This window comes from Saccostrea cucullata, unplaced genomic scaffold (genome assembly GCF_032062105.1).
Source record: "Saccostrea cucullata isolate Sc308-1 unplaced genomic scaffold, CSIRO_AGI_Scuc_v1 ctg1888, whole genome shotgun sequence".
Taxonomy (NCBI): domain Eukaryota; kingdom Metazoa; phylum Mollusca; class Bivalvia; order Ostreida; family Ostreidae; genus Saccostrea; species Saccostrea cuccullata.
The window spans coordinates 49,170-193,348 of NW_026923852.1; the positions used below are offsets into that span (position 1 = coordinate 49,170).

Sequence of the window (144,179 nt, forward strand, 5' to 3'; positions counted from 1 at the left end):
AGTGTTAGTTTGTTCAGGAGGCCGACAATGAATAAAATATGAATGCTAAAAATATGCCCCACGCACTTGGCACCACTTGGTGGTGCCACTACAGCCCCATTCTGAAAGTGGCAAATGATAGCCCTAGGGCCCCTCTACCTTGCCCCAATAATCATTTGATGAACACTTCAAGGATAAGGCGTATAATAGCTGCCCTTTTCCCGTTTCCCAATGTACAATGATGAAAAACATCAAAGTTCAGGTTAGCTAACTGGACCCTTCCAGCCCCTAGGACCCTGCAGAAATCTGTCGAGGGATACCCACGAAGGCCCCCCTACCCACCCCCAGTGTTAGTTTGTTCAGGAGGCCGACAATGAATAAAATATGAATGCTAAAAATATGCCCCACGCACTTGGCACCACTTGGTGGTGCCACTACAGCCCCATTCTGAAAGTGGCAAATGATAGCCCTAGGGCCCCTCTACCTTGCCCCAATAATCATTTGATGAACACTTCAAGGATAAGGCGTATAATAGCTGCCCTTTTCCCGTTTCCCAATGTACAATGATGAAAAACATCAAAGTTCAGGTTAGCTAACTGGACCCTTCCAGCCCCTAGGACCCTGCAGAAATCTGTCGAGGGATACCCACGAAGGCCCCCTACCCACCCCCAGTGTTAGTTTGTTCAGGAGGCCGACAATGAATAAAATATGAATGCTAAAAATATGCCCCACGCACTTGGCACCACTTGGTGGTGCCACTACAGCCCCATTCTGAAAGTGGCAAATGATAGCCCTAGGGCCCCTCTACCTTGCCCCAATAATCATTTGATGAACACTTCAAGGATAAGGCGTATAATAGCTGCCCTTTTCCCGTTTCCCAATGTACAATGATGAAAAACATCAAAGTTCAGGTTAGCTAACTGGACCCTTCCAGCCCCTAGGACCCTGCAGAAATCTGTCGAGGGATACCCACGAAGGCCCCCTACCCACCCCCAGTGTTAGTTTGTTCAGGAGGCCGACAATGAATAAAATATGAATGCTAAAAATATGCCCCACGCACTTGGCACCACTTGGTGGTGCCACTACAGCCCCATTCTGAAAGTGGCAAATGATAGCCCTAGGGCCCCTCTACCTTGCCCCAATAATCATTTGATGAACACTTCAAGGATAAGGCGTATAATAGCTGCCCTTTTCCCGTTTCCCAATGTACAATGATGAAAAACATCAAAGTTCAGGTTAGCTAACTGGACCCTTCCAGCCCCTAGGACCCTGCAGAAATCTGTCGAGGGATACCCACGAAGGCCCCCTACCCACCCCCAGTGTTAGTTTGTTCAGGAGGCCGACAATGAATAAAATATGAATGCTAAAAATATGCCCCACGCACTTGGCACCACTTGGTGGTGCCACTACAGCCCCATTCTGAAAGTGGCAAATGATAGCCCTAGGGCCCCTCTACCTTGCCCCAATAATCATTTGATGAACACTTCAAGGATAAGGCGTATAATAGCTGCCCTTTTCCCGTTTCCCAATGTACAATGATGAAAAACATCAAAGTTCAGGTTAGCTAACTGGACCCTTCCAGCCCCTAGGACCCTGCAGAAATCTGTCGAGGGATACCCACGAAGGCCCCCTACCCACCCCCAGTGTTAGTTTGTTCAGGAGGCCGACAATGAATAAAATATGAATGCTAAAAATATGCCCCACGCACTTGGCACCACTTGGTGGTGCCACTACAGCCCCATTCTGAAAGTGGCAAATGATAGCCCTAGGGCCCCTCTACCTTGCCCCAATAATCATTTGATGAACACTTCAAGGATAAGGCGTATAATAGCTGCCCTTTTCCCGTTTCCCAATGTACAATGATGAAAAACATCAAAGTTCAGGTTAGCTAACTGGACCCTTCCAGCCCCTAGGACCCTGCAGAAATCTGTCGAGGGATACCCACGAAGGCCCCCTACCCACCCCCAGTGTTAGTTTGTTCAGGAGGCCGACAATGAATAAAATATGAATGCTAAAAATATGCCCCACGCACTTGGCACCACTTGGTGGTGCCACTACAGCCCCATTCTGAAAGTGGCAAATGATAGCCCTAGGGCCCCTCTACCTTGCCCCAATAATCATTTGATGAACACTTCAAGGATAAGGCGTATAATAGCTGCCCTTTTCCCGTTTCCCAATGTACAATGATGAAAAACATCAAAGTTCAGGTTAGCTAACTGGACCCTTCCAGCCCCTAGGACCCTGCAGAAATCTGTCGAGGGATACCCACGAAGGCCCCCTACCCACCCCCAGTGTTAGTTTGTTCAGGAGGCCGACAATGAATAAAATATGAATGCTAAAAATATGCCCCACGCACTTGGCACCACTTGGTGGTGCCACTACAGCCCCATTCTGAAAGTGGCAAATGATAGCCCTAGGGCCCCTCTACCTTGCCCCAATAATCATTTGATGAACACTTCAAGGATAAGGCGTATAATAGCTGCCCTTTTCCCGTTTCCCAATGTACAATGATGAAAAACATCAAAGTTCAGGTTAGCTAACTGGACCCTTCCAGCCCCTAGGACCCTGCAGAAATCTGTCGAGGGATACCCACGAAGGCCCCCTACCCACCCCCAGTGTTAGTTTGTTCAGGAGGCCGACAATGAATAAAATATGAATGCTAAAAATATGCCCCACGCACTTGGCACCACTTGGTGGTGCCACTACAGCCCCATTCTGAAAGTGGCAAATGATAGCCCTAGGGCCCCTCTACCTTGCCCCAATAATCATTTGATGAACACTTCAAGGATAAGGCGTATAATAGCTGCCCTTTTCCCGTTTCCCAATGTACAATGATGAAAAACATCAAAGTTCAGGTTAGCTAACTGGACCCTTCCAGCCCCTAGGACCCTGCAGAAATCTGTCGAGGGATACCCACGAAGGCCCCCTACCCACCCCCAGTGTTAGTTTGTTCAGGAGGCCGACAATGAATAAAATATGAATGCTAAAAATATGCCCCACGCACTTGGCACCACTTGGTGGTGCCACTACAGCCCCATTCTGATAGTGGCAAATGATAGCCCTAGGGCCCCTCTACCTTGCCCCAATAATCATTTGATGAACACTTCAAGGATAAGGCGTATAATAGCTGCCCTTTTCCCGTTTCCCAATGTACAATGATGAAAAACATCAAAGTTCAGGTTAGCTAACTGGACCCTTCCAGCCCCTAGGACCCTGCAGAAATCTGTCGAGGGATACCCACGAAGGCCCCCTACCCACCCCCAGTGTTAGTTTGTTCAGGAGGCCGACAATGAATAAAATATGAATGCTAAAAATATGCCCCACGCACTTGGCACCACTTGGTGGTGCCACTACAGCCCCATTCTGAAAGTGGCAAATGATAGCCCTAGGGCCCCTCTACCTTGCCCCAATAATCATTTGATGAACACTTCAAGGATAAGGCGTATAATAGCTGCCCTTTTCCCGTTTCCCAATGTACAATGATGAAAAACATCAAAGTTCAGGTTAGCTAACTGGACCCTTCCAGCCCCTAGGACCCTGCAGAAATCTGTCGAGGGATACCCACGAAGGCCCCCTACCCACCCCCAGTGTTAGTTTGTTCAGGAGGCCGACAATGAATAAAATATGAATGCTAAAAATATGCCCCACGCACTTGGCACCACTTGGTGGTGCCACTACAGCCCCATTCTGAAAGTGGCAAATGATAGCCCTAGGGCCCCTCTACCTTGCCCCAATAATCATTTGATGAACACTTCAAGGATAAGGCGTATAATAGCTGCCCTTTTCCCGTTTCCCAATGTACAATGATGAAAAACATCAAAGTTCAGGTTAGCTAACTGGACCCTTCCAGCCCCTAGGACCCTGCAGAAATCTGTCGAGGGATACCCACGAAGGCCCCCTACCCACCCCCAGTGTTAGTTTGTTCAGGAGGCCGACAATGAATAAAATATGAATGCTAAAAATATGCCCCACGCACTTGGCACCACTTGGTGGTGCCACTACAGCCCCATTCTGAAAGTGGCAAATGATAGCCCTAGGGCCCCTCTACCTTGCCCCAATAATCATTTGATGAACACTTCAAGGATAAGGCGTATAATAGCTGCCCTTTTCCCGTTTCCCAATGTACAATGATGAAAAACATCAAAGTTCAGGTTAGCTAACTGGACCCTTCCAGCCCCTAGGACCCTGCAGAAATCTGTCGAGGGATACCCACGAAGGCCCCCTACCCACCCCCAGTGTTAGTTTGTTCAGGAGGCCGACAATGAATAAAATATGAATGCTAAAAAATTAATATGCCCAACGCACTTGGCACCACTTGGTGGTGCCGCTACAGCCCCATTCTGAAAGTGGTAAATGATGGCCCTAGGGCCCCTCTACCTTGCCCCAATAATCATTTGATGAACACTTCAAGGATAAGGCGTATAATAGCTGCCCTTTTCCCGTTTCCCAATGTACAATGATGAAAAACATCAAAGTTCAGGTTAGCTAACTGGACCCTTCCAGCCCCTAGGACCCTGCAGAAATCTGTCGAGGGATACCCACGAAGGCCCCCTACCCACCCCCAGTGTTAGTTTGTTCAGGAGGCCGACAATGAATAAAATATGAATGCTAAAAATATGCCCCACGCACTTGGCACCACTTGGTGGTGCCACTACAGCCCCATTCTGAAAGTGGCAAATGATAGCCCTAGGGCCCCTCTACCTTGCCCCAATAATCATTTGATGAACACTTCAAGGATAAGGCGTATAATAGCTGCCCTTTTCCCGTTTCCCAATGTACAATGATGAAAAACATCAAAGTTCAGGTTAGCTAACTGGACCCTTCCAGCCCCTAGGACCCTGCAGAAATCTGTCGAGGGATACCCACGAAGGCCCCCTACCCACCCCCAGTGTTAGTTTGTTCAGGAGGCCGACAATGAATAAAATATGAATGCTAAAAATATGCCCCACGCACTTGGCACCACTTGGTGGTGCCACTACAGCCCCATTCTGAAAGTGGCAAATGATAGCCCTAGGGCCCCTCTACCTTGCCCCAATAATCATTTGATGAACACTTCAAGGATAAGGCGTATAATAGCTGCCCTTTTCCCGTTTCCCAATGTACAATGATGAAAAACATCAAAGTTCAGGTTAGCTAACTGGACCCTTCCAGCCCCTAGGACCCTGCAGAAATCTGTCGATGGATACCCAAGAAGGCCCCCTACCCACCCCCAGTGTTAGTTTGTTCAGGAGGCCGACAATGAATAAAATATGAATGCTAAAAATATGCCCCACGCACTTGCCACCACTTGGTGGTGCCACTACAGCCCCATTCTGAAAGTGGCAAATGATAGCCCTAGGGCCCCTCTACCTTGCCCCAATAATCATTTGATGAACACTTCAAGGATAAGGCGTATAATAGCTGATCTTTAATGGAGTTTTGGGGATAAAATGCAAAACAGGCAAAGTTCAGCGTAGATAACTGTCCCTTTCCGGACCCTGGGAACTTTTGAAACGTTGACAAGGGATTCTCCCTAAGACCTTTAACTTAATCACCAATAATTGATGACGAATGATTGCTTGAAATATGACCCATGCACTTGGCACCACCTGGTGATACCACTAAAGCCCCTTCTGATAGCAGGAAATAATAATCCTTGGGCCCTTCTATCTTGACCTAGTAATGTTGATCACTTTATAAACACGGGTATAATACCTGCCTGTAATATCAAAAATGCTTTTGGAACCACTTGGTGGCACCACCACCACTTATTACTGATAGTGGTAAATTACAGTCTTATAGATTCATTAAGTTGTCCCAGTAATAATGTTCGAAACATACTTCAACCTAGTTTACACTTGTGCCATTTATCTATTTACAATCGATATATATTTATCAAATTTCAGGTTAGCTTATTGGCCCTGTCATAATCTTGAGGTCCCTGAAGGAGTTGAAAAGGGATTCTTCCTGAAGGATTTAACCATTTCCTAGTGCTTGTTTGTTCAATTGGATGAAAATTATAAAGTAATTTATTTCTTATTTTTCGGTTTTAAAAAAGAAAAAAAATTGTTCAGGTGAGCCTTACTGCCTCTGAGTATCTGATTTATTATGTAATTAATTGTTGCATTAATTTTGTAATCATAAACCATTAATTATCTAAATTAACGTATTAAAAACAGTACTGCGTCTGAGTACTCTCAGTTCTTTGATGAATTTCCTTATTGGCTGCTAGCTTCTACGCGCTTAGTGGCTGCTGTTATTGGCTGCTAGCTTCAGCCTGGTTAGCATATGGCAAAAACAAATTGAATTTTAAAGGGATTTTTAGAACTGGTCTATATTCAGCGTTCAGCCAAGATATTCTTACCTGATGTATTAGTTGTTTTGTAAACACTCAGATATGGTCCTGTTTTGCTACCACAGGCCTTTGGTTCCTCCGAGTTACAGTTATAATCACAGTTGGTTACCGAGGCTGTGTCTGGTAAATTAAAGTCAGGTTTGAGGCAGTAACATGTTTCTTCCTAAAAAAAACATCGCTTATATCATAATGATTAATGCTTAAGTTAACTGATTGAATAGACTTCAGTGAACACGCAACTAAATTAATAAAGTCTCACTAAAATTCACATGTTTGGTTTTTTGATAAAAACGAAACATGAATTCTAAATTTTTTCAGCAAAAATATAAAGTATTTCCACAAAATTAAATTTTACATTATTAACACTGCTGGTAAAGTGCGAATCGAGAAAATCTTGGTTTCGGACACCAGCTACTATTGGCTCCTGTGAAATATCTAGTTAAATACATGTTTTTTGATATAAGTTTAAAAATCACTTTCTTGAAAGCAAATTTATTAAAATGTTAAGCGGTTGGATTGCTTTAATACCCCAAAATGCTCAATATCGAAACGTTACATGTAAGTGGCTGTTTACGTCGTGTTTTTCATGTACTCTCATTCGAATGATGCATTAAGTACTACAGGACTGATTGGACAGTTAAGAGGGTAAATTTAACTTTAATTCAACGTTATTTAATGCCGTGGACACAAACAATGTGCTTTAAATTAAATTAAAATCCAGGCTTTTTGATATCATTGACAGCTGCTTCTTCAACAAAAATGGAACTCGTAAATTTACTTACCTCGTCATTGGTCATTTGAAAAATTATTTTGTTAAAACAGATTCTAATTGCACACATAAGTACTCTGAAGTTGACATCAAGAAGATGCTTGAGTTTCTGATTGACAATATCTATGTGGTTTTTGGAGACCAGGTATTCCAACAATCTATTGGAATTCCCATGGGTACAAATTGCGCTCCGTTATTAGCAGACTTATTTTTATATTCATATGAAGCAGAATTTATGCAAAATCTTATGCGTGAAAAGAAGAAAACACTTGCTTTGGCCTTCAACTCGACATTTAGATATATCGACGACGTATTGTCAATTAATAATGATAATTTCCATTCCTACGTCGACACGATATATCCTGGTGAGCTTGAGATAAAAGATACCACAGAGTCCGACACTTCTGCTTCTTACTTGGATATTTTACTTGATAAAGACACTAATGGTAATCTAACAACCAAGCTCTATGATAAACGTGATGACTTTAACTTTTCTATCGTCAACTTCCCTTACTTATGCAGCAATATACCTTCATCACCTGCATATCTCAGTTGATTCGATACGCAAGAGCATGCTCTACGTATGAACAATTTCTTAAACGAGGTAAATTATTGACAAGCAAGTTGATGAAACAAGAATATCAACAGTCTCGTTTAAAGTCATCATTTCGTAAATTCTATGGTCGATACAATGACCTTGTCAGCAAATACAATTTATCATTGAATGAAATGCTGACTGACGTTTTTCATACCAATTGTTAGTCCATTATTTATACACTGAATTGACGACGGATTTTTTCCGTTATTTCCTGATTATGACAACAAGCACACGGCGGGTGTGACCGGTCGGCAGGGGATGCTCACTCCTCCATGGCACCTGATCCCACCTCTGATGTCTCGGAGGTCTGTGTTTGCTCTGCTCTTATTTTGTATATTGTTTAATGGACGTTGAGAATGAATACTGTTCGTTATTTCCATATCCTTCTTACATGGAATTAGTCAATTACTAGTAAATTCATTTTGTAGGTGCTACAATTGGTTTCTGTAAAATTTTGACACAGGCGACTTTTTATTTGTGTAAATGCGACAACTGGTTTACGTCTCTGAGACTGTTGGTTTATGTTACTTAAAGTACATATTATGAAATTATTCAAAATTGCATGAAAAGAATAATAGTTTTTGTAGTTTATAGTCATTTCTGACCATTTCTTGCACCAATAGGAAATGTTCCATCAATTCTTGTTACGGATATTGTGGGTTTTTTTGTTATATTCTTTTGTTACTTTTAAATGGAGTGATATGGTATAAATGAGCAAGATGATGACACCAAATAATTTAAAACTGCACCAGGTATACATATACGAATGTCGTGATGAAGCGATCAAACTTTTTAAAGCAGTAAACGAATGCATAATGGTAATATTTTCCCTTGCAATTTATTTATTCAAAGCATGATGTTTGCATCCGTAGAACTGTGTTGCATGTAGTCTACATTTATCCAGTTACATCTCAGGCACGTAGTATGCAAGTTTTGTGTACTTTATTTTCTGAAAATAGTCTTTTGCTTTAGTTTTTGTAGACATGCCCCTCCCCCAACTTTTTACTAACCGTAAGGTAGCTGCATTTCTGTAACTCGCTGGTCTGAGAAAAAAATGAGATAGACTACCGAAGTGCTACAGTGCCACCCAAACAAAAATCTGTTAAAAAATTGCGCCCAAAAGCTGCGATTGGTACTTGATTAATTCCTCCAAATTCTTATCTCAACTGCACAAAAGCTAAAAAAAAATCATGACCTCTAGAATTCTTCACGAAGTGTGTTGCAATTGAAACATTTTGTCTCTTGTCATCTGCAGAAAAAATGCGAAATTGGCTGGTCTCAATTTCATGGAGGGTTATTTACAACAGTTATTTGTTGTGGAAATAGTAAGTGGAAATTGTAAAGGAATTTATTTGGAACACCCAGTTAGAAATATTTTTTTAGAATATGACAGTTTGAATCCGAGAAGCAGCACACTTTCATGCACAATAAATACCGGTATACATTTTTTCCAGCTCTCCCGTCTTCGGACAGATACAGTTCTGCAGCTAACCGTAAGATTTGCAAACCCAGCCGTTGTCATCTTCGCTAGCCAAGGGTTTCTAATACGCTACTCTCCTCAGTTTATGCGGAAAGTAGCGTATGAGAAACCCTTCGATAGCAAAGATGGCCGTTGTGGAAAAATGGAATAGTTAGAGAAAGGTCCCCAACACACGATAAAATAGGACTGTTCTTCCTAGCTGCAGAACGGAAGCGTTATGGTTTTATATTTAAGTCTTTATAGTCAAAGATGAAAACATGAAACCATTAGTTAACACTACAGTTCTGGAGCTGTGTTCTCCCAATATTGGACATTTTTTGTTGGGTTGTCAATCACCTGCGGCCCTTATCCTTCCTACACATACATTGAAAAATAATGTCACAGGTCTCTATGTTTATAGACCGATGTCTTTATGTCATTCAAATATGAGAATATTTTGTTGAGATATTAAAATATTCCATACAAGTTAATTATCTGAAATACTTAATGCCATCTTTCCAAGTCAAAGGTTAAAACTATTCATGGAGGAGATGTAAAAGTAAAACACTCTTACATGCATCAACAACTATTCCCTTCAAATACATGAAGGGTCATGACTCCCATTCTTATTAAAGAGAGGTCAATCTTTTTTCCTTGGGGGGTATGGGGTTCCAAGGTCTTTTTTGTTTCTTCTGCATGCATAGAAAGTTTGTAACTTTGAAGTTCTAGATAGTCAATCGAAGATGACTTGAATACAACATGAATCTAGAATTATTTAAAATTGAACTTTTGGATTAGAGCCTTAATGAACATAAAAACTCCAGTAACATATTTTCAGTAAAGTAAGTTCATGATTTTTAAGAGTGTTATCCAATATAAACTAATCAGAGTGAATTTTAAATCCTTTATTTTTTTCACATGATAGAACAATTTATGTTGGGGGGGGGGGGGGTATATGCAATACATTTTAAATATTTAATAGAAGCAACCAATCCTCGAATTGGAGGTATATATTTTGGGGGTTATTCAAGAAAGTTGCACTATCTGATGTGTCGATATTAAATTTAAACGTATTTCTCGGATAACAATAACTTTATGATACAGCAGTAAAACGTCGCACCTCATGAAACAGAACAGAAGCCAGTCGTAGCAATTACACGTGTCAAGAGTCGCACATACAGCAACCATACTCGCAATGTTATCAGAAAACTTTATATTACATCAAAAGTTTTAATCTTATGAAACATAAAAGAAACAGGAAATCATAAATGATTCATATAGTATATACTCATATCACTTTTAACACAAATAACGTACCGTTAATCGAGTTTAACACGTTAAAAGCAAATATGAATAATCTAGCAAAATACATAGAACGGGTGTAATCTAAAGCAGTTACTGGATTGCTCCTTACATGTTTTCAACTAACAAGCAATGCTACTGCATGAAACCATACTGAACATTAATAATTTACGTCATAATCAAATGTTCTATCATTTCTGATAGTTAAGTTGACATAAACTGCCTCATTGATGTAAACCAATAGTAGCTGGTGTTCGAAACCAATATTTTCTCGATTCAAGAATATATACTGAGAAGGTTGAGAAAAAGAATTTTTTCTTCTTCTTTGGTTTAAGCAGTTCAGAGTAGAAGGACACAGAGACAATGATTAGCATGAAAAAGGGATTAAATATGCCTACATAACTACATATACATTATAATCTCTTCTAACGTATGGTAGAGCAAATTTTTGTGAAACGATTATACATCCCTTATAATGTATAGTGGGATCTACGTTGTGAAATGATCATTTTAGGGTTTACACGATTTTTTCCTATGGTACATTTGATGAATAAATGTAATAAATATAATTTGTGAAAATAATTCCAAGTCGGGGGAGGGTGGGGGTGTCTCGTCCACAAGTACCTGTGATTCAAACAACATAAAAATAATTAATCTTACATTGGTAATATCCTTTACATACCTTGATAGCAAAAAATAAAGACATTTTTTCATAGAAACAATATTCTTGACAGCGTCCCGGTGTTAGACCGATGGTAAAGTTTGTAGATGAGAAGAGCTTGTTTTCAATACTGGCCTTACTGTAGCAACCTGTATTGTACATAATAAAAACAACATTAATAAAATAAAAAAAAATTCAGTTAACTTAGAATAGATCAACACAATTAATATTTTATTGCTCCGAAAACAAACAAAAAGGAAAATTTGTATCAACCTAAGATATGGATCCATTCGGAAACTTTCTGTATGTCGCCGAGCCAGAAATCGCCCGACACTTTCTCCAGAACTTCCTGAAGGTAGAGAGAGAAGTCGTTCGAGCTGAGAAGTCGTCCATTCTTTTCTGCACACTGTCTCTGTCCCTCTAACCACGTTACTGCTTCATTTGATATGACTAGTGCACGTGTATTGTTCTCGCTATCTATATGAAAAAATTCAAATCAACATAAAAATATAAAATCCCAAAGTTTTGTTCGGTGTGTTTGATCAAAATTCTTCAAAGACCTTGTTCCCTATCATAATTATACCCCTTCCCCCTCTGGAAAAATGGAAGGATATACAGTGTTCGGATGCCCGCCCGTCCTTCTATCCTTTTGTCTGTTACGCTAAGGGGTACCCATCTTTTATCCGCAACTCCTCTTCTACCACTGCATGAAATTTACTAGACTTTCACAGAATCTTTGTTACACAGAACCAATGTGAACTTCCTATTTTACGTTTTGATTGGATACATATTTCGGGTTAGCAATAGCAAAACACAGAACCCTGCCATTCTCTCCGTAATATTAAAGGGTACGTACCCATCTCAAGATTATCCACAAAATAAAATTTAATGATTTCTTTCAAAGATTCTTAATGCCATTGTGCACCACCAATATCACTTTTTGATCTGACACTTTAATATTTCGGATGTCCACAGCCAAACATGACATTATAATCGTATGGGGGTATCATTTAGTGAGACTTAGTAAAATTTGCTGAATTGGAAGCCATTTTTGGAGGAAAAATTGTCTTATAATTCCTACACTGAAATTGAATTTCGTATATGGAATGAGGTTATTTTAACCTGTGATATACGATGTAACATAACTTGGGGAAGTTTAAGCTTTTTTTAATAAACCGCTTCGCGGGTAGTAAACTACCCCAAGTTATGTTATATCGTATAACATGGGTTGAAATTAATAAGCTTTATTCCTTAAACAACCTTTATTACATATTGCCATTATGCACCTCCTATCTTACTTTTTAATCCATTTCGGTTCTCCCATAGCAAAACATGGACTTAGCCATTATAATCATATGGGAGGTGGGGGGTCATCATTTATTGGGCTCTCAGACGGACGGACGGACATCCCTATCACTACATACCCTCCCATATTTCAATCGGGGTATAAAAAAAATTGCACGGTTACATATTTCTACGAACTAGGATCAATCTTAAATCTAGTGGTAAAAAATATACCGAAATAAAAGTAACATAATAACATAAATGCAGAAATTGCACAACTAGGACAACAGAAGAATGTGGTCGCACATATATACTTTAAAAAACAGGTGAAGGAATATACATACATGTATATTACCAAAGTACTCTTACCTACTGTTCTTAGAATAATAACAAGTACATGTAATAACAGCAGTGGTTTACAGTGTACATGCAACATCTTCGCAATCCATCTAGGCTTTGTCAGCTTAATTTTATCTCACAACGTACACGTTTCCTTAAAGGTTTAGGCATTTCTGAAACGGGAAGCTGAGTCCCACAATAAAATATTCACAAATTGTTTAAAACGACTTTTTTTTATTTTTATATTTACCTATCGGGAAGTTTTTTTTATATATAGATATAATATATAATATGTAATACATATTAATTATATGATTTATATCATTTCAGTAAGGATATCCCTTCCTCAGACAGGTAGGCTAATTCTTAAAAATCTGTTATTGAATTTAACAAAAATGTAAATATTTGTGCTACAATTTTCATTTTATACATCTCAATTATACAAAAAATTCAAGGTTCCAAATTTGAAGTCTAAGAAACAGACTTACAAAAGTTTACAACTGTACGCCATAAAATGAAAATATATGGAGATAACGAACATTAATTCAAGCTCAAAAGTTCATTCAAACAGGAGCAGAGCAAAACATTACAGGTGGGATCAGTTACCATGGAGGAGTGAGTATCCCCTGCCGACCGGTCACAGCCTCGTGTGCTCCTTGTCATGACTGGGAAAATCCGTAGACAAATCCGAAAGCATGTAAATAATGGCCTAACAATTAGTATAAAAACCTGATTCAGCATTTGACTTAATGATATATTAAAGTTAGAATTACCAAGATTAAAGTTGGAAAAGCTAAGATTAAAATTCGAATTATCAACTTATATTACATGGCACTTATACGCTTCTACGACTTTTTTCATACTGATTTTTTGTGTTTTCCCCATCATGACGAGAACACATGCAGCAATACGACTGGTAGGCAATCGATGCCATCTCCTCCATGGCACATGATACAAATTCTGAAAGTTTTTTTTCCAGAAGTCTATAGGCTTATTGCTTTGCTCTCGATTTGTGTAATTTTAATGAACTTCTGAGCTTAATTGCATTTGTTATCTCTACATTTTTATGCTAAATAATTACGGAGTTCTAAAATCATTGCGTTTGTTTATTATCTCTATATTTCTAGATAATAACAGAGTTCTAAAATTATAATTTGTTGTAATATCATAGGGGTAGGATATGAATATAAAATGTCCCTTAAGTAACAAAATTAAATAAAACTCATACCTTTCATTATGAAGACCACAAATTTGTGTGTGTGTGTGTTTATGTCTTCAAATGATAAATATTGAGGAAATAAGTGTTATAGTTTCTTCAATGAATACTGAGGAAATAGGTGTCTTGGCTGATAACTCCTTCCTGATTTTCTTTTATGATTATTCTTAAAATTATTTTTGTTAGCTTGGTTAAATACTACCACTACTAGTATGTTTAGGAAAAGTCAATAACTTCTCACACGTTTTCAAATATGCTTTTATTATGAAAGTAACTTAAAATGAACAAAATATTCATCTAACAATCAAACAAATAATTGGCACAAACATATCAATTATGCATGTATATCCAGGAAATCAACTTAACGACATTTCAAAGTTTCAGACACAAATGACATGGCAATTTGATAATACCCTATGATTTTTTTATTCCATTCTTCACTGAATTTTGTCTTGTATGATGTCATTTGAAATATCCTGCATTTGATTAATGATGTCATCACTGTATGCCATCTGACAAGTTTTCTGTTCCTGACAATTATCATAATAAAGTCCACTTTCTCTCTCCACATCTGGTGATAAAGCCAGAAACAGTATAGTATCAGCGCCCTCTGGTGGTGTCAAGATAATACCAAGATTTATATATATATATATATATATATATATATATATATATATATATATATATATATATATATATATATATATATATATAAAATGCAGAACTCCTTTTTTAGCTGCAATAATGTAGGCTACAATTTGCAGCTACTCAATAAAATATTTGCACAATCTGAATAAAGAAAATGCAAAAGTCCAATGTTTATGCAGATTTATCTTTCTTTTGCTCATATACACCTCTTTACTTCATATGAATAGAGATATTGAGAGATATCCATCTGATATCTGAGTGAAAGGAACAAATACTTTGTATAGATATTGGAAAACTACGTCAGAATTCAGATAGTTGGCCTCAGAATATAATAACTGAGCCTGAAGTAGTAAGCAGTTAAACAGTATTGCTCAAAATGTTGCACTTGCCTTCTTAATTTAGAAAATCCATGAATACCAATTTATTTCAAACAAAATGCTTACATCTCAAACTTACCAAATAAGTGAACTTAGCTACAATATCCAGAAGCCACTTGATGGACCAGTGAACATGTCTGTAGAGAGCTGTATTAACAATGCCAGGATGTAGGGCATTGACTGTCACCTTTGAATTTTCTTGTTTTAGTTGTTCACTTAGACCCCAGGAGGAGAGGGCTATGTAAAGTTTGGAATCTGCATAAGCTGCATGAGGTGAATATTCCCACCAGTTTGAACACCTATAGGTAGACATTATTAGTTGCTAAAGAATAAACATATGTCAGGACAAGCATGTTGATGAATAACAAAAAGAAATTTTTCTTTAAAAATTCAAATATCTTTACTTAAAAAGGTGACTCTTCGCAATAAAAAAGTTATTTCTGTCAGGTTAACCAACTTCATGTTTGAACAAATCACACAATTATTTGATTTCCAATTCAAAGAAATATTGAAATAACAATATAACTCTTCTGTGTTGGAGATAAGAAAATTTTTTGTGGTATATATCAAAGAATTCAAATGTACAAAATCTATATTTGAGATACTCTATCAGATTGTTTATTAAATAATACCTTCTTCCAAGATTTTGTAGATTTAGTGATCCCACGTTATGGACGACTGATGAGAGGTTAATGATACGACTATAAAATTCATCTGTGCCAGAATTCTTTAAGATGTCCATGAGAGACTGTGTAAGGTATAGGTATCCTAAATAATTTATTTGGAAATGGCTTTCTAGACTATCAGTAGTCTCTTGATATGGTGCAAACATTACACCAGCTACAATTTAAAACAAAACAAAATTTTATGTTCCCCTCTCAAATCTTGCTATAAGGAAACTGAACTTGAAAAGTATAACTTCATAAACTTTTAGAGAAAGTGAATATCAACTTTTTTCCCACTGTATTCCTTTGAAGTACATTGAACCCGATTTCATGACCTGCTCTGATACTTAATGGTAGCTTTTAAATAAATGTTATCCTTCTTGACATGTGGAGGTTTCTACATCAGTCATGTAGTATAATCTTGAGGATTTAGGATTAATTTGAATTAAAACAATTAAAAATCAGCTGTAATTTCTATTGAAAATGAATAGTAAATATAAATTGTAAATGGAGATTTTGCTTCCATACATAAAACCAGAAGTCTCTGTCGAGACTGTAGCTCTACTGGTTTGTACTTATAACAAAGGATGAGAAAAGAAACCATTGCCATCAGACCACAACTGTAGAAGGAGTAGCTTTTTAAAGGAATTTCACAGACATTTCTATTTTTAGTAACAATGGCAACACTGTTCATCAAAATCAAAAACCGATGCACTATTTTATATATCTTAGTGTAGTCTACTTGTGTGCCAAGTTATATTGAAATCAGACCAAAACTGTAAGAGGAGTTGCATTTTAAAGGAATTTCACAAAAAATTCTTTTTTTTAGTAACCATGGAAACATCGTTCATCGAAATCAAAATCCGATACACTATTCTATGTATCTTAATGCAGACCACTTGTGTGCCAAGTCATATTGAAATCAGACCAAAATTGTAGGAGGAGTAGCATTTTAAGGGAATTTCACAGAAAATTCTATTTTTAGTAGCCATGGCAACACTGTTCATCGAAATAAAAAACCGATGCACTATATTATGTATCTTAGTGTATTCTACTTGTGTGCCAAGTTATATTGAAATCAGATCAAAATTGTAGGAGGAGTAGCGTTTTAAAGGAATTTCACAGAAAATTCTATTTTTAGTAACCATGGCAACACCGTTCATCGAAATCAAAAACCGATGCACTATTTTATGTACCTTAGTGGAGTCTACTTGTATGCCAAGTTATACTGAAATCAGATCAAAATTGTAGGAGGAGTAGCGTTTTAAAGGAATTTCAGAGACCTTTCTATTTTTAGTAACAATGGCAATTAACACTGATCATCGAAATCAAAAACTGATGCACAATTTTATGTATCTTAGTGTAGTCTACTTGTGTGCCAAGTTATATTGAAATCAGATCAAAATTGTAGGAGGAGTAGCGTTTTAAAGGAATTTTACAGAAAATTCTATTTTTAGTAACCATGACAACACCGTTCAGCAAAATCAAAAACCGATGCACTATTTTCTGTATCTTAGTGTAGTCTACTTGTATGCCAAGTTATATTGAAAACAGACCAAAATTGTAGGAGGAGTAGCGTTTTAAAGGAATTTCACAGAAAATTCTATTTTTAGTAATCATGGCAACACCGTTCAACGAAATCAAAAACCAATGCACTATTTTCTATATCTTAGTGTAGTCTACTTGTATGCCAAGTAATATTGAAATCAGATCATAACTGTAGGAGGAGTAGCATTTTAAAGGAATTTCACAGAAAATTCTATTTTTAGTAACCATGGCAACACCGTTCATCGAAATCAAAATCCGATGCACTATTTTATGTATCTTAGTGTAGTCTAGTTGTATGCCAAGTTATATTAAAATCAGACCAAAACTGTACGAGGAGTAGCATTTTGAAAAATTGTTTACAGACAGACGGACAGACAGAAGGACGGACGACGGACACCTTACTATTGCATAAGCTCTTCTGGTCTCTGACCAGTAGAGCTAAAAAATCATCAATAAATGTTTTTCTATATTTAATAGACAAATGCTTTCATAAAGATATAATATACAAGAATTCATAAAAATGGAAAACAACATTTAGTATTAGACTTTTAACGGTTTCGTCCCTTATTTATACTTACCATTATTTACTAGTATATGAATGTTGGAGCATCTTGCCTTTACATTTTCAACAAAGTCCTGTATGGATTTAAAGGAGGCCAGATTTAAATGCATAAAGTCCACTGAAACAGACATAAGGCAAGTTTGTGAAATTGACAAAGCTTCTTTCCTTTGCTGATATTTTTTTTTCAGTTTCTTATTCCTAGAAATTTATAAATTTTTCTTGTAAAAATTGTCAGTCTTTGGTCTCAATTTTTTTTTATTTAAAAATACAGCATTTTTACCCAGAATTATTACATTTCTTTAAATTTCTCCTCCTCACAATTTCATTAGTTAGATGCAAGCTAAGGAGAGTTGCTTTACAATATATTGCAGAGTATTTTTATTCTCACTTGCATGTATGTACAAATAAGTTTGTGAACATGGCAAAAGATGTATTCAAAATGTTTTTTTTTTTAAATGTCAAGATTAATCTTCATTTGGATATGGCAAATTGCAAATTAAATTATAAAATTGTATCACAATAAAAAAAACTTACATGAAATCTTACATGTGAGCATTAAAACCATGTGTAATCATCACACAGACATTCTGCAATTTGTATGATTCTAAAAATTTACCTTTTGCATTAGGAAATTCTTCTCTAATTTTCTTTATAGCCTCTTTCCCTTTCTCAATGTTGTGACCACCTTGAAATGAAATAAAAATTTACTTGCTTCAAGATTTCAAGACCTGTTCTATTGAAATTTATTTAGAATTTGAACTTCAAACTGCATTTGCATCAATTATATTTACAAATACAACGGTTTTAACATACTAGTCTTCAACTACATGTATCTTTTGAAAATTTGAAAACATTTTCTAACCCATGATCACATGGACATTTTTGGAGACCAGACCCAGTGAGACATGAAACCCTATACCACTTGTACCGCCGGTCACTATTGCAATTTTTCCAGTTCTCAAGTGCAACTCTGAAAGAAGAAAAAACACATATTAAGATATACAGTTGTACACAAAAAATAAAATATAAAATTTTTTTAAAAAATACTTTAGAAAAAAAATCACACTCTCATATCTTATCAATGATTGTTAATCTGGAACAAGAAGGATTTTGTTAAGTATATAGATAATGAATCTATAGTATCTGACTATACAGGTCCATGTCAGAATAGGCATGGGCACTGGAAGTTAATGTAAATATATAGTATGTGCATGTATAAAAAAAAGAAGGGTCTTTTTTTTTTATACATGCACAAACTATATATTTACATTAACTTCCAGTGCCAGTGAGAATAGGTGTCATATGATATCACCATATTACAGTTTGTTGAATATGAAAGGAATGCCTTTTTATTTTTTACAATACATCAGGAGATTAAAAAGATACGGTTGATAAGTTAATTTACTGACAATTGAAAAATTGAGTCTCGAGATAAAAGGAAAGTCATGCAAAGTTCGAATTTCCTTCATTTGTACAGACACTTTAACCTTTGTCCTTATTAACATTTCTTTAACATGTAAGAAATTACCTGGAATTTTGTGTCTCTGTAGTACCTGACGCACCAAGGCCACAAAACCGAAAACATAAACCTTTAAAAACGACCAAATGATGTAACAAATTCTAATCATGATGGACAGCGCCATTTTGAAAATCTAGATAAGAGAATCGGAAACGGTCAACTCTCCAAATAATCTCAAATGCAGAGTTGTCGTTCGTTACCCTCCTCTCTCAAACAAAATCAGCGAGAGAGTGTCAGAACAGTACATTCGGATAAACTTCACATGCAAATAACCATAAAAAGCATAACGTACAATCAGCGAAATTGGTTCTTCTTGCTTTTCTCGTTTTTAGAAATTGTTCACGAGTACGTAAGGCAATGCTCTTGTGTATCAAATCAAACAAGAAACATGAGCCTAGTATGCAGGTGAGAGGGGTGCATACCTCTATTAGTTCTGGGTCATTCTCAAAAAATGTCCAGATTTCAGTCATACAAGTTTTCTGGTAAATATTTTAATAAAATAAAAACTTTTTGTGCTCATGAACTTAAATTAACAATGATCTAAAATTAAGAGAACAGATTTAAAGTACGATTAAAAATTGATATAAATACTGAAAAAAATCTTTCAACATGAGTTAAATTAAAGAAAATTGCTTGTGATTTCGCCGAGGGTGTATTTTCAACCCTCCTTATTGAGACAGTAAATATAGTTTGGGAGCATAAAATACCTTTAATGTATTGTAAATACTTAACATTGTTTAAAAACATGCTAAAAGGTGACTAAAAAAAGTAAGAATATAATTTTTTAAGCAATAAACGTTAAAAAAAAACCTTTGTGATTTTCGCCGTGTCCTTGGAGTAACCAAGACATAAAAGTTATCTGTAACAGTTATTTTTCCTGAAGGAACTCTTCAGCATCAGCCGCCTTCTAAAGATATTGTACCCGCCAAAATATAAAAAGACACAAAAACATGTGTGTTTAACCCTGTAGACACAATATTTGGTTTCAGTTGAGTTTGGTTGAGAGAGTAATTTATTTTTAGGTCCTTGGAGTTACTTAGATAATGTGAAGATAAATTAATATATAATGTTTGTGATGCACTGAGCGACTTTGAAGTGAAATACACATGATGTAGGAGCTGTGCTCTATCTTTTTAATGCAGCCATTGCTTTTATACTTGTAACTTTTGATATAGTAATTCCCTGGCGTTACTGCCCATTTTGTTACTGTAGGAAAAGTTACTCGTCGGACATATTTAATTACTCTATGGACATTCTGTACAGAAACTTCAATATTTACAATTTAAAAATAAAATATGTGTAAAGTTTATCGAAAATAGTATATCAATAATATTTGTTTCATCTGATCATGTGTTTTACATATAATATTTTATATATGCTACAAATTCATTCAATAAATGATATGTATAACACAAAGGACAAATTTGGTAACTCTATGGACGTCAAAATGATGAAACATTTTCATTATTAATATACTCTTGTAGTTATTCTTGCTTCAGCGGTAGAGTAGAGAGATTTATTTTGAGTAAATTGAAATATCAAAATTTCTTATGAAATACATCTTTATCCCTTTTTAACCCTATAATACTTAACTATGGTAACATTTTAGACAAATTCAGTTACACAAGGGACATGACAAGCATTTAAGATAGAAAAATGAAATAAAAATACCACGTATGAAGTCGTAGTTGTCTTCAATGTATAAAAGAAAACAATTGTGGGGAGATGGTACAATTTGAGTTACATTAAATATAATGAAGTCCTTAAAAATGAGATGGTTAAAGTGGTAACTCCAGGGAAGTATAGAAACACAAGGGAATAAAATAAGAATCCAGGATTTTATGATATATGACATTTTTTACTCTGAAACCTGTTGATTCTATGTTATGTTCTCTCGATGAAGATATTGGAAGGACGAAACATTTCAAAAGTTGCAAAAAAGAGACAGACAGACAAGTGAAAGATCAAAGGAATCCAGACACCTTAAAGTAACGTCAGATATAGAACATTTGACTATTCTAGCATGGAATGTGTATGTCCGACGATGAAATAGAACTTTACGAATTTTTCATCACTATCAAAAGCGATATCAAAAGATTATATATCAGAGGAACAATGCATCTGTCACCAATCATGAATTTTTGTTTGAATGTAGATGAAGATACTCTTCATGCAGATTTGTCCAATTGATAATCCCCGTAAAGGTTGGAAATTGTTTGTAAACCTTACACTATAGAAGTATAAATAAAATAAATAATAAAATAAAATAAAACTTTTGGAATGAAGTCAGAGCGCTGAAGTAAAAGTTGACATTATAGTAGAGGAAGTACTTAATATGGATCTCTATCTTTCCCAGCATATCTTGAAATTTATTTCAATCAACAAATAGGCATTAGGCAAAGGTATTTTCTTTATGCAGCTGATCAACACTTAACATAAAATCAAATAATTTATAAAAAAAGGAAGGGCAGACAAAAGAGTACATATGAAGAGAAACTACAGCAAGCAGAGTTCCTGGAAAAAAATGAATAAAAATACTGAAAACAATGAGACCCTGGAAAAGAAACCAGATAAAAATGCTGAAACACTGGAAAAGAGACAATCAGAACTTCATGTATAATCAAAGCAGTAATGAAGATAAAAAAACTAAATTTGACCAAAAACTGTAAAAGATGAATATTAGAACAACATAGGTGACGTTTTGGTTATAATTCGTCCTCCACATCCTGTAGGTAGGAAATATTAAATAGATAACCCAGTGTGGAAGGAGGCTGTATGTAAAACAAAACAAATAAAGTGAGATGTCCTTTGTGTTATCTTTTGTCTTTGGTGTTACAACTTCTTTTTTTGACATACAAATACTTGTACATGCACCGATCTATGATTCTAGGTCCTATGTTAGTAATCCTGCATTATTCATGCATAACTTATTTTTATTTTTTGTTGATGTTTGCGTATCTTTATAATTGGACAATTATGTCTATGTTGTTACTTTTTAATCATTAATGTTACTAGTCGGACTCCAAATGTAAAAAAGAAATGAAATCTCAAGCAATTTTTTCTTAAAATCATATACTTTCATTAACATCTATTAGATAATGCCATTGTTGTGCTTTTTGCGGGGGAAGGGGAACAAATTTATTATTTAATCTTAAGGTTTGAACAAAACGTCTTTTGTGTTACTTTTATGTCCTTTGTGTTATGAATATGTCCTTGGTGTAACTCAACCATTTTTCCTGAATTTATTTTCTAAATCTTTCTACAATTTTATCAAAACTTGCTATACAATCCTGTTGTCTTCTAATACAAAGTATATTCACAAAGCCAGTGTTTCATACTGTTTCATGCTGAGGTAAAATGACATATGCTTAAGATATATATGTAAGAATAATCAAATTTTATAATTTTAACAACTTTCAGCTTCATGTCATCTGAAATTTCTTTCTTAAGAACCCTCAGTTTGTTTTGATAGAATATTTTTGATCAAGATGTTGAGATGATGATTCTAGAAACCTTAAATTTTTGTAAACTGTATGATACCTTCCAAAATGTACAGAATGGGTGTCTTAAATACTTAGAGTACGGGTTTGCCAGTATAATCGACTGTGCAGAGGCATCGTCCCCTGGTACCCTCTGTATCCAAGTTACCTTTTCTTTACATTAACTGTATGCTACCTTCAAGATCACAGATTTACATTTATACATGATAGTACCATTAGTTTATATATATACATATATTTGTATGTAAATCATTATTTTTGTATGCATGGATATGTGTAACAGTGAGTGTATGTTTGTGTATGTGGGTATACATATATTCAGATTAGAATGTTAAATATCTATTGAACTAACTCCAAGAGATTAGTTTGCATCAAGTTTACAATTATGTGCTAAGTACTTATTAATTGAAATTATTATTTTTGTTAATACTTAAATGATTTTTTTGAATGACCGTCTTCAATACTTAGGGTACAGGTTTGCCTGACTGGCTGTATAGAGGTATCATCCCCTGGTGCCCTTTGTATTCAAGATGCACTAGTTACACATCAGAGTACTACCATTATTACAAGAATTTTTTTTTTATCTTATATTTATTATTTTTATTTAATTGTTTTTTTTTTGTTTTGTTTTGTTTTTTAGCTCACCTGAGCCAAAGGCTCAAGTGAGCTTTTCTGATCAAAATTTGTCCGTCGTCTGTCGTTGTTGGCGTTGGCGTTGGCGTTGTCGTTGTCGTAAACTTTTCACATTTTCATCTTCTTCTCAAGAACCACTGGGCCAATTTCAACCAAACTTGGCACAAAGTATCCTTTGGTGAAGGGGATTCAAGTTTGTACAAATGAAGGGCCATGCCCTTTTCCAAGGGGAGATAATCATGATTTAGAGAAAAATTATTGGCATTTTTAAAAAATCTTCTTCTCAAAAACCACTGGGCCAGGAAAAATGAAACTCATGTGGAATCATTCTCAGGTAGAGTAGATTCAAGTTTGTTCAAGTCATGACCCCCGGGGGTAGGGCGGGGCCAAAATGGCCGATCAAAGTTTTACATAGGAATATATAGGAAAATCTTTAAAAATCTTCTTCTCAAGAACCATTGAAACAGGAAAGATGAAACTCATGTGAAATTATCCTCAGGTAGAATAAATTCAAGTTTGTTCAAGTCATGACCCCCGGGGGTAGGGCGGGGCCAAAATGGCCCATCAAAGTTTTACATAGGAATATATAGGAAAAATCTTTAAAAATCTTCTTCTCAAGAACCACTGGGCCAGGAAAAATGAAACTCATGCGGAATCGTCCTCAGGTAGAGTAGATTCAAATTTGTTCAAGTCATGACCCCCGGGGGTAGGGCGGGGCCAAAATGGCCGATCAAAGTTTTACATAGGAATATATAAGAAAAATCTTTAAAAATCTTCTTCTCAAGAACCACTGGGCCAGGAAAGATGAAACTCATGTGGTTTCATCCTCAGGTAGTGTAGATTCAAGTTTGTTCAAGTCATTTGGCCGTTAAAAACGACCAAATGATGTAACAAATTCCAATCATGATGGACAGCGCCATTTTGAAAATCTAGATAAGAGAATCGGAAACGGTCAACTCTCCAAATAATCTCAAATGCAGAGTTGTCGTTCGTTACCCTCCTCTCTCAAACAAAATCAGCGAGAGAGTGTCAGAACAGTACATTCGGATAAACTTCACATGCAAATAACCATAAAAAGCATAACGTACAATCAGCGAAATTGGTTCTTCTTGCTTGTCTCGTTTTTAGAAATCGTTCACGAGTACGTAAGGCAATGCTCTTGTGTATCAAATCAAACAAGAAACATGAGCCTAGTATGCAGGTGAGAAGGGTGCATACCTCTATTAGTTCTGGGTCATTCTCAAAAAATGTCCAGATTTCAGTCATACAAGTTTTCTGGTAAATATTTTAATAAAATAAAAACTTTTTGTGCTCATGAACTTAAATTAACAATGATCTAAAATTAAGAGAACAGATTTAAAGTACGATTAAAAATTGATATAAATACTGAAAAAATCTTTCAACATGAGTTAAATTAAAGAAAATTGCTTGTGATTTCGCCGAGGGTGTATTTTCAACCCTCCTTATTGAGACAGTAAATATAGTTTGGGAGCATAAAATACCTTTAATGTATTGTAAATACTTAACATTGTTTAAAAACATGCTAAAAGGTGACTAAAAAAAGTAAGAATATAATTTTTTAAGCAATAAACGTTAAAAAAAAAAACTTTGTGATTTTCGCCGTGTCCTTGGAGTAACCAAGACATAAAAGTTATCTGTAACAGTTATTTTTCCTGAAGGAACTCTTCAGCATCAGCCGCCTTCTAAAGATATTGTACCCGCCAAAATATAAAAAGACACAAAAACATGTGTGTTTAACCCTGTAGACACAATATTTGGTTTCAGTTGAGTTTGGTTGAGAGAGTAATTTATTTTTAGGTCCTTGGAGTTACTTAGATAATGTGAAGATAAATTAATATATAATGTTTGTGATGCACTGAGCGACTTGGAAGTGAAATACACATGATGTAGGAGCTGTGCTCTATCTTTTTAATGCAGCCATTGCTTTTATACTTGTAACTTTTGATATAGTAATTCCCTGGCGTTACTGCCCATTTTGTTACTGTAGGAAAAGTTACTCGTCGGACATATTTAATTACTCTATGGACATTCTGTACAGAAACTTCAATATTTACAATTTAAAAATAAAATATGTGTAAAGTTTATCGAAAATAGTATATCAATAATATTTGTTTCATCTGATCATGTGTTTTACATATAATATTTTATATATGCTACAAATTCATTCAATAAATGATATGTATAACACAAAGGACAAATTTGGTAACTCTATGGACGTCAAAATGATGAAACATTTTCATTATTAATATACTCTTGTAGTTATTCTTGCTTCAGCGGTAGAGTAGAGAGAATTATTTATTTTGAGTAAATTGAAATATCAAAATTTCTTATGAAATACATCTTTATCCCTTTTTAACCCTATAATACTTAACTATGGTAACATTTTAGACAAATTCAGTTACACAAGGGACATGACAAGCATTTAAGATAGAAAAATGAAATAAAAATACCACGTATGAAGTCGTAGTTGTCTTCAATGTATAAAAGAAAACAATTGTGGGGAGATGGTACAATTTGAGTTACATTAAATATAATGAAGTCCTTAAAAATGAGATGGTTAAAGTGGTAACTCCAGGGAAGTATAGAAACACAAGGGAATAAAATAAGAATCCAGGATTTTATGATATATGACATTTTTTACTCTGAAACCTGTTGATTCTATGTTATGTTCTCTCGATGAAGATATTGGAAGGACGAAACATTTCAAAAGTTGCAAAAAAGAGACAGACAGACAAGTGAAAGATCAAAGGAATCCAGACACCTTCAAAGTAACGTCAGATATAGAACATTTGACTATTCTAGCATGGAATGTGTATGTCCGACGATGAAATAGAACTTTACGAATTTTTCATCACTATCAAAAGCGATATCAAAAGATTATATATCAGAGGAACAATGCATCTGTCACCAATCATGAATTTTTGTTTGAATGTAGATGAAGATACTCTTCATGCAGATTTGTCTAATTGATAATCCCCGTAAAGGTTGGAAATTGTTTGTAAACCTTACACTATAGAAGTATAAATAAAATAAATAATAAAATAAAATAAAACTTTTGGAATGAAGTCAGAGCGCTGAAGTAAAAGTTGACATTATAGTAGAGGAAGTACTTAATATGGATCTCTATCTTTCCCAGCATATCTTGAAATTTATTTCAATCAACAAATAGGCATTAGGCAAAGGTATTTTCTTTATGCAGCTGATCAACACTTAACATAAAATCAAATAATTTATAAAAAAAGGAAGGGCAGACAAAAGAGTACATATGAAGAGAAACTACAGCAAGCAGAGTTCCTGGAAAAAAATGAATAAAAATACTGAAAACAATGAGACCCTGGAAAAGAAACCAGATAAAAATGCTGAAACACTGGAAAAGAGACAATCAGAACTTCATGTATAATCAAAGCAGTAATGAAGATAAAAAAAACTAAATTTGACCAAAAACTGTAAAAGATGAATATTAGAACAACATAGGTGACGTTTTGGTTATAATTCGTCCTCCACATCCTGTAGGTAGGAAATATTAAATAGATAACCCAGTGTGGAAGGAGGCTGTATGTAAAACAAAACAAATAAAGTGAGATGTCCTTTGTGTTATCTTTTGTCTTTGGTGTTACAACTTCTTTTTTTGACATACAAATACTTGTACATGCACCGATCTATGATTCTAGGTCCTATGTTAGTAATCCTGCATTATTCATGCATAACTTATTTTTATTTTTTGTTGATGTTTGCGTATCTTTATAATTGGACAATTATGTCTATGTTGTTACTTTTTAATCATTAATGTTACTAGTCGGACTCCAAATGTAAAAAAGAAATGAAATCTCAAGCAATTTTTTCTTAAAATCATATACTTTCATTAACATCTATTAGATAATGCCATTGTTGTGCTTTTTGCGGGGGAAGGGGAACAAATTTATTATTTAATCTTAAGGTTTGAACAAAACGTCTTTTGTGTTACTTTTATGTCCTTTGTGTTATGAATATGTCCTTGGTGTAACTCAACCATTTTTCCTGAATTTATTTTCTAAATCTTTCTACAATTTTATCAAAACTTGCTATACAATCCTGTTGTCTTCTAATACAAAGTATATTCACAAAGCCAGTGTTTCATACTGTTTCATGCTGAGGTAAAATGACATATGCTTAAGATATATATGTAAGAATAATCAAATTTTATAATTTTAACAACTTTCAGCTTCATGTCATCTGAAATTTCTTTAGTTTAAGAACCCTCAGTTTGTTTTGATAGAATATTTTTGATCAAGATGTTGAGATGATGATTCTAGAAACCTTAAATTTTTGTAAACTGTATGCTACCTTCCAAAATGTACAGAATGGGTGTCTTGAATACTTAGAGTACGGGTTTGCCAGTATAATCGACTGTGCAGAGGCATCGTCCCCTGGTACCCTCTGTATCCAAGTTACCTTTTCTTACGTTAACTGTATGCTACCTTCAAGATCACAGATTTACATTTATACATGATAGTACCATTAGTTTATATATATACATATATTTGTATGTAAATCATTATTTTTGTATGCATGGATATGTGTAACAGTGAGTGTATGTTTGTGTATGTGGGTATACATATATTCAGATTAGAATGTTAAATATCTATTGAACTAACTCCAAGAGATTAGTTTGCATCAAGTTTATAATTATGTGCTAAGTACTTATTAATTGAAATTATTATTTTTGTTAATACTTAAATGATTTTTTTGAATGACCGTCTTCAATACTTAGGGTACAGGTTTGCCTGACTGGCTGTATAGAGGTATCATCCCCTGGTGCCCTTTGTATTCAAGATGCACTAGTTACACATCAGAGTACTACCATTATTACAAGAATTTTTTTTTAATCTTATATTTATTATTTTTATTTAATTGTTTTTTTTTTGCTTTGTTTTGTTTTTTAGCTCACCTGAGCCAAAGGCTCAAGTGAGCTTTTCTGATCAAAATTTGTCCGTCGTTGTCGTTGTCGTTGTTGGCGTTGGCGTTGGCGTTGTCGTTGTCGTTGTCGTAAACTTTTCACATTTTCATCTTCTTCTCAAGAACCACTGGGCCAATTTCAACCAAACTTGGCACAAAGTATCCTTTGGTGAAGGGGATTCAAGTTTGTTCAAATGAAGGGCCATGCCCTTTTCCAAGGGGAGATAATTATGAATTAGAGAAAAATTTATGGCATTTTTAAAAAATCTTCTTCTCAAAAACCACTGGGCCAGAAAAAATGAAACTCATGTGGAATCATTCTCAGGTAGAGTAGATTCAAGTTTGTTCAAGTCATGACCCCCGGGGGTAGGGCGGGGCCAAAATGGCCGATCAAAGTTTTACATAGGAATATATAGGAAAATCTTTAAAAATCTTCTTCTCAAGAACCATTGAAACAGGAAAGATGAAACTCATGTGAAATTATCCTCAGGTAGAATAAATTCAAGTTTGTTCAAGTCATGACCCCCGGGGGTAGGGCGGGGCCAAAATGGCCCATCAAAGTTTTACATAGGAATATATAGGAAAAATCTTTAAAAATCTACTTATCAAGAACCACTGGGCCAGGAAAAATGAAACTCATGCGGAATCGTCCTCAGGTAGAGCAGATTCAAATTTGTTCAAGTCATGACCCGGGGGTAGGGCGGGGCCAAAATGGCCGATCAAAGTTTTACATAGGAATATATAAGAAAAATCTTTAAAAATCTTCTTCTCAAGAACCACTGGGCCAGGAAAGATGAAACTCATGTGGTTTCATCCTCAGGTAGTGTAGATTCAAGTTTGTTCAAGTCATGACCCCCAGGGGTAGGGCGGGGCCAAAATGGCCGATCAAAGTTTTACATAGGAATATATAGGAAAAATCTTTAAAAATCTTCTTCTCAAGAACCATTGAAACAGGAAAGATGAAACTCATGTGAAATTATCCTCAGGTAGTGTAAATTCAAGTTTGTTCAAGTCATGACCCCCAGGGGTAGGGCGGGGCCAAAATGGCCGATCAAAGTTTTACATAGGAATATATAGGAAAAATCTTTAAAAATCTTCTTCTCAAGAACCACTGGGCCAGGAAAGATGAAACTCATGTGGTATCATCCTCAGGTAGTGTAGATTCAAGTTTGTTCAAGTCATGACCCCGGGGTAAGGGTGTGGCCAAAATGGCCGACCAAAGTTTTACATAGGAATATATAGGGAAACCTTTTTAAATCTGCTTTTCAAGTACTTCAAAGCCAGGATTAGTAATATTTGTATGGAATCATCCTCAGGTAATGTAGATTCTAGTTCACTCAAGTTATGATCCCCTTGGGGGTTAAAATTCAACCCCCCCCAACTTAAATTAACTTTCAGTTCTGATCTGATATGTGTTTTTTTTCCTAGCTGATGTGCTCAGGTGAGCGCTGTGGCCCCTGGGCCTCTTGTTTGTTTTTGTTTTTTTTTAATCATCCTATGGTTTTTCTATACTTTGATCCAGTAAATCCTACATTTTCATGATGATACATCTTGTGGTGATGCACTTCTCAATGTCAAACTTAATCACTAGTCATATTACATTATAAACCTATGATACAGAATTGTAATCTGTGTAATCATACTGTAATAATTTGTTCATGCCCCCGAGGGCCCTTGATTGTTGAATAAACATATTAATATACATGTATATATATGAAGCAGAATTTATTCAAAATCTTTAACATGAGAAAAAGCGGAAAGCATTTGATCACTCTGATGCCTTCAACTTGATATTTAGATATCAACATTATAATAATCAATTAACACTTAATGGGTACATCAGATGATTCAATTTGATACTCGATGAGCTTGAAATTATTGAAAGATTACGTCTGTCGCATCTTTTTCATATTTCAGTGCCTATTTTAATAGAGGTATGCACCCCTCTCACCTGCATACTAGGCTCATGTTTCTTGTTTGATTTGATACACAAGAGCATTGCCTTACGTACGAACAATTTCTAAAACGAGACAAGCAATTAACAAACAAGTTGAAGAAACAAGAATTTAAAATCATAATTTCGCAAGTTGCATGCATTGTCAATATAATGACCTTGTCAGCAAAGATATAATGCTGATAAAGTCATTATTTTCACTCTGATTTTCTTTTTCTTTTCAGAGATGTGACATGTGAAATTTATCTCTTCTCATTCAGAGAGGTGCCTGATATTTGACGATTTTTAAAATTTATTACATGAGGTAGTGAAATGATTTGTTTACATTGCCTTTAAATGCTCATTATTTAATTTTTGGAACAGTACTTTTTTTAGTGTGGTAAAAAATTCTTAAATTTATATTTTTAAAGATTCAGCACACCTGATGATGTTGCAAATTTTGAAATGAGTAGTTCTTCAAAAGCTAGGAAAACAATTGATTTTGCAAGCCATAGCATAAGTACTAGTACCTCAGAACTGCTAAAAAAATTAACATTATAATGTTTTCTATCCGAGATATGCTTAAATTCAGTGCAAAAAGAGTACACACACATTTTTGTTCACAAAAATAAGAAAACACCGTAAATTGCTTGCAAATAATTAGTTTATTAAACCTTTGAATACCAGCTTTTTGAAAAGAGAGGACAACGAAGCTTTTGGACATCTCTAAACGGATGTTTCATTTACAATTTAGAAGTTTTTGACGAGGAACCCCCATTCCTGATCACTGACGGGATGGGTGTTCCAACGTAATACCCATTCCTGATCCCTGACGGAATGAGTATTTATAGGGCCAATGTTCCGAAAAAGTGAACATATTGGAATAGTAAAATTTTGTTTCACAGTGCTAGCCTTAGATCTGTCTCCAAGGCCCCACATTGCGAATTGGTAATTTACAATATCAAAAAAAAAAAAAAAAAAGCCAAAAAAGAAAAAAGGTAAAATTATAAGCCAAATAGAGCAAATAAAGGGCTCGGGTATCCCCTCTTTGGTTCCAATTTTCAAAATTACAGATTAAAGCATTGTGTAAATTAAAATTTTAGTCAATGGAAGAAGAGTCCAATTTATTCGGCAGTGATATATCTATGTTGATGTATTTCTCGAGCCTCTCCATCTCCTTGTGGGCCACTTCAATCTCTTTCTGGATGCGGGCTTCCTCTCTGTTCTGTTGTGCCCGCTCCTGCTTCTCAATCTGGGCTTTTTCCTGAGACTCTGTCAAACAGAGATAATTTTAAAATACAAAATGTTTTAATTTCAAATTGGTACAAATACTGATACTTTTTCCTAGTCATAAACATTCGCATTCCAATTACTTGGAAGAAACTAATACCTACTACATTAGACAAAAAAGTTTCAGTCGAAATAACCTCATTGAATGGATATACATGTACGCCTACCTCTCCATTTCTCAAAATCCTCCTTTTTGTTTTCAAGCAATCTCGGTGGAGGCATATTTGGGGTTTCCTCTGAAACGAAGGTGAGATCAAAAGCCACACCGCCTTTCTTTTTTGTTACTTCGTCTGTAACCACTGTACGTCGTACTTTCTCGTACGCCTCCATCTCTTCCTTCATCACGCCCACTTTGTTATTTTTGGCAAAGCAACTTTGAAAAAGACCCATGATCTTTACAGAGCCCCAAGGCAATGACTGTATCTAACAACACACAAACTATTTGTGACGTAACAATAAGTTAGTTGATTATGACGTCATAATTAATTTGCTTCGATATTGTGATACGTGCATGTCTTACATTGTACGTAAAAGATTTCCCTTTATATTTTTAAAAAATGCAGGAAATTTGAATTGTTAGTTATACATTGTAAAATGATTCATTTTAGTTGCAGACAGTCAAATTGGTTTTTTAGATATATACATGTATGTACAAATGATTTGAAATACATGTACATTAAGAGAAGAATCCATTTAAAATAGAATCCCCCTTTTTTATTCTATGCATGACTACAGTTCAAAATTTGACCAACCTACTACGTAGTTTGGATTCTATATTACTATTTTTTCGGGTGAAAAATATGTGTATTCATTTGCGTGCGCTACGCCACTGATTAATCTTTATTTTCATAAAAATAATTCTACCTAATAAATCACATTATCTATAACGTACTCCGATGAAAAAAAAAATTAAAACCAACTGCCTGCGAACAGAACAATTTTTCTTGAGACACAATTACGTACTCATTATGCCAAGCGTTTGGCTTTCACACGGTTTATTGCTCTCAATCTCACCCTATTTCATCAAAATTTGAAAAGGAGTATGAAGGTTCACTGACCTTCAGTGGAAATGTTTTTTTTAATAAATAGCGATTTCCATCTTTTGTGAACATACCAACATAGTAAAAAAAAAAAAGTCATACTAGTATTGCCCATTAGTTACTGTACAAGCACAAAAGCTATTTTTTGTGAATTTAATGTCACTTTCACAAATTATCTTCCTTTACCCCCTCCCCTTAAATTCCCAATCATGCAAGTGAAGAAGATGAACCCCCGTTCCATTTAATGAAAAAATATTATAAACAACACATTGTAAATGTTTATTTTTCAATGACGATCTTAGGTTCAGAAAAAAGTCTTTGAGAAGGAAAATGAATTTAAGTCACAACTCAAAGGGTCTAAAGTACGAATATTTTCTTTACATTGCATTTCAAGAAATGAAAACAGAGTTAAAATTCAAATTTTCTATCAAAGAAGTTTAAATGAATGAATTATCATGTAATTTTTGTTATGTAATTATAGCCCCCCAAAATCTTTAATTTTTTTTTCGATTTCAAACTTGCGATCTGATGTATTATACCTTGCCTTGATTGTACTGAAAAGGTCCATTTCAATAAACTGAAATAAACTATATATTGAAATAGTTTTAAAACATATACTTTGGTCGTCCTTCATTTAAAACATAAGGTATGTATACATGCAGATTTATGTACTTTAGCTATCGTTATATAGTTTTGATATAGTATCAAGATGTGTGTAGAAATTGTTATACTGATGGATTTTTTTTATCCTAAGGGATGATACAATCTTTCAATCATGGCCCACCACTTGATATTTAGTTATAAGATAATATATGCAGGATATTACATGAAGTGTTTGTTTAATACTTCTTATACTTGATAATTTAGCTATATCAGGAGACGTCCAGGAAGCAAAATATTTTAACTTTATACACTGTATAAGATAACAATATTTTTGGACTTTGTGTCTTTGGTGTGTCATTTAAAATTAGGTTTTGCTGCATTCACAGTAAAAATATAGTCACCAGAAAGGCATTTTCTTTTGAATTTAATAGTATTCAGACTTTTTTGTCCTAGTATCTTTGAACTGCACTTAATACCCTACATTATATGTGCTCGAACGCAATTTCTTTGCAAATACACTTGAAGAAGACATTTGCAAACGAACTCTGATAAAGTACATGTATACGTCTATTTGAACAAGTTGAAGGTGACCTTTGGGTGTGATGATATATTTCAGTGTTTGCAATTGAATGTTAAAGCAATATGAGCTGCAACTTTGATGTCTGAATATTTTTGTTTCAAAATTGTAAATAACTATTTCAATGACAGAAAAAATAACGTTAATAAACTTTTGTTGTTCATATTTGCGATGGAAGAACTATTCATAAGCTTTGATTGAATCAAAATTACATTATTGTCGTCCTGTACAATAATGATTTCTTATATAAAACTGTACATTGGATTATATATGGAAGTCTTTCTTCTGCTTTATTTTAGTCCAATTGGTCATAAAGGTTTAAGTTACATACAAATTTATCATGATAACACATTTTAACAGCAGAATAAAATTTTCAAAAATGCATCTCATATTGCTTTAAATGAAGAGGATCAAGTTGTGATTTGCACGTGCAGTGAGAATATAATGGTTGTCAGTCGTTGATCCCAAAAGCCAACATTTAGATTGTTCATAGTAATAAATTATCTACTTCAGAATTTTTTCTTTGGTATAAGAAGGAACTTGGTGTAAGTTCGTGGTTTCCTCCCCCAATGTAGGTAATGTTTTCACCGTTTATCTGCCCGTGTGTCTGTCTGCAAAATTTCTGGAAAATTAAAGCACTGTTTGATATGATATTGCTAATGGAATTTGCAATTGCAAGAATTTAGTAGTTAAAATATGGATGCTGAATGAATGCATTATAATCTATATTGAGTGATAGTAATGCAGTATTAATGCTAGAACTAATAACAGGTACAAAGGAGAAAATATTAAGTAGATGTATGACATATACATGTAATAGTGTTTCCAGTTATAAGGCAATGGTTGGCAAAGCCACTGAGGGGTTCTATTATTTACGCGTTTCTTGAATACTAGTATACAACTGAACGACAGGAAACATTTTTTTTAAAGAGGAACTATCAAACTTGGTCAAAATGGCAGAATGAAATTAAACGTTTTGACTTTTGATAAGGAAGGTTATAGTGTAAAACAAATCTTGCAATCTGGTTTTCTTTACCAAGGATCAGCTAAGGCAGCCCAGCATTGAGATCGAAAAGGGATTATATAGTCTTGACTTTAAGGCTCGAAAAGAATGTGGGGGAATAAAGTACAATATGTACATTCCAACTAAATGGCTTCAATATGATTATGCACAACAGGCAATTTAATGCTACTTTTTCATATCTATTCTTAAAGTAAAATGGACTGGTTAATTTATATCTTTATGTAAAAACATCATTTTATAAGAAACAACAGAATAATAATTTTCTCTCTTGTAGATAATGTATTTCCATCATAAAAAGAAACAAAAGCCCTGTCCCTGATAAGTTAAAATGTAAAGCAATAACATAGGTCGTTGGCCATTTATAAAATATGATTAAATGTAAAAATATTTGTCCTCATGATCAGGAGAGTACATGACTGCATTTTAAATAAAAGTAACATATACACAAGATTTTATCTTGTTACAGCCAAAGGCATGAATTATACATACAATACTTGAATATTGACACCGTTTGCTTCAGTGATTTTGCCCTTTTATAGACAGGACTGGAGAGAAAATTCTAGCGTTTGAATGGTACCTATTGTTGTAACAATGAATTGCAGTTGTAACTTGATCCTACACTTTAAAATTAAGGTGATCTGAACAGGTCATTGTGTCAACCGCAAACAACAACAACGTCATTGTTGTACCTTGTAACCAAAACCGGGTGCGTACCTCATATACCGGTATACATGGACATCTTTTGCAGTTCAGGGAGTACTCGGTCATGCTAACTGATTCGTTCAGTTTGACACAAATTTCGTATTAGATTCCAAATTATCAATCATATTATATGACAAGAAATGACTTAAACAATTCGAATAAATACTTGGACACTTTCATGAGTAAATGGCAAGTTTATAGTACACTCTCATTGCAACTTAGTCTTAAAAAATGTTGAACACAAATAACATTTTCCCTTAGAAAAATATTGTTATGATCAAGCTTCGAAATCCTTTCCAAACTCATCGGCAAGTTCGTCCGGAGGTCTCAATTCCACCTGAAAATTATGTGCTTTTCCTTCGGTCGCCAATTTGTTTTTGTACACATTAAATGAAACTCCCAATGCCAGAGCCATCCGTCGACAGTTTGCTGTAGAATCGCACATATAAGCGTGACATTCCATTTCTTTGGTCCGTGAGGACAATTGATTCACTACAATGAAAGTAAACACTTTCCAGTACTTTAGATCTTGGACACCGTAGGAAATGAAGTCGATGGGTATGAGTCCATAATTGACCTTGTCCTTGACAGTATTGGCCTTGTGCTCCCTGATGTCAATTCCTCGACCAGAAATGACCACGTAAGTCAGAGGCAACTCCACTTTCTCATTTGCCAACAAACTGTCTTTAACCACTCTAACGAGCTCATCCACCGGTTTTCGCACATGATGAAGTCCAAATAAGCCTTTCACTTCTTTCTTTCCAAGATATTTTGCTACGAAAATCTGTGGTAGTTTGTCTACACGTATAGTGAGAAATTTAGAGTCAGGAGTCGTCACCGCCTTGCTTTTAGGAGCTTTGTCAAACTTGGTAAGTTTTCGAAGCTTCGATAACACAGAATCCCCTTTCTTCTTGTCCTTCTCGGACGATTGGCGTTTTGGTACGCTCTTTTCTGGGGTTTTACTCTCTGGGGATACATCCTGGCCGCTGCCTGTACTTTCTTTGTCACCGGTAACTTCTGAGGTGGAAGAACTAGCCCCCGTGGACAGAGTTTCTGACCCCTCTTCCTCGTGTTCCTCCTCAGTTCTCGTCACTTCTGACATTTCTAAATCAGCATCGATCTTAATTTCATCTAATCGATCTAACACCTCAGAAAAATCCGACTTCAGTTTTTCCTCGATCACACTTTCTTCACTATTATTGCGATCCTCCATTCCACTTTCAAGATCCGACATTTTGAATTCCAAAACTTGTAAGTGTCAAAATATTATACCACACACTTCCCACACACCTGGCAAATGAGTGAGACTATAGTCCATTCATTTCAGGTAAACGTATTGGACCTGAACGATTTAAGTCGGGCCTTAAAAGATATGACTCTTATCACCACTCATTCCTTATGCATAGTAAAAAATACAAAGGTATTCGTTCGAAAGTCAACAACGTGTTCAAAATACGTCTTATGGGCGAAGAGGATTGCGATATTTAAAAAGCAGAATAAAATTCTCCCTTGCCATTGAACGCAAACAAAAGCAGATCTATTGATTGATCGGCTACGTCATATAACAACAGCATGTGTAATTTAAATGAACTGGGAAAATGTTTGTCTTACGTTGTATTACCATATCTTACATAACCGTCTGATAAAATCTCATTATAAAGCATAGCTGGGTATTATTCGATTTAATTAGGTAAAGCAGGCATATACCCGTCCCTATACTAAATCTGCAAGAATGTTGTTGTGAAGGTTAAAAAAAAATTTTGTCAGTTATTTAAAAAGTAAAAATGAATGAATTAATAAATGAATCAAATACTAGTTAAAAAAAAATTGATAAAAGATAAATAAATAAATAAATAAATAAATAAATAAATAAATAAATAAATTACATAGAATAAATAAATAAATAAATAAATTTTTGAATGATTAAATGAATAAATAATTTAACAAACGAAACATGAAGTTCCGATTATCTTAAAGTTGGAGATACAAATAAATTTTGTATTTTCCTACATGTTTTACCTCATTTTACCTAGTTAGGAGAAGACCAACTCAGTAAGAGAAAAATACAGTAACTGCAATATACTTTTACTTACTACATCGAGATCTCCCCATAAATTAAATAAATTCTTAAATAAAAATAACCCCACTCTATAGATTTTAGAAAGCACATGTAATCCTCAAATTTAAGAAATATTTAAAAAAGTATTATTTACGATGGTAATAAATTTAGGAAGGAAACCCTATGCATAAATTACAGGCAATATTGCAAGTCTCTACTGATATGGAAAAAAAACCCCACGAAAAATCACCACAATTGTACCTTTATTTATATAAATACATAAATTTACATATTAAGATTTTCCACATCATACTAGATTTTGAAAAAGGGAAAAACGAATTGTGCCCAGAATAATGAAGATGGTTTAAATTAACTTACTTGATAGAATTACGAAGAACTCTCTGATCGACTTAACTAATTTAGTTTTACATCCGGGCATTTTTAGAAAAAAATAGTCAGCCATTTTCGTGAAAATAAACAGAGGACATACTTTATCAAACATATTGCTTTGTGTAAGGAAAAAAGATCTAACAAAAGAAAATAGCTTGCTTTTGAAAAATGTGATTAAATATTCAGATTAATTATTCTTAGCAGCGAAAAATAACGATTGTAACCGAAGGAAATGTACCGTGTTAAATCAAAAATGTAGAAGAATGTTTTGGATTCACGTGTTGACATCTGTATTCGTTATTCTCCAGCATTTAACGGGTAAGCATTGACGAATGGTATATTTTTAAATAAATGATGTTTATGACGTTTTAGATGTGGAATATTCTCTCGGAAAGTCTTGAAAAGTTCACATATTAAATTGTTTTTTTTTTATTTATATTAAACAGGTCCAGCACAATACCCCGATAAAGGTATATAGCTTGATAAAGCTATATAGCTTTATCAAGGTATTTAAAATACCTTGATCAAGGTATTTTATGAAATGAAAATTCAAAAAAATTCTTTTAAAAATCAAATACTGAAAGTCGAGTTCTGAGTTTTTGACAGTGTGTCTATTCCATAGACGCTCCCCATGTAATTCTGGGGAGCGCCTATGGTCAAACTTCCGAAAGTTATTTTTCGAACGAGTTGCTGAAAATCGACGAAATCGACTTCTTCCGGCCGAGATCAGCTATGTGTGACGGAGTAATAGAAAAATGTTTGAAAACAAGAGAAAGCAACGGAATGGTGCTGGATAAAAGCTTGCAAATATTTTATTTCAATAAATTAGAGTAGCCGATGCTGATAAACAGCCCAGTATACCCCAGAAACCCTTGAAGTAAGTCAGTCAGAGGTCCCAGGCGAAATCCACAATGGCGCCCAGTTACAAGCCTTGGATATTTTATAGTATAGAGGGATAGACCTATATATACTTATTATACGTCATTTACAGAATTACATGGGGAGCGCCTATGGTCTATTCGTGCATGAAAAACACTCTGGTATCAAAAAGAAAGCATAAAATAACGTCTCCTCTTACGACACGTTTTTATACTGATTTGTTTGTGTTTGAGTACTTTACATGCATGGGTGAATTTACTGACAACAACTCAGAACTCGACTTTCAGTAATTAATTTTGAAAGAATTTTTTTGAATTTTCATTACATAAAATACCTTGATCAAGGTATTTTAAATACCTTGATAAAGCTATATAGCTTCATCAAGCTATATACCTTTATCGGGGTATTGTGCTGGACCTGTTAAAAGTGAAATTTAAGTGTATGCTATATCAGTTGGGTTCAAGTTCTGAATCTATTATTTTTCAAGTAAGGATAATTTTCTAGAAAGTTATCCAGAAATGGAGTGAATCATTTAAATTACCTGTGGTTCACTTGGATAAATATGTAGATGTGATCTGAACACTTTTGAATTCCTTCCACTAAATATTTCCAATACACATTGACTTAAGTTTAAACATACCTGTATATTGATTACTCTCATTTATTCCGATGTTTTTGTTTATAGGCAGCTGGTCAACAGAGGCTGCTTTGGCTGTCCACAAAACCCGGCTATGTATGGTGTTAGATACGGATTGTAAGGAAAATGGAGGGAATAGTTGCCAAAGACATGAGAGGTGCGATGACGAAAGTCAGTACTGCTTCACTGCTTGGAGTCCCAGCAATACTTCAGCTAATGGTAAGTCTGGGTGATTATATGCTTGCTAGCTTTCATTATAAACCCAACAATGAAATGAAGTCTGGGTCTGCTTTCATTGAATGCCTCATAATGCATTGAAAATACATGCATTTCTATAAGACCAAATATAATATGTGCTCATTTACATGCTGTGCAGAAATATGAATTGTAAGCAAAGCAAGTATGTACTTGCTTTGCTTGCAATTCATGCTCAGGTACAGAATAGTAAATGAGGAGTTTTCTTTTTGTAACTATAATTATGTTAACATTTCTTGATAATACCAATACAGTGTATTAAGATTCTATTGCTGCAGAAAACATCTCTATGGAATCAATATGCAGTAGTCAAAATTTTCTATTTGTGCAATTGGCTTTTTGCGCTGCACAACTGTACTTGCTTTCCAACTTCTATGCCCAATCCACAGACCATAAACACCCATAATTTTTCTGATAAATATTTCAGGAATTAAACTGATGCACCAAGGATGTTGGACCCAGAACCAGGGCTGTGAGAATGACAGCTGTGTACAGTCCAGTGAGCACCAGACACACAGCGTGGGCTTCTGTTGCTGTCGTACAGATCTGTGTAACTTCAACATCAGTATGGCAGGAAGCTCTCCAGTGTCAATCACAGAGAAAGGTTTGTAACTAATAGAGCAGTGAATGTGTGATGCAGTACCTTGCTAATTATTCCATATGCACTGCAGGGTGCATATAAAACAAGTTAGAATGTGAAGCATTCTGCTATACTATCCTGATATAATATAATGGAAATGACAGGGATGGACAACAGACTAAGTTATGTTGCCTGAAACCAAAGAAATTAAAGTGAAAATAGCTAAATAGGATCTAAAGAATGCTACTTATCAGTAATGAACTAACGAGTTCAAAGAGTAATGACTACAACCATATTGTTTAACACAGTGTAACAGATACTACAGATTTACATGTGGGCTTGGTTTCAGAATTGTACTGTACATATCTGCGTATTGTGTCAATGTGTGTATAAGAAAAGAAACGTGTATGTAAAGATATTTATTAGAATAACAGAATTAAAATTCTGATACTCTAAGAAAAACTTTTCAGAATAGAATTAGAATTTTATTTCATATTGAATATTTTACATGAGAGAATGAAAGCAGATTTACTGTCAACATTCTACAAATGTATTGCTCCCCGAATCTCTACAAGGCTGAAAAGGACAACTGATGATGCCTGTTTTCCATGAATCCATCTTTCTGAGAAATCAGAATATATTGAACATTGATAATATAAACATGATTAATGTCATAACTTGTGAAATGTTTATTAAAATGTGGAATGCTTGAACACCTTAATAAAATTTCAAGGAGCAAAGCTCTAGATAAATAAATTTCTATTAATTTTTCGTGAGCTAAATACATCTTATAATGTGCACATTGCTGTGTTCACCTTTGAACTTTCAGTTTTACAGAGGAGTGTTAATCATTGGAAAATTATTGCGTGATCATTGCATTTTTTTTTTCTCTGTATATTGAAAGGGCAATGTCCTTTAAAAGACTTTAAAACCAATGAAAGTTGATTTTGTTCATAAAGAATATTAAACAAATTTTGAACTGGTATTTGATGCCCACATGATTAAGGAGATTTTTTTAATATTCTTTTCATAATAAATTTATCTTAATGATTGATTAATTTGTTTTTGTAGATACAACCACGAAAATTAATGCCAATGGGAAGGCCAACAAAGTGATGAAGATCATGATGTATTCATTGGTGCCTATCATAGTACTAGTAATACTCATCGTCATGGTGTTTGTCATGTGGCGCTGTTACTACAACAGAAACTTGTAGGTGGATCTATGTTTTCTTGAGTTTTCACTTTTGATTTGTATAAATATGTATATCCTGGATAAAGATAAAAATTATTTAGACCACAAGCATTACAAGGATGGGCTATTCATATATTTGTATTGTTATAAAATATAAACAGCAATAATCTTAATTTGTGAACATTTTCAGGTACACATCTCACCTACAGCTGCCAGCCAGTGACCCTGAGATGGGGACCCAGGAGTTTAATCAGCCCCACCGTCCCATCCAGCTGTTAGAGCTCAGGGCTCATGGAAGGTAAGTCATGTAACACAGGCCACTTCAGGCCATCTTTAAAAAATTGTTTGGTTGGCCTATAATGACAGACTGAATAAAAATTGGACCGACTCAAACCTTTTTCGTACATTCCAGGACGCAATATTTTTTTTTTCGTTATTCCTCTTAGTCTTTTTCCGTCAACAAATATACTGAATTTATCTGGAAAGAAAGATTTTCCAAACTACCAAATAATCCAATAATTTTAACCCTGAATTGGGAAGGGGCAAGCAAACATTATTTTAAAGATAGCCTAATGAGTCTGTACAATTAATGACTCTGAAGTGAGTTAAATATTGTAATACATGTGTGTGAATTCATTTAATTTTCCAGGTTTGGTGAAGTTTGGAAAGCCAACATGTTGAATTCTGTTGTGGCTGTTAAAATCATGCCATTCAAAGAAAAAGCTTCTTGGCTGGCAGAGCAGGAAATCTACAACTTACCCCATATGAAGCATGACAACATCTTACTGTTTGTTGGTGGGGAAAAACACGAGGAAAATCTGTGGCTTATTACGGAGTTCCATGAGAAAGGTTCACTGTGTGACTTTCTGAAGGGCAACACGGTTACTTGGAGTCAGTTGTGTAAAATCTCTGAATCCATGGTTAGGGGTATGTCACTTTATGATAAAATTAACGTAAATGATATGATTCTGACATTATGATGATATTTAACATTAAAAATTTATCTGCTGAATTGTAGGGTTAGCCTACCTGCATGATGATGTTTCACTAACAAGATGCCAGTCTAAACCAGCTGTAGCGCATCGAGATTTCAAGAGCAAAAATGTATTGCTGAAGGAAGACCTGACTGCTTGCATTGCTGACTTTGGATTGGCGCTGAAATTTGAGCCTGGTAAAAGCCCTGGAGAGACGCATGGCCTGGTAAATAAATATATGTGTACATGATTATGAACATGATATGCTAACTAGGTCACAAGATCTGAATCACTTTTGAAGTATTTCAAGTAATATCCAGTCTGGGTTACCTCTGGGAATTCATGCAGTCCTTTTTAAGCATATGTGCTTATTTATTGAAATGCATCAGTAATAAGAATGTGTCTGATTAATAATTATAGGTTGGAACACGACGATACATGGCCCCTGAAATATTAGAGGGTGCGATCAGTTTCCGGAAGGATGCTTTCCTGCGGATTGACATGTACGCCTGCGGACTGGTTCTCTGGGAGCTCCTGACACGGAACTCGTGTTCTGAACAACCAGCTGACGAGTACCAGTTACCGTTTGAAGAGGAAGCAGGATCCCACCCAACACTGGAGGATATGCAGGAACTTGTAGTGATGAAGAAGCTGAGGCCAACTATAAAGAATCATTGGCTTCAACATCCGGTAATTTTCATCAGCAGATTTGCTAACTCAAATTTAAATAATCCTTAAGACAGGATTTGGGCTACTATATTGATTCATTATATAGTAAAAATATTGTGAAAGGTTCTTCAGAATAACATATCAGAAATTGTTAACTTTATATTAAAACAACCTTGTAAATAGTAGAGGATTTTTCCTTAATTTGACCCTTAGAGCTTGAGGCTTGAATTTTTTTTATAAAATCTAAAAATGTCAGGAAAATATGTCTTGGAAAACTTGATGTTTGATGCATGAATTTAGTAAAAGAAATATTTGAAAAGTTTAACATCAATTTTCAAAAATGTTAGATTATTAAGTTATTTGTTGTTACAGACACAAGTATACATGTATTCTCAAATGAATTGTCATATGGTCACAAAATTTTGTGATGTGATTGTTGATAAAGTTTGTTGTTTCTGAACTTATTGTGATCATTTTGAACAGGGCTTGGAGCAGATTGCAGCCACCATAGAGGAATGCTGGGACCAGGACGCGGAGGCTCGAGTGTCGGCTATCTGTGTCAAGGAGCGTTTGAGCCAGTTAAGTCGTACACTAAATGTGTCCACCTCTAGCCACAACCTGAGCATCTCACCCAATCAGAACATATACTACCACATTTCCTCCGTGTCCACCTAGTAACCCCACACAGATCCCACAAAGCATACCTCATACACGGGCAATTAGTTCTGACAACACGACTTGTGTGAAGAAGACTGCCGCTAACTCAGGAGATACAAATTACATGTGGACAAAAAAAACATATTTATTAGATCTTTAAATTAGGGAGAATGTATGTTGTCTACCAGACCATTTCTCTTCATGCTGGACAAAATTAGGAGAGGCAGAGATGTGTTTTTACAATGCTACATGACTTTGTTACCATAGTGTACAGATATTACTAGCTATTCATTCTCAATATACATCTGTTCATGTGGAATTTGTTTGGTCATTTTGTCATATTTTACTTTATATCCCAATGTCATTAGTGCTAATTTTTTCAAATATGTAAATGTATTTAAGGCTGTGAGACTTGAATTTTTTAGCTAGGTTTTATATGTCAGTTTAGGTGTTAAACACATCGTGGAAGATATTTCCCCAAGCATTTGATTTATAACTTGATGAAATATTTGACACTTTAAAAAAACATTTGAAAAAAAAAAGATTTTTATTGAATTTATATTGTACTTAATATATAGTGAATGGTGTTTTCATGCATTATTAAGGGACAGCAGTTAGATCGTACATTGTATATTACTGAGCTACAGACTGAACGTTAATGGAATTCTTCATTTTTTTTATTAGAAACTTTTACTGATCATGTATATGTAAAAAACAAACTAGTTGTTGTTTCCCATGGCATTATACGTGTCCTCTCTTGTTACGAGTGATAATGTTTTATCTTTATATACCGGGTTGTTAGGGGGAGGCAATCCACCTGACCATGCCTTGTTTCCTCTGGTACATTTTCAGATGATATTACATATGTATGTACCGGTGATCGTTCTGACCTAACTTGTGCGGGTTTTTTTTATCAATGTATAACTATATTTCTTGTCACGTATTATGACAACAGTGTATTTCTGTATACCATACCCCATTGTATTCTCATTTAGATGCAAGTATTTGCAAGTTTCCGTTTAATTTCATCATGTCCATAGCGTAGTTATGATTACATCAATGATTACCTTAAACTACTGCTAAAATTGATAAATTTTTGTATAAATATTATTCTCTTTAAGTTTACTTTTAAAATCAAACTCCTATAACTAGCTTTAAAATGAATTGATTTGTGAAATGGTTTGTTTTCATACTTATAATTTTGATTTCTAAAGTCTGATTTCAAAAAAAAATTACCAGAGTGCAGTCTTTTCCCCCTAGTATTATTATGTTAGTGTAGTACCATACAGTAGTAGTTTGTTTACTTAGTTCCCATTCTTGATTTTTAATTGTACATAAAACTCATTTTCTTGGTACATGTATATTTATTGTATTTGTTTTCTTACTGGTTAATGACCTGGAGTTGATTAAAATGAAAGGTGTTTTTTTTTTCATTTTCAAAGATGGCACCATTTTAAATAGGTTGTTTATAGGTACTAAAAAATATAAAGAAATTTAACATGATGGTGTAGCACAGTTTTCTAAAGTGAGTTGCCCTTTAATGTCCTGTATACTTACATGAAATGTTCCGTAAATTGTATATTAACTTTATACAAATTGTAACTAATGATGGTAAATTTAACAATATAAGAGCTTCAGAACGATGTTCAAAAATGTCAAGGACATGTTTCCTTACAAGAGAAACATCTAAGTAACTATGTTCCTTGCTTTTTAATGGAATATTCGACCTTGATAATTCTTATAAAACTTTTTTGAGATATATGTCAACCCACTTTTAAAAATGTGTGGTTTGTGAAACAGTATTGTATTAATAGGTTTGCATTTGATTTTATCACATTTACAGATTCAAGGAAAAAAGTCTGTTGTTTAAGTCCATTACATAATGATTATATGTGATTATTTTCAATAAAATGGCATATTACAAACATGTATGTATCATGATGTTCACTTGCTCAATGTAAATTACCTTTGATGACTCCTGAGAAAGGAGATCAGATAGACTTGTTGATGCTCTGAACACTGCACACTAAAGAGCTCTACTTATAAGTTGATTTTATGCAGTTAGAGTTATCTCTAAGTAAGATTTAAAAAATTGTTATTTACAGTTAATCTCACACTTTGTAAAAGATTGAAATATTTTTAGCATTATATAAGTCCAAGAATATCTAATTGAATTCATTATTTTCATTAATTTTCCCAATTTTAGTAAACTGTAGTGATTTCTGCTCACAAATAGACCATTGTCTTCAAAGGTGTATCCACGGCCTGTGCGCCCTCCCGTTTGAATTTCCTTTTTGAAATTTTGTTTGTACTACTTGTATCCTAAAATCGAAAGAAAAAAAAGACACCTATTATCTATCAGAATTTCCTCGTTTTCCTAGAGCTTTGCCCCTGGACCCCCACTAAGGCTTTGTCCTGGACCCCTAAGGGGCTTCCATGCAGACCTTCTACTGTGCCCTCCCGTTTTGAAATTCCTGGATCCGCCGCTGGTCTTTGAAGATTTTACCTGCAGAAATAAGGCAGGTACTCTAATTGTTATGAATGAATGAAAAATTCTCAATATGTACACCTTTATTTGCTCTGCAATACTTTTACAGGGAGGGTAAGAGTATTCATTGACACATAAACGCAGTGAACTGGTGAGTTGTACATGTACCATTATGGTAGAATTTCCCTTGTAAGTTGTAATAGGATCAGAGCTACTAGATAAAATGTTCTATCATTAAAATGAAAAATAAATGTCTGCAATACTTACACAGTATTCAGTGATACATAAACACAGCAGACTGGTGAGTTGTACATGTACCATGATGGTAGAATTTCCCTTGTAAGTTGTAATAGGATCAGGGCTACTAGATGTTCTATTGTTAAAATGATAAATGTCCTACAGACCCAGTTTAATGATTGTGGTGAGGGCTTGTCCCGAGACACAGATTATTCCAACTACAGAGCTACTAGTTAGCTATATAATCAAGGACAACAAAAGGAAAATCTAAAGGTTGTACTTTTTAGCAAGGTTGGACTTGATTAGATGATCGGTTCATTTGTGGCTTCAAAGTATATATAGAAGGATGCATTTGAACTTATTTATTTGGAAAAAAAAGAGCTTTTATTAGTTAAATGGAATTTATACATGTATCCTGGTAAATCTGGTCCCTCTCAAAAGGTATTGCATTTAACATCCCTCTTTACCTTTCAAAAATATTTTTATGCCACTTGAGATGTCCTTGATCTTGCTACTTAATCATACATTTTTTCAATAGTGCAATTCAGAAGCCAGTGGGACTCAAGTTAGTGTAAACAGTGTTTTGGAACAAGCCTTTGCCACAAACTGGGTCCGTAAGACGATTCCATTTGAGCGATAAAATTTTTTAACTAGTGGGACACCAACCAGTCATACATGTCACCAATGGTACATCTTAGCAACTTCATGAGAAGGTAGATTAAAGTGAAAACCAGATTAAGGTATAACAAAAAACAAAAGAAATAGTTTCGTTTGATGGTATTTTTAATAATTGTCATATGCAATTCTCTTATGACATTAACTAAGTATATCCAATGTAGATATATCTTCATACAGTAACAGGAATTCTAAAAACAAAACTACATGTTAGTGGATTTCTTGAACATATTTTCTCCACATAACTTGCTATTACATAAAATTTGTCCAACAAATCAATTAAAAATATATATACATGAAGAAGGACTAAACACAGGCATTACTGATGACAACATTTGCAAAAATGCATAGAAAAATACAAAAAAATTGCCATTATGTTATAAAATGTTCTTGTGATGTTAGGAAATGACAAAAAATATTAAATCTCAAAATTTGCTGCACAACATTATGACAAAAACTTCATTAATTTGTGTATTATTCTATAAATCAATAACAAACACATCTTGTAAATTGATAACAACAAACAAATTTTTGCTTGATACATGTAAGATGGGTCATGAAATAAATATGACATACATAGTATGATGGTATTAATTGTCAGGATGTCAAAACATTTTTTTTCTTTTTTGTATAAGATGGGTCATGAAATACATATGACATACATAGTATGATGGTATTAATTGTCAGGATTCAAAACATTTTTTTTCTTTTTTTTTTCATGAAATACATATGACATACATAGTATGATGGTATTAATTGTCAGGATGTCAAAACATTTTTTTTTTCTTTTTTTTGTTTCTCTTTTTTTTTCATCAATGAACTTAAATTTTTTCAAATTTTTTTTTTTCAAAGATGTTCAATCATTTATAGCTATGCTACAAACCCTAACAAATTTTGGGTCAATACATGTACCTTAAAAAATGACATACATTGGTAAAAAAATGAGATTAAAACTTAATTTTTCTTCTCTTTTTTTGGTTGCTATTTTTAGAAATCAACTTTAATTGTTTTTCCCGATTTTTAAAAATATAGACAGCTATGTTACAGCTTCTAACAATGGATCAATATATGTACATTTATCATAAAATAAATATGACATACAAAAATGTACATGGTATTTAATGTTATGAACATTTTATCTTCACCTTTTTGTTGTTTTTTAAGCAACTTGAATTTTTTTTCTTTATTTTTTTTAAATATAGATGTAATTCATATACAGCTACGTTACAGTTCCTAAAAATAACATAGTAAAACCACTGTTTTCATCAATTAATGTATACTTAAAACTCAAGATGACCCCCACCCCTCCCGGATTCCCACCCCCCAAATTACTTTTTCTCAGCCAGTTTGTTAATTAAGGCCGCTTTCATTTCTTTAGCGAGCTGCTCTAGTTCTTCGATTTTTAGCCGCATCCTTTGATTTTCTTGTACAAGCCTCTCTGCCTCACTTTCCATCTCTACAAACTTCATTTTACGGACGTAGCGCGATCTTTTAGAAGCTATGTTGTTTTTAACGCGCCTCTCTACGTATTTCTTATCTGGAGAAGTGGCCTTGTCTTCATCCGTTTCGTTTCCCAATTCAACAGTTACCGTAGACGTCCGAGGTTTTTTGGTGATGTAATCGTGATCAAGACCCGCAGCCGCTAGGCCTTCTTCCTCGTCCGTCACGGTTCGTTTACGTTTTTTGCCACATTCCACCGTGATGACTTCCTCAGTCTCCGGAACAACCATTTCTTCATCCTGTTGAGCAGTAAACTCGACAACCGGACTTGGCTCTGGCTCAGCAAAATTTATAACAGGTTTAGTGAGAGCCAACTCTGGCTTGTCTTCATTTTCCTGAAAAGAAATAAAGTCAAGAAATTTAGTACAAATAAATGCAGCGACCACTCTGAACTGAAATTATGGTAAAGCACTGAATGGTTGAAATGCTGTGTTAAATGCTCAAGTACCTGCACATCAGTGAAGTTTGAAAGGTCCATAAAACTGTTGAGAAAGTCATCTCCTGGGAATGTGGAACCCATTGCTTCAAGGAAATCTTCCACTTCACCCCCCTCCATTCCCAAATTACTCTTTTCTGATATCAGAAATTCTTTATCCAAGATAGAGTCCATTTTGTTGCCGGCAAAGTCATCCATGATGCCAGCATATTCTGCAAAAATATGAATTAACAAAAATTATAAATCTGTCACCTGGTTGTCCAGTTAGCAATAGTAAATTTGAGAGATTATGACCTTTTGATAGGTAAATTTTAAAGCAACTCACCGTTGTCAAATAGGCCATTTACTTTCTGATCCAATCGTAGTGAAATGTTGGATGTCGTGGTTGATGTCGGTTCCATACCCAAGTCCGCACTCGGCGCCGGGTAGGTCCAGCCATTCAACCAGCTCGTCCAAGGATCGGGGGACGATTGCGCCCTCGCCATAGTCCTGAGCGTTGAGTCCAATGTCGCCTTCGTACATGTTTCGTTATTTGATTCAGAAGTCTCAATCCGTAATTGACGGATTTTGTCGAATGTGCGTCGTACCTTTTGGATACGGATCGCAATCGCTTTTTGCTTCGCTGTCTTCTCCTTCGGAGCTCTCTGTCGCTCGACTTGTACGCCGGACTCGGCCGGGATTACTGAAATCAAATACAACAAAAATTTTATCATATTTTTCCTTTGTTGATGTCGTCGTATTTTGTATTGTAGTTTGTGATACATCTTGTTGTTTTTTTCTGATGACCTATTTCATAGATTTACTATACTCATCAGATAAAACTTTACCTGGTTAATGGCTATGTCCTGTTCTTCTTCCTACATTCGTTCTACTGCTGGGAAATTGCACCGGCAACCGCCTATATGGTGTAATCTCTGTCTCTAAAATTAGAAAGTGACACACTCATTCTAGGCCATGTCATCCAATCAGGGGTCGAGAAAATAACACGGTTTTCTAAAAATAGTGTTCACGTCTATTGATGTAATATCCGGTACGTTCGGATATTCTCTGTAATACGAATTGAACAGTAGTAAATTCTAAAGATGCACCGAAATTTTAGCTATTGCATTAATTTCGTTTACAAATTGAATTTTCTTCTCATTCGTAAAATTTACTATGTAAAAACAATAATCTTTTCATCAGGATTAATTTTATTCTCTTCTAGAAATCAAGTTTTGTATTAACTTTCTCAAAATACGCCGATATATATGTTTGTTTTTAGAGTTTAGGCGATTGTTTACAATTGTAATCTTGAAAACGCATTGTTAAAATAACAGCTGAGATACCATGGGGAATGACTAATATTTATTTATAACAAAAGTAAGTGAACCGTGTGGTGGTGCAATATCCCATACTATTGAGAAATGCTGAGCTGTCGTATAAACAATTAAAAAAACATACAACCATGCACATGAATATAGTAATAAATTTATATGTATTTTTTGGAAATCTTTATGAAGAATATACTGACGAGTCCAATATAAATTTTCTTTTCATTTTTAAAATTATGCAAACTATGTTAACAAAATATGCAAATTATAGATCTATTAATTTGTCAAAAATATTTCTAAGAATAGAAGAATTGTTTTTTGAAGGGGGTAGGGGATAGGGATGGGCCCCAGGGAGCGCAGCTGTTCACAAAATAAACAATTAAATTGTAGGTTATATCGAAAAATCAGCGATAAAATTATTGCATCATGCAAAATACTCGGCTTTATCTATAACTGGTATGCAAACACGGTCGCTTTCAGGCCAAGGCCAAAGAGATTAAATTGATCTACATTTTAAATGAAACTGAATCGAATATATATCTATGAAAGCTTAAAATTTGGGATAAATGCAGTGACGTAGCATCGTTTTTGGAAGTAGAGGGGTTGGGGCCAGATAAAAAAATCTACCCCCCCCCCCCCCCAAGAAAAAAATCTTGAGAAGCCAAAAAAAAAATGTCCAAACTCGAAAGCAAATCCTATTTCAGGATAGTTGGGGGAGGGGGGGGGGTAGTCCGAAATATCTGACGTTTTCCAGGCTTTTTAACGATTTTGATATTTTACGTGCCAGGAACGTAAAATTTCAAAATCGTTAAAAAGCCTGGAAAATGTAAGATATTTCGGACTGGGGGGGGGGGGTAGCAAAGGGTAGGACGTACCAGATTCCTTTAAACATATATTTTTTTCAAAACTTACTTTACCATATTTTTGCATAAATGGGGGGGGGGGGGGGTAACCAGACTTTCATTATATAGTTTAAAGCTATGTATGGGAAAAAAGGAGGGATGCCACCTAGCTCTAACCCCCCTCCCCCCATCACTACGTGCCTATTATATCCCAAAGACTATTATACGAGATAATTAAAAGTAAGAATGGTAATCATTACTATAGACCTTTATCTCATCTTATCTGATCATATTAATTAATAAACATTAGCTGTAGGTAATGAAAAATTCAAATTTCATTGACTTGACTTCTTTACAAAACACATGACAAACAAGTTTTGTTTCACAAAACTACTTATACTTAATATAAAGGGATTCAAGTCAGAAAGAAAACAAGCAATATAAATAACTTTATTATTAATTTCCATTCAAGTATTTTAGAGGTAAGGCCTAATGTGATCAAGCACTGAGCTCACAAAATGATCCCGGCCCACTTCCCATACGATAATAATGACAAAGTCCGTGTTTTGCTTTGCGATACACATCAGTTCACTTATGTAGAACTGTAATAAATTTTTAACCCATAGTTTAATGATATTATCATAATATGGGTTATAAATTTATTACAGAAACAATTAAGTGCCAGTGATGCGAGACTTGAAATAATTATCAGATGAAGGATGCACAAAGGCACTATATATGTAATAGGGAATCTGTGAAAGTCATTAAATTTATTCAAATGTTTAGGAGGAGTTGCGGATAAAAAAGGGGTACCCCACAAATTATTATACAAAGAATGGCAGTGTCCATGCTTTGCTGTGGTAAACCCAAAATTGCATCGTATCAAAAAAGTAAAATGGGAGGTGCACATTATGGAACTATGTAACAAAGATTCTGTGAAAGTCTCAATAAATTTCATTCTATGGTATAGGAAGAGTTGCGGATAAGAGATGACCATGGGTACCCCAAAGCGTAACGGACGGACGGACATCCCCATCACTATACTTTCTTGAAGTAACATTTTGATCTCTAAACCTTGGAATTTAACTTGCTCTTTACCAACAAGATTTGTTTGTGAAACACCGATGCCCCGTTTGGCAGCTTTATGACGAGGTTTGAAGTTTCTCATGCAAGTGCAAGTCAACCTCCAAGATCAAATTTGTTTGACCTATTCCTTGTCATAAGTTATATATCTGTGAAATAAGAAAACCCCTGTGCTTACTGTTCAGAAGTTATGGCCAAGGTTTTTTTTTTTTAAAATGTGGGTCAAACTTCAGAAAGAGAAGAATAATATTTGATCAAATTAATTTACGAATACAAGGCCAAGGTCAAAGGTAAAAAAAAAATTAAAACCCAAAGGAAAGGTCTTGTCACAATGAATACACTTGTGAAGTATGCTTTCCTTCATCAAATACATGTAATACTCAGGTACGCGGATTAACACTAAATGGAATTCATTTTATAAAAGTTTGGGCAAGGTTAAAGTTTTCTCTGAATAAATCTCTCTAATTTTTCTTTTTTTTTTTTGTTGAAAATGATGTGTACGCACTTGCGTACTTCGTATAGGCAGTACGCGCCTGAAAGAGGACAAAATATGTTGGTAAACACAAGGTTAAAGAAATGTTTTGTCACAGGAAATACATGGAGAATATTAAACCAGCTCCATCCAATCAAAATTTACAAGTTTTTGCGTTTTCTCCAACAGGCAAACTGACAGATAGACAGACGAACAGCTAGACTGGACAAAAACTATGTACCCCGAATCTTCGATTACGGGGGCACAAAAATATAATTATAAGTATTGAGATAATTAAATATATATCTGTCAACAGGATAAAACTATTGTACATATTCAGTCATCCGAAAGGAGATTTGCAGAGTTCTGTCATTTTGCTATCCGCTATCTTTCCAAACCTTTCATTAAAATTTTAGATTTCTCCCTTGGTCAGAGAGTTCTTTTTCATATTTTCATTCTGAAGGTTATATTTAGGAGATTTTTGTGAATCAATTGATAATCTTTTTGAATGCATTTTAAATGGCATATTTCTGCTTCATACCCCCCTCCTTCACAAGCACGCACTTTAATATACCCCCTTCCTCTGAGCTTCGTAGTAATATGCAAATGAATCGGTAAGTCGAAGTGTTCAAGTGATATTCAGTTAAAATGGAACCTTCTGTCTCAGTTGTAGGAAGACCCCCGTAATGTGATGTTCGCGTGTCGAAGGTGTGTGTGATGTAGCGACATCTGGTAGCCTTAGCGATCTAGCCGCGCAGTCCTCAACACGGACTACGGATCTGCTAATAATCATACCTGGTAAGTTTTAACTTTGATTTCATTAATTATTCTTAAGAAAAAATGTATGAATTTGGCCCTTCGTGAGTACAGAAAAAAACACAGCGAAATTAAAGAAAATTATTTTATTTGTCGTCCAATAAGCAACAATTTATTTAGCAAAGACAGTTCCATGTTCAACTGAAATTTTTCTAAACGGGTTTCTTCAAACTTGTACAGCTATATAGAGGTATACATGCATATAAAACAAATTGGCGAGGAGAAAGGTGCGGAAATAAATAAAGTAAATAATGTAAATAAATATTAAATCAAATACATGGAAATAAATAAATAAATAAATAAATAAATAAATAATGCCTTGAACAAAAGTATGGTTTTGCATAATATTAGTATTCAAAGAAAGAAAAATGGAAAAGGCGACAAGTATACTGATGCAGTTCGTGTTTAGCTGCATGTTTTATAATATCATTCATGGCAATACTCATATGCTACTAATACAGCCTAAAAGGTTTTTAAAACACTTTTTAATACGTCATACATTGTATAATAAGTCCTTCAATACCTAGTCTTTAAACGTAGAGACACATGCAAGCATTCAAAATTAAAAACATTAAAAAATGTTCTAAAATATACAATCTTTTTACTGAATGGCAAAAACCAAAATATGGTATAAAATCCAGTGAAGAAAGATAATATTATTATAGTTTACATCTAAGTACAAAAATCTTAAAATGCAGAGGCCATGGAATTACACTGAGTTGCCCACTTTAAAAAGTCTCCTCATCCATTGCATAAATGATAAAATAATAAAGTCAATAAAATCTCTTGTGGCAAGAAATGAAAGAAACATCATTACCCTCTTATTTGAAATAATAATCTCGAGAAATTCATTAATGATCCCTTCTTCGCTAAGCAACTGAGGGGTATGTGATCCGACATCTACTCTACAACAATAATTTTCGGATCGGAAACCATAAGCTAGCAAAGATTCTGTGGTCAAAGAAATGGCCAAGTCCTAGAGCTATTACCCTCGTTTTTATGTTTCCATTGTTTTATTTCTGCAGGAAGATGAAGCCTCTGGTGATTCTAGCCTCCCTTTTAGCTTCTTCTTTTGCCGTGCATCTGAGCCACGACTTATCCCTCCATAGTGAAAATCTAGTGCGCATGTTCAGTGATTATCTATTACGGGATGACCAACTTCAAAGGCAAAGCAGAGATGTGGAATTCAATGGAAGTAAGACTATGATGTATTAGACGCAATATATGCAATATGGACTTGAATTATACCCACACTGTCTAAAGAAAGTTTGGGTATATTTTTGTTACCCTGTTCCATCCGTGCTGTCTTAAACCTTTTTTTCTTCCTCAAACAACTCTTACATGTTAAGCAGTTGCCAACTCACCAGATTTTGAAATTGTTTTAGCGTGGATGCCAAAATAGTGTTAAAGACGCATTAGTTAGTGTTTTCTACAAAAAACTTGTTTACCTGAACCCCACTTACATTTCGAGCCTACACAGTAGCCTATAAATTTAATTTATATCTTGAAATTGAAGGGAAGTATCCGTATCCTTCAAGAAATCCTAGTTCCCTTACACTTTTTGCAATTCCTAACTCATCTTTAGGAATATGATTGATGGTGTCCTGTAAATGTGCAATTAGGTTTCAGAATTTCTATTTTCACTCTGGGGGTCGAATGCGGGTCGAAAAGCATTGCATTTCCTTCAAGAAACCTAAATCTCTAAACTCCCCCTGCTATTTTGTTGTAGTCCATCATATTTTAATATATGATTGGGAGTATCCTGTAGATATGTAGTAAGGTTTTGGATTTTTGATTTTCATCCTGGCGATCGAAAAAAACCCGTTTTTTTTCCTACAAGAAACTGGTTCCGTGAATTCTTTTGCCTTAAAAAATAATTTTTAAGTAGATGTACAAAACGGTTTCAGAATTTCAATTTTCACCCTTGGGCCAATAGGAAGTCAAATTTTTTTTTCTACAAACCCCTCGATCCCTTAACCCCTTTTACATTTTCTCATGATCAGTATCCTAATCGTAGTTTGGGATATAATAGGCTTTGTCTTGAAGATAGATGTACAATATATATATATATATATATATATATATATATATATATATATATATATATATATATATATATATATATATATATATATTTTTAAAGTTTTATCATATGGGAACGAATGGAGGTTGAAATCGACGTTTTTTTTAACCTATAAATAATGAATACCTGAATTCTTTATTTAATATATAAAGATATATAATTGGCTGTGTCCTGTAGATGTGCAATAAGGTTGAAGAATTTTGATTCCCACTCTGGGTCACATACATTTTTTTGTAAATTATTTAAAAAAAATATTATTTACATGTTACAAGTATTACATGTCTTTGCATGGAAAGAACACACATTAAACTAGAGGTACTGTGGGCAGTGAGCTCACTAAATGATGCTCTTCGCCTCCCATATGATTGTAATGGGAAAGTCCATGTTTTGCTCTGGGAGACCCAATAAGTGTCAGATCAAAAGGATGAAATAGCAGGTGCACAATTACATTATAACCGGTATAATAAAAAATCCGTAAAAGTATCAGTAAATTTTTTCAGCGATATCGGAGGAGTTGCGGATAAGAAATCGGTACCCCTCAATATTATAGAAAGAATGACAGTTTCTATATGTTTTACTTTGGGAAAACCAAAAAGTAAAATAGGAGGTGCACAATAGCACCATGTAACTAAGATTCTGTGAAAGTATCATTATAAACTTAATTCAGTGGTATAAGAGGAGTTGCGGATAAGAGATGGGTACCCCAAAGCTTAACAGACAGACGGACGGACATCCCAAGCACTATATACCCTCTCACTTTTCAAGCGGTGGGTATTCAGTGAAGAGTATTTTTCCATGTTTATAATTTCAGTTAATGAAGAGTTTAAACTGATTCGCAGAGCCTCCTCCCCATCCTACAAAGTACAAAACTTTGCAATATGGTATGAACCAGCGTCAGGAATGCGGCTTTGTGAAACAAACAATACCATTGTTTTTAAACAATGCATCGATACATCCAGCAACTGCAAGTATCTGAACAGTACTCTTCAAATATGCCAAAAACCGGAAGCAGCAAAGAATCTTGGGTGTCTGAAAACATGCCAGCTCTGTAATCATGGTATATAATTTAAATATTAGTACATTTTTAGTGTATGGAGCAACTGAAAAAAAAAACAAATTCATCCAAATTTCTCGAAGTAAAGCTTAGAGAACATAAATTATACTAGACTTTTGTATACAGTAGATAAATGTGAAACGGGTGAACACAACTGCAACCGTTTGGCCGAATGTAAAGCAAACGGTGACAATTTTCAATGTACCTGTAAGAAAGGCTACGAAGGGGATGGTGTGAAATCATGCACGGGTGAGCTACTTTATAACCTTTTTTTAACCTTTAGTTTATACTCATTATACGTCAAAATAATGAAAGCTCTATATCTTTGTTTCAGACATAAACGAATGCACCACTAACACTCACAATTGTGAAGCAGATCAGACATGCAAAAATACTGAAGGAGGATTTAGATGTAGTTGTAGGTACAAATTAATCAGTTTTCTTTCCATGTAAAAATAATCTTAAAATTATATAAATATAGCCCTTTGATGAGGTCGATCCATAGATATATCGACTTCACAGAAAAGCATATCGACCGCGCACGACGTGCGAGGTCGATTTGCTTTTCTGTGAAGTCGATATATCTATGGATTGACCGAATTTAAGGGCTACATTTGTTATATTATTTTTTACAGAGATTGACAAAACACAATTTGAAAATAATGGGAACAAGGCACAAGTTTCCTCTCTTTAACACTTAAAGACTAGAGATTAAAATAAATTAAGCTGTTTAATGTAATTTTGTTTCCTTTATCATGTTTGTATTGATAGAGTAATTTAGAGGATTTACTTATTCAAAATGCAACATTTATTTGTATCACTTTTTGACAAACATATTTAATATGTTTTAATATAAAGTAGATCCTAATTCAATGCACTGTTATGCCTCATGAATTACAGAACATTTTAAAATATTAATATTTATATTTTTCAGAAACATCAAGTCATACACTGTATTAGCTATAATTGTGAAATCAGTACTATTTTTGTTTTACAGAAAATAATCTCCATTTTAAGAAACATTAAGTCGATATGCATTTCAGATTCTATAAATAGTAACTCAAGTCTTTATGCTGTTATATACTTAATCATGTGATCAAGCTTGAGCCAATCAGAGAGCTTGAAATAAATGATAAAAATAATATATTATAATATTTTCAATGAGCGATGTGAAGACATTTATCTGGTTTGATACTGTTTCAGCCCTGGCGCAGGAATCAGAACCTGTAAAAACGTGTACCTCAGGCTACACTGCTCAAAACGGAAAATGTGAAGGTAATAAATATGCACACGGACAGATATATCTACAATTAAAAGTTAAAAATTTAGGCACCGCAACAGTATAATGTTTACTTTACTTTAGCATTGCAGTGGTCAGGTCATTAATTAGCTTTAACAACAGATGATCGTTACCCCTTATGTCAGGCATGTACAACATCACTTACATACAAGCCCCAAAGAATTGTTTGGTAAATGTATTGATAATAATATTTTGTAGATGTAGACGAATGCAAGGATCCCAAGCTAAATAATTGTCACAAGGATGCCCTTTGTTCAAACACTGACGGAAGTTTTAAATGTCAATGTAAAACGGGATTTATCGGAACTGGAACCGTTTGTATTGGTGAGATGAGATATCATTTACTCCAAAATGGCTTCAAATATGTAGTTTTATTAGATATTTAAAATCATTTTGACTTATCCATACATGTAAATACCAGTTCACAGATATTTTGAGTTGCTGTTCGTTATTGGGGTAAATTTTTATGCATTCCAAGAATATGTCATTCATGCCAAGTTTACACGAGAGCTATTATTATTCAATTCTTCACTTTCGGAAGAATGTTCAGACGGGACCATTAATATTAAATTGTTCGTCTGCCTGTCACAAATCTGCCTCTTCAAACTCCTATTGCATTCATTTTAGCATATTCATCTTTTTGAAATATGATTAGCAGGTACTTGAGGGGTGCAACAAGGTATTAAACATTTTCTTTTTCCACCCTGGGGGGACAATTGAGGATAAAAAAAGACTCAGTTCTACGAGAATTTGATTCTCAGAGTTTCTTTTAAAATGACCAAATTAGAAATACGTACATGCATGATTGATAATGTCCTGGAGAAACGCAGTTAGAATTGGGAACTTGTTGCATTTTCATCCAGGGGCCAATTGGGGCCCAATAATATTATTTTTCCTTCTTTCATGCTTCTTTTGAAATCAAATTCATGCATCATTTCCCTCTTTTAATAGATTCATTAAAAAAGCTAGCAATACGAAGAATATGCTCATTCAAACATGTTATGCTCAATTTGCTTTTTGTATTTTTTCGTGTTGTTTTTTTTTAATTAGAATGATATTTTTACTTTAATTAAAGTTTCAGAAAGGTTAAATTATTAATCATTAATAGAATTTTTCCTGCTTTAATTTTTTTTTTTAATTTTAAATTTTACCTCAGATAATGACGAGTGTAAAGGTAAGAATGACTGTTCCTCGTACGCTACCTGTACTAACACTGCCGGCTCCTATACATGTAGATGTCGTGTAGGCTTCAGAGGAAACGGGAAATCTTGTCAAGGTTAGACCATCTTCCATAATTCTTTTTTACATACTTGTATATCTATTTTATAATTGATATTTGTTTAATTTTCCTTTTTTTTTAATCTTACAGATGTTGACGAATGTTCAAAGGGAGAACGCAATAACTGTAACAAACTGGCTTCCTGTAAGAACTCCATTGGTTCCTACAAGTGCACGTGTCCTAAAGGGTACTATGGGGATGGATCCTACTGCAACGGTAGTTTTTATTTTTTGGGTCCCGCAAAAATAAATTAATAAATTGCAGGTGGTCCATCTAAATTATCAATGCATTCCACCCGCAATTTTGTTTTAAATAACTCTTTTATGATTTATGTATCATGTTCATTTTTGAATATCAATATACAGTAATAAATATTTTGATTTGTTTGTCATACAGTGGGAAGCTGGGGTAATTGAGTAGATTCATAATTCAGTTTGACTATGAACTGACAAAAAAAAGAGAGATCTGATGAGATTAGAAAAACTAAGATAAATGAAAGAAAGCTCCTTGGGCTCAGTGAGTCCCCTTAGACTAATTTTCTTACCAAGCTTGATCTTTTTCGGTTAAAATAAGATAATTATCAATCCTCTCTGAAAGTGATGATTATTTTCAAGTTAAGCCTGGTTTGTGTTTCTATTCAATGAAGGCTTGAATTTATCAAATGTGTACTTTGTTTTATTCCCCTTCTCACCGATGTGGTTTCCAAGCGTCCATGCTTTTTGCCTTATTCACGATTTATATATTTTACTAGGTTTATAAGTTTGTTCCTTATCTTTATCCTTTTTAGCTCACCTGAGCCGAAGGCTCAAGTGAGCTTTTCTGATCAAAATTTGTCCGTTGTCTGTCGTCGTTGTCGTTGTCGTTGTTGTCGTTGTTGTCGTCGTAAACTTTTCACATTTTCATCTTCTTCTCAAGAACCACTGGGCCAATTTCAACCAAACTTAGTACAAAGTATCCTTGGGTGAAGGGGATTCAAGTTTGTTCAAATGAAGGGCCAGGCCCTTTTCCAAGGGGAGATAATTATGAATTAGAGAAAAATTAATGGCATTTTTAAAAAATCTTCTTCTCAAGAACCACTGGGCCAGGAAATATAAAACTCATGTGGAATCATCCTCAGGTAGTGTAGATTCAAGTTTGTTCAAATCATGACCCCCGGGGGTAGGGTGGGGCCAAAATGGCCGATCAAAGTTTTTACATAGGAATATATAGGAAAAATCTTTAAAAATCTTCTTCTCAAGAACCAATGGGCCAGGAAAGATGAAACTCATGTGAAATCATCCTCAGGTAGTGTAGATTCAAGTTTGTTCAAATCATGACCCCCGGGGGTAGGGTGGGGCCAAAATGGCCGATCAAAGTTTTACATAGGAATATATAGGAAAAATCTTTAAAAGTCTTCTTCTCAAGAACCACTGGGCTAGGAAAGATGAAACTCATATGGAATCATCCTCAGGTAGTGTAGATTCAAGTTTGTTCAAATCATGACCCCCGGGGGTAGGGTGGGGCCAAAATGGCCGATCAAAGTTTTACATAGGAATATATAGGAAAAATCTTTAAAAGTCTTCTTCTCAAGAACCACTGGGCTAGGAAAGATGAAACTCATATGGAATCAACCTCAGGTAGTGTAGATTCAAGGTTGTACAAATCATGACCCCCGGGGGTAGGGCGGGGCCACAAAGGCCGATCAAAGTTTTACATAGGAGTATATAGGAAAAATCTTTAAAAATCTTCTTCTCAAGTACTTCAAAGCCAGGCTTCGTTATATTTATAGGGAATCATCCTCAGGTAGTGTAGATTCAAGTTTGTTCAAATCATGACCCGGGGGGGGGGTGTAAAACAAGCCCCCCCCCCCCCCCCCAGTTTACTTTCAGTTCTGATCTGATCTGTGTTTTTTCCTAGCCAATTGCTCAGGTGAGCGATGTGGCCCCTGGGCCTGTTGTTTCATTTGGATCCATTACACAAATAAAAACAATTGTAAGGACTTGGTAAAAAAAGGTTACAAAATATAATCACAGTTATGTACCTATCTCATTTTATATACCAGCATAAGGCTAAGGTAGATTATTTTACAAGAAGTTGTATTTAAGAAATATTTTCTGTGTACCATAGTACTTTCTCATATTTCTTCATATAAATTTAGAATTTCCTTTTAAAATTTTCTTTAACAATTTTTCATATTCTCGTTCCTGTTTTATGTAGATATCAATGAATGCAGCCGGCGATCTACAAACAAATGTCACCGCAGAGCTAAGTGTACCAACACACCAGGCTCCTACAAATGTGCTTGTCAAAATGGCTATACGGGAGACGGTGTCACAAAATGCAACCGAAAACGTAAGTCAATTAATTTAAGTTTTTGAACATCAGCTAAACTTTACCACCCACAGTTCGCAGAAGATATCAATGTGTTTTACTGCAAAATGAACATTTGGACATTTTTTTTTACCTCACTTAACCTTCTCGTTCTTGAAATCTTACAATTTTTAATTGAGATATTTCGAGTTTGTATATGTATATTTTGGCCTCAAATCTGTCTTGGGACTATCATGACAAAAAAAATCTTGAAATGAATTTTACTTACGAATTATCATCAAGGTTACAACCCATTGGATTTTAAAATAATCAATATCTAATTACTTCTTAACTACATGTTGTTCTAAATGTGTGTTCTATATTTCAGAGAAAGTCAAGTGGAGTTGGTGGGGTTAAAACAAATACCGTTTGTGTTGTATCCACGATGTATGACCTTAACTAATACATATTACTATATGTTTGTTGTCTTAAGTGTTGTTTAAAAGTACATTATTCGATTATATATTTGAATATGAATTACATTATTCAAAATAACGTCGAATATATTTTCAGGGTAGGCCTTCCGTGTTTGGAAGTTGGGTTTTTCATTTAGAAAAATGATCTCATCCATGAGGAATGTAAAGTTACCTCGAATTTCATAATGTTTGCGGAACATAATACATGTATGAATAACAACGAGAATTTCTTTCCATTGGTACAAGTTTTTTTCTGCATAAAAAAAATAAGCACAATTTTCATGAGAATTTATTCCAAATTCGGCATACTTTTGATAAAACAAAACAAGGACAACAATATTTGATTTATGTATCACAGAATACAAGAGAATTGTATATACTAGTATCAGTATATCTTAGTTAGTGTTGAAATAAGCAACATCCAGTGTACCTCTGCACAAAATATATTTTCTAAATATAAAAAAGTTAAGTAAATGTACATGTAATTCTCTTTAAATAATATACATTTTTTTCTTGTGGGGGATCAATCAATACAAGTTTACAAAAATCTTTCCCCGAAACTCTGACACCATTTGAGTATAAACATTAAAGATTTTTAAGAAACATTAGTCTTCCGTTTAATTTTAGATTTCAAATAATGCTCTCGTAAAATGCAAACATATTAAATGAATTCTGGCAAATTTATTAAGCAAAAAGTTGTGAAAATAGAACAGAAATTGAAACTTGGAAACGAACATTTCTAAATTTGGTGTAGGCAGTGTAAGAATACATTGCATTTTTATAACCTGATGCCAGCATATTGCCTTATAACCTCATCACTACAGTCGGCCTCCGCCTCAGTCGGTGGGATTGAGGACTTAGGGAAAGGACTTCCGAGATTAACATTGCACGATGGAAGTTTGTTTTTCTTGTAAAACTCAATCAATTTGCATAGACACTTGAAACCCTGAAATTAAATTTACAATACAGGGGGAATGAAATTAAAGCAATGAATTATCGCAGCTGTGCACTGCAATGTAGAAGTAGATTAAATTGATAAATTGAATCATTTAACGTTTTTCCTTACATATAATTATAACAATCTAAGATTTTTACAGTGCATGAAAGAGAAAAAAGTGAATAGAGTTAAGACAAATGTAAAAAGTTTCGAAAATATCAAATTGGGCGCTTTTTATTTAAGAAAGGAATGGTTCCATTTGTAAATTTATATTAAACCAAACATGTTAATGAAGAAAGAAACTAATAGAGTTTTATGTTCGTTTTTGTGTTTCATTTTAGCAACATATTTGTTTTGTTAACTGACCGATATCTATTTCAAAAAAAATCTTATAAAATGTCAATTCCCAGATGACAAAGCTTTATAATAAATTTCATCTTACCTTTCGAGAGGGATCGATTTTGTATTTTTTCTTGCGAGTCAGCATCACGGGGAAGGACAGAACGTCATCCTGGTATTTAACCTCAAGACAATACCTGTTCACGGGATGATTCTGTAGAGTCAACATTACCCAGTTTCCACTCTGCAAATCCAAATTGTGATCTTTATAATGTTACAATTAAGTATATTTTATAAGATTTTTGTAAAAAAAAAATAATTCCACTGATTTGACATTCCATTATCATTCAAAGTTGACCATGATGAAAAAATTCTACCACCAAATTTAAAATCACCAAAGCTCAAGACAACAGACATTGCGAAGCTTCACACTTGGTAGTAGAGAACAGGACTATTTTAAAGCTAAATGCCATCGAACATACTTTAAAATACATTATTTAAGATATATTTTTAACATTTTGTTCAAAGTAATGAATAAACTGTTCTGTTTCTTTCAACTATAATATACTAGTCTAATAATTAAATTAATGTCACGTCACGTCGTTTTTGCTTTACCTTTCCCTTATTGTGAAGACATTCTTTGATGTGAGCTTTTTCGTTGTCGTCTTCAATGTCCGGATGGAAACCTTCTGATATACAGGTAAACTTTGAACACATTACACTGCCCTCCTTAGGTCTGACGGCGGGAACACTCTCTGTTAAGTTAGCCGCTGATTTCCACATCCTCCCTCCACCTATGTAACGGTTTAACCTTTTAGATGTCTCTTCTTTTTATATTGTATTTATATGTGAACTTATATTAAAAAAAAAAATGAAAATCAAAATATGACAAGAAACTTTCTATAAAACCGAAATTCTCTGGTTAGATAAGCAAACAGACATTCTGAGAGCCACCGATGTACCATTTGCACTTTTTGAAAAATGTGACATTCCTTGCTCTATACGCATTTCTCCGTCTAGAGCCTGGTATCCGTTAATTTAACATTTCTTATTACCAAATTTTATGGTGTTTTTATTTTGCTTTTATGGTTTTATGTCATTTTATTTATAAGTCATCGGTTTCAAATAGCTCTCTATGACCTTGAAATATCACAGTTTCGAAAACTTTTGTTTACGACAACCATGTTGGGATCATATTTGTAGTGAAGATACATGTGCCTGTATAGAAACGGTGCGCACACATCGTCATTTATTTATTTTTGAATTTAATTGTTTAATGACTTACAGACAATGTAATTGACATGTAACTTAAAACAGTTTTAAATTACTAGGTGTATTTTCCCCGGCAGGGGTCTCATCATATGACACCAACGTGTCCGTCAATAGCGAAGTCTTTGAAATTGACAAATAAAATCGCCATAGAGGGCAATTGAAAAGTTAATGAAAGGTAAATGAGAAAAATATGTTTGATAAATGTAAACATGCTTAAAGCCCGTGTCACACTGTCACGATTTATAGCTACGATTCACTACGAATTCAAAAATCGCAGCAAATCGGGATTTATCGCAGAAGTACTCGCAGGATATCTTCCTTAATCGTGTTGGATCGAAGCAAATCGCCATACTTGGCGATTGTTTTGAGCATGTTCAAAACAATCGTGGACACAGCACGATTTTTAATTATTCGTACACAATCGCACAGCATCCGCACTGCACTCGCACTCATATCCGTAGTAAATCTTCGAAGTTCGTGCGACATTCGCGGAACTCCGTAGTACTCGTGACACTACGAGAGTCCTGCGAGTTATTTCGAGTGTCCTTCGAGTTTGTGCGAGTGTCTCTCGAGTTACTGCGAGTGTCCTATGAGATGCTGCGAGTGTTCTTCGAATTGATAAGAACATAGTACGACTTTCCCAAGAATATGATACGAAAAAGGACGATTGATGGCAAGTGCTGTACGAAAACTGTGCGATTGAACTACGATTTGATACAATGTAGGCAGACGGTGTCTGATGTTAACACTGTCAAAATCAAAATACTGCCTAAAATAAAAGGAAAGAAGCTTAGAAAAGTGAAATAAACTGAAAATACATGTGTAACAGAAACTATAAACAGCGTGTACAATAAAGATACGAAGAGATTGAACATAATCAAAAGTTCCAAACTGTAGTTTTTACTATGATCAAATAACATAACTATGATGTTTAATGATTTCAGACAAATCTCCCTTTACTCTATATTAGCATTCCATTACATGTATAATCGTAAGAAATCGCCATTAGTCGTGGGAATATCGTGTTTGTAACGTGGCATATCGCAGTCCTTCGTACGAGGATCGTATGTAACCGAGTTTAATCCTTCATAATCGTAGAAATATCGTAACCAGTTCGTAACGCTGTCGCCTTAGTTCGTACGTAAATCGTACAAACCTCGTACTTTGTCGCACAGACATCGCAGACACACCAGTTTAGCAGCAAAATATTCCACACGCTGTAGAAAAATCGCAAGGCAAACCTGGCGATGAACAGCGATTTTCAACTTTTATTAATTCGTGGGTAATCGTAGCATAAATCGTGACAGTGTGACACGGCCTTAAGGTGGAGTAATGCTTATAATGCTAGAAATTATACTTGTACCCGAAGCTTGATATAAAAGATTATCAAGCTAAGGTTTACGTTTTACAGGTGGTTGATCTGTAACTTTCTGGTACATGTATGTCTTTCAGACAAGACAGCAACAGCTAGTTTGCTATTAGATATTTGTCGAAAAATCTGATTCTAGATAAATAGCTGAGACTATGCTTGCAAGGTGCTAAGATATGACTAGGACTGAAGAAGATTATTGCACATATTCTGCTTCAATGATCTACAATTGTCCAAGTTGTGTAGTTTACATACAAAAGAAGGCATTAAAGGGATTACGCCCTGAATGATACAAATGAGTTTTTATACAACTTTTATTTTAGCAGAATTCGATTAATTCCAGTAATAATTTGTAACTTTTAACTCTACTTTTAATGGACTATTACTTGACATGGAATTCTTCAAGGGTCGTTTTGTTGATTTATAATTTTGTAGAAAAATGCATCCTAGAGTATGAGAGATCAGGTGGTGATAGTGTAAGGGCAAGTATAGATCGAAATGGCTTGAGACTGTGACGATACAAAGGTTCATGGGTATACTGATATATATTTTCCTAGAATATAGTTTGATTGATACCAATTTTCCCAGATGATGCCAGCTCCCTTCTGGAGTACAAGCCTCGACTCAATCTGTGCTCAGTTGGAGCTTTGTCTTCTGTATCACTTTGTGACGTTTTCCTCAGCTCTGGTGTTGACGTCTGTCCCACTGGACGGACAGGTCTAGATGTTTGTCCCATGGGAGGACTTCCCGGTGATCCCGCATTGCCTATTCTGTATGCCTAAAATTCAATCGAAAAGAAAAATTATAGACAATAAAAAAGCTATTGTAAACCTCGATTTTAGAACAATATTTGTTCGGATATGTTAGGGAAAAAAAAACACATGCAGAAAATATTTTTCGACGCGAAACATTTTTTATGTCGTATTTGGTGAAAATCATACCACGTTTAAATGCAAATTTACAATCTCTTACAAACAAAATAGAAGTCTGTTTATGTTTACCAGTGTTATAGTATTCAAATGATCGACTTGCCTGAGCTTTTGTGAACGGTTGATTATAGTTTACATAGTCAGCTTCTTCTACGCCTTCAATCACCGTCTTTTTGTTCTGAGTATAATAGATGGCGAAAATATTAAGGACAGATGATACAAACAAAAAATGGATGCCTGGATAGGTATATATTTTTTGACCACATTTCATTGCAAATGATGCAAATAATAAATATCTAGAATATAAAGAAATTGTAAACCTTCTGTGATGTTCAAAATTATACCCTTCTGAAGCCATCCTTATTATTAAATACACACATTTTCACTTTAAATTCTATTTTTGTGCAACTTTGAATAAAAAATTAAAAACTACGTGGTGAAGCTTATTCATTTTATTCATTAAAACATGACCCAAGTTGCTATTATCAAAACTTTTGGCAAAAGTTTGTTTGTATCATCTGTCCTTAAACATCATAAATTCTAGTATACCGGTATGTTTTTGTATTTTTTCATAATATGTAAATAACTTTTTCAGGCTTTTTTTAAAATGCAAATTATGAAAGCCTTTTGAACCAAAATATGAGAATGGTTATTCTTCTAGACAGGGACACATGCATTATATTCTTTAGAAATCAATTGCTTATAGATATATTAATAGCCAATACTACTGAGCCAAGGATAAAATGTTCTGCAAATGCCTCCACAAACCTGACTAACGTATGCATTGTTAATATAAATTGTAGATCGCGGGCGGTGTAATGCTGCAGTTGGCGGGCGTAACTCTGGCACTGATGGGACACATTTGAGCTCTCCAGTATACATAACTGGGTCATCTTCTGAGAGCCTTAAGTTAACCTCGTAATGCGTTGGAACCTTTATAAAGCAATAAAACCTCGATCTTAGGAGACTCTCTACGACCGACACTTTTGTTCGAGACTCCATTTTGGTCCGAAATTATCTGATTCTGTCTTATAAAAATCAGTTAATACCGGTAAATAAATTATACTTCATAGGTGTAGAGATCCTCCTTAATCATTAGATTTTTATAAAATCTAAAGAAATCAAGAAAATATAATTTATCAACATATTTTACATGCTGATGTCAAACTAAATGATAAATTTATACTTACTCCGTCAATTACCTGCTCAGAAGGTTCAATAATGACGCTGTGGAAACCTCCTTCCATTGAATTAACAGTATCAGTTGTATTGCACTCTGCAAGTGAAATGTAGTCTGAAATATAAAATCCAATAAAAAAAATTGTTGAAAGATATATCCATTTAAAATAAAATAGTATCTTTATTAAATTTCCATTTGGTCTGTGAACTTGTTTATTTATTAATTCACTGTGAAATGAAATAAATATTGTCTCTGTTGTAGAAGTGAATGTATTCGGTAAGAAATTGCTGTATTCTGTACTCACTTGAAGTCGAAGCTTCCGTTTTTCCTCTAGCTGTACGTGTCCCATCTTCTGTACCCTGGAAAGAAGACAAGTGAGAGTCAAAATTTATCGTGCAAAGAAACATACGCGATGAATTTAGTAAAGGAGGAATTTGTAGAAAAGTCAAAAGTAACCAGTCCCCAGAATTATTTTAAAATCACATATTTGAATCATCTTTAAGTACATGTATCTCTTAATGCATTTCTCTTTAATGAAAATAAGTACGTACCAGGCATCATATATACACATGTACCTCTTCCACTAGTCTAATGTACATTTACTTGAAATACATTTCATCTTTTATAAAGATATGAGGTAAAACGGGGGAAATCCCTATCCAAACCATCTTCTTCGAAGGATACAGTCGGTCATTTACTTTTTTCATCAGGTGTATTGAATTTCTTATTCATTCATTATACCAATGGATTTTTTTTCACGAAACGTACTTTGTTAAATACACTAATAGGTACAAGTGCATCATCGTTCCTATTGTCTGTTATTTATATGTCGAATAATATAATTTTACAAACACACTGCATTTAAAGTTCGTTTAGTATAATGTATAGACGATTACTATTTTAATGCAGATTGTCATTGAAACATAATTCCTGACAAAGTGTTAAGGACTTATTCCCTCGTATTTGGTTGAATTGCAAAAACAAACACTCTACCATTTCTAACAACAAACGTTGTGTGGCCGTCTGTCCAAAATATCCTTGTGGTAATTTTTTTGTTACGCTGATTTGTTTAGCTCAGTTCTGATTTTTTTAAAGAGTTAAATAGCCTTAACATGGTAAATTAAAAAGTATCCCATTTTTGCGATATAATTTACGCAGTGAGTTACTCTACAGAGTGCAACGAAATTATTTTTTACTGCAATCAAAGACACTAAGCTTATAGATTTACAGCAGGTTTTGGAATATGCCTTTTAATGAACTAACATGGTCGTTTTCGTTAAGTTATTTTGAAATTGTTTTAATTTTTCGCCAACACTTTTCTCTTATCACACCTCTTATGTTTAAGAGGCCATTGCATGTTTGCTTGCTTTTGATTTATATTGGTTGAAACATATGGAGAAAACGAACAGTATTCAAGATCAAAAGTCCAAAAACAATACAAAAAAGGAGCAGAGCAGACACGGACCTCCAAAACATCAGAGGTCGAGGTACCATGAAGGAGTTAGCATCCCATACCTGCGTGTGCTCATTGTCATGTTCGGAAAATTACAAAAAAAAATCTGTCGTCATTTCAGTATAAAAATAATGGAATAACAATTGGAATGAAACACGTCATTTAGCATTTGACTCAATGATAAATTTTACTTGCTGACAATCTCATCGTATCAACCAGAGAACTTACGAAAATGATGACTTTAAACAAGACTGCTGATACTCTTGTTTCATCAAATTGTTTGTCTATAATTTACGTCGTTTCAGAAATTGTTCATACGTAGAACATAACATCAACTGAGATATATAACTACGAAAGCCGGATAGGCTCATTTCTGAGAAGATAAAAAAAAATTAACTCGTTATAACGAGTTAATTATCTCGTTATAACGAGTTAGTATCTCGTTATAACGACTTAGTTATCTCGTTATAACGACTTAGTTATCTCGTTATAACGAATTAGTTATCTCGTTATAACGAGTTAGTTATCTCGTTATAACGAGTTAATTATCTCGTTATAACGAGTTAATTATCTCGTTATAACGAGTTAGTTATTTCGTTATAACGAGTTAATTATCTCGTTATAACGACTTAGTTATCTCGTTATAACGAGTTAGTTATTTCGTTATAACGAGTTAATTATCTCGTTATAACGAGAAAATTAACTCGTTATAACGAGTTAATTTTCTCGTTATAGCGAAATAAAACTGATCTAAAGTTGATATATCTAAGTGATAGGAAGTATAGTAGTATAGCATATAAAACCGAGTTTGTTAAGTTTGTTTATAGTGTGTATGATAAAGATTTTTATTGAAAAACAGCAAACTAGTTTTTTTTCGAGGGGTTGTGCCTGTGATTGTATTCTGTTAATGTATAAACGATGCAGTTGATTTGTATTGTATACTTAAAAGACCGAAGACAAATACATGTACATGTATACGGAAACTTATGACTGCCTCTTGATGTTGTGTTATGAGTGGGCAGTAGCCCCCGAATTTTACGCCCATGGCCTCATTGCTGATGTCTCCATATCCCCCTTCTTCAAACATTTCTGACTCTCAAAATAATATTTATCACACTGTAAGTGTATATTATATATGTTGCATTAACGCCTGCGTTAGCTCCCTATTATAATGTATTAATTTAGGTACTAAGACATTAGTTATGAAAGCTAATAAGTCATCCAAAACATATCAGAAAAATTAGTGTCTTTTAAACCATATCGCAAATTAAAATTGCAACTTTTTATCAATTTTAAAGTGAAGTATGACTGATAATTATCAACTAAACATCAATGGCATTAAAACTACAATCATTTTTAATTCATAACTAACTCGTAATATCGAGTTGATTAACTCGTTATAACGAGTTAATTAACTCGTTATTACGAGTTAATTAACTCGTTATAACGAGATAATTAATTCCTTATAACGAGATAATTAATTCGTTATAACGAGATAACTAACTCGTTATAACGAGATAATTAATTCATTATAACGAGATAATTAACTCGTTATAACGAGATAACTAACTCGTTATATAGAGATAACTAAGTCATTATAACGAGATAACTAACTCGTTATAACGAGATAATTAACTCGTTATAACGAGATAGCTAATTCATTATAACGAGTTAATTTACTCGTTATAACGAGATAACTAAATCGTTATAACGAGATAACTAATTCGTTATAACGAGATAACTAAGTCGTTATAACGAGATAATTAACTCGTTATAACGAGATAATTAATTCGTTATAACGAGATAACTAACTCGTTATAACGAGATAATTAATTCATTATAACGAGATAATTAACTCGTTATAACGAGATAACTAACTCGTTATATAGAGATAACTAAGTCATTATAACGAGATAACTAACTCGTTATAACGAGATAATTAACTCGTTATAACGAGATAGCTAATTCGTTATAACGAGTTAATTTACTCGTTATAACGAGATAACTAAATCGTTATAACGAGATAACTAAGTCGTTATAACGAGATAATTAACTCGTTATAACGAGATAACTAATTCGTTATAACGAGATAACTAATTCGTTATAACGAGATACTAACTCGTTATAACGAGATAAGTAACTCGTAATAACGAGATAAAACTAAGTCGTTATAACGAGATAATTAACTCGTTATAACGCGATAATTAACTCGTAATAACGAGATACTAACTCGTTATAACGAGATAACTAAGTCGTTATAACGAGATAATTAACTCGTTATAACGAGTTAAATATTTTTTTATCTTATCAAAAATGAGCCTATCCGGCTTTCGTATATAACTCCTTATGCAGGTGATGAAGGTTTATTGCTGCATAAGTAAGGGAAGTTGACAATAGACAAGTTAAAGTCATCAAGTTTATCATAGAGCTTGGTTGTTAGATTATCATTAACGTCTTTTCAAGTAAAATATCGAAGTATGAAACAGACATGTCAGACTCTGTGGTATCTTTTATCTTAAGCTCACCAGGATAAATCATATCTACATAAGAATGGAAATTACCATAGTTAATTAACAATAATGTATCTAAATGTCGAGTTGTAGGCCATAGCTAGTGTTTTCTTCTTTTCACGCATAAGATTTTTCACAAATTCTGCTTCATATGAATATAAAAAAGGTCTGCTAATAACGGGGAGCAATGGGTACCCAATTGAGAATTCCAATAGATTGTTGGAAGACCTGGTCTCCAAAAATAACTTAGATATTGTCAATCAGACTTAACTCAAGTATCTTTTTATGTCAACTTCAGAGTACTTGCATAGATTTTAAAAAGATTACAGAGTTCGTCCAACTATAAATTGCCTTCTCCAGAATCAGGCAAAAAAATGGTAGACAGGCAGATAATTTTTTTTGGTCAGAAAAAAATCAATGCTTTTAAAATCTTTTTTAATATATAATACATAAAAAATTATTGCTTCCTGGAAGTTTTGAGATGGGCCACTTAATTTTTGCTAGTCGGTCAGGAGAGGGCAATCAGATATTTTATTTTAAAGATGGTCATAATTCTCCGTTTAGGCTAAAGTAAAAAAATCTGTTTTTTAACTTTTAGTGAAAAATATCTTAACATAGCCTTTGTATGGTTGGCTCATCAGAAAATTTTCTAGCCTCCTATATTTTGTCCTGTTCACAGAATTGTATTGTCTGTGGAATTAAAAACAAGATAAATCTACGAAAGCCCAGAAGGCTCATTCGTACGAAAGCCCAGAAGGCTCATTCGAGATTCAAGTTTCGAAATACGAGATTCAAAATTCGAGATTCGAAATTCGAGTTTCGAGATTCAAGATCCAGATTAACCAATTAAAAGGCTCATTCGAGATTCGAGGTTCGAAATACGAGATTCGAAATTCGAGTTTCGAGATTCAAAATCCAGATTAACCAATCAAATGCGGGTTCAACATTTGATTACTCCCCTTTATTATGTTTTATCTATCAATAAATCGTTTAATATATTTATAACAAATGAGTCATTTGATTAAATTACAATGCAAGAAAGAGTGTTATATATATTAGAAGGAAAGTTAAATAATATTTGGATTTTTTATCAACAAGATATACTTCAATTTATATTATGACTTCTTAAATATTAAATAGAATACATATATCAGGAATATATATATATTTTTGCATTGTCTACTTTATATAAAGGGTTGTTGATATAATAATAAATTTATAAATAGTGACTAAAGATTAACAAAATCCTCACCCCTACCCGCCACACCTGCCAATTTTTCCCGACACTGAAAATGTTACTTTAAAACCTTGAAAGGCAATATAGCCTTGATAAATAAAAACCGTGTTCGTTTTCCTAATAGAGGGAATACTCAGTACATAGAAATAAAGTTTTCAATTACTTATCTTCATCTAAGGCTTTGATTTCTTGAATCAATTAACAATTATATATATACAATACAGATTGCAAATATGAATAGGAATAAATGCAGCATTCATTTTATCTGATATCAAACAGTAGATTAGTCTAAATTAGCTGCAGAACTATAGCGTTATGGTTTTATATTTAAGTCTCTGCATGACCATAGCGTTATGGTCAGAGATTAAAATATACTCAGTTTTTATCAAGGCTACATTTCCTTTCAAGTTTTTAAAGTAACATTTTCAGTTTCGGGAAAAATTGGCAGGTGTGGCGGGTAGGGGTGGGGATTTTGTTAATCTTTAGTCACTATTTATAAATTCATTATTATGTCAACAACCCTTTATATAAAGTAGACAATGCAAAAATATATATATTTCTGATATATGTATTCTATTTAATATTTAAGAAGTCATAATATAAATTGAAGTATACCTTGCTGATAAAAAATCCAATGATTATTTAACTTTCCTTCTAATATATATATAACACTCTTTCTTGCATTATAATTTAATCAAATGACTCATTTGTTATAAATATATTAAACGATTTATTGATAGATAAAACAAAATAAAGGGGAGTAATCAAATGTTGAACCCGCATTTGATTGGTTAATCTGGATTTTGAATCTCGAAACTCGAATTTCGAATCTCGTATTTCGAATCTCGAATGAGCCTTTTGATTGGTTAATCTGGATCTTGAATCTCGAAACTCGAATTTCGAATCTCGAATTTTGAATCTCGTATTTCGAAACTTGAATCTCGAATGAGCCTTCTGGGCTTTCGTACATTCGAGATTCGAGTTTCAAAATACGAGATTCGAAATTCGAGATTCGAAATTCGAGTTTCGAAATTCAAGATCCAATCTAACCAATCAAAAGCAGGTTCAATATTCGAGATTCGAGTTTCGAAATACGAGATTCAAAATTCGAGTTTCGAGATTCAAGATCCAGAATAACCAATCAAAAGCGGGTTCAACATTTGATTACTTCCCTTAATTATGTTTTTACTATCAAGAAATCGTTTAATATAATTATAACAAATGGGTCATTTGATTAAATTACAATGCAAGAAAGAGAGTTTTATATATTATAAGTAAATTTAAATAAAGATTGGATTTTTTGCTAAGCAAGATATACTTCAATTTATATTATAACTTCCTAAACATTAAACAGATTATATATATCAGGAGTATATATATATATTTGTATTGTCTACTAAACTTAAATTTTATGTATTACCTCTATTAGGAAAACCACAGGTACATGTGGACAGGACCCCTCCCTCCGATATTCAACGCCAGGGCTTAAAGGACATTTTTTTCACAAATTATAATTATTACACTTATTCATCATGTGTACAATACGAAAAAATCTCGGGCGAAAAAAACCAAGATAATCGCTCAACGAAAAAATACCCCACTATACATTATAAGAGAGAATGCTGTTTAAGGAGAAAATATGGGATTATACGAGATGCAGTCAGTTCGATAGCATGGACTAACACAGAAATATATGTAGAGACAGTGTGAATCGACATTTTAGGTTAAAATAAAATAAATGCATGTTTTTAAACATAGAAATACCAGTTAGGGTACAACGTAAACAGACTGGAGTGGCATACCTTTCTCTCTTCCGATGTATGGGGTATTTCTTTGTTGATCGATTATTCTGGGGATTTTACGATTTTTTCGTATTGTAGTCATGCTGATTGAGTATTATAAATATATTTTGTAAAAGAAAAAAAAAAGCCCAATAATTCCCGGCGTTGAACATCGAGGGGGAAGGGGGGGGTCCTGTCCAAAAGTACTTGTTGTTTCCTTAATAGAGGAAATACAGTTAAGTTTAGTAGACAATACAAAAATATATATACTCCTGATATATGTAATCTATTTAATGTTTAAGAAGTTATCATATAAATTGAAGTATATCTTGCTGATTAAAAATCCAATACTATTTAAATTTCCTTTTAAAATATATAACAATCTTTCTTGCATTGTAATTTAATCAAATGACCCATTTGTTATAATTATATTAAACGATTTCTTGATAGTAAAAACATAATAAAGGGGAGTAATCAAATGTTGAACCCGCTTTTGATTAGTTAGTCTGGATCTTGAATCTCGAAACTCGAATTTTGAATCTCGAATTTTGAATCTCGTATTTTGAAACTCGAATCTCGAATGAGCCTTCTGGGCTTTCGTATAAATCACTGTTATTTACCTTCACCTGATTCTAAAATATGTTATCAAGAAATACCTTTATGTATTTCTAGCTATTGAAATATTATGAGGGAGGTAGATGAAATTTAAGGTTTAAAACCAAACAAAGAAAAAATATAATAATGTATCTGATCACATGGTTTTGCTAAGAGTAATGCTTTATATATGTGTATGTATTAGGCGTTTGATTTCTCTACACCACATGCGCTAAATAAACAATGTCTCATGGCCATATTACAAAATAAAGCTCATATATACATGAAAAAACATTCTGGTTCATACGCATTTTAATGCATGTTGTTGTATGCTGTGTCAAAACCACTGAGTTCCAAGTTGATTTATAAGAGATATATATCGTAGAATTGCGTAAGGAATATTGTTACCAAAAAAAGTCACAAAAGGTAATAAAATATAAAAAGTGTCCTAAAGCTTAAGTAGTCAAAACACACTAAATAACATAAACAGAGGTAACAATGAATGAATACATTTAAATACCCCTTTAATTTAAACAATACTGTATTTTATTTTGACTACAGAGATGAAAAGGACTTTGTAGCAAGTAAAGTCTAAGATAGTGTCCAAAAGTATCAAACTGCATAATATAATGTTACTTGGTTTCCAGTGTGTTTTAAAAATGTACCTTTATAACTTTGGCAATTAATTAGTATCATAATAAAATTACCAAATAAGCCACAGAATTTTAAAAGAAACAATACTTCTTTTCCTCTATCATTTTAATTAATTTACCTTTATAACTGTGCTAGGTTGTCTTAAAGAAACGTTTCCAAAAACATCTGATTGAGAGGGATGTGGTCGCATATTTCTCACGTGACCAGATCTGCTTTGGTGGTACTGATTGGGTAGAGCTAAAATAAAAGTCTACTGTACTTTTAAAAGTGTATAACAATGGACAATGAAGAATTTTTTTCATAATGACAAGCTTGAATTATTGACAGAAATACATGAAAATGATATCATTCTTGTATATTGACCAGGGATCTAAAATGAATTTATTCATCTTAAATCTTGAATGAAATGGAAATATGGACATTTGATGTAAACAAAAAGTTTTAAAATTGAAAATGGATTCAAACGCCAAATTTTAGAAACAAAAATATATATCCCCTTAATTTCTAACCAAACACGTACGTGATGATGCATATTGATTGTTACTCAGAGGACTACAGGGTGGAGGTGGCTGCTGGTTGACTCCCTGATAGACCGGCCCTCTATACAGCCCTGGTAATGATGGAGGTTCTCGATGATAATGCACTGTCCCTATATGAATGTGGATTCCAGAATCTCGGTATCTGCTTCTAAAATGAGGTCCCAGGAGATCATCAATCAGTCCGCCATGAGGTTCACTCCCGTCTCCCACTCCCGAATCATCCCCAACACCGCTGGGGGCTCTGGAGGGAGGCATCCGCTCATACATTTCATTCTGAAAGTCCATGTGATAGTCCTCCCTTCTTTCATCTGGTTTAGCCTGGTGTGGCAAGGGCCCAGAAGCATCCTCCATAGCGGATACCTGTAGGGAAAAGATAAATTATTTTATATAAAATCTTAGAGGTGATACTTTGTAGATGTGCATGTAAACTGAATGAAATGGCTACATCATGAGGTGCCCAAGAATACAAACTAAAACAAGTCTTTAGAAAACCCCAAACCTTACAAAAATGTCCTCATTCAAACTATGTATAACAAAAGACGTTAGTATTTTTCAATGCACAATAAAGAAAGACTGTATGTGTAACCTAAACTTTTATCTTGATACATATCAATACACAATAATGACAACCAAACTGTGTTTTGGATTAAATATCAAATATGACGAACCCTCGTACCATGGATTTGAAAAAGTATATCATTAATTGATTTGATTTGATTTGAACATATTTTATTCTGTAGCAATTACATAAACGGATTGGGCAGCAGGCATAGTCTAATAGATATAAGCCCTCTCCATTATCATATCATTATCATTATCAAATCATTAAAAAGCAATTTGAAATATATTTTCATCAAAAAAGGTTCAAAACTTCAAATTCTTGTTTAAAAAAATTTTTTTTTGAAATAATTGCCTGTTTTAAAAACTAATTTTAGAGATCAAATAGAAAATTTAAACTGCTAGAAATGCAGCCTTTCTTGGCATACAAAGCACCTAAGATATATACTCAACATTTCTTTTGTTATTTATAAAAACGAATACAATATAGTACCATCTTGAGACCACGTACATTCAGAAAAAAATGCGGTTGAACAAAGTTACCTTTAAAAATCTTGCATATCTATCTGATAAACCGATAATAATGTAGCATTATTTTCATCGTCTCTCTTTAAAAATATTTGTTTCTTTTGCAATCCTTACATTATTTGGACAAATCTATTAAGAACGTGTTCAAATTTAATGTAACTTCCTTCGCGGACTCCAAACAAGAGTATTTTTCTCAGAAGCTATGATCATCAATTGATGAAGAATTTATCATGAAAACAAGCAGATAATGTGTTCTAAGGAACAAACGATTTGTTCACAAAAGCAGAGATAATGGCAACATTTCATTCTTGTTATCAGCATATTTATTTGAATACTGGTTTTATATTTCATGAATGTATCCTAAAAGAAGCACAATTCATGTATAATAAAACATCATTTCTGAAGTTGTCAAATAGTTTTTAAAAAAAGATGTGATAAACATTGAAAAACTATGCTCAAATGTCACCTGACAAGTTCATTTACAAACCAGAGTCGATGTACCGATTCGGATTCGAATTCATTGTTTAATTCCAATGCATTTCAAAGTCATCTTGTGTGGTATATATATTTCATACAGTTTAAAAGAAAAAAAAAATAGTGAGTTTATAAATATGCAAGGTAATGTTAATTAAAGAAAGTTGGATCTCTCACAATTCAGTACCTGAAAAGTTATTTTCATTGTTATACGAGTATTTCGAGGGAAAAAATATCATAACAAGTAGTGTATGTTCTAAGTATCGACTTAAATAAAGGTTGTGTATGAATGTTATTGAACACTGAACAAAAGCAGCTCAAAGGATATATACAATGTTTCAAGTTCAACATCTCTTGAATCAAAAGAAACATCGTACCAAACATCATATTTTTATCTCTTACAATTTAAAATGAGATGTGACAGACGGACAGAATTCAAACAAGTATTACACTTTCTGCAGGCAAAACATAAAAAAATATGATTCTAGCCTGAATGGTTATAACAAATTCATTTGTAAGAGATTTACCCTCTTTACCCATTTTGCTTGTTGATCTCTATTGTTCATAGTCATGCGTTTTCAGGAGAAGAAAAAATCTTACAAGATTCCACTTAGGTTTACTATTTTTTAACGAAGATTTTATCCATTATTTCAGCACTTTTCTAAATATTAATGTAGAGGGGTTTCTGGCGCGGATCTAAGAAGAGTTTTTTTTAATCAGATTATGGAAGATGCCGTGAGGAACTTTTAAAAGACATCTAGAATATTGTCGATATAGAATGAAAACTATGTGTTTCATTTCTTTAATTATATAATTATATACTGTTTCTTATAAACACCTTTGACTATGAGCCTTGGTAGTGTACCTGAATTCTATAAACAATCACTACAAAACATAAAATATAACGTAGATGTTTGATTCTCATTGTGATGTCTTCCATATCCTCTACTCTGGGATTGACCGTAAAAATGATCCCTTAAGGTTTTTCTATAAGTTACTATCAACATTGTGTTAATTGATTTATCTTAATATTAATTAAAAATCTCACCTTTGACCAGAGTTAACTATCACTCAAGTAAATTCTTGAGGATCCCCTCTGTCTGAGCAAACCTAAACTACTTCCTGTTTACGATACGCTCTACCTTCGCTAATTTACATTTTAAAAGACTTGTAAACTTAAACTTTATTTCATATTTTAAACGGTCGGTATCCCTTAAATGGATGAAATACTTTTAAAAAAAGATTGGGTGTAGAAGCACTAGAATTTAAAGGACAAACTTGTTTATATATGTGAATACTGACATATTCAGATAGACCTCTACGTGCAAATAAGTATGTTAAATTCACGTGGCCCTAACTTCAACATATAAATATATCAACGACTTTCAGTTGAAACTATGAATTGTCATTCCAAAGCAATATTGATGTATCCTATTGAACTCGAAATATAATATTCTACAGAGTCTGTTTCTAATATGGACATTTCAATAAAGAAGGGTCATAATGGTAAACTACTAGCAAACCCTTAGGCTGAACGTGATGACTAATTTTTCTATCGATGTGTAGCAATGTATCCTTAACACTTGCATTTATGGAGTTAATTGCTCCCAGTTGCTTCGACACGCAAGAGAGTGCTATGGAACGTTTTCTGTTCAAAGAATTTATTTTTTTCATCTTTCGATGCTTCTTATATGTTTAAGACAAATACATTACTTGCCAAGTAAAAATCAAATTAGTATTAAATTTTTGGCTCCATGTATCTTTGAAATTCTCAGCAGAAGAGACATATATCCTAAACAATTTGCAAAAATTTACAGGCGCCAAAAATTAAGTATTGACGTCATCGGTTTTTCCACCAACAACTATTATGTAAGATTCATTTTTCGTTTTAAAAAGCTATATATGGAAATATTTTGTTGAAATTTCTTTTAAATTAACAAAGTGTTTGACAATGATGCATACCTATTCTTATTTTTATAATATTAGTGAAAACATATTAAAAAATTCTCGTATTTCTGGAACAACACTCGTCTTTTTTTTTGCTCAAATATATCAGAAAATTTGGATATAATCAAAAGACGACTTTCACAAGTGAAAGCAACAATACGCAGAAACTAATCCCCAGGTTAGCCATGGCACGAACAAATATCACCCTTGTATTGTTGATTGTTTTTACTTCAATTCTCCAGAGACAACCAATTTGAAATTAAGACAGGGATTTATGAGGATTTTCAAAAGACACACTACCAAATGATATTCATAGCAGGAGTACCTCTTGCGATTCAACTCGCATTATATGCTAAAGGAAATCCGTGACTTGTTTCAAATCATTCTGGAACAGTAGAACTATCGGTTTGTCTAAACACGTTAAGAGGTAAGCCTTTTTGATATATATATACATTTTTTTTATTTTTCATTTCTTCTTTTCGATATCTTCTTTACTAATCTTCCTATTTTTGTCTTTTTTCGAAACATGTTAACTTTTTAGAACTCTTAATCTTAGAAAATATCTTTTAAAATGACAATAAATTTATGTTAAAATCTTTGAACTTCTTATTTGCCATTGTTATATTTCTGCATTCAAATATCAAGAATTTAAAAAAAAAAGAAAACCCATATTATTTAACAATCTGTTCTGTTTTAAATTTCTGAAGCACACTTTCGACAATTACAATTTAAAACTGCGTTATGCCAACCCCTTGTAAAATAGGCATCTTATGTTGTATAATTTGCATTTGTTGGAATTCCCATGGGGTACCAAATATGCCACGTTATAAGCAGATTTTTTCGTATTCATTTGAAGCAGAATTTTTTTCAAAAGAAAAGAAAAAGAAAACAATCGCTGAGACCTTCAACTCAAATTTAGATATATCGACGACGTATTATCAATTAACAATACTTATTTCCATATGATTTTATGTCGATAGGATATATCCAAGTGAGCTTGAAATGAAAGATAGCACAAGGTCTGACGCATTTGTTTCATATCTGGATATGTTTTATAGAAAAAAAACGTTAATGGTAACCGTAACCTAACACTTTATGATAAACGTAATGACTTCCTTTACTTATTCATCTTATATACCTATTACCTGCTTACGGGATTAATCTCTTTCATGCTCTATGTATGAGCATATTTTCAAACGAGATCATTATTGAAAAACAAGTTGATGCAAGAAGAATATCAACAGTCTCGTTTAAAGTAACAATATCATAAATTCTATTGTCGATACAATAACCTTCTCAGTTAATACAATTTATCATAAAGTCAAAATGCTGATTTTTTTTCATACTAATTGTTAGGTCGTTATTTACAATGTATACACTGAATTGTAGGGGGTTTTCACGTTATTTCCCAATTATGATGGCAGGGGATGCTCACTCCTCCATGGCACCTGATCCCTCCTCTAATGTTTTAGTACATATTTATTGTGCTCCTGATTTGTATTGTTTCAATGGGCTTTTGAGCTTGAATACTGTTCTTTATCTCCATATACTGTAGACGTACTTTTTTCCGCGGGGTCATAATTCCGCGGAATCTCAATTTCTGCTTAATCCGCGGGTAGAATATTACGCGGATTTTCTTGACTGTCACCATATGCCTTACATTTATATTAAGTACGCTTGGACAAATTTCCGCGGAAAATTTGTGACCGTGTACATAGCGTAATTTAATACCACGCGGAAAAAAGTACTTCTACAGTATTTCATTTATCAGACATGAGGAGATCACAAAAGTATTAAATATGCAAGAAAAAAAAGATGCACGAAAGAGAATTATTTTTAGAAAATGAGATTTTACATTTAGAACAAAATCTGAAAGAAAGTACATTAGATACTCTTAAAATGAAACAAACAGAACTTGAAGATATACATAAGACAAAGTTAAAGGGACAGGTTATTCGTTCCCAAATGAAATGAATCGATGAAGGTGAAACACCATCAAAATATTTTAATCAACTTGAATCTAGAAATTATTTGAGTAAACAGATACCAAGATTAGAAAAGGAAACTGGATCTATTATTTCAGATCAATATAATATTCTAAATGAAACAAAACTTTTTTATGAAAATCTGTATAAAAAAGAGAAATTATAGACAATGAAAACTACAGCAAAAAATTATCAGAATACAATGATATCCCAAAGCTGTCTTTTGAAGAATCTCTAAGTATAGAGGGTCCTGTAAAAAAATCAGAGGTTCTAAACTTTCTTAAACAAATGAAAAATGATAAAAGTCCAGGTCCAGATGGATTCACTTGTTATTTTTTAAAATTATTTTGGATGGATATTGGCACATTTATCATAAGAGCAATCAACGACTCATACTTAAAAGAAGCTTTTTCTGAACCAAACAAATTAGGCGTTATAACATGTATTCCGAAAACTGGTAAGCCAAAACAATTTTTGAAAAAATTGGCGGCCTATTAGCCTCTTAAATGTTGTATATAAATTAGCTTCAGGGTGCATTGCTGAAAGAATTTAAAAAAAATTCTTAGATAAGTTAATAGTTGGGGACCAAACAGGATTTATTAAAGATAGATTTATTGGTGAAAATATTAGATTAATATATGATATTATGCACCAAGCAGAGTCAAGAAATATACCTGGTCTCTTAATGTTTATCGACTTTGAAAAAGCGTTTGATACCATTTCATGGAACTTCATACATCAAACACTTTGTTTCTTCAATTTTGGTCAGTCAATTAGAAATTGGATAAAATGTTTCTATAATAATATAAAATCCTGTGTTATTCAAAATGGGATTGTGTCTCAGTATTTCTGCCCTGAAAGGGGTTGTAGACAAGGTGATCCTATTTCACCGTACATTTTTTACTTTGTGCAGAGATTCTAGGTATTTTAATTAGAAAAAATAAAGATATAAAAGGTATAACTATTGATGGTGAAGAATACAAGTTGTCCCAATACACAGATGATAGTTCCGTTATTTCTGATGGCTCTCCAAGCTCATTGGATGGAATTACAAGAGTGTTAGATTATTTTGCATCAATCTCAGGTCTAAAAGTAAATTTTTCTAAAACTAAACTAGTCTGGATTGGAAGTAAAAAATCCTCAAAAGATGTATTTCATCACTCAAGATGGAAGTTTGATCCCAGTACTACATCCTTTGAATTACTAGGTGTTAAGTTTTATGCTGATTTACATGAGATGGTAGATATTAATTACAAAATAAAAATTGAAGAAATAAAAAAAACCATGTCACAATGGAAAGCACGCAAACTTACTCCTCTTGGAAGACTGACTGTAATAAAAATATTACTAATTCCTAAACTAAATCATCTTGTCCTCACTTTACCAAATCCTAATGATGATGTCATGAGTGCTTTTGAAAAAGACTTGTATAATTTCCTATGGATTAATAAAAATCATAAGGTTAAGAAAAATGTAATGATTCAAAAGCATAAATTTGGGGGCTTAAAAATGATAGACTATAAAAATTTTGTTACATCATTGAAATCTAGCTGGATAAGGCGGGTTATGTGCTCAAGTGCAAAATGGGTTAAATTGCTTGAAGCAGAATTGGGAATAAGTACAAGCCATCTTTGGCTGTTTGGAATTGGCTTTATAAAGAATCTGAGTAGTACCATGAAAAATAAGTTTTGGAATGATGTATTCTCCAGCTGGTATAAAGTAAATCAGGCTAAAGCTATAGCTGATTTAAGTCCTCTTCAAGAACACATATGGCATAATTCAGAAGTTACCATTGGTTTTTTCATCAACGATTTTTTAGATTTAAATGGAAACTTTTACAGTTTTGATTTCATTCAAAATAACATGAAGGTAAATACAAACTATGTTGAATATGCAGGACTAAGAACAGCAATTAGAAAGAGACTATCCTGTTTTAAGAATTATGAAATAAAGCCAACTCCTAGACCTATGCTTCCATCCAGCCTTGAAATTTTCTTAAAGAGTAAAAAAGGGTGTATAGATATGTATAATGTTCTCATTAAGAATAACAAGAGGCCCCTGGGCCTTATAGGTCACCTGAGCATTATTCAACAACTTCCCAGTGACTGAATTTGATCCATGTTTTAAGCCAGATGCTATAGCATTTACAATCTGGTCATCATAACTATACACTTAGCAGTTCCTTAGTTTGTTACTTTTTACCCATAGGCAGGGTAGGGGAACAAAAAATGCATTTCAACTAATCAGTAATATTCAGCAATAATCAGTAGTGCCGCTACCACACATGAACCCTCGACTCTTAGGCCTAGATCCACACATTGCACTATTTTTGGAAAGGCATACTTGCTTTTCAAAAATATTTGATTAATACCAAGGAGCACATTTCAAACAATTCATTCATTTTCAGTACATAAGTACAGCCCCCCCCCCCCCACTATGGTACAACTGACCCTGGGGCCTTGAAATTTACAATTCTTGAAGATTAGGGATTGCTCATAACTATATAGGTAATTCATCTGCTTAAAACCTAGGAGCAGAGAAGAAAATATTCAAAGATTTAATGTTTTTTCACTATACATGTATAATCAATACAGCCACGCATTAACACCAGAATCCCTGACCCTGGGGCCATAAAAATCACAATTTTGGTAGAGGCACTCTTGCTCATCATAACTATGTACTTAGTTAGTTTATTTAATACCCAGGAGTAAAGAAGAAGATTTTCAAAGAATTCATGTATTTCCTCTATATAATCAATAGAGCCCCACCCTGACACCAGAACCCCTGACCTTGGGGCCATAAAATTCACAATTTTGGTAGTCACACTCTTGCTCATCATTACTATGTACTTAGTTAGTTTATTTAATACCCAGGAGTAAAGAAGAAGATTTTCAAAGAATTCATGTATTTCCTCTATATAATCAATAGAGCCCCACCCTGACACCAGAACCCCTGACCCTGGGGCCATAAAATTCACAATTTTGGTAGTCACACTCTTGCTCATCATTACTATGTACTTAGTTAGTTTATATAAAACCTAGGAGCAGAGAAGAAGATTTTCAAAGAATTCAAGTATTTTCACTATATAATCAATAGAGCCCCACCCTAAGACCAGAACCCCTGACCCTGGGGCCATAAAATTCACAATTTTGGTAGAGGCACTCTTGCTCATCATAACTATATACTTAGTTAGTTTATTTAATACCCAGGAGTAAAGAAGAAGATTTTCAAAGAATTCATGTATTTCCTCTATATAATCAATAGAGCCCCGCCCTGACACCAGAACCCCTGACCCTGGGGCCATAAAATTCACAATTTTGGTAGAGGCACTCTTGCTCATCATAACTATGTACTTAGTTAGTTTATTTAATACCCAGGAGCAGAGAAGAAGATTTTCAAAGAAATAATGCATTTTCACTATATACTTATTTAGCCCCGCCCTAGTACAAGAACCCCTGACCCCAGGGCCATGAATTTCACAATTTTGGTAAAGGACTCAATGCTGATTGCAATCATGCAAACAGTTTGACTGCTTGATGTCCAGGAGTAAAGAAGAAGATTTTTGAAGATTGCATTAATTTTAGTGGTTTTGGCCCCACCCCCAAGGCCCCAGGGGGGCAGGGATCATGAAATTCACAATTTTTGTTCCCCTTCACCCATAGATGCTTTGTGCCAAATTTGGTTGAAATTGGTTCAGTGGTTGCAGAGAAGAAGCTGAAAATGTTCAAAAGTTTACGACCGATTGACGACGAACGACGAAAACGTACGACGGACGACGACGGACAAAAACAGATAGCAATAGGTCACCTGAGTGACTCAGGTGACCTAAAAAGGGCAATATATCTTCAGTTATAAAATGGAGTGAAAATGAGGAAGAATTTAGTGAAAAATACTGGGAAAAAAATTTTGAGCTACCTTTCAAAACAACCCAAGAATCAAAACTTCAATGGTTACAATTCCAAATCTTACATAGAATAATTCCTACTAAATGCCATCTTTTCAAATTAAGACTTATTGATTCACCATTATGTTCCTTCTGTGAGAAGGATATTGAAACTATTGAGCAACTTTTTGTTGAATGTTCTGTTGTAAAAGAAATATGGTTAGAGATTGAAGAATGGATCTTGCAAAAAGTGAACAAGTCTGTTTGTTTTGATAGGCAATCAATTTTATTTGGCAAATTTATAAACAGAAACTCCTACAAGTTAGAAAATCTACTTATTCTGATTATAAAACCATATATTTTTGCAAGTAAGTATGTCAAAGCTATAAAATTAAACGTTGAGACTTTGAAAAATGTTATTACTGAAAGAATTACAGTAGAAAAATATCTTTTGTTAAAAAATTGTAAATATAATGAATTTGAAAGACACTGGTAGGAAATAGTTGTAAAACTTTAAAAATTTTCTTACCGTTACTTATTCAATAAAGTGTGTGCCCTCTCATCTTTCTCTCTCTCACTTTCTCGTTCTTTCTCCGTTTCTCTCTCTCCCCCTCTCTCCACATAAACTTTCACACTAGTTTTTATTACCTCTTTTTTTTGTTTTTGCTTTATTTCAAACTTTCTTGTATATTTATTCATATATACCTCTGTTTTGTATTTGTGTAATTTGTGTGAAAGTTAAAATAAACTCTTTTAAAAAATGCAAGAATATTGCATATCAATAACAACTTATTCAATGCGAATAACAGTTTTTTTTTTTTTTTACATATGAATAAGCTTTAAAATATGAATACATGTATCATATTAAAAAAAAAACAAGTTTACAAATTTTAATGGCAAAACTTGATTATTTTTCTCTTTACGAATATGAATATTATTTAAATATTAATCATATATTTACAAATATGAATTTCAAAAATTGAATATTAACCACAAGGTTACACATATGAATAACTTACAATAATTGAATAACAAGATTTTGAATATGAATCACGAGTTAAGGAACTTCGAATGTATTCAAAAGTTTTTGAAAAAAATTTTATTACAACACTTAGCATTTATATTCATGACAGTTTTTTTTAATATCAATTAAAAAACGTTTTACACAACATAGTGATCGTTATGAAATGGTAAAATTGTTTCATGAATTCTTGGCAGGATAGTTTAGCTTCTCTCTCACTATCACTCTTAATCAATCTCTTCATTCTATCTCAATGTTTATAAAGTTACATTAAGATATTGCTTTTGTCATTTCTTTGCATCCCTATATCTTTGCTTATTTTGTATTTTTTTTTGCAAACCTGTTTCCATTTTTTAAAAAAAATTCTTTGTTTTGAAAAAAAAGCAATAAGCAATCATTTATTAAAATACTTTTTTTTGATTTTTCAGAGGTTTTCGTCATGTGGACCTACATCTTGTTCCTATTTGTCTGTAATTGTTTTGTATATGGAACAAAAATCACGCACTTTTTGGAAAAGAATGAAAACAACGTTGATCTACAGAATCGGCAAAATGTTCTATCCCATTACAGAGTTCAAAACGAGGTTAAATACAAAAGGGGATTCTGGGATAAAAGGGGATTCTGGGACAAGAGAAAATCAAATAAAGGAATTGTTTTTCCGAATAACGGACACTTGTTGGAGAATTTGCTAGATACTTTGAAAGAAAATCTTCATTATGAAATGAAAAGGAAAATGAAGAAATCTATATCTGAGATCAGTTACAAGATTGCTGAAAGACCAAGAGAGTCAGATCCTACAAAACGTGGTTTCTGGGACAAGTGATACACTTAACTGTTTATACCATACATGCATATATTTATGTAAATTTTTGTATATTGAAAGAGCAATCTTTATATTGTTTGATGATTTTGGTATATTTAAAAAAAATGGAAAATTTATTATTTAAAACAAATTTTTAAGATATGAATTTGACATTTAAAACATTTTTCCTCTGCAGTTAATAAAACATTTATATTTACACGCACCGAATATTGTCTTCTTTTTACATGTACTTATAAATACTTTATACATATAAAAATCATGATCTTTTACATGTATGAGCAGGGGTTCATCCATAAATGAAATGTACAGTGATGTAAATGTACACTAGCTCAGCCATTAGTAAAATATACAATGATGTACACATAAGTAATAAATACTTACAATACATTTTTTTTTGTCTGTTAGTACGGGGAATAATGGTTGCAGCTATATTTCAGAGAAAAATACAAAACCCATTTACGAAGATTTTGTATTAAAAAGTTAATCCACTATTTACAAAAAAAGCATTTTATTGTTTAAATTACAACGATTTTTAAATCAGTAGTTGTTCTTTTTAAAATTATTAGGGATGTCAAAAGATATTCGAGTATTCGGGTGTTTGACTAACATTCAGTGAAACCAATTAAATAGATTTTTATTCGGTTATTCGTTTAAAAATATGCCATCAATTAAATCGAAATAAGAAATCTAATTTAATTACAAAATTAAGCATATGCATTTAATTGGGGAGATGGATGTGTGCAGACTTTGATACATCTCTGATGTCTAATATGCATTTTCTAATTAGATTTGTTGGTTGCCAAAAAACCCTTCATTAAGATGAATAGAATGTTGGTTTTTTTTTGATAAAAAAATTACTTTAACTACTGAGTATATACATGTACTACTTTCAGGTCAATGAATAAGCTGAAACCAGGCTCTTTCAAACTGCGTCTTAATAAATTGATAACATGTACATGTATTAGCGTCTAGTGAAAATAACAATCCATAATATTTGTAGTATATTTAGATAAAATATGAAGTTTAAATTAAGTTTCAAATCAGATAAGGTAATACGATTTTCTACTAAGTAAACACTTGTATAAAGGAATACATGTACGCTATATGTGATGATAGCTTGACATAAATATGAAGTAAACATACAAATAGTCTAGAAGAACAGCTGATACGGTAAATTCCGTCTACATGATAATACACAGGGCTCATGGTGAATGTGACTAGTCAACAGGGGATGCTTACTCTTTGAAGGCACCTGATCCCACCTCTGAAATGTTGCAGTGGTCTGTGTTTTATGTCCTGCTTATTTGCATTGCTAATTTTTTTTTGAGATCGAATCATCGTTTGTTCCTCCCCTTGAAAAAGCTCATTTTAAAAGCACGCTAAAATTGCTCAAGTTGAGGCCACGATCATTCGATTACGCCATTGTAGTGAAATTCACATCCATGATAATAAAGACAATATTATTTTATTATCTACAAACGTAAGATGGATGCAAAAGATAGCTATAATAAAAAATGAAAATATGTATATCAAATACATATTTTTTAACTATTGAAGTATTCTTTATATTAAATGCTTTCTTTGCAAATGTGGGTATAAATGTTCCAACATTGCAGAAAGAAAATCATAGCCCGTGGTAGAGTGGTAGCAATAATTGCAACTGTTCATCCCTGAAATAACAAAGAAAACATTTTTTAAAATTATATGTGGATAAAGTAAACGTATTCAGAGTGCCAAAGGATGTAAAATATTGTATAATTGGTCCATAGGATTCAGTGATTTAGTTTAAATGAAAACCTTGAAACAAATTGCATAAACAACTAGTTCTGACTAGTTTCTTGGTTATGAATTGGTATAGGCAATCGCTTTTCATTAGAAATAAAGGAAAAATGAAAGATGAAAATTTCAAGCTGAAAGGTTCATTAAAACAATGCAAATTGGGATCATAACAAACATGGTTTAATTAAACATCATAGGTGGGATTAGGTGGCATAAAGGAGTACACATTCTTATCGATCGGTCAAACTCGTCATGTGCTCCTTGACGTTATCAGGCAAAGGGAGCAATTCGAAGACATTTCAATGTGGAAAAAATGACCTAACATTTGTTATGAAAAACATTAATTAGCATTTGACTGAATGATAAATTGCGTTCGCTAACAAGGGCATAATTTTATGCGGCCACAAAATTTGAGAAATTATGACTCTTAACTAGATTCATATTGAAAAGAAACCGTTTGATACCTTGTTTCACAATTGTATATTTGTAGAGCTTGTTCTTGCATATCGAATGGACTGCAACACATAAAATGCATATGCAGGTGATAATGTATGCTTTGACTATTGCTTCCAGACTTTGAATTACAAGAAAACTTTTCACAGCATATATCTGGATTATATCTGGAACATAATCCTCCTTCGTGTTCAGGTTCTTCTTCACTCTACAACTTTTGATCTGCTGGACACGTTATTACTGGTGATATAAATATAGTTAATGATAATGAGGACCTTTAATCAATTTTAAAAGGGTCAAAATTTAGGAAACTACGAACTTTTAACTGGCGTTATAATTCTATAACGATTATGGATTCTGTAGATGATTACGCCAGGCGATGAGTCTGACATGAAAAGACGACCTTGACCATTGTAATTAAGGATTAAATGTATCAGATGGAGTTAAACAATTAAGCAATTGAGGTGAACTATGAAAACAATCTATCCTTTTTTCAATATTTCAAAAGTACATAAAAGAATTAGATGAATTACACGATTAGAATATATTGTTCCCTGCTGACAAAGCAGGTAACAGCATTATCTTCGTTTGTAAGGTTCATTATTTAAATTGTATTTTAAAGGAACTGGGATTTGATTCTATTTATAACTTATAATCAAAGCTCCCATTCTAAGAAGGACATTCTTCAAAAGCATCTGTCAGTTTTGAATATTTATAATATTCTTAACAACCAGAATAAATTTGAATTACCATATATTTGGTTCCGAAACTTCATAAAAATCCTTATAAAGATATCGGATTTAGGTAAATGTTCCATCGAGCCTCTTTCTTTACCCTCACTAAAATATCAACAGTAGTGGAGAAACTTTGGGAATACTGTGCAATAATATATTCCAAAAGTGGTTTGAATCAGATGTGGATACTTAAAAAATCCAATGAACTTTAGGAAAATTTGAATCACAAAACTTTACCAAAATCAACAACATGAAAACGTGCGACTTCTCAACTTTATATAAACCATTCTCCACGATAAATTAAAGTTAAAAAATGACATCATTGACAGCTGCTTTTTCAATATAAATGGAACTCGTTAATTTCCTTGCTCGTATTTGGTAAATAGCAAAATAAATTTGTTAAAAACATTCTGATTTTACACACAAGTACTCTAAATTGATATTAAAAGATGCTCGAGTTTCTGATTCAAGATATTAATTTTTGGAGACTAGTCAATAGCAATCTGATATTACACACAAGTACTCTGAATTGATATGAAAGATGTTTGAGTTTTTGATTTACAATACAATATATATATATATAGATATTGATTTTTGAATACTGGGTCTTCCAACAATTTACTGGAATTCCCTTAGGTCCCCATTAAACCTCGCTATTAACAGACCTATTTTTTTCAATTCAGATGAAACAGAATTTGTTTAAAAATGTTAAACGTGAATAAAAAACACTTGCTGTGGCTTTCAATTCGACATTTAGATATATTGACAACGTATCATCAATTAACAATGGTTATTTCCATTCTTATCTATTTGCTTGTTTGATTGTTGTTTAACGTCCCTCTTGAGAATTTTTCAATCATAGGACATGTAGCACTTGCAGGTGGGGAACTGCAAATTTTGACCTATAATCGGGGCCACTGAGCAGTGAGAGATCGTTACTTCGACACTTACCGCGGTTTATACGGTCTCAACCGAAGAGCTGTCTCCAACAAGTTAACATACATCTGATGCATGTAGTACCTGCACCTACATGTATCAACATTTTTTTTTTACCAGATATGAATTAAGAATAGGTGGCACAAAACTGAAAAGATCAAGTACCTCCTTGTTATTTCCAGTGTGTTAAAATATTATTTTCCAGCATTCCGGGATTATGGGTTTCAGTAACAGAGAGGGATCAATACTGTAAGTATAATAATATGGCGCGTATAAATTACACGAGACAGTCATGTACTCTTTGGAAATAAATCCCTATCAACCTGATATTTGCATCGTAATTTCTGTAGACTTTGAAAAAAAATCAAATCATGCCTAACTGTTAATTTTGTTGATTTTTATGAACGGTCAGTAAAACATTAAATGCTAAAATTTTTTTAGTATACATTTATATAGGAACAAATTCTTTAAGGTATAACAATAAATTCTTTTGCCCACTATCCCCCAATTTAACATTCATATTTTTTTTTATAGTGAAAAGATTTTAAAAGTATTTTTTTTAAAGTGAAGTTTTACTGAGGCGCTTTTAAAAATCGATCGATGTTTCACTGCGGAGTGATATTGATATTGGACCGCTTACGTCACACAAGGGGCGGGATCTGAAGTTTTTGATGTTTAGTCACACAAGGGGCAAGAAGTACAAAGATCAAAAGATCAAAAAGGATTCGGAAACAAGTTTCAAAAACTTATACTAATCCGTTTCCTAATTATTAATGATAAAGATGACAGACCCTTATTAGATAGTTACATTGATGTTTGGCAGTGTTGAAATTGGGCGACTTTAACCTCAGTGCTGGTAAAGGAAATTTACACCACTCCAGCCAGCAGAAGATGAATATAAATATAGAAATATATAACAACACATTAATGGAGGGACTTCTGGGGCGAAATGCGTTTTGTCAAGTATTCGAACCAACTGTTCTTTGGTTCTTGGTTCGAACAGAACACATTGTACCCTCGAACCCTGTCCAGAAAAGTATATTATGAATTGAAGAGACTTTCTAAGTTTTGAAGGTAATAAAATTTTATACAAAAATTAATTTGTATACAAGGACTGGTTATAAAATTGCAATCTTTATAATACAATAGCGCATGCAAAAGCAAACATTTGAACTTAGTACCGAGTATTTGACGAGGTACATGTTTTTCCTTTCGGATGTTATACTGTTTTAAGATATGATGTTCAAATATCTGTATTTTAGACAAAACAGGATTAAAATTTTATCATGTAATTTTATTCCGACATATCTGTAAACATGGCTGACATAAGATAGATGATATGCAATCGTTCACCTTATTTGACCATCGCATTACTGCTGTGTACATATCGAAACAGATAAGCATCGACCAATGGTATTGGGCAGCTTATCTCGGTCTTGTTAAACAATTTTGTGTTGATAGGATGAAAAATTTGTACGGGTGCGAACAAAAATGCAACTTTTTTACTGTTAACTTGCATTTAACAATTTTATTACGAAACGCTCTATCATATTTCGTTTAAATATGGGTAGGCACTGTGATCCAGTTTATTTCTTTGAGCTTCTTTTATTTACAAATACGTCACTGAGAGAACGGTGAATAGCGGGAAGGTGGCGATTTTTTTCGGAGACGTCCTGTACTTTTATTTGTTGATGTAATATGATTCAGTCCGCATGATTCAGTCGGAACTTTGTTGATTCCATCTTTAGATATTTATAGGAGATTTATATTTTACTTTTTACGGGGTAAGATTTTAAATTTTCTACTTTCATTATAGTTTTTAAAGATATGTAGCTTTGAATCAATTTTATTTTTATTTTTAGGCTTTAGGTTTTATTTTAATCCAAGCCCAAATTCTGTTCTGCCTTAAACGGTAAATAAAATAGAAAAAGCTTTTTTTTTTCAATGAAAAAAAAAAATTGGCTGATTCATTTTCTGTCTGATCTCAGATAACCTACATGTAATCCCTCTTTTCTTTTATCTCAAGACATTTGCGATAATCTGATTTAAAATGCAGAAAAAGACATTTCCATCGGAAGTGTTTAGTATGCATATTGTAACATTAAGGCGTAGTTTGTCTGTAGTTTCGGGCAAACTGTATTTAGGAAGTATTTCATATTTAAGCTACAAGTCAATTTTGGGCGAAATGTTTAAATACTAGTCAAGGTAAGGGTATGTTTACGTTATTTCCAGAAGCACAGTAAGGTGTTTAGTACGATGGTCGAGATGACCCCAGACTGCCTATTAGATAGGAATGGGGGACAAACAACAATTGAATTTTTAGTAGGTCAGTTTGTCCATTTAACCCAGCCAAAATGAATTACCAAACTGTAACCTTGATTTCATTGACATCTGTTGAATTTGAAAATGCTTATAATGTTTAAGAAAAAATATAATTTATTAATTAAATCAGCAATTTGCAATTAAAACCATATTATTGCAATTAAACAAATAAAGAAAAAAAACCCAAAAGAAACATGTAGATACTTTTGAAATCCAGTAGAATTTACATATTAAAGCAAAAAGAAAATTGTTTTCATTGCGATTTTGTATAATTTTCATTTTTACACTAGTTTGTATTAGCGTAAATATCAAGAAAACATGGTGGTCGGTATTGATTAATTTGGCGTAAGAATTTACTTTAAAAGAAGAAAAAAGAAAATACAGCTTATAAATCTTCTAATTTGAAAATGCGAAATATATATCAATATTTACAAAACAAACTTCTGGAAAAAAATCAGGAAGTGAAACATAAGTGCATTCGTATCCATGACCGTGACTTATGTTTATGTATGATGAACATCATTTTAGTGCTTAAATGAATGGTAGTTTGCACCTTTTTTCGCGGAATTTGCCCTATATTTTAACTGTGTAAACTTAGAGAAAAGATGACCTAAATTTAAAACATCAAATGCATTTCAAAAGCAACATTATAGTTAATCAGACTTTTCAATACCCAAACAGTGATGTAAGATCGATTGAGAAAGATTTTTGCTGAACGAGATAACACTTCTATTTCTATGGGACGAAACTTAGTTCAAAATCGGATGACGCCGGATAAAACCGAATTGTCCGTTTAGGTGATCAAATAACAAAATAAACACGGGTGACGCTAGAACTAGATCAGTTGTAAAGGTGCAGTCTCTCATCCGTAAAAAGAATGTCTAATATTCATAATAAAGTGAAAAAAGACAAAAATATCTCATTACCTTAATTTTCACTAACAAATAAAAACAATCCCCCTTAATGATTTGTTATACATTTTACTTTATGTCATCAACTAAATGACATAATCGACAAAACTGCATATCTGTGTTTGGTTGTTTTTTACTGCTCTTTCAGGCTGATATTTCTCGTAGGAGGTATAAAAACAATAAATAAACATTTGTAAAATAAAATTTAAGAAATGAAATAAAAAAGATATGAAAAGTCGATTTATTTTTTTTTTGTTATTGTGAGCAGAATACCTAATATAATGCTAAAATTTATTGATGAACAACTATATCTACATCCATTATAAAATTATGTCCAAAATCAGATAAAAATAATGGCATAAGAACAATACACAATATGAGGAATAATAAAACAAGGTATAAAATCACTAAAAATCACAATCAGATTAAAGATGTACAAACATTCTGGATGAAAAAGGACGTAAACAAATCCAGGTGACAATGATGTGGACATTTTTTCGGCCTATACTCTCACCTCCTTAAGCCTTCCCTGCTGAGAACAAACTAAATCTCATGAATAAATTGATCAAATAAACCATTACTTAGATTAGTAGCAATTTAACCCTGAATTTTCTGTAAGTTGAGTACTTCTTGTCGACTTGAAGCGTGTCTTAGTGAAATTGGTTCATGGATGACATCAAACCTACTCAAACTAAACCAAGAAAAGACCGAGCTAATAATCTTCTCCACAAAGCAACACCAGAAGTATCTGCCAACATTACAACTAAAAGTTGGTGATAATATCATTGAAAGCGTGCCATGTGTAAAAAATCTAGGTGCATTTTTCGATCAACACCTTACTATGGAAAAACAGGTATCCTCGGTCGTCAAGTCATGCTATTTTCAAATAAGCAATATTGGACGAATACGGCGCTTTCTTACAAAAGAAGCCTGCAAGACCATGGTGAATGCCGTTATCACTGCCAGGCTGGACTATGGGAACTGCCTTCTATATGGAGTGTCAAAGGCCTTACTAGACCGGATTCAAAAAGTCCAGAACACGGCAGCTCGTTTAGTTACAAGATCATCGAAACGGGAGCATATTACACCTATCCTAGCTGATCTTCATTGGCTACCTGTTTCTTTTCGTCCACAATATAAAATCTTGACATATGTCTACCAATCCTTACACGGGTTGGCTCCATCGTATATCAAAGATCTTATAATGGAATACAAGCCTACCAGATCACTGCGATCTGAGTCAACATCACGGTTAGTTGTTCCTAAGATCAGGACGAAGACATATGGTGAACGTCGACTTGGTTGGGCAGCAGCATTTTTGTGGAACGACCTTCCTAATGATATAAAGCAGGCCCAGTCCCTGGATATTTTCAAAAGACAATTAAAGACGCATTTTTATAGGATAGCTTTTTAAGTTTTAGGTGCTCAATTTTTAGCAGCAAATCATAAATTACAAATGATGTTCTTTTATTGAGTTTTATTGATGGTGTAATTGTATTTTGTATGTAATTTGTAGTATTTTAATGTTATAATTTCGAACACATATATGAGTATGGGTTAATATTTTATATAAGTTTTCATAGCTTTTAAATTATGTTTACTTGCGTTTTATTGTACAGCGCTTTAGAGTTATATTATTAATATTTAGCGCTTTATAAATTCATATATTATTATTATTATTATTACTTCTAAAATAAGATTTATTTATAGAAATGTATTTTTGGGAAATTTTATGGCTTTTTTTCAAGGACATGTATATATTCTACGTTTTAAACATTTGTAAATTGTTGAATGGTCTTTGATGAATTTGGAATGTAGACGTGACTACAAGAAAAAAGAGATTTCGATTTTTTACAAGCAATAAATATTCTCATCCTTACATTATTTTAAAAATGGTCATAAGTATTTAATTTGTTTGAGAAAAGACCCCTTCCATTATTTACTGTTTCTTGTCTTTTTTTCTGTTTCGCTATTTCACTGGATTGTTTTTTTTTTTATCAAAAATAACTTCAAATGCTTATATATACATTTGTGGTATCTTTCCGCTATATAAACATACAGAGAGAAAATATCTTCAATTCTGTATGAAGTTTGTCAGAGGTCAATACATGGCCGAATCACACGGCGCAATAATATCTACCGTTACTTATAAATATAAAATGACTTGCTTTTCATGTATAAAAATGAACAAAATAAGCAAGTGAAATAATTGTTTTATTTACAACGTAAACAAGTACTTCATACATTTTTTGGCGATCGATTTAACCTGTGTACATAGAGAATATACCGATAGAAACTAGCCTTTGTTTGCAAGTTGTATGTCACTTTTGTCAGCTGCACTGTCTCTAACGTTTATCCTTATTTTTGTTAGACCTTAAGTTAAATCTTCATGATATAGGCTAAAACTATATTTATTTCATTAAATTCTACTTACGATAAATGTGTAAATGTGTTGGAAAATATCAAAGCATTGCAATCACGCCACGAACAGCTGAGAAACACCTCGATCGGCGCTGTCGTACTTCAATGTAAACTGTCTTCTGCTTCTGCCATGTAATGCCCACAATCAACTAGTTGATTATTATGGCATGTGTGTGGTGCGCATGGAGTTTCCAAAAAATAAAAATTTAAAAGGTTAAAAGGTTAAAATATTAATTATGATTCATGGCATGTAGGTGGTCACCTGAGACCTAAAGGTCTCAAGTGTTTTTGCCGTGACTATTTCTGGTGGTAGGTGGTTCCACTCTTTGATGGTACGAGGGAAATACGAGAATTTTCTATAGTCACTTTTACAAGATGGTAATTGGTAGGCTTCTTGGTGAGTATGTCGTGATCGACGTAGTGGTGGAATAAGTCGATCACGCTTGGTAACGGCAACTTCATCATGAGCGATCTTATAAAACAAGATGAGTCTGGAGATTCGCCTACGCTCTTCCAGTGTTTGCCATTGTAGATGTTGTATCATGCTGTCCACACTTGATCTGTTACCATTCCTGTTGCTTACGTAGCGTGCAGCACGTCGTTGGACCATTTCCAGGTTATGGATGTCTTTTTGGGTGCTGCATACTCCAACTGGGGTCTAACTAGTGACTTGTATGCACTCTCCTTTATTGATGTTGAGCTGATGTTTAAGTTTCGGCGGAGAAATCCTAAGGTCTTGTTTCCTTTGCTACAGATGTTACTAATGTGATCACTCCATTTCAAGTCTGATGTTATGAGACAGCCGAGGTATTTCGCTCTTTTAACATGCTCTAGAGTATGGCCATGTAGCTTGTATTGGCGATGTATTGGGTTTGGCTTCCTGCTGACTGATAAAACATTACATTTATCCGGATGGAATTCCATTTTTCATTTCCTTTCCCAAATGCCCAGTTTATCTAGGTCTGCCTGGAGTGTCTGGGTGTCCAGTTCTGACGTAACAGTAAGATATACGATAGTGTCATCAGCAAAAAGTCTTACTTTGGCATTGAGGCCTTCTGGCATGTCGTTTATATAAAACAGGAATAAGCATGGCCCAAGGACTGACCCTTGGGGCACTCCAGAGTCAACACTGACATAGCAGGACATTTCTCCATCGACTACTACAGCTTGTGTTCTATTGGACAGGAAGCTAGTAATCCAGTTGTTCACTTTTCCCTGGATCCCATAATGTCGGAGCTTATGGATGAGGAGGCTATGGCTAACCTTGTCAAAAGCCTTGGAAAAGTTCATGATCAATACATCTGTCTGCTTTCCAGCAGCCATGTGGGTGGTTATGTCATCTATAAACTCAATGAGTTGGGATTCACAGGATCTTTTGCTACGGAAACCATGCTGAAGTGGGTATAGTATGTTGTTGGTATCAGCGTGTTGCATAATATGGCTGGTGATGATGTGTTCCATAAGCTTGCAGCAGATACATGTAAGGGAGATGGGTCGATAATTCTCAGCCTTGTATCTATCCCCTTTTTTGAAAATCGGGCTTACATGCGCTTTACGCCACTCCGACGGTATCTCTCCACTTTGTAGAGATTTCCTAAAGATGATGGTGAGAAAAGGGGTCAAGCTGTCAGCCAGCTCCTTCAGTACTCTTGGTTTAATCCCATCTGGGCCTGCTGCTTTATATGGATTCAGATTTTTTAGTAGTCTTAGAATTCCATTATGGGTGATGTGCAGTTCTGGTGCAACTGGGTATTTTCCACTCATAGGACAGTCACGAGTAAATTTTTCAGTACTGATATATGTCTTCTCTGAGAATACGGACTGGAACTGCTTTTTCAGCACATTTGCCTGGTCAGTTGGATTGGCATGTAGCACTCCTTCACTGCGGATTAGTGAGATTCCATTGTTGTCAATTCTTTGGTGTTTTATATAAGTCCAGAAGCGCTTTAGGCCGCTGTATTGGTCGTCCTCTACTTTAGGTGTTACTATTCCCTCGATGTAGTTCCAGTATGCTCTTCTTAGCTCTCTTTGTACCTTCCCCTTGATTTCTTTGAAGTGTTTTTTTTATCTCTGTTGTCTCCAGATTTCTTCTTGTTTTTGTATAGTCTGTTTCTCTTATGGATGAGTTTCTTGACTTCTGGTGTTATCAATGGTAAGCCATCTTTGGCTCTGGCATCTTTGTGTGGTATATTTTGCTTTATGCTGTTTTCCAGGTTAGTTTTAAAGCACTTCCACATCTCATCTACACTGTGATTATCAACGTCCATCTTTGATATTGTGTTTAGGGTTGATGTCATATCTTCTTTCATTGTATCCCAGCTGGCTTTGCGATATACGGGGATTCTTCGAGGTTTCTGATGTTTCTTTAGGATGTTGGTGTCTATTTCTGCAAAAACAATGTCGTGGTCTGATATGCCTGGTATGGTTTCTACTCTGTTAAGTTTTGAAGGATTGTTGGTCAGTATCAAGTCCAGGGTGTTTTTGCCTCTTGTTGGGCATTCTACTAGCTGAACTAAGCCATTGTCATCCAGGATATCTATAAATTTGTAGTGATTTCCTAACCAGACGGTATTTGGCTTTAGTGTCTTATTTGCCCAGTTCCATCCTGGTAAGTTGAAATCACCCGCAACAATTATACTTGCATTTCTTACCTGGTGTACCCGATTTAAGCTTTTGCGTAGTTCTTCTAAAGATCCTTCATTAGATGTTTTGGTGTTATAATATGATGCTATATAGAGATCTTTCCGTCCAACTAGACTGATCTTCGTCCAGATGATTTCACAGTTAGAGTCTAGCTCAGGAACTGGTGTGCTCACATAGTTTTTGTTAACAGCAATGAGCACTCCTCCTCCATTAGAGGCACGGTCTTTCCGGTATAGTTTATACTCTGTTGAAAAAATTTGGTTGTCTGTAATTGATTGATCTGTCCAGGTCTCAGTACACACAACAATGTCAGGTTTGGTACTTTCTATGAGATTTTTGATACGGCATTGTTTGGTCTTTATTGACTGGCAGTTTACGTTTAGTAGTTTGATAGGAGATGTTTTTGGTCTAGGTTGATGGTTCCTAGTTGGTGTCGAGGTATGAACTTGTGTAATAGTTGCACTTGGTGTTGGACTTGCAATGGTTGAGTCTGATAACACACTGAAGGGGTTTGATTTTCAAAGCAGACTGAGCTGTAGTTAGGGCAGTCGCATATGATGCAATCCCAAGCAATAGCACTGTTGTTGGCAAGTTCATTATATGTCTTACTATGAACAGATTGACAGGTAGCATGGTACCACTGGTTGCATGTTTCACACATAATACCCTTGTCATCCCAGGTAACTGGAAGATCACAAGTTCCACATGGGTAGGAGAATCAGCAGGTCCAGGGTTACTGTCAACATCATTTGATCTTGCAATAAGGATGGAAATAAGGAATACTAACAAGGACTTTGTGTTCTCTAGGTCCTTTAATACATTCTTATTAATCACTTGTCTGAGGATGGTGAAGTTTTAAAGTCTGCACTTTCACAGCTAAATCATGATTCTGATTTGACAGAGGTTGTGTATAGAACAGATTCTCGATGCATGATAACACAAATAAGATGGATAGAAGGAGCATTATGTTGGTACAGATGCATACATACAATTGTGATGGTCACGCGAAGATTGGATGGCTAAGGCAAGGGGCTGGTACCATTTTGATGAACAGCTGATTAATACTCACAGATCACTAATTGTTTTTCACATTATATGAATGCAGTCTTACAAGTGGTTTACCAAAAAGGTAGCAGGATCGAGTCACACATTGATTGCAGGTGTATTACTTCAACTTTCCTGCGGTTTATGTCGTCTTAAACTTAGACAGTTTGATAAATTTGTAAAAATTTTAAGAGCAACAAAAATTTACGTCTACCCTTTTGCGCATGCGCACCACGTCGCCAGTGTCTCCGTGTTAACATCCTAAATATGCCTTTAGTTACTGAAATCGTAGATTGTTTTTGATGAAGTTTTATACTTGGTTGCAAATTAACTGGCTCGGAGAAGTATCTCAATCCATCGGATCCATTCATCCCTTTCAGGCGACCGAAATTCCTCCAACTTTTTATCATCAATTCTCGGACGTGTTTCTTGTGTCTTTTCAGCATTAATGATCAATTTTCACAAATTAAAATATTCCAAGACAAGAATCTGTTCACTATTACTGATCACAAGTAGCCTTTAACATAATATTCCCGTCGAAATAGAATTCTTAGCCTGACGAATTCGAAGCGTAACCGCCTTTCAAGCCGATTTACACCTTACGTACTTTTTACGGAAATCTACGGCGACCGGTTAGTGCAATATTTATATCCGAATATATTAAATTTCATATTTAATTGTCCATCTCAAATGTATATATAAGTAATAACTAACAAGTTTATAAACTTCAATGGGAATTGAAGTGGGTGGGTACGTGATCAAATCTTCTGAGAAGGCCTTCGCCCTTCACAGGATTTGATCACGTGACCGACCCACTTCAATTCCCATTGAAGTTTATAAACTTGTTAGTTATTTCTTAATTGAAACGTTCTTTTTTTGAATTAGCACGTCCAGTGTCAAGTAAGTGCTTTTAATTTCCTGATAATTGCTTTTCAGCAATCTTCAATTCAGCTTATTAAGAAGTGCAATTTCTCGAGTATATATTGGATAATTCGAAAACACAATGTCGTGAAAGAATGTTTCAAATAATGATTATTCCGCACGTTTACTATGGGACATCATTTTTACTTTTGTATGTTTGTAAACAATTTTAGCATACAAAGTTGAGTTCATATTTATTCCTCGAAATAAGTGTCGTATTGAGTGTGAAATGTTGTTGAAATGTTCCTGCTTATCTTATGATTTTTTGATAAAAGTCAATTACTTTTAGGGGCTCGTACTATCTATTGTTATTTTTAATCTCCATATGTTTCACTGAAAACAACAATGGGAATAGATAGTACACATATTGATGTCTTGCAAATTTGTATCAATTGCTGGATAAGGTACATATACACATATTGTTGTTTTCCAAATGTGTATCAATTTCTGTATGAATATATATGTAAGGAATGTAAATATTCATAGTAAATAAAACATATGAACAATCTTTATTTTTTGATGATGGATTTTATCTGAATTCATTTTGAACAGACATTTATTTTCAAAAATCTTATAGAAAAAATCCCAGAATTACATTTAGCCAAAAAGTGAGAGTTGACACCATGTTGAACATGATAATTTTGATATATCATTCGATATTATACATATTGACCAAACTTGTTCACTTCAAAGAAAGGAAAAACACAAGTTTGATAAAAACTATTACCAATAGATCTCAATTCAATTAAATTTGATATTTCTTTAAAAAAACTAACGAGAATTAAACTCCAGGCTTTTGATATCACTGACATCTGTTTTTTTCAATAACAATGGAACTCGGAAATTTACTTACCTTGTCATCGGTCTTTCGCAAAATTATTTTGTTAAAAAACACTTTGCTTGTGCACACAGGTACTGAGTATACTCGGAAGTTGACATCAAAAAGATGTTTAAAATTCTGATCGACAATATCTATATTGTTTTTGGAGACCAGGTCTTCCAACAATCTATGGGAATTTCCATGGGTACCAACTGCTTATTAACAAATTTATTTTTGTATTCATATAAAGCAGAATTTGTGTAAAATCATATGCGTGAAAAGATGAAAACACTGGCTTTGGCCTTCAACTCAATATTCAGATATATATATCGACGATATATTGTCAATTAACAATGATAATTCCCATTCTTATGTCAATACAATATATCCTGGTGAGCATGAGATAAAAGATACCACAGAGTTTGACACATCTGTTTCATTTTTACTTGAAAAAGACGTAAAGGTAATCTAACAACCAAGCTCTATGATAAACGTGATGACTTTAACATTACAATCGTCGACTTCCCTTACTTATGCAGCAATATACCCCCATCACCTGCATATGGAGTTTATATCTCTCAGTTGATTCGATACGCAAGAGCATGCTCTACGTATGTACAATTTTTAAAACGAGGTAAATTATTGACAAACAAACTGATGAAACAAGAATATCAGCAGTCTTGTTTAAAGTCATCATTTCGTAAATTCTAAGGTCGATACAATGCCCTAGCCAGCAAATACAATTTATCTGACTGACGTTTTTCATACTAACTGTTAGTCCATTATTTATACACTGAATTGACGACAGATTTTCCCGTTATTCCCCGATCATGTCAAGGAGAACACGGCGGGTGTGACCATTCGGCAGGGGATGCTCAACTCCTCCATGGCGCCTAATCCCAGCTTTGATGTTTCGGAAGCCAATGTTGCTCTGCTCATATTTTGTATTTTTTTTATGGACTTTTGATCATGAATACTGTCCGTTATTTCCACGTTTTTCATTGTATTTCTTTTCAAAACTGAGCAATTACAGATTAATTCATTTTTTTAATAAAGTTGTTTGAAGGTAACTGGTTTAGAGAATAACGTAATGTAATGTAAAAACTTGCTATATCATGATTTTTAACTACCCTTTTTAAAACTCTGTGGTATTTTGTGGTATTGTATCAAAATGACTTTAATTCCAAAGAATCGGACGAATATCCTATCGTCACCTGTGACAAAATTTACGGCATTTTGAACATCAAGATACTCTAATTTATCCGTGGAGTAAAATAGATATTTTCACAGGTTTTAGTTAAATTGCGAAATACAAGTATTATTTTCTTTTGTGAAAATAACAACCAGTAGTCTACAATCATGCTCCACATTACAGAAAAAGTTTATTAAATTACCATTATGAAGTTAATTTTCTTAACTTATTTATATGGAGACATACCATCTGCAACACAAATGAGTTGCCTTGGTTTTTTTTTGATTTTTTAGAATGGAAACCTAAAAAGTAATAGGAAAGGAAATTTTAATTGTTTAAAATGTAAATAACTTTTGAATGTATTCCAACAATTTTTCAAATAAATCTTTTAATATTTCATTATCTTTCAATGATTATTTTATAATGTTTAACATATTTTTTGCCAAATGTTTTGATTAGAATAAGCATAAAGGATTTTAAAAAAATATTTTCACTCATTTCACTTGCAAAATTAACTTCATTATGAACATTCTTTATTTAATTTGCTAGACTGCAAAATCTTTGCTAACAGTTTAGTAAGGTGATACTTTATATCTCTTTCCTTATAATTTCACTCAGGTAAATTCAGGATGAACTGTTTTAAAACTGCCTTAGGGATTGATCCCAGTATACAATATTTACATATAAAAAGGGACTTGTTTTAGTATCAATATGTCCAGCAGACTTTTACTGTTATCTTCTATCAAATCGAGATAAATCAAGATGTGATATGTATAAATAGTACCATCTGAATTGACCTTAGACTTGACTTATGACCATGAGATTATTAATGAAATATGCTAAGGTGTTTTTTAAATTATCTTTTTCATCCTCTATTTACAGTTATAAATACATTTATCTATTGATTTAAGATCTTGATTATCTTAACATGTTTATATTGAAGTTTTGGGAAAAAAATCGAAATCAATAATGGATCTTATAAATACAGTATACCCGTTCAAATCAAGAAAAGAACAAAAATACGGACCCCTGGAAACTTAAAAAAATGGGATCATTTGCCTAAAAGGAGTATACATCCTCTGTCGACTGGTGGCACTACTGGTGAATCATCTGTAATATCAATTAAACTAAGTAATCAGTTATCAACTATGTGGCCTTACAATTTGTATAAAACGTGAGTCATCGGACGGCTTAATGTTTCTTTGCATTTTTAAAGGTCACTTCTAGTATATCGACCAAAGAATTTACCAAAACTGACTTAAAACAGGGTTGGTTACCAAATCAGGTTGGAGAAATATTGTTGGATGATTATGAAAAGACGACTGATGGAAAAGCTACATCATTTTCAAAGATCCTTGATCATAATTTATATTGTTAAAAGCACTTTTGAAAATGATCATTGTTTATAACATGTATCTTCACTTCCTTTCTCTGTTAACGAAATGATACCACAGCAGCAGTTTTCTCCTTTTCGTTTAGAATAAATTCTGCTTCACAAAAAATATTAAACAAGTCGGCCGACAGGAGCACAATTAATGCCAATTGGAACTGCAACAGGTTGTTAGAAGACCTGTGTCAAAAGAGCTAGTAGATGAGATAACTTTTATATTTTGTCAAATTTCTACTAATCAAGGATCTCTATGTAGATGGAATTCATTCACCTACATACTGGACACCTTTTATAGCTATCGTCATTTAAATCAGGGTGCAGTGCATTCTGATTGAAATACAGATCTTTACGTAGCGCAAAGTGCAGATCTGCGCTTTGTGCTATGTAAAGATTTGTATTTTTGTTTTGCAGTGTGTAGAGATCTGTACTCTATTCAGATTGGATGCAGTATATTTTAATTCCAATTGGTTATTAAGTATCTAACCTTTAATCTCATTTAGAAATTGGCAGAAATGGGCTTCAGCTTTCATTTCAGTTGTGATATGCAATCTTTATCTCCGTTCTTCACTTTTTTTTCGTCATGAACAGAAAAATGATCATTAAAATATGTAAATTGAACTCGAAATACACTTAAATATTCTGTTCTTCTTCTTCATATAAATAACGAATTAACAAAACTTCTATAAAGATAAAATCATTTTTTGTGCATAGGTGGGTCTTACATCTCAATTTATGTTCTTATAAATAATGTTCAGTTCTCGAAATCAATTTGAATGAACAAAAGATGAAACACGAGTTCATGGATACCATAGAATGTTCCCGAGTTTAAAGTAGTTTATTCAATGTATAGCATCAAAATGATATTCAATTGTGAAATGGATATCCAACTAATATTTGAGCAAAACTGAGGCAACTCCTTGTAACTCTTAAAATTCAAAGCAATATAAATATTTGATATCTCTTTTTTGCGATAATGCCAAACCTAAAACATAAAACATTCATCTCTCCTTTTTAAAAAAGAAGTCATTTTAAACAGATATCTGAAATTTAAGTATTTTCTTAAAAAAGAGTTGTTTATCGGTAAATTATTTTTATTTTTGAGTAAAAAAAGACTTTGAAGCGGAGAAAAAGAACTACATAATGATCTGAATGATCTGGGCTGATTACGTTGGGTTTTAGTAAGCAACACATTCATCTGTTACCAATGCTTTACGCTTTCTCTTTCAAAATCAAAGAAAATTAGGTCTTTGCATTTTGAAAAGAACGTTTAGGTTTAAAACAATAAACCAAGGAAGACTACGGTTTTAATCCGACATTAAAATTACTGCAATGATTTGTTGCCTTCGTGTTCCGATAAATGGGAGTATTTAAGTGCTAAAAACGTAGTTTCTAGACATAAAATAATTTTCCTTTGATAGTTTAAAACATAATATTGTTTCCAAGTGCATTCCAAATAGTGCAATATTTGTTTTCTACGAGTTTGCATTTCCCTGAGTAGCTGATTTTTATTTACAAATCAAACAAAAAAAGAGGAAATGTAGGAGAAAAAAAATAAGTTGAACATTTATTTGCACAAAAGAGAAAATGCATATCATTATCTACTTGTAAATTAATACCAAATACGTATTTCGTTTAAACATAAAATATCTTTGAAAATTATACAGTTTTAGTGCACTGGGATTAGAAATAATATTATTATAGTTGAAAAAAGATAGCAAACAGTGATTGATTTCAAAAATACAGACAATAAAAATCCATAAACAGGGCATAACACCAAAATTTCAAAATTGATTTGAAATGACATGAAAGAAAAGAAAATGATACTTGAACCCAAGAAATCATATTTATGCACTGTTCTATATATATGTAAAGATAGCTTTCTTTTTTTGTATTTTGTTTTCATACTGTCTCTTAGATGTGCTTGCATCCATTTTGTTTAATAAGCTTATTCACATCTGGTTTCTAATCATTTATTCTATTTATTTCTGTTGCAGATGAGGTGATATGAGAACATGCATGTTAGATATGTAGCCATCATTCCAGTTCTATTAGTTGAATTCACAGCAGCTCAAAGATTACTGGGTAAAGAATAGTTGAAAATTCTTTGATTCTTGGTTATATTGGAGTAAAATATTGTAATACACTTACTATAAAGTTATTTTTAACAAAATAAAAAAAAACCCAGTAATTTTCAAACAAGAAAAGTTTTGTAAATTGATATATTAAATTGATTTTATCCTGGAGACCGATTTTTTTTTAATATCTTCCCTCGTCCTTTGAAAGGAATCTTGGAAATAAATATAATTTTCAGAAATCATGCGCTTCTTGTTACAAAAACAATATCCAACAATATATAATTGAATATCCTTTACATATACACAAGTACTGTTGATGTAAGAATTTTCTCATCACATGTTCGTCCATTAATTGTTAGATTGTCCCGTGGATTGGTTTTCCTACAATGACCACTGTTATAAGTTCCAGCTCTACCCAAAGAGAACATACGAGGAGGCCGTCAAAAGTTGTGAGGTTTGCTAGCTTTTTTTAAGAACAGAAGTACACAAATGCTTGGGCTGGCAGATTTACAGAAATACAAATGTCACCCGTTAATCTCATTGATTGTTAGATCAATGATTAACCAGATCGTAAAAGATTTATCTTGCTATGACCTATAACTCGACATCAAGATATATCGACGGTATATTATCAATTGACAATAGATACTTTCATTCTTATGTCCATTAAATGCATCCAAGTGAAATAACAAATGAAAGACACCGAAGACTGCCGCATCTGCTTCATATGTGGATATAGGCATTTTTAAAAAAAACTGAATACAGACTTTAAGGACCAACCTTCAACTTCATTGTATGACAAAGTGATTGACTATAACTTTCAATCGTCAAGTTTCCTTATTGATATAGTGATATTCCGTTGACATCTGCATCTGGTGTTTACATTTCCCAACATAGAACAAAATTTGCAGCTCTCCATCGGCTGATCGTGGCATCTCCATATGAGTGAAAAAAAATTTGAGACATACAAACAAACCTTTCCCATCTTAATAGATTCTCAAGAGCTTGAGTATGATTAATTTTTAAAATGAGACAGGCTACTGATAGACAGATAAGGTGATGTTATAGGGATTTCAACAACCTCGTTTTAAGTCGGCATTTCATAAATTCTGTTGTCATCAAAATGATCTTGTTAGCAAATACATGTATATCCTATTTCGGGTTGTTTTTTGTTGATTAGCCTTTTATTAAAGGTACTTGGACACGGATTTGAAGTTAATATTTTCTCATTTTTTCTGTATAATATCACGAATTATATATTTTAATAGCATTTCACACAAAAATTAATTAAAAATCTTATTTCATTTAAAAGTTATTAAAACTTTAAATTTTTTGGCGGGTTTGATTGACACATCCTTGCACTTTCACAAATTTTAAGTTTATTCTTAATCCTTAGGAAAAGTGGCAATTTTGATGTGTTTTAATGAGAAATATTAAAACTTTTATAGACAGATAGAAAAGGTGATGTTATATGCGGAGTTTCAACAACCGTGTTATGTACACAGTTTTTGTAAACAAGTTCTGTTATTGTTTATATTTAGAATTCATTTCATAAATTCAATATATTTTCATCAAAATGATCTTTTGTTAGAATAAAATGAAATTTGTACATGTATATCCTTGAAATTTCGATATCTTTTAAACGCCAAAACGAAATAAGATTTTTAATTAATTTTTGTGTGTAGTATTATAGAGAAAATAATAACGCCTTTTATTAATAGATAGACCTTTGCTTTTATACTCAATTTGATCAAGGGATCTTCCGTTGTTTGTTCTTTTCACTTTTTTCATTATACCTCGTTTTAACTAACAAAGAAGGTATATTAACATTTGGGTATTTGGATATATATCTGATTACAATACATCTTAATGTTCTGTCCTTATTTTCAGGGTTATGGAGCAGCATTAGTCAGTGTGAATACTGTGGATGAAAATAATTTTATTGTCCAAAAACTTCGGACAATTGACCAATTCCGGTAAGAAAGATTTTTTTTAATTGTTGATACCTGATAGTTAAGTCAATCCTTTTGTAGTCTCTGGACCAAATATTAAAAAGTGCAATTAAACCACACAGAACATTTTGTTCTGAATATATTTGCCAAAGTCCTTTCTACTTTATAATATATATACACGACCCAAAATACTTCCCTTTAAGCCCTAGCTCAATCACTCTTTCTTACTATGGAGAAAGAAACAGAACATTGTAAGTTGCACACTAGTACATATACATATAAAGAAATTATTATATAACTTATAAAACTTATGAATTGTTACTGTTGGTCGGTAAACGCTTCAGTGCAATTTAGGTTGACATAACGATTAAAATAAAATTTCAGCAGAGATTTCTTTTGAAAATTTTGAAAAAAAATCTGATTTTTCTGATCATTTAGTGCAAGAACATTTATCGAAGTTCATTTAACTCCAATTAAAAGCACTGCCAGGTTCTTTGAAATCAAATCTAATCCTTCCTTCCTCAAAAGAGTGCATGTACATAGTGAATTCAGAATGCACCAAATTTGCATAATTTTGCATAATTTTGTAAATAAGAAAGCTCATACACGCAGACTCTCTGATCTGATCTCTGACTGGAATATAACTCATCTGATCCGGATATTGTTTTGCCTCTGCAAAGTTTTGACGGAAATCTTTAGGAAACTAGTGATGTGCAAAACATTATCACTTTTAAGTGTGTATGGTTTTGTACTTTTGAAACTTTATCGGTACTTGAAAACCTCACGTGATGTATATGAAAATAAAACAATTTGCTTGATCTTCATTGTGTAAAAGAATGTTTGGAAGGTCAAAATAATAATAATTTGTTTTTTTATGCTCTACTTTTTCGAAAGTCATTGCATTCCGAGTTAACATATGAATACGTTGTACATCACATTTGGATAAGTGCCAGCGTGGACCTCTGTAAGGTTTATTTTGAATTATGTTTGGTCTCTGTAAGAATCTGAGCCCCCCCCATTGCAAAATTTTGAATGTATTAAAACACTTGCAGGATATTTAATTAGACATTCAGATATTTTGTTCACATTTATCATTTAATAATAGCTTTCTTTAGTGAAACGTTTACTCGAATATTCTTTGATAAACTTGAAATAAAAGAGTGACAAATCAAAGTTTCATAATTGGAACTTTTATTGACTATAAACTTTATTGACCAACTAACAACTTTACGATGAATCCAATCTTTTCACCGTCAGATTTCCTTACCCACGTGTTTAATTACAATCACTTGCAAATGGTGTATATATTACTAGCATATTCAATTATCAAGAGAATACTCAAATTGCTATCATTCTTAAACCGAGGCAGGTTACTGACAAAAAGTTGATGCCACAGGGCTCTCAACAATCTTCTTTTAAGCCAGTATTTCTATGGTTGTTATAATGAGCCTTGTTTGCATCTTTCGTGTCTCATTTGTCGTAGGTCCCTGTGGTATACTAGCGGTGTCCACCAGAATGGAATCGTTCGCTGGAATGGGGATGGTACTCGAGCTTCCTCCACATTCTGGATGAATGCTGCCCACAGAGACCTTGAACCTATGTTCATTGTTTACAGATACTCAGGCAAATTTATAAAATACAGTGATAAATCAGTTGTTTTTATTTTTTGACATCTTGAAAAAGCTATTAATTCTCAGACTGCCGAATTTTTCAACCCATACTATTTTTTTCATTCGAAAAATATCCGTCGATTGTTTTTGTGGTCTGTCTGTCGGCATTTCCTATTTTTGTTGAATTTATAAAGACAAAATATTGCAAAAGAATGTTTTATAAATTAAAAATAAAATCCTCTATTTCCTCTTTAATTGCTATCTGGAAGAAGTTATTATGATAATACGTACATAATGTAGGTCTGAATATTATAAACAAGCAAATATCAAGATTCTCTTTAAATGTTTTCTTTCCATTGTGAATGTTAAGGCATAAACATTAAAGGCAATGTTTTAGATAACCTTTTGGGGTATGCATGGAGCAAAACAGAAGGTGATGAACCTTATAATTTCATTTGTGAGATTCCAAAATCAGAATTAAGTCGCATTGTTCAAGAGGAGAGAGACTTTAGTAAGTATAAAATAGAACATTAAACAGATAATTGTATCACGTTGATTCTGTGAATTTGAATAGGCGCTTAATGATTCCAAAATGGAATTTTTTTTATCCATTTCGGTTTGTTTAAACATTTTTTTTTTACAATTATTTGACATGTAAAATGAAATCATTTTTAAAGTACATGTATTTGCCGATATAAATTAATGACATAATAATGTAAGACAAAAATTAAGAGATGTTATCTTTATTAAATAAAAAAAGGCTGAATCATAAAATAATAAGATTAAGTCGGTAAAATTTCTCTATTTTCCTTGGTGATAAATGACAATATCTACTTATAATAATAATAACTACAATAAATAAACATTTTTAAAAAAAATGCTTTTTACAGCATACGGTACCAATATAACAGACCCTTTAAAGGTTGAGAGAGCTCCAAGATTCACTCTTCTTCCCCACAACATAGTCCTAACCACTCGGTCTTACTACCCTAGCATCGAATGTATAGCAACAGGAAATCCACAGCCGAAATATACATGGGAAAGGAAAAGAGTAACCGGAAGTGTGGAAACTCTGAAGTCAAATAACGTGTACACCATTAGTAACGGCAAATTGACGTTTGATAGCACACGTCTGAATGAAACACGGGACGCAGGATCTTATTACTGTATTGCTACTAATAAATATGGATCCGTTAGAAGTGAACCTTCAAGAGTTTCTTTTGGAAGTAAGACTTTCCTGATATTTGTATGAAATACTGTACGTGTACATAAATTGGCGTATTCAAAATTTAGCGCAATTACTGGGTATGGAGTTGTTGGTATTATCATGAATTAGCGGTATATATATCCGTGCCTATATTGTATATCTATAAATGATTTCTTAGTGGTATCCATATATTAGCACATCCTTGTCTGCGATAAAGCCGCTAAAATATGAAGCCCCTTTTTTTAAAGTACATATAAAGTATGTGCTTTGGAGAGATACGATGGGATGAGATAGGAACTTAAGGTGAATGTGATAAATGAGTTTATATGAATTGTTTTGTAGGGTTAGAACAGTTCCCAAATGTAGCCCCGGGTGCTGTGAACGTTGCCCTGTATCAGGGCACATATATACAATGTAATCCACCATCTTACAAACCTGGTAAGTCATATTGAAGGACTGTTAAAGTTTTATCATAAAACTATGTAATATTTTTACTCATGCTAACATAAAAATGTTAAATATGAATGGCTGAAAATACTAGTGAAGGGATTTTGCTTTCGAATATTTCTACTCTGAATGTTCTGGATTATAGTTTAATACTTTTCATAAATACACAACAAAATTGCCACTTTTCTTTAGTATTATTTAAAATTAAAGTTTGTTAAAGTGCAAGGACGTGTCAATCAAACCCGTCCAGAAATTCGAGTTTCAATAACTTTGAGAGGAAATAAGATTTTTTATGCTAGTATTTTAGTGTGAAATGCTATTGCAATATATAAGTCGTGATATTATACAGAAAATTTGAGAAAATATTAATTTCAAATCTGTGTCTAAGAGTGAAATCTGTAGTGAGGTCTGAAAATCATTAAGAGGTTCTTACCAATGTCAAAAAACTCCCTTCTGAAGCCCCAACTTTATCACTTCTTTCTATATATGGAAGAAAAGAAATTTATGTTGACACTATGATTTAAATAAAATTTCAGTACAGAATTCTCTTTAAAATGTTGGAAATAATATTTTTCAGATCATTTCTATGCGAAAAATATACAAAGTAACTACCTTTGGTAAATATGTTAACAGTTGTTTAATATTCATGTTTACAGCATTGACATACCAGTGGATGAAGGGAACTTCTTTTTTGTTGTCGGTATTGAACAAACATTTCTTTGTGTCCGCTGGAGGTAATCTTTATTTTTCTGAGGTACAGACAACGGATGCTGCAAATTATCACTGTGTTGTGACCTTGGCCGCTCTTCCTGGAGACAGCATGGCAACCACACAACCTCCGTCTGAAACTAGTCTTGGCATGCCACTCAATGTACTTGGAGAAAGTAAGTTTAAGATTTATACTTTTCAATAGAATATAATATGATTTATTAGTACATGTACGTCTTAAAATTTAGCTAGTGAAATAATTTAAAACTTTGAGAAAACGAAAAATATTTACTATCTTAAGCTTTGGTATAAAATACTTTTATCTTTTATGCTATCTTGAAATGTCCTGATGATTTACCTAATTAATAATCTAGGTGCAGCTAATTACCCTCCACAAATCCACAATGATTTTCCTGCTGTGTTTCCTCGTATTCCACGACTTGGACAGCCTGTGTCAATTGAATGTCTGGCCTATGGAAGGTGTTCAACGGAACATTTTTTTTTTACATTTTGTTAGAATGTCTCCATATCATTACAACAATAAAATTTTCGCTAGAAAGAAATGTAAAGTTTTCTTTGCACCATGATTGTCTTAAACATATCTTTTTATCTTCCACAGACTTCCTCTTGTGTATTCTTGGTCTAGAAAAGGAGGAAAAGATATTCCAAATAAAGCCTATACAAAAGATTACAGCAGGGTTCTTGTTATACCTGATATACAGTTTGCCGACGAAGGGACGTACACATGCACTGTGAAGGGTAGAACTAACAATGATCAAAAGGATATTTTGTTAACCATTGATGGTGAGGTTTTTATGGTTTTCTTGTAATGTCCGTTTCTAGTATATAATGACATTTTTTGGAAGCTAGTGCTTGATAACATTGAATTGGTCTTTGAATCTTAACTTTTACAATTAGCTGCGGGGCCATAAAACTTAAACAAGGTCATTCTTGATCTCAGATTCACTTTTCCACTATATCTTCTTTTTGTAGAAGTGAGATTTAGACCAAAACTCAGCTAGTCTAAGTTTTATGGACCCGGAACCTATACTTTTCTTAGATCAATTTTGATCATTTTAATACTGTACCTTTCTAATGATGCAGTTTCTTGTTCTTTCTTTCACAGCGAAGCCATATTTCCTGTATCCTTTAAAAGACCTCGTTGTTGATGAGGATAGTCAGGTGACTTTAAGATGCGAAGCATTAGCAAAACCTAGACCAACTTTCTCCTGGTTTAAGGACAGTAAACCATTGGTGTCAATACAAGGAGAGATGGAAATCGTGTCAAACGTACTGACGATTAAGAGAGCACAAGTGAACAAACACAGTGGGGTATACGAATGTGTAGCAGTTAATACTCATGGGACATCCATTACCAGTGCCCAAATCAAAGTTTTGTGTAAGTACTTATAAACTAGCAATATACATTTTTTTTTACATCATGGTCCAACTACATTTATTTACGGTTATGCCATAGAAGGGACTAAAATTTCTTTAATGATACACTTAACTTGGTTTGTTTCTTTAGCTCTGAGACCAGATTTCATAAAACATCCACTTCACACAACCATGTTAGCCGCTGAAAACGGTAACCTTACAATACCGTGTGATCCAGAGGCAGCGCCTGCACCGGAAATCACGTGGATGAGGAATGGCGGCCAGCTTCCTCTAAGTGTGACAAACGGAAATCAAAATGGAGCTCAGATGCTGATAAATGGTTACCTTAAAATAGTTGGAGTTAAGGTCCAGGATGCTGGCTTTTATACGTGTTCAGCCAAAAATGTCCATGGTGAAGCACAGACTACAACTCAACTTACTGTGTCAAGTAAGTCTTCTATAGCTTCAAATTATTTTTTATAATTTTTATGCGCCTGGATCGATAGATCGGGCGTATATTGTTTTTGTCCTGTCTGTCTGTTTGTCTCTCTGTCTGTCTGTTGTCAACTTTAATCTTCGCCATAACTTTTGAACCGTGAGAGAAATTCATATTTGGTATGCATACTTTACTAATTAAGCTCATTCAAATGACACCAAGGTCAATGCATGACCATGTGACCTTGAATGTGACCTATATGCTAAAAACAGATTTTTCAAACTTTGTTGCCGCCGGGTGCATAGGTTTCACAAACACATCTTGTTTTCTATTGAAAATAAAGGGAAATTTGGAAATTAAGTTTAAAGAAAATTTTTGCTGATCCAAAGTTATTTGAACAAGCGTTTGTGTGTTTTGCAGGAGGAGTATATTTGACTCCTATACTGAGTGGCTTTCACGTTGACAGGAATGGATCCCTATTCATACCATGCCAGGCATCTTATGATTCCAACAACCTGGATTTGGTTTATATCTGGAAATTCAATGGCCAATTAATAGATTTTGAAAGGGATAGTTTTTTGAGAAAGGTGTGTAATTTTCATTTCTGTTATACTTATATTGTCTGCAGAGCAGTGACATTAAAGATCACTGTGTCTGTCTGTCACATCTAATATTTTGAGAACACGTTTTGTATTTGATTATTTTGGTATTATGGCATTTGTAAAATTTGATAGTTTTTGACCTGTTATCCTTTTACCTGACCTTTGGCCTACTCTTCTACTTGGCTTCCAAAATGGCACAGAATGCTCTAAAATACAGCAATCTGATTTTTAGACATTTTGGAAGTAAAAACTTAATTCCTTATTTCTTAGCATACACACTGGTTGTCATAATAAAAATACAATGCAGTCCATTTCACTCTAACCTTTGATCTTTTCTCAAAAAAAAAATTCCAAATGGTTAATTAATTTCAACAATTTTGAATAGTTGCTTTGGCATATAAACTACGAGACTATGAGCTGAAGACATTGTACTTTTATATTGTATGATATACAATACTTTTACAATAAAAATTGAGCTATAAACTCTAAATAGTACTTTTAGAACGGTTACACCAAAATGGACCGAGCTTCAAATAAAGTTGTTAACTACATATCAATGTCAGTAAAGACAAAATGAAATATGTAAATAAATAAACGTTAGATAAATTAACATTTTTATTCGAATAGTCTTTTAATTCAGTTTTCATTGCGCTTATTTCTTTGAGGGTTGAAGAATTTCTATTTGATATCATTCTTTATGATGAATCCTAAACTATTTCAGTCTTGATATTCGAAGATTTCTCCCTCTACACAGCTGTTGCATGCAGATAGATGTTCAATTAAACGTTAATACGGATGATAATAAAAACTGACCACTCTAAGACTTATTGATATCTTTGATAATGCCACAGCAGGGGACACATGCGTTGCTTATAAAACCCTAGTTCTTATAATCAGACATGCAAATCTCTTCAGATAGAAAAGAATTGTATTAAATGTTCTATATATGTATGAAAATACAGAAAATATACATCATGTATACTCTGTTCTCCCTTTTGATCCTTAAACAATGAAAAATATATCACTTTAGGAAAAAAGATAAGGAACATACACAAATGTTGTTAAGAACAGTATCAAAAACAGAACAATATACATATGTTTTGGGGCTAAACATATTTTATGAAGGAAAATGGATGTTTTGTGTTATTTTTAAATTTTATTTTCTTTTTTTAGGGGTCATCTGGCAGCATGAACGGACTTTTTATCAATTATGCTGATTATTTTCATGCTGGCCAATATGAGTGTGTGGCACAAACAACGATTACTCAAACCTCTATATTCACAGAGGTCACTGTTCGAGGTAATAAATATAAATTAAACTGCGTTAGGGAATAAAATTGTGTCTGTATCCGTATGTATGTGATTTCTCATTACATGTATATGTATTTAAGGTACATGGATACAGTTTCAGCGAAGAAATTCAAATTTATTTTTCCATTATATATATATATATATATATATATATATATATATATATATATATATATATATATATATATATATATATATATATATATATATATATATATATATATATATATATATATATATATATATATATATATTACATTTTATACAAGCATTTAAATGGGAAAAATCTGACAAGTTTTATTTGAATTTTAATGAAGTTCATACCGTTGACATGAATAACATTTGATTTTAAAAATAATAAAAGACAGTCCTGTTGGATTACTTTAAAAGTGTGAAGAGTGTAATTATCAGAATAAATTATTCTTTGATCAGTACTTACAATCAGTTTGTATTGTTGTAAGGACACAATTTTACAGAAAACACATGGATCCCTTGTTTATGTATATATCATTAAAAATAATTATCGGGTAATTAATTCACTAAAATTAATTGATTTTAATTTTCCTTCTGTAGATAATTGTTTTGAGTGGTATAAATTTGTAGGAGTAATTAGTGTAGACTTTGGTAAAACGATCAATTAATCTAGTTGGAAGATACTCAAGAAGCTTTTGAATTATTAAAAATAAAATTTTCATTACATTTTAGATGTATACTCTTCATATATTCTATAAAATTAAAAAAAAGTTGTTATTACTTTGCATTTACAAAACTCTTTGTGAAATTTTATTCCAAAATAACGACAAAACATATAATAGTTGACAGAAGAGTTAAAATATATACATGTACTTTATAATGCAAAAATGTATTTATTTTATCGAATATTCGAATATATTCGAATACTCCTACTCGAATGAAAATATCAATTATTGACAATTTTGACATCCCTAATATATATATATATATATATATATATATATATATATATATATATATATATATATATATATATATATATATATATTATATGATTGAATAATTTTCAACTCTCTGATTGGCTGAGATCCAACTATGCTAGAAAAATACTACGTTGTATTGACCTGCACGTGACGTTCCAGGTCAATACAAGGATTTATTCCTCTACATTGATCTAAAAATAGATTGGGAAATTCCAAATTGATGCAAATTGTTTTGGAAATCTATTTATATGACTATGCTTTTTTTCATGTCAACAAAACATATATATTTTAGAGTGAGGGTGGTAAGCGGGGATGCAGGATTCCCCCCCCCCCCATCCAACACCTTTTACTGAACAATTTTTTTTTTACTTTTTGGCAGTCACTTTTCCCTGATAATACTCCTTCCTTTCAAAATATATTCTATAAAAAAGACTGACATTATATATTCTTTCATGGCAAATAAAATTGATTAAAAAAAAGATCAAATTGATATGACTGGTAAGGTTTATTCACATTTTAATTCTGCTTCTCTCTTGTATTTGGCTAGGACTTAATAAAATGCAGACAAGTAATGAGCTGTATCATTTTATCAGTGAATCATATAATAAAACAATTATTGCTGTTTTTTCGGTCAATACAATGATTTAGCCATCTTCGAAGTACAATATTCACCTCGCCCTTCGGGCTCGGTGAATATTGTACTCCTCAGATGGCTAATTCATTGTATTGACCTCAAAAACAGCAATAATTGTATAATATACATACATACAAATATTCAACTAAGGTATTTATTCTGATCATCAAAAATTTGAACTTCATTTGTCGAGATACAAGACAGATTTAGAGCTCCAAAACCTTTGTTATGTTGACAGGGTCTGTGCCATGTTTTTGTTTACATAGGTTAATTATACTAATACACGTTCGATCAAAGCATATTTTTTAAATAAAAACGTCAATTCTAAATACTAGTACTATCAAACAATATCTAGTGATTTGCTGAATCTTGTTTTGTTATATGATATTTTCTATATATAAACAAAACCAAGGCAACGGCCTTGTTTATATTATGAAGAATTTTAAGTTCTGTATCTCCTTTGTAAATCAACAAATGTTGTTCAAATTTTTTGCTAATCATTAGAATTGCCTTAGTTAGGAATTGTAAAACATCAAAATTGGTTTAAAGGCATTCAGTTGAAACTGTGTTCATGTCCCTTTAACAAAAATGTAACACCATTCATTATAAGAAAATACTCTTTAACAATAGTTGAGATGGAATTTCGTTTCTGATATTTCTAAAAAAGAAAATATACCAAAACGGTAAATGAACGTCATTCTAAGAAGTATGAGGACAATTTCTTGATCTTTATCATATTTTATTCTGTCGACAGGTCCTCCTGGTATTCCTGGCGTGATTTATAGGGTGAAAGGATCTGAAACGCCTCACTCCGTAACTCTGAAATGGACCAAGCCTCCGGACCATGGATCACCAGTACTTTTTTATTACATCGAGGCACAAACCGTCCTGAATTCAACATGGCGTCTTAAGACCAGTGAGTCAAATTTACAATAAAAATCTAACACAGGAAAAAGAGATGCAGAAAAGCAACCTCGAAAAGGGTTAGAGAATGTGTGATTAAAGTTTAAAGTTAATGTAACTGATAATCTTAAATTATTCTACTTATTGCCTGCAGGGATTACAGAAATGGATTCATTAATACCTGGAAATGTTGATGTAGACAAAAGACAATACACGGTGGCGGGATTAATTCCATACAACAACTACCGCTTCCGGATTTATGCCACAAATTCCTACATTATACCAGGAGAGAGAAGTCGCCCAACAGGTATATTTTACTCACTGAATGTGGATTTTGTTACTGCATTCGAATATTTTTTAATTTTAAAAAAGTGCCCCTCTTTTTGCAAGATTCTTTGAAAATATTCTTAATATGCGAAAAAAAATGACGATTGCATTTATTTACCACAGTATTGTTAAGACATCATGGAAATAAAAAAAATCGTTATTTAAAATACAATGCATATCATATAATTATCTATAAAACGATGTGTCTAAACAACACACTTGTAAATGAGTTAACAAAAATATTATTATATGGCTATCTGTAAAGTCTTTGATTTAATACATGTTCCTCTTGTGATTACCATTGTCTGTACTTACTTCCTGTCGATGATCAAAATTTTTAAACACAAAAATACCGATTTAGGATATATAGATTTTGATTGCTTGTTATGTTTTCAGAGGAAATAAACATTCCAGGTGCCAGACCAATAGTTGCCCCCGAAAATGTGGGAGGAGGCGGGGGAAGTGTCGGAGTGTTGTCTATTACATGGAAGGTAGGGATGCTTGTTTATCTTAATTCTCACTTTTATTGAGTTTTGTCAAATACAAGATATATAAAACAAAAAAGTAAGATCACTTGCACTAAAAAAAAAATTCAGACAGTATAAACAGTAATTACCTTGTGTAATTTGTTTTTTACTTTACACGCTGCTTGTTTGTGATCACATAACTGTGTTCATTCATTTGGCTAATTTCAGATGTTATCGGAAGAATATAAAAGTGGACCAAACTTTGTGTACTATGTTTACTGGAGAAGAAGCAGAGAAAGCGTCATAAATGAAAATGAGTTTCAAATGGTATACCGTTAGTTGTATACATGGCATTGAATTAATAGGGGGAAAGGAGATAAGAAAAGAAAACCTATATGAGCAAATAAGAGGAACTGAAAACGTCTCAAAGTGTGCCATCTCTCATAATATCACCTTATTTATATGTATCCAATTATAGAAAGTCTGTTTGTGCCAAGATGGTCTAAAATAAGGAAAAATAACAAAATTGTAGCAAACTTTTTTGGTCGTGAGTATATATTGTTATAGTCTGGTACAAAAGAAATATTTTGTCTCTTATTTTCTGAATAGAAAAATTTTTCCGAATCGGATAAACTCTTAGTAAGGTCTAACAGGAGTGATGGTATATATGCCACCTATACCGTGCCATTACCGTCAGACGAGTTGTATTATCTTCCATATGACGTTAAAGTAGGAGTGGGAAATGCCTTTGGGAGAGGACCGAATAGCTCAATAGCCATGATATACTCCTCAGAAGGAAGTAAGTTTTTAAAGAGCTTCTAAAGCAACATGTACAGGTATGATGCAAAATAAATGGACAGATATCAATGAATCATTTTTTAGATTGTATACTTTAATAAGTTTAACCAGAAATAAACAAGAGATTCTTGTCAAATATAAAAATCTGGATACAGAAAACATACATTTGGTTACATTTGTTAACGATTTATCACTTTTGAGGAAAATACAACTTCCTCTTTTGTCAATTTAGTTCCACTTGCACGACCAACGAATGTTAATGGTTATGAAATAAATTCAACGGCTTTGTGGGTATCGTGGGATCCTTTGGAAAACACCCGAGAGAAAGCGAAAGGTTTCATCAAAGGATACAGGGTAAGGGAGCTTCCGTTTCTATCCATAATTTATCTTTAAACTGCATTAACAATATTGATTTAGAGTGCTTTGAAAGTAAAGGATTTCGAAAGGATAGATACATAAACAAGGATCTTCTCTCTCGGAAACTTGGAAAAAAAAATCTCTTTTAAAAGCAAAAATAATTTTGTTCTAAAGTTATTTCTCAAGTTTTATCTTAGAAACATTGTTATTGAAATATCCTAATTAACTTTTAGGGTGAAGGATTTTCCAAAGTCCTTTATTAGAATCCATGTTACAACGCTTGACTTTATCAATCACAAAGAAAATGCGCATATTCTATGACCATGCCTGTTTCATTCCACATCACAATTAAGTTGCCAAACATATATTTGAATGTTGGGAGGATTTTCATTTTTTACTACAGATAACTGTTTATGTTGAGATGGTGGATGACGATACAAGCCAAATAACGTTTAAGAAAGTTGTTACGTCATATTATCACGGACAAATGTCCGGAAATAAGGTCATTGGTATGGAACCCAATACGGACTACTGGGTGACCGTAGAAATGTTCAATTCGGCAGGTCTCAGCAATCCAAGTGAGCGACAGCGACTAAGCACTTGTCTCTCCGGTATGGTTTATCTTTGATTTTTGTCTTTGATGTAAATTGTATAAATGCACACACATAGATAGATTTTTGATTAAGCTTATTTGACTGTCTTTTTCTGGTAGCACCGATACTATATCCAGAGTTTGTTAACATTATGTCACACGGACCTAACAGTGTGTATGTAGAATGGAGAGGAGTGTCCACTGGATTGTTTGAGGAAACGCTATGGGGCTATAAGGTATTACAGTAGAACATGTTTCATCCGAAAATTTCTGGTTCCAAAGAAATTGATGGCTAGTTAGAAAAAACCCTGGACAAGCTAATATTAAACAATTGAATTTATTAAAAAGAAAAGAATTTAATTTACATTGCAAGAAGCAAAATTTTGGAATAAAGAACATCCGGATATAGACAAGTTTTACTGTATTTATAAAAGAAACAATTTTTTAAAAGTTTGTCCAAGAATGATGCTTGGAGTCATTTCATTAACATTTTTATTTGTAAATTTATTTAATGAAGTTTTTCTGTTACCTATTTATCAGATGAGATACTGGTTACAAGGTGATGATATCCGGACAGCTAACGATACCATGACAGGAAAGGAAACACATGGAGTTATTTACGGTATACAGAGAGGATACGTGTATTCCTTACGTGTGCTAGGCTTCAGTAAAGGAGGAGATGGAAAACAGAGTCCAACAAAGTATTTTACTCTAGGCAAGTAACCTTTTAAAGAGCATAAATTTTACTCTTACAAAAATTTACTACAGTAAACTATTAATAAATGGTCCTATAATATTTATAAAGAGAAATGGGATTTGGTTATTGTTCCATATAATCTTTTATTTGATAAAACAAATATACTATAGAATTAAATTTTTGCGAGCAGGCATTTTTACATAGAAATTAAGTTTTGAGAATAAGAATACAAACAAATGATGAAATTTTAGGAATAATATATGAATACACTATTATTATTTCCTTTAAATACCAAAATTTTTAAAAAGGACTTTGAGATAAAATTATATATATATTTTTGAAAGTCATCATAAAAATTAAGTAAAACCTTTAATTTACTATAGTTAAAACTTTGACATCCTTATGAAATACATTAAATTGTTGTGATTTGTATAAAAATAGGTTTATATACACAAATACACGAATATTTATATTGATTAATTACCAAAAAAAAAATATGAATGAAAGAATAGAAAAATATTTGTATAACAATATACTGATTCCATAGGTGAGTGCTATATCTCACGGGTCTTTTCTTTGCAGGAGGACTTGTTCCAGTTGATAGAACAATCTCTGAAATTCGTGCAGCAGGATCAAAACCGAGATTATCTTTTCTATTCATCTCTGTTTTCATATTATTTAAGTGTGTCGTGTTTTGAATCTCCTAACATTATGTATGAATGCTGAGGCTGATTTGACTGAAATCTATTGTTTTCTGAGTGAAATCCATTGACTATATCATGATTGTAAGATTTGTTAGGGTCATTTGATTACTCACGCATAATGACTGTAAAATATAACGGTTTTAATGAGGCCCTTGGTGACATTGAACAAGTTGTTTTGCTTTTAAGTAAATACTAGCTTGTAGTAATGAGTTTTGTTTTGTACTTTCATAGTTTTCCCTATACGTATTCTTTTTATCATTTATCTTTATTTTTTAACATTGAATGAGCATTTCTGTTTTTATAAAAATGATTTTGCAATAAAACAAATATTTAAGATGTAAATTACCTTTTGTGAATCACCAAATTCCAGCAGTATACACAAAACAAATGGAAATTGATCAAATATCTATCATGACAACCACAGTAACAACTATAACAAGCTAAATCAAGCAACAGCGACAATTATTATAAAACAACATCAGCAATAACCACAACAGAACCAACAGCAGCAACTTCAACAAGAAAAACAGCATCAGCAATAACTGCAACCAAAAAAAAGAGAAAAAAAATCCTACAAGACAACAGAAGCAGCAGTAACAATATTCGCAATAAGAGTACAGAAACAGTAACGACTAAAAAAAGATAACGAAGCGACAGCCAAAAAAAACCTACAATGTTGACAATTCAGCAGCAGCAAAAACAAGATGATAGCACCAAAGGCGACTACAACATGAAAATTGCAACAGCAGTAACTACAACCACAGAAACAACAAGACAATAAACAGCACGACTACAGCAGCAAAATCAACTTCAACAGGACAACGTCAGCAAAACAAATACAAAACAATTGAAGGAAGTAACAACAATAAAACTGCAAAATTACCACAGCAAGACAACAGAAGTAATAAGAACCACAAGGCAAAAACAGAAGTAACATCAACAACAAGACAACAGAAATAACTACTACAGCATTATTTTTCAACATGCATCCAAATTGTAAAATAGCATGCAATCATCTTGGACATTCTCGGGTATACTTTTAACAAAACTATATATATAATATACACCATTTAACACACAGCATAACAAGTTGGTTTGCGAACAGCAAACCCACTTGTTATGCTGTGTGTTAAATGGTTAGCCCTTTCCAAGACCAGCTCTTATTAAAGACACCAAACAACTAAAATTTAATAACAAGCAAAGAAAAAAATTATTTAGAACTCAATAGTTGATTTCTACAAAATGGTTTATTTTTTTAGTATCACACCAGTGATTAAGTTTCAATGATTATTAAATTATACTAACCACGCCAATAATACTAATAAAATAATAAAAGCATTCGATATCATTACTCTGTGTAGCTAAAGCCAATGTGCGAGTTTATTAAAGAAATTAACCAATACGTTAATTGTCAAGAAGTTATTATTAAATACGTTATCATATTGAACTTTTTGTAAAATATTTTATGATGTTTAAAAATAACTTTCAGACTAAATATTCATTCAATGTACTAATAATTTCTCTCTAACATCAGAGATAACCGAAAGTCAGCAATATTAAATTGGAAAATAAATGTACATAAAAGTACGTTAATAAAAATTTATTAAATACAATGGAAACATCATCAACAAACATAAAAAATAAACATTTTTAAAAAATGCTTTCATGTTATTATATAACATGAATTAATATTTAACATTTTCGTGTACACTTTTAAGATACATGGTATATATATATTTTTAAAAGTATTAAAAAAATTACACCTGGTTTTTCTATTACAGACTTTTTTATCACTCGGTATATAAAAATAATAAGGTGAGAAACACATGCATTAAACATACATATCTAGCACTATGGTAGTCATAGAAAATGCTTAATGGTTTCAACAAAAAAATTTTAAAATCTATGCAAAATGTATATATTAGAACTCTAGTATAATTCGAGTATTTAATTTTTCACCGATGACAAATGAATATTGTATTCACTTTTTTGTCATTTGCTCCTGCTAAAATTACTCTGTGTCCATTTAAAGGTATAATAGAACCTGGCCATTACCTTATTTCAAAGATGATTACTCAAATGGGCATTCTTATATACTAGAAGTTATGATCTTATATTGAACTTTTGTTCTCATCTTGGGCAGATACACCGTACAACTTTCAGATTTAACCCTGATCCCATCAGTCAAATAAGAATCTGTCTGAATGCGCAGGTCAATTCATTTACATATGGCTTTACTTCCTCTTTGACAAGACACCTCGAGGAAGGAGACAAATATTTAAAGCTTAACTACTGCATCATTATTCATCAAGAACCATTAGTGGAACTGCATGTTAAGTACAAGTCTGTGGAATGCTCTACTGGAGGATGGGCAGGTAACCGTCTACCCTCGTATTTATTAGTTTGAAATTCTTCATCCGTATCCGGGGTTATAGTGTGGACATATCCTACTTCGTGATAATGAGAAGCGGCGTCTTCATTCTCTCCAACTGGATCCAGATATGTTTGTTTTGGATTGTCTCCTTGTCGGCATCGAATTATAAATATTACAGAAACAATCACCAGGAGAATTATTATCACACACACAATTGGGACGACAATGATAACAACCGAATCATCCTTTTCTTGAGGCTTTTTAGATGCGCCACATTTTGAAGAGCAATCTTCAAAAAGAAACACAAAAATTTCATGTGAATTTAGTACATCATTTTTATGATAAAATGACTGTGTAAATAGCTGTGTTTGTAGTTCTGATGAAATGTCAATAACTATCTTTTATTGTCTAAAAGCTTTACGCATAGCAAAGGTATACCCGAGATATAGCTCTCTGAGAATTCATCTTGTCGCTAATTTGAGCAAAGAGCTATCTTACTCACAGCTTGTAAATGATATAAATTATGACAGATTGAACTCACCGTCTGTCTTACAAACATGAGCCGGACATGTCTCCTGAAGAGCACAGAATCCATTCTCCAGTATATCTCCAGACCTCGTCTCTGTGCACCAGGAACAACCAGATACATTATAGCAGTCACTGGAATGGAAACGATATTTGATTATAAACTATTACCTATACTGCTTCACCTTTATTCAGAAATGAATCATTAAATCGTATCAAACTTACAATTCAGTTTTTCGGCAACTGCAGTCATATGGAAAACATAGAGGTAAGTTTTTTATCATAGCAATTTCATCTTCATTTGAGTTGCCTGACATCAGCTCTGGGAGTTTGGCACTACATGGTAAGTGATTATCTCTGTGTACAAAAAAAAAACATTTTTTAACTTAAAGGTGCATGGACACAGATTTCAAGTTAATATTTTCTGTATAATATTACGACTTATATATTTTAATAGCATTTCATGCAAAAATATTTTTTTAATCTTATTTCATCTCAAAGTTATTAAAACTTCAAATTTTTAGACGGGTTTGATTGACACATCCTTGAATTTTCACAATTTTTAATTTTATTCTTAATACTTAGGAAAACTTGCAGTCTTGTGTATAAACGAAAAATATTAAAACTATTATCCAGAAAATTCAGAGTAGAAATGTTCGAAAGCAAAACATACATTCAGTATTTTGTCAGTCCGTGCAGTTGTGGTGAGCAGACTTTAACAATTGAACGCACCCGGTGAATCGTAAACATCAACAATAACAGCGCTCGTGCTCTGTTCACAAAAACTGTATATTTCGCGGGTGCGATCAATTTGCTACACTTAGCGCGGAATGACGATGCTTGTTAAGGTATTTTGCTTTCTAAGATTTTGACTCTGGTTATAATTATTTTTCTGGATTTAAGTTTTATTATTTTTTGATTAATACACAAGATTGCTACTTTTCCTAAGTATTAATAATAAAAGTAAAATATGTGAGAGTGAGAGGATGTGTCAATCAAACCCATCCAAAAATTTGAAGTTTCAATAACTTTAAAATGAAATAAAATTTTTAATATATTCTTGTGTGAAATGCTATTAAAATATATAATTCGTGATATTATGCAGAAAATATTAACTTCAAATCTGTGTCCATGCCCCTTTAAAACAAACAAAAGTCATTTTTCAAAGTGCAAAAAATGACACGTGTTTGATTTTTTCAATGAATTTATTCAAGTTAAGATTAGAAAACAAGAGGCCCATTGACCACATTGCTCACTGAGTAAATCTGCATCAGACCTTTTATACATGTGTAACATTTTAGCTGACTTTTTTGGTTCGACCTATATAAAAGGAACCTGAATTTGAACAAACCTGAATCTATATCCATATCTGTATTATCAATTATTACATTTACGTTCTTGAGAAGAAGATTTTAAAGATTTTCCTTTGAAAATCCTTCTTGTGGCCCCGCCTTACCCCTAGGGATTTTTAACTAAAAAAATAAATTAAAAAAAACATCTTTAGTAACATTTATTACCTACTTTTCAATTTGGTTTAGCCGAGTTGTTTTCGAGAAGACTATGTTGAAGAGTTTTTCATATTTATTACAATTTAAACATTGATTCCCTACTGAAGTCCCATTCAATACCCCGGGTCATAATTTGTTCGAATCAGGATATACACTATTCTCAATGGTTTAAGTTTTTCTGGCCTATTGGTTGTTGTGAACATTTTCTTATAACTTTATTTTTGCTTTTTGATTGATTTTTTCGCCTTAGAAAGGGGCTTTACCGTTCAATTTGACAATTTAGAATCTTCTTAACCCAGGAATACTTTATCAACTTTGGTTAAATTTAGCTTAGTTGATCTTGAAAAGTTGAGAATAAATGTTAAAAGTTTACAGAGGACAGGTAGACAGACGGGGGCGGAACAACAACAACACAGATACGTTATCAGAAAAACCTTGAGTTTCATCTAAAATGAGCTTAAAACAAAAAACACTGACTTACACCATGTTGTATGCATTTTCACAATCGTTGAAGTCTACTTGCTTGAAACAAAGACAATCACAAATTTTCGAAGCATCACACTGGACGACATTTGGCGACTTTTTTGAATTCTACAGATAAGAACACTTAATTAATTTGAAAACCACATTATTTGGTTTGATGAACAATACATATATTTTGTCGAAATATACCTGAAAATATGAAAATTTACAGATTAATTGAATGTTTGAAATGAATGGAAATGAAAATGCATTATTTGCCTTGATGTAAAACAAAAATTGAATGTTTTGAAATAGCTTTTGGAAATTTAAAAAAAACAATTATTTGCCTTGAAAAATTTTTTTTTCTTTATTAAAAATTCTACTTTATAAGTTCTAATAAAAAAATAGTTATACACATACAAAAATTGATTTGATTAGATAAAATAATAAACTATCTTCGTTTTTACGTTGAATAACAACTTATTTCATAATATTTTTTCCACTATCATTTAAAACAAGATATTATAATTGCAAGATCAGCAATATCATTCCTTTGTCAAAATTTTCAATTGGCTATAGGAAAATAAAGTAGCCCTTTTTACCTATGAAAACTAGCTTTATTTAAAATTAAGCCCCCAATTATAAGTTAACTAATAAAAAACTAAAGTAATAACACACACCTCATTAGAACAACAAGCTTCATCATTTGATCTAGATTTTAGAATAAAAAATAAATTTGTGTCATAGTAATCGATAGCATTTTATTTAACTATCGGACGTTTTTAAACAGAAGCACTATCATGGTGACAAGCAACACAAGGGATCAAAGCATCTTTAGCTTAAGTCAAAAAATGTCTTAGATGATAAAATTTTTTAGATGTCATGCAGCCCAAAATGAAAATGCCATTACATCGATCCCATTTCTCAAGTTTTAAAGTATGTCAGTCTGTTTCATGACTGATATATGACCTACAAAGAAGTAATTAAAAGAATTCGCATAATAACTTTTCAAATTTGCCTTACATACAAGACAATACTCCATCTAAATTCAAATGGTATCTTAATTACATCTAATGTTTGATTCACAAAATGAGAAATTTTAATTACAGTGTGACCTGTCTTATCCAACATACAGATGTGAAAGAAATACATATATCATGCTAATAAATTACGAATGGAATGTTTAAATCAATTAGCTATATAATAAAATTTGTGTCTGAACGTTATTGACATGTATGTAATTGATTGTTCTTATGATGCTTAGAAACATGGAAAATGATGAGAAAAAATGGTCTTATCCAACAGACAAAAAATTTGTTCACAGGGAGTGTGAAACATGGAAAATGATAAAATTAGAACAAAATTTTTCACAGTGTGATGGATACGAATTTCAATTAGGCCTAAAAAAAAACTATAAGTAGAGCATACCCTGTACGTCATTTGATCTTGCCCATTCTCTACATCCAAGCAAGGCTGCCTGAACATTATATTTTCTTTTATGAGGGATCGTGCAATACGGCCATCCTTGAAAAAGACATAAATTGAGAAGAAAGTTACAAATAAAAAATAGCTTTACTTTAAATAATTTTGAAGGAAAAATGGATAATATATTATGTAACTTACCAAGTTTGTTATATGGATCTGTCGATCTTCAAAATAATATTCCTGAGACTCGATTTGAAATGGGTGCATCACTAGGAAACCGCTATTGTCTATAATCATACAGCTTAAATAAATAGAAAAAAATATCATTTATGTTGCTTGATTGTGTATTTATTGCATTTCTTCTTTTTGGATTTGACCCTTGACTTACATATATCTCGTGTCAGTGCATTGAGGGTATTTCTTTTTGACCATCTGATGAAAATAGAACATTGAAAAGTCGCTCGCTAAAGCAGCCTCAGTCACTTCGTTTTGTGAGAAAGGAACAGAGCTGTAATAATCAAAGTAAATATCAAATGTACGTTGTAAAAAATATTCTAATATTATTGCCCATATCATGCTAATCATGATAGCTACTGGACAAAAATGAAACACTCTGCGGTTTGTAATTCACAAAAAACATATACCTTTTTGTGTTAAGAATACGACTGATTGAAATCACTTTTCCTGCGCCCCAATAATCGTTGTAAGGAGCTGACACAACATTCATATTTCGATTAGCTAGTGTTCGCCGATACCTAGGGGAAAGGATTTCATTACAAATTATCAATATTTACAACAAAAAAGACAAAACTTTGTAAAATATCATAGTAATTCCCAAATTTTCATTTTAGTCCTCACTCATTTTCTTTAAAATTTGTAAGTTGAAAAGAATTCTTTAATTTGTATGTACAAGAAGTTAAGAGCACTAACCACGGTCGAAGTTTAAAATCGTAGGAATCTGGCAGTCTTACTCCCGGGTACACTCTAATGACGCCTTCTTGTGTGGCCAGGTACCGCCAGACGACAAACGTAGCCTCTTTCTGGTTTTTCTTCCAGATCTTTTCTATCTCCTCTGTCGCAAGAATACCGTTTATTGCCGAGCGCTTAAAAAGGAAATGATATTTCAAAACAGTCCCTCAAAAATAAAAGGTAGTTTGGAAAACATCAAATAATTCGAGTTACATGTACAATAAAAAGACAACAACAATGAATAATTGTGAGATACCTTTACTCCAGGGTTTGTGGTTATCAACCCAGAGACTAAGTCTTCCATTTTCCTAACATCACTTTTCGTTTCATTCGTATCTAGATACTCGCCGGGATCGAGGAAAGCTTCTGGCGTAAGTTTAACACTTGACTGTTCTAAAAACAAGTTCGATCTTTATTTAAATTTAGTATAGATTATCAAAAGAAAAAAAAGAACATAACGAAAAGGAGTACAGTTTATCAAAAAAAAAAAAAAAAAAAAAAGAATAATAGATCGTGTTGACAAAATGCATGTTCTCATATAATACTGTGCGATTTATAATTGAGCTTTAAGCATAAAAAAAGTATGACAAAACCTATGCTTTCTAAAGTTATTTTGCTAAACCAAATTCACTGATTAATTTGGCAAAATTACTTTTACAAAGTATAGGTATGCTGGTGACAATATATTCGTGAGTATAAAATTGAACTGCTTAATATCACAGAACAAATATACTAGCAGACACCTTTCTCAGAGAGTAAAAATTTGAAAATGGAAATTATTTAAAAGTGGCTTAATGATATTTATTATCCCACCTGCTGTAGCGTAGCGGGCAAATTGACGACAAACTGGTGATGGCCAGTTAGTAAGGTCCCATCTATGGTACAGAAAACCTGTACTGCTTGCTGGTAAATCATTCAAATTCCTTTTTAGAGAGTGTTTGGCAAACACGATGCAAAGCGAGAAATTACTTCCAATTATCTGAAAAAATGAAATGTGCAGATAACGAAACATTGATCACTCAAAAATTTTATTTAAACAATGCAAATTATTGGCAGATCCTACACAGACTTCTCATACAGAGATGGGGTCATGCGCTACAGAGGAGCAAACTGCCCCTATCGTCCAGATAAATAGACCCCGCGCTCCTTTGGTCGGGCAAATTTACAAAAAACCCGTAGACAATTCAGTGTGAAAATCAAAACCAAAATGCTGACTTTAAACGAAACTGTAGATACCCTATGTCATCAACCGCTTATATATATATAACTCGTTCGTTTAAGATTTTTTAACTATGTAGTACATGCTTTTGCATATATATCGAAATAACTTGTAGACATCAACTCTAGATCTATGTGCAGGTGATATATAAATAAGGGAAGTAGAAATTAAAGGAATTGAAGCAATCTCGTTTTTTCTCAAACGAAACGACAGGGTGATTCTTCGAAACGTCGCGCATAGTATTGGGGTTTGAAATTGCGTAACTTGTAACACTGTAAACGACGGGCGTTGGTATTTTGGTCATTTTATCGTTTTGACTACATGGATTTTTCTGACAATGTGTACCAAGGTTCTATAACTTCCTGTGATGATGTCACACAACATTCATAAATAAATTTCTTATTTATGCACTGTTCCCACTGTTCGTAAAATAAGAAGCGTTCTGTAACATGCCGTAATCTTGACAAGTTACAAGAAAAGAGAGAATGTTTGATGAAGATTTTTTACTTTATAAGTTTTCTTTTTTGTAAAACTAAACGGATAAATGAAATATGCAAATTAAGAAGTAGTCAAATGTTTCTTTAAAAAATTATAAGCAAGCAGTAAGAGAGATTAATAGAGCGATTTTGATGTCTAGTCGGTTTTGTTACTACGTCACAAATGTGCGTAATGTGGTATTTAGCCGGGCGTATAACACCAATGTGAGCTGTATTCTCTATTTTCTAGGAAAACTTTTAACAGATAAAATATTATTATTAAAATGTGCAAATTAATAAAATTTTGTATTTAAAGAATCATTAAAAAGTAAGACTTTTTTAAGAAAACAGGAGCAAAATTGAATGTCTTGTCTGATTTGTTACGCCTTGAATTTTGACGTTTTTACGCTTAAACAACATATGCAATAACGTCAGAAAGTATAGTTTGACGTTACAAAATCAGCCCCAATTCTGTGCGCGACGTCCTTAGAAGATAAAAAATGATTAAAATTCATTTACCTTGTAACTCTAAATTTTACAATTACAATTCTAACACAACTCTGGAGTATTGTAAAAGAAAATCTTTTATATTATATAATCTAATGTGTTCTTCTCATAGAAATGGCTCGTGTAATTTAAATCTTATGTAGGAAATACATTTTCTTAAAATCAAAATAAAAAAAAATTGTCTAGAAGATGAATTAGTTTATTATATGAAGATAAGCTTACAGGTTCCCATTGGTACACAGCATGGATATTTGTTCGTTTATCTCCTTCCATAAGCAGATTCCCTCGAACTTGTGTAAACGTCGTGTTTATTTCTGCACTTCCTGACTTGCCACTACGAAAAGAATTAAAAACGATTTCTACTGTAAAGTATCTCGTGCACTAAATAAATCTGTATAAGTACACGCATAAATTGAAGATTTTTTAGTATGTTATTTTTATTCGTGGATAAATTCTTACATCCTGTACCGTATCAATACCGGTATATGAAAAAGATAAAATTGTTTAAAAGGAAACTATGTCAGTAATACTTAAAATTAATATTTTGATGTTAAAGTGTTTAAAGGGTTCCAGTTTTAAGGATTGCATAATTTTTTCAGCGAAAAAATAAAGACAATCAACTTTAAAAACATTCTAAATGAGGATCAATTTTGTATGGTGGCATATTTCTGCCCCCTACATGCAAGATAAATTATGTTAACATGCAACATAATTATGTTGACATGCAACACAATCATGTCGACATGCAAGTTAATTATGTTGACATGCTTGTTACCAATCTTATAAGAAAATATAAATTAAATATGGGCAAATTTATTTACTAACGCCTGTATATGACAATTTAGATGCAGGATGCAACATTATTATGTCAACATGCAACTAATTTATGTCAAAATGCAAGATAATTATGTCAACATGCAGGAAAATGATGTTAACCTGCAAGATACTTATGTTGACGTGCGAGATAATTATGTAGACATGCAAGATATATTAGTCGCATGTCTACATAATTATGTTGTATCTTGTATCTAAAATGTCAGGTACAGGCGTTAGTAAGTAAATTTGCCCATATTTAATGTATATTTTCTTATAAGATTGGTAACTTGCCTGTCAACATAATTAACTTGCATGTCGACATAATTGTGTTGCATGCCTACATATTTATTTTGCATGTTAACATAATTTATATTGCATGTAGGGGGCAGAAATATGCCACCATAACTTTGTGTTCCTTCATCAATTCATCTTTTAAATGAGAAACATTTTTAAACAATTATAAAACATCAAAAGATCCTTAAATGTTTCTGCGCGTTCATTTGATACAATCTATATTTACATGCACGTTTCAATTTACATGTTTAATTAACGCATCAAAAGGACTCTTTAAAAATATTATATCTTTACATCAGGGAAAGATTTAATCAATTGCAGCTGTTATGCCTCAAAAATAATGCTGAGATCTTTTTCCTTCATTGGCTAAGTATAATCAATTTAGAAAAAAAAATATTATATTAATCAAGACATTTACAGTTTCATCGACTCAATGACCGTTCTAACATCACTGGCGGTTTCAAAATTGTAAATATTGCTGACGTCGTATTCCTCCGCGCTGTTGTCTCGAGGGTCAGGAAGTAAGGGATGCACTAAAGTGCGCTCAAAGCCGTCCATGATAAAGGAGTAGGTTATCTCCCCTTCCTGTAAGTATGATGTGTCTATAACTAGTTCACTCAGTTTGATGTCTGTACAAACCACACCTATAAACTCGCTGGCGGACGTCAAAGTTAGGCATGCTGATAAAATCAGACCTGTAAAAGAATACAGTGGCTCATGACGACCAAATACTTACCAGAAAACTCTTTTCAAATAAAAAGATACTTATTACATGTACTTTTACAAGAATTCCGCTATGATTTATTCTATTATGTAAAAAAAAATCTACCGTTTTTGGAGAAATAGTCCCTATAGGGCAAGGTAAAGAGAGGTTTGACAGCTACAGGATTGTTGGTATAGGTATAAAAGGATCCTAAAGCTTCGGGGAGGTAAGTCACATCAGGTACTGGCATATACTGACCAGGCTTCAAAGAATATTTAAATAGCATGAAATACAGCTTATCGGGTTGTTGCACTTGGTTATGAAAATATAAATACAACTTATATTGAAAATTTCATGTTTTTTTTGGCTTTAAAAAGTAGATGCCTTTTAACAAGCAATGTGTATTTTGATAAAAACTCAATTTCACCTAAAGCAACAAACACACAACACGGCTTACTTGCACAAAACATTAAAGGAAAGAAGACTCTTTGTAGAATGTACGAAATAAGAATAATCTAAACATACCGGTATTTCGTTTTTAATGACTAGACATAGTAAAATATTAATAAAAGAACGGAATACCTTGACATCTCCATAAGTAATGTTACTTCCGCTTTGTTTGGATATATCCCTCAATAATGTTTCAGCGGAAGTGGGAACATCTTCTAAATAAAACAATGAAAATATCCATTCTGTCATTTTATTCTTCACGTGTAACTTTGTGTCTCAAACTATTTTCATAATTGAAGTTTAACATTGTGAATGTTTCATACCTATTCCAAAGGTGTGTATTACAACCTTATTCCCTAGTTGGCTGTTCCTCTCATGAATAACTTTTAAAACATCCTCTGGACCAACGTTTCGGCCGTCAGTTAAGAACAAGATGATTTGATCTGTGAAAAAAAAAAAAAAGAATTCGAATTGTATATAGAATGGTTGGAACCTTTTTCTTGAGAATTTCGTTATTTTTACTGTTTATGCTTTGCCATTAACGTGATTTACCTCTGTTCGGGCTCATAAAGGAGGTTTGGAAGTAATCAAAAGCTTTAGAAAACGCTTTGGAGTAATTTGTATTCCCTTCAGAGGTTTTGGTATTTATGAAAGATTTTAAAACTGATTTGGTTTTTCGGGTGACGACAGCAAGTTGGTTTCCGTAGCAAGGTTGGTTGCTGGATGTTGGAACATAGGCATTGTCGTTGAACATCACTATACCAACCTTTGAAAAAGAACACATATGAAAAATGAAGCTTTGAACATTTTAAGTAACACTTGTCACATATTAAAAAAAAAAAAAACCCAAACAAACGATATTTTCATTGTGGTCAAAGGTTAAATTTTCAAGTTATTGTCTTAAACCTTGCTTTATGTAAAGAAACATCTTTTTTGAGTTATAAATTTTGAGATGTGTCAAATTGGAGTAAAACCAAAAAAAAATCTGAATTTTGTATTTACTCTCATCTAGTTAATTTCCAAACAGAATATGACATTACCCTGTCATTACTATTCAGTGTTTCTAGTACAGTATTAGCAGCGTCCTTTGCTTTCTGCAGATAAGTCCCTGACATCGATTTGGATACATCAACAAGTACCACAACATCCTTAGGAACAGGAGAGGCTCCAGTTTTATAAAAAGGTCTGTGTTTTTTAAATTATCATAAATCATAAATAAGATCGATACTTAGAGGCTCTAGTATTAAAAGGTATGTATATTTGAAATTATCAATAAATTAAACAATTAGGATATTGATATACTAAAATTTGTAGATTTAAAACTATAGATATGCTTATAAGTCAATCTTAATTATATAACACTCATGACAGGAGACCAATCTCAAAGATCGTGATAAATACTATAAGTAACTTTTTAAATAATATAGATAACTAACAATGCAGAAATCTATGTGAAAGGTTTGTTTTTAATGTCTGTAAAGAACCATATTTTAAAACCCATATTGTGGCTATCATGAAAAATAGCCTAACCTGTATCTAGGATCGTATGCGCTACAATCTGACAACTTCGTAGCTGGATAATTAATTAGAACACCGTTTTCCAATCCGACATACTGCCAGAGAAGGCTCGGGTTGTTCTTGTGGTTTGAGTTCATTGCTTGAAGAACTTTATTTGTTGGATATTTCTTTGGACGTGATGACAGCCCGGATGTTGTTACACACATATTTTCATAATCAACCTTTTAAAAATTATACATATGTTTTATAAATGTTAGTATTAAAATCATGAAAAAAATCATAATTTAAAGGAAAAAAGTTGTTAATCTGTATTGTAAATGGTCATACAGTAATTTACCTTTGCACGGAATCGACTGTCATATGAATATTCTGCTTGATCACAACAGTCTCGTGACGTCATTTGTGATGAAAATAATTTATACTCATTCTCAATTGTGGTCTTTAAAGATACAAGAGCTCGTTCCATTTCTTCAAATTTGTATTTCAAAGCATCAGCAGTCTAAAGTAGGATTAACTGAGTACTAGAATTATTTCACGACCCAGCAGTTCTTTCGAGCTCGAACTACTTGAAACGTCATCAAATTTATTCGTACATTTCATAAACGTGTTTTGATTTAAAAGTTCTTATTTTAAAAATACCAATTTATAAATAGAATTTGTACAAAATGTATAGATCAACAGCATAAAAGTTCTTAAAAAATTGATTTTTAAAAGATTAAAAAAAATCTTTACATTTAGGTTCAAAATAATAATAAATGATTTTCACATTCTATTTGGATATTTGAAAAACTCATCTCATTCTTAATATATGTTCTGAAATGAAAAAAAAAATAAAAACAGACCTTCTTTGTGACAGTCGGATAGTCTACCATAGACTCTGTGTACTGAAGGCGATTGAAATGCTCCTGAAAAAAGTATAGATTTTGTGTAGTTGTATTGTCTTCCCACTTCCCACTTATTTCTAAACTTGAAATTTTAAAAATTGTGGAAAAGGATTTGTGAGAAACACCGCCATGTTTCACACTGATTAAATTTAAGCAATGAGTAAAAGAGATTTTTGGGCTTAAGGTACCTGTAGTATATGACAATCAATATTAAGGTAATTTCTATATGACATGTAAAACGTTGCAATGTTTGATATTTTTTCCATGAAATTTTTTATATTGTTTTTTTTTTATTTGTATTCTATTGTTTTTCATTTGTATTCTATGATTTTTCATTCAGTTTAATTTTAAAACTGTTTGAGTTTATCGTTACCAGTAAACTAATACATGTACACAATATGATCACAATTTACATCAGTTTTCAAATGAAATTAAGATTTGTAAATTCATTTTGTTAATCGACTTATTAATTTCATTCATTATACACTTTAAACACTTAAGTGAAAATTGAAATTCTGTCAGCTGAACATGAATTTCTGTAATTCCATTACTTTTACATGTAAATTCTAACAATACCCTTAGGATTGGTAAGTTAAAAATAAAAAAAAATTAAGCTGATCTGCTTGTGTGTGATAAAATACCTGCATCTGCGTGTAACCCACGTCCTCTAGTACTCGCTGTAATTCATCAGCTAGTATATTACCATTAATTTCAGCCCGTGCACAATCCAGGAAAAAACAAAACAGAAGGAAGGTTTTTAATATTTTCATGTTGAAGTACAGATCTCTGAAACAAACAATAAACAACATTAGTAAAAAATACCGATATATTATTGTATATTGTGCTTTTGTAAGGCAGAATATATTTGGAGAAAACATTTATTTAAGGAATCCTGAACATATAGCTGACCATGCAAAGAACAGGGATCATATTTATCAAAACCCCTGAAAAGGATCCATTGTTAAGGAAAAACAACCATATTATTTACCTTACGTATTCCATAGATTTTAAGTAGAAAGCCTAAATGTAAAAGTGAATTTAAGTCATTATTCTCAAGCTTACGATGAATATCTGATATATCCTGTGAGATACTCAGGATAAAGATCACACTGAAAATTGAAGTTAGTCACCATGACCTAAAAAAATAATCAGATTGATTGTCCTCCAGATGAGGGTGCAGTTAGTCAATTTGACAATATGTTGAGCTCATTTTGACGACTCTAGAAAAATCATACTGACTGACTCGATAGTCTACTTTGACTAATTGAAAGTCACCATGAGTACATATATTTGACTGTATTCTTGTCATAATGATAGATTCCGATATTCAAAATGATTATCATTTCATATCAAAATGACTTTCAATTAGTTATATTTCTAGGCATTTTGACGATATTGAAAATCATGATGACGATACGTGTTAAATCATTTTGATTATCACACATCAATGCCCTTCAGATACAAAATATAACAATTATACAACTAATGTTTGAGCTTTTTATTATAAAATTTCTGTTTCATAAATATAGTTATTTTCAAGCACCAAATATACAAAAACGTATAAACTGATCAGCTTAATAAAAAACATAAGATTTGCATATAAACATTGAAAAAAGTTTAAAGAAATCATATATACCTACGTATAAAGCATACATATACATTTATATACTAGTATTTTCAAGCAAGTTAATTTTACTGTTTGTAAATGATTTCTAATCAATCAAAGAAATAGCTTCGGGTAACAGTCTCTAGTTGCACCCTTTCAGTTGTTGCTTTATTTTCCTACCTCAGAGGAATATATTTACTGGTTGTTTTCTTCTTTGATCATTACAAATTCTTTTTCACAGGTCCTGCAATGAAGAATAGTCTTTATAATTTAAACAGTTGCTTGATACTAGATAGCTAAAGTAAAGTAGGCCTATATGAAAACAAATTTATTTATATTAAAAGGAAATCAAAATATAAATATAGGAAATAGATATATATGCAGTATTAAGAAGAAAAAAATGGGTACCATAATATTAGTCGTTTAAAACATACAATTAAAATGAATAAAAAATTACATTTACCTTAGCAAACATGGCATAGGAATGAAATCATCATTGGTTCTGTTTTCTTCTTGTTTGGCTGTTTTCGTCAGAAATGGGTCAACTACAAACCATTGTGATTTTATTTTAAATGCCTTTATCTTATACATGTATTATAAACAAAATACATGGAATAATACGAATAATACTTAGTGAAGCAGGCCAGTATAGTCAGTGGAGAGTTAGTACATAAACATCAGGGACTCGTCAATTTGTATTTTCTTTTATAAAATAGAATGTTGAAAAATAACAAGTTCTATGTAAATCACCATTATACTTAAAAAATAAGCTATCAGTATGTAATCCTACCTTATTTTTTTATTCATGGTAACATCTTCGTGATCCTAATGTGGTTTTTATCTTGTCTATATTCGTAACAAGGTATTGTTTGTTGATTTATTTTTCCATTCAGTGGTAGTTGAGAGTCCATGCCATACCTGTGAGTTGTAAAAGGAAATACCTATTTAATAATCGTTGAATTTTAGACCAAGTTCAATTTGAACTGTTTGCATAAACTGAATATGCAAAAATCTACTTGAACACAATCAACCCACAACCTAGCCTACATGTATCATTATGATAATAATGTAAAATACAATAATTATTGAAGAAAAATATCGAGTACTTTGTTAATCTATAATATTATTTCTCAGTAGAACATTTTTGATTAAGTTTATAATAGAATTATTTGTCTAAAACAAGAAAACAACAAAACATGACATACCATCACTTCGTGTTTTCCTGGGAGGAAAATGGCGACCGACGCTATTGTTTTTTCCCGCCAAGCAATATAAGCAAAATGACCAGCATACAAGTCAAAGTTTACCAAAGACTGGTAATGTTGAGGAAACAGATAGTCAAATTATGTATTGACTAACTGAACGGAAGAAAATGACTTCAAATATGGTCAACGTGACAAATTTATGTTTTCAGTGCATTAACTTGGCGGAAATGTCTGTTAATTGTTTGTTATATGCCTTATAAGAATCATATATTATAATATATCTTACTTTACTCCTCAAAAAATATTAACAGTAGTGACGAAGAAACTTTAGGAGTGCTGTGCAATAATATATTTGAGACGTGGTGTAAATCAAATGTTGATACTAAAGAATTCCAAGGAACTTTTTGAAAATTTGAGATCACATAATTTTAACAAAATCAACAACATAATAAAAACTTACATTTTAACTTTATATACAACCATTCCCGTCCAAAAATTAAAGCCCAGACTTTTTGATACCATTGACAGGTGCTTTTTAAAATAAAATCTTACCAATTATTGTCAATTGCAAAATTATTTTGTAAAAAACATTCTAACTGTACCCACAAGTAATCTGAAGTTGATATTGAAAAGATGACTGAGCTTCTGATTGACAATATCTATGTGGTTTTAGGATACCTAATTTTGTATTTATATTAAACAGAATTTGTTATCTCCATATATTTCATTCCAAATCTTATGAAAGAAAAGAAAAGAACACTTGCCGTCGTCTTCAACTCGACATTTAGTTATATCAAAGACGTATTGTCAATTAAAAATTATAGTTATTTCCATTCTTATGTCGATATGATATACCCCAATGAGCTTGAAATAAAAGATACCACAGAGTCTGACACATCTGTTTATATTTGGATTTTGTACAAGAAAATCGCTAATAATAATTCACAACCAAGCTTAATAATAAACGCGATGACTTAAACTTTTCATGCAACGTTAGTTTCCTTTACTTATGCAACAAAATACCTTCATCACCTGCATATGGGATTGACATCTCTTATTATGTTCCCCAAACGAAGTTGGGGAACATATTGTTTTTACTCTGTTTCTTATTATTATTATTATGTTCCCCAAACGAAGTTGGGGAACATATTGTTTTTACTCTGTTTCTTATTATTATTATTTTTCTTCTTCTTCTTCTTCCTGGGTACTTTTTTGTCCGGGAGTGATCTTGTAAACTGTTGATCCGATGTAGGTAAAACCTTTTTAGGGTCAGTAGACATGTTATGTAGATTTGCGGAATCAAGGTCATTTTGCGCGCACGTGCTTGCAATAGCGCGCACGTGCATCACGTGAAATGACCAATATAATGTATATTGCCTTAACTTTTCTATTTTTTGATGAAATGCTTTGAAACTCATAGTGTAAAGATATATTAGTACTATAGACAAGATGACATGGTCAAAATAGCAAGATCTCACGCGCATGCACGTGCGCTTTGCTCTGATTGGCTGAAACTAAAGTCTCTATATCTTTCTTGTTTTTTGACGAAATCCTTTGAAACTTTGAACATAGCCATGCATAAGGATATCCTACAACATGGTATATAGCAATTATCATGAAAACATATGCATGCGCTGCAATCTGATTGGCTGAAACTTTAAATTGCTATAACTCCCTTGGTTTTCAACCAAACAGGATAAGATTTGGAACATAGATATATATAATCGACTTCTACAAGAAGGTATGGTCATCATGCACAGGCATACACGTGCTTGTACGTGCGCTGCAATCTGATTGGCTGAAACTTTAAACAGCCATAACTCCTTTGTTTTCAACCAATCAGGATGGGATTTGGAACATAGATATATATACTGGACTTCTACAAGAAAGTATGGTCACTATGCACATGCATACATGTGCGTGTACATGCGCTGCAATCTGATTGGCTGAAACTTTAAACAGGTATAACTCCCTTGGTTTTCAACCAAACGGGGTGGGATTTAGAACATAGATAGATGTAATGGACTTCTACAAGAATGTATGGTCACCATGCTCATGTATGCACGTGCGTGCATGTGAAATGGGTAAAATAAAAAATAAACTTGAATGACCGTTTTTTTTTACATACTCGTACTTTTGGATTATATTTAGCATATTAAAATATATAGATTGTGTAGACAATATGATATGGTCATTACGCACATGCATTCACATGCGCAAGTGTGCAATAATAAAATTTGAATGAACATGGTACACTTCTTGGTAAACGTTGTTAAAGTCTCAAATGCATAGAGTTTGTCTTATTTAATTACGCCTACAGGGAATATGATTATAAAAGGGAGTTGGGGAGCGTTTGGGGAACATCTGTAACGGTCCCCGTTACAATTAGCACTAGTTATGTTCCCCAAACGAAGTTGGGGAACATATTGTTTTTACTCTGTTTCTTATTATTATTATTTTTCTTCTTCTTCTTCTTCTTCCTGGGTACTTTTTTGTCCGGGAATGATCTCGTAAACTATACATCCGACTAAGGTGAAATGTTTTTAGGGTCAGTAGACATGTTATGTAGATTTGCGGAACGAAGGTCATTTTGCTCGCACGTGCTTGCAAGAGCGTGCACGTGCAACATGTGAAATGACCAATTTAATTGATATAGGCGTAACTTTTTTAATTTTTGATGAAATGCTTTGAAACTTAAAATATAAGGATATATTAGAAGCATAGACAATATGACATGGTCAAAATAGCAAGATCTCACGCGCATGCACGTGCGCTTTGCTCTGATTGGCTGAAACTAAAGTCTCAATATCTTTCTTATTTTTTGACGAAATCCTTTGAAATTTTGAAAATAGCCATGCATTAGGATATCCTACAACAAGATATATAGCAATTATCATGAAAACACGTGCATGCACGTGCGCTGCAATCCGATTGGCTGAAACTTTAAATAGCTATAACTCCCTTGATTTTCAACCAAACAGGATGGGATTTGGAACATAGATAGATATACTGGACTACTACAAGAAAATATGGTCACCATGCACATGCATACACGTGCATGTACGTGCACTGCAATCTGATTGGCTGAAATTTTAAACAGCTATAACTCCCTTGGTTTTCAACCAAATTGGGATTTAGAGCAAGATAGATGTAACGGACATCTACAAACGATATGGTCACCATGCTCATGTATGCACGTGCGTGCACGTGAAATGAGCAAAATCAAAAAAGCACTTGAATGAGCATATCTTTTTAATACTTTTGGATTAAATGCTTTAATATTTAGTATATAAAAATATATAGATTGTGTAGACAAGATGATATGGTCATTACGCACATGCATTCA

At 33.0% G+C, this 144,179-nt stretch overlaps 10 protein-coding genes across 12 annotated transcripts; 3 read left to right on the forward strand and 7 right to left on the reverse strand.

Moving 5' to 3' along the window:
* Window positions 1-6,296: 6,296 nt before the first annotated feature.
* Window positions 6,297-12,931, reverse strand: LOC134265113 (uncharacterized). The gene is made up of 4 exons (XM_062747350.1): window positions 12,756-12,931; window positions 11,376-11,579; window positions 11,124-11,251; window positions 6,297-6,476 (listed from the first exon to the last, which is right to left on the reverse strand). Exons 1-4 carry the CDS (start codon window positions 12,820-12,822, stop codon window positions 6,297-6,299), a joined length of 579 nt encoding a protein of 192 aa, XP_062603334.1. The 5' UTR covers window positions 12,823-12,931.
* A 1,250-nt stretch (window positions 12,932-14,181) lies between these two features.
* LOC134265109 (dehydrogenase/reductase SDR family member on chromosome X-like) lies at window positions 14,182-19,384 on the reverse strand. Its single transcript, XM_062747344.1, has 7 exons — window positions 19,270-19,384; window positions 18,604-18,711; window positions 18,358-18,426; window positions 17,758-17,859; window positions 15,599-15,806; window positions 15,050-15,265; window positions 14,182-14,565 (listed from the first exon to the last, which is right to left on the reverse strand). The coding sequence occupies exons 1-7, from the start codon at window positions 19,382-19,384 to the stop codon at window positions 14,379-14,381; spliced, it is 1,005 nt and encodes a 334-aa protein (XP_062603328.1). The 3' UTR covers window positions 14,182-14,378.
* An 11,544-nt stretch (window positions 19,385-30,928) lies between these two features.
* LOC134265110 (uncharacterized) lies at window positions 30,929-32,033 on the reverse strand. Its single transcript, XM_062747346.1, has 2 exons — window positions 31,740-32,033; window positions 30,929-31,554 (listed from the first exon to the last, which is right to left on the reverse strand). The coding sequence occupies exons 1-2, from the start codon at window positions 31,960-31,962 to the stop codon at window positions 31,382-31,384; spliced, it is 396 nt and encodes a 131-aa protein (XP_062603330.1). The 5' UTR covers window positions 31,963-32,033; the 3' UTR covers window positions 30,929-31,381.
* Window positions 32,034-35,059: 3,026 nt separating this feature from the next.
* Window positions 35,060-37,115, reverse strand: LOC134265116 (uncharacterized). Its single transcript, XM_062747352.1, has one exon. The coding sequence runs from the start codon at window positions 36,750-36,752 to the stop codon at window positions 35,796-35,798; it is 957 nt and encodes a 318-aa protein (XP_062603336.1). The 5' UTR covers window positions 36,753-37,115; the 3' UTR covers window positions 35,060-35,795.
* A 900-nt stretch (window positions 37,116-38,015) lies between these two features.
* Window positions 38,016-45,740, forward strand: LOC134265117 (activin receptor type-2B-like). Its single transcript, XM_062747353.1, has 9 exons — window positions 38,016-38,285; window positions 39,532-39,702; window positions 40,166-40,342; window positions 41,390-41,531; window positions 41,704-41,811; window positions 42,163-42,440; window positions 42,532-42,713; window positions 42,908-43,177; window positions 43,640-45,740. Exons 1-9 carry the CDS (start codon window positions 38,231-38,233, stop codon window positions 43,829-43,831), a joined length of 1,575 nt encoding a protein of 524 aa, XP_062603337.1. The 5' UTR covers window positions 38,016-38,230; the 3' UTR covers window positions 43,832-45,740.
* Window positions 45,741-48,508: 2,768 nt separating this feature from the next.
* On the reverse strand, window positions 48,509-50,120 carry LOC134265118 (uncharacterized). Its single transcript, XM_062747354.1, has 4 exons — window positions 49,977-50,120; window positions 49,475-49,831; window positions 49,162-49,361; window positions 48,509-49,048 (listed from the first exon to the last, which is right to left on the reverse strand). The coding sequence occupies exons 2-4, from the start codon at window positions 49,632-49,634 to the stop codon at window positions 48,542-48,544; spliced, it is 867 nt and encodes a 288-aa protein (XP_062603338.1). The 5' UTR covers window positions 49,635-49,831; window positions 49,977-50,120; the 3' UTR covers window positions 48,509-48,541.
* Window positions 50,121-53,574: 3,454 nt separating this feature from the next.
* LOC134265111 (adhesion G protein-coupled receptor E2-like) lies at window positions 53,575-62,158 on the forward strand. 2 transcript variants are annotated; one of them, XM_062747347.1, is made up of 11 exons: window positions 53,575-53,654; window positions 54,698-54,867; window positions 56,567-56,812; window positions 56,936-57,058; window positions 57,144-57,227; window positions 58,013-58,084; window positions 58,308-58,433; window positions 59,266-59,385; window positions 59,479-59,604; window positions 61,585-61,719; window positions 62,066-62,158. In XM_062747347.1, exons 2-11 carry the CDS (start codon window positions 54,702-54,704, stop codon window positions 62,092-62,094), a joined length of 1,227 nt encoding a protein of 408 aa, XP_062603331.1. In that variant the 5' UTR covers window positions 53,575-53,654; window positions 54,698-54,701; the 3' UTR covers window positions 62,095-62,158. The 2 variants fall into 2 exon arrangements, with proteins under 2 accessions (XP_062603331.1, XP_062603332.1); XM_062747348.1 differs by having other exon boundaries at window positions 56,939-57,058.
* A 268-nt stretch (window positions 62,159-62,426) lies between these two features.
* On the reverse strand, window positions 62,427-79,689 carry LOC134265119 (uncharacterized). Of its 2 annotated transcripts, none has more exons than XM_062747357.1 (11): window positions 79,556-79,689; window positions 76,929-77,307; window positions 76,527-76,645; window positions 68,484-68,538; window positions 68,190-68,275; window positions 67,768-67,932; window positions 67,103-67,177; window positions 66,647-66,848; window positions 64,045-64,223; window positions 63,533-63,673; window positions 62,427-63,099 (listed from the first exon to the last, which is right to left on the reverse strand). In XM_062747357.1, exons 2-11 carry the CDS (start codon window positions 77,296-77,298, stop codon window positions 62,932-62,934), a joined length of 1,560 nt encoding a protein of 519 aa, XP_062603341.1. In that variant the 5' UTR covers window positions 77,299-77,307; window positions 79,556-79,689; the 3' UTR covers window positions 62,427-62,931. The 2 variants fall into 2 exon arrangements, with proteins under 2 accessions (XP_062603341.1, XP_062603340.1); XM_062747356.1 differs by having other exon boundaries at window positions 68,190-68,293.
* A 13,896-nt stretch (window positions 79,690-93,585) lies between these two features.
* On the forward strand, window positions 93,586-124,196 carry LOC134265120 (contactin-like). Its single transcript, XM_062747358.1, has 25 exons — window positions 93,586-93,852; window positions 107,727-107,814; window positions 108,167-108,261; window positions 109,698-109,783; window positions 111,243-111,382; window positions 111,767-111,880; window positions 112,260-112,595; window positions 112,919-113,014; window positions 113,680-113,907; window positions 114,106-114,211; window positions 114,351-114,535; window positions 114,858-115,130; window positions 115,260-115,556; window positions 115,965-116,131; window positions 117,320-117,446; window positions 119,802-119,963; window positions 120,105-120,257; window positions 120,674-120,768; window positions 120,973-121,071; window positions 121,354-121,543; window positions 121,775-121,896; window positions 122,303-122,510; window positions 122,612-122,727; window positions 123,032-123,206; window positions 123,771-124,196. The coding sequence occupies exons 2-25, from the start codon at window positions 107,745-107,747 to the stop codon at window positions 123,884-123,886; spliced, it is 3,756 nt and encodes a 1,251-aa protein (XP_062603342.1). The 5' UTR covers window positions 93,586-93,852; window positions 107,727-107,744; the 3' UTR covers window positions 123,887-124,196.
* A 1,210-nt stretch (window positions 124,197-125,406) lies between these two features.
* LOC134265114 (VWFA and cache domain-containing protein 1-like) lies at window positions 125,407-141,364 on the reverse strand. Its single transcript, XM_062747351.1, has 24 exons — window positions 141,294-141,364; window positions 138,664-138,808; window positions 137,981-138,043; window positions 137,476-137,637; window positions 137,151-137,359; window positions 136,661-136,805; window positions 136,173-136,386; window positions 135,944-136,063; window positions 135,753-135,835; window positions 135,297-135,432; window positions 134,886-135,162; window positions 133,580-133,691; window positions 131,969-132,134; window positions 131,412-131,548; window positions 131,117-131,289; window positions 130,831-130,941; window positions 130,575-130,694; window positions 130,385-130,487; window positions 130,190-130,285; window positions 129,442-129,522; window positions 128,781-128,890; window positions 127,017-127,148; window positions 126,808-126,926; window positions 125,407-126,555 (listed from the first exon to the last, which is right to left on the reverse strand). The coding sequence occupies exons 1-24, from the start codon at window positions 141,353-141,355 to the stop codon at window positions 126,200-126,202; spliced, it is 3,432 nt and encodes a 1,143-aa protein (XP_062603335.1). The 5' UTR covers window positions 141,356-141,364; the 3' UTR covers window positions 125,407-126,199.
* Between the last annotated feature and the right edge of the window lie 2,815 nt (window positions 141,365-144,179).

What these genes read in the sequence shown, in the direction of transcription:
- LOC134265113 (XM_062747350.1), bottom strand. Translation starts at nt 12,822, where the DNA reads ATGTTGCATGTACACTGTAAACCACTGCTGTTATTACATGTACTTGTT. An exon ending in TATTATTCTAAGAACAGTAG is followed by an intron (nt 11,580 to 12,755) that starts GTAAGAGTACTT and finishes TTTTTCATATAG; the next exon opens with ATAGCGAGAACAATACACGT. An exon ending in CTTTATTTTTTGCTATCAAG is followed by an intron (nt 6,477 to 11,123) that starts GTATGTAAAGGA and finishes TGTTTTTTTTAG; the next exon opens with GAAGAAACATGTTACTGCCT.
- LOC134265116 (XM_062747352.1), bottom strand. Translation starts at nt 36,752, where the DNA reads ATGTCGGATCTTGAAAGTGGAATGGAGGATCGCAATAATAGTGAAGAA.
- LOC134265111 (XM_062747347.1), top strand. Translation starts at nt 54,702, where the DNA reads ATGAAGCCTCTGGTGATTCTAGCCTCCCTTTTAGCTTCTTCTTTTGCC. An exon ending in ATGCCAGCTCTGTAATCATG is followed by an intron (nt 56,813 to 56,935) that starts GTATATAATTTA and finishes TTTTGTATACAG; the next exon opens with TAGATAAATGTGAAACGGGT. An exon ending in AGGAGGATTTAGATGTAGTT is followed by an intron (nt 57,228 to 58,012) that starts GTAGGTACAAAT and finishes ATACTGTTTCAG; the next exon opens with CCCTGGCGCAGGAATCAGAA.
- LOC134265114 (XM_062747351.1), bottom strand. Translation starts at nt 141,355, where the DNA reads ATGGTATCAAAAAGTCTGGGCTTTAATTTTTGGACGGGAATGGTTGTA. An exon ending in AGATCCATATAACAAACTTG is followed by an intron (nt 130,286 to 130,384) that starts GTAAGTTACATA and finishes GTCTTTTTCAAG; the next exon opens with GATGGCCGTATTGCACGATC. An exon ending in AAGCTTGTTGTTCTAATGAG is followed by an intron (nt 128,891 to 129,441) that starts GTGTGTGTTATT and finishes TCTTATCTGTAG; the next exon opens with AATTCAAAAAAGTCGCCAAA.
- LOC134265119 (XM_062747356.1), bottom strand. Translation starts at nt 77,298, where the DNA reads ATGGAGGATGCTTCTGGGCCCTTGCCACACCAGGCTAAACCAGATGAA. An exon ending in AACGGAAGCTTCGACTTCAA is followed by an intron (nt 68,294 to 68,483) that starts GTGAGTACAGAA and finishes TTTATATTTCAG; the next exon opens with ACTACATTTCACTTGCAGAG. An exon ending in AACCGTTCACAAAAGCTCAG is followed by an intron (nt 66,849 to 67,102) that starts GCAAGTCGATCA and finishes ATTGAATTTTAG; the next exon opens with GCATACAGAATAGGCAATGC.
- LOC134265117 (XM_062747353.1), top strand. Translation starts at nt 38,231, where the DNA reads ATGTTTTGGATTCACGTGTTGACATCTGTATTCGTTATTCTCCAGCAT. An exon ending in CAGCAATACTTCAGCTAATG is followed by an intron (nt 39,703 to 40,165) that starts GTAAGTCTGGGT and finishes TAAATATTTCAG; the next exon opens with GAATTAAACTGATGCACCAA. An exon ending in ATCATTGGCTTCAACATCCG is followed by an intron (nt 43,178 to 43,639) that starts GTAATTTTCATC and finishes CATTTTGAACAG; the next exon opens with GGCTTGGAGCAGATTGCAGC.
- LOC134265109 (XM_062747344.1), bottom strand. Translation starts at nt 19,384, where the DNA reads ATGGCGCTGTCCATCATGATTAGAATTTGTTACATCATTTGGTCGTTT. An exon ending in AAATGTCCATGTGATCATGG is followed by an intron (nt 18,427 to 18,603) that starts GTTAGAAAATGT and finishes TTTCATTTCAAG; the next exon opens with GTGGTCACAACATTGAGAAA. An exon ending in ATTGTAGCTAAGTTCACTTA is followed by an intron (nt 14,566 to 15,049) that starts TTTGGTAAGTTT and finishes TCTTGGTATTAT; the next exon opens with CTTGACACCACCAGAGGGCG.
- LOC134265120 (XM_062747358.1), top strand. Translation starts at nt 107,745, where the DNA reads ATGCATGTTAGATATGTAGCCATCATTCCAGTTCTATTAGTTGAATTC. An exon ending in AACATGGCGTCTTAAGACCA is followed by an intron (nt 119,964 to 120,104) that starts GTGAGTCAAATT and finishes TATTGCCTGCAG; the next exon opens with GGATTACAGAAATGGATTCA. An exon ending in AACAAAGTATTTTACTCTAG is followed by an intron (nt 123,207 to 123,770) that starts GCAAGTAACCTT and finishes TTTTCTTTGCAG; the next exon opens with GAGGACTTGTTCCAGTTGAT.
- LOC134265118 (XM_062747354.1), bottom strand. Translation starts at nt 49,634, where the DNA reads ATGGCGAGGGCGCAATCGTCCCCCGATCCTTGGACGAGCTGGTTGAAT. An exon ending in AAATGGCCTATTTGACAACG is followed by an intron (nt 49,362 to 49,474) that starts GTGAGTTGCTTT and finishes ATATTTTTGCAG; the next exon opens with AATATGCTGGCATCATGGAT. An exon ending in CAAACTTCACTGATGTGCAG is followed by an intron (nt 49,049 to 49,161) that starts GTACTTGAGCAT and finishes ATTTCTTTTCAG; the next exon opens with GAAAATGAAGACAAGCCAGA.
- LOC134265110 (XM_062747346.1), bottom strand. Translation starts at nt 31,962, where the DNA reads ATGGGTCTTTTTCAAAGTTGCTTTGCCAAAAATAACAAAGTGGGCGTG. An exon ending in GGATTTTGAGAAATGGAGAG is followed by an intron (nt 31,555 to 31,739) that starts GTAGGCGTACAT and finishes TCTGTTTGACAG; the next exon opens with AGTCTCAGGAAAAAGCCCAG.